The 144,179-nt window shown below is 41.0% G+C and overlaps 1 protein-coding gene across 1 annotated transcript; it reads left to right on the top strand.

The window, feature by feature from the left end:
- Positions 1-55,106: 55,106 nt before the first annotated feature.
- On the top strand, positions 55,107-141,145 carry PRICKLE1 (prickle planar cell polarity protein 1). The gene is made up of 8 exons (XM_089674001.1): positions 55,107-55,263; positions 130,212-130,391; positions 131,400-131,513; positions 134,123-134,260; positions 135,204-135,407; positions 135,862-136,048; positions 136,314-137,177; positions 139,160-141,145. Exons 2-8 carry the CDS (start codon positions 130,266-130,268, stop codon positions 140,020-140,022), a joined length of 2,496 nt encoding a protein of 831 aa, XP_089530127.1. The 5' UTR covers positions 55,107-55,263; positions 130,212-130,265; the 3' UTR covers positions 140,023-141,145.
- Positions 141,146-144,179: the final 3,034 nt, after the last annotated feature.

Here is a 144,179-nt window from a genome sequence, read left to right as displayed (position 1 = left end):
TGTAAAAATGTTTTAGTAAATACATAGAAAATGAAAGACAAAATATTATTTATTATCCGAATAACAAATGCAGGAATATTTTTTTAATTTTTTAATTTGATCTTCTCTGATCCGCCCTTTCTTCTACTGTCTCCAATCCATCTGCTGATAATACAGAGCTCTAGGAGTCACTCTGTACATGCTCAGTTTAGTGTGTATTGCCAGAGAGTTTTTTTTTTATTTGGGAGAGTGCATGTGATCAGTACAGGGCAAATCAGAGGGTCAGGGGTTATGCAGCATCATAGGACAGTAAGAGCAGAATAAAAACTCATCCTACAAGCTTTACCAGTGCTCAGCTGGACACTGATAGAAGTCACCAGACTGCGCTAACTGCTGATGAGAAAAGGTATTTAGCAGTTTATATTACTAAAATAATTGCATTTTCATGTTCTGTGTACTGTGGGAGACCAGATATAGTAGTCTATAGTGGAGACCAGTATAAGCAGGTGCCTTGACTTCTGCCCCAAGTTTCCTGTTTCAGGGATGCTACTTTTACTTGCAGCATCTTATTGAGTCACCATTAGATACAGTGACTCTCTTTCTACATTGTGTGTATCAATAGAAACACAAAGCCCTATAGCCTAGGATGGCAAGGCACTCCTCTGCTCCTACCTCCTCCTTGTCCCTCCCTTCTCCAAACTAACAGACTGACTGGAGAGTTATCTGTCCACTTTCCTGTAAAGACCATCCATACAGTGCACAATAATGAAAAACAGGCAGACGATAGCAAAACACATGCATACGCTGCGGAGTCTGATTATAAAACCTGCACAAACATGGACTCTTCACAGCAATATCTCTGTGACTCAATAGCAATGGAGATTCTAGCTGAGAGTCACTACTTCAGTAAAACTGTTCTGAACAAGGCCACTTAAGATTGTCCTCAGAAATAGCATCCCTACCAGTGAAGTCCAGGGTAGCTTTAGTAATAAAGTGAACAGCTGGAGAGATCCAAGGCCCAGGGACAAAGGGCCACCTCACTAGAACTGGAGTACTTTGGTAGCAATCAGGGAGGAGTTCCCCACAGTTGCTTTGGGAGAATCTGCTTGCTATCATGCACCTGCCTGGCTGCTTGAACACTGGTGCTAACAGTGGAGGTCTTCTCACCTGGCTGAAGATCACTTGCCCAACTACTGTACCTCTGCCTCATCAGGTGTGACCTCTCTGAGCTCCAGAGGGAGGGAAGCAGTGGTCTCCACCTCCATCTGATGATGGTTATCAAATGGGCACTCTACTACAATGGCATGGTATGTTATTTACTATTTTATTTAGGTAAGTACACATCATTTTCCTCAGCTGCAGACATCTTGGTTAGCTAATAAAGTACTTATATGCACTTTATCCCTTTCACTCCCCCAGTTTCAGCATATGAAAAAGTCTGTTACAATAAATCACGTCCACCTTTCACCAAGGCTACCAATAACTCAAGTACTGTGGCACACTTTCTATGGTGCACTTACATAAGACTGCAGGAAACCATCTCCATCATGTAAAGCAGTGTTTATCAACATTTTTTCAGTCAAGGCACCTTTAAAATTATGGACAATCTCAAGGTACCCTTTAACATTCTGCAGAATATCAAGGCACCCCATTCTAAAATGAAAAACATTATTCTAACAGTTTTATATAATGCAGCAACATCCACACGCGTAGGACACCCAATGTTAGAGGTGATTTATTGTTCCAAAGCAAATATTGCTTTGCAAACTGGTACTGACTAGTATTCCAGTGTTTCTCCCTTGGTTTCTCTCCTTCACTCAGCTAATGTGACCCCACTGCTGATGAAGAGAGGGCAAACAAGGATGCTGTGCAGGTGCCCGACGTGCTCCTTATCAACTAATGATGTCATTGGTTGTTAGCAGGGGCATCCCTAGGGTTGGTTTCACCCGATGCAGTAACACTTGGTGACACCCCCTCCAACGTTCCCTGCAAAATGGATCGGAGTCCGATCTATTATCCTCCCCAATCCACAGATCTGATCCATCCTGCGGGGATCTTCGGCATGCAACCTATACAGGGTTAACTGATCTCTCCACGAAAAGGTAAGTTGTAAAGCAAGCCGATGATCCCCGCAGGATGGATCGGATCTGCGGATTGAGCATAATGGATCAGAGTCCGATCCACTATCCTCCCCGATCCACAGATCCGATCCATCCTGCGGGGATCTTTGGCATGCAACCTATACGGGTTAACTGATCTCTCCACGAAAGGTAAGTTGTAATGCAAGCCGAAGATCCCCATAGGATGGATCAGATCTGCGGATTGGGGAGTATAATGGATCGGACTCCGATCCATTATGCTCAATCCGCAGATCCGATCCATCCTGCGGGGATCATCGGCTTGCTTTACAACTTACCTTTTCATCGAGCGGGTCCGGTATCACCCCGTATAGGTTGCATACTGATGATCCCTGCAGGATGGATCGGTTCTGCGGATTGGGGAGCATAATAGATCGGAGTCGGACTCCAATCCATTATGCTCAATCCGCAGATCCGATCCATCCAGCGGGGATTGTCCGCTTGCTTTACAACTCATCGTTTTGTGGAGAGGGTCCGATGTCACCCCGTGCGGGAGGTGTCACCCGGTGCGGCGCGTACCCCCCGCACCTGCCTAGGGACGCCCCTGGTTGTTAGGATGCCTGCAGCTGGCAGGTTGTAAAAGTGTGCAATGAAAACATATGGCTTTGTTTAACTAAAAAGCAGGCTTGATCCACCTGCTGGCTTTTATACATTTTTTGAGCAGTTTTTAAGCATATTGCCAAGGCACCCCTGAAAGAGCCTGAAGGTACCCCAGGGTGCCTGAGCACCCTGGTTTAGAAGGCTGATGTAAAGGACCGGTGGTTGTTTGATTTCCAGGTCAAAATTTTCCAGTTCCCCACCTGAGAACCCCAGGTGTGGATTATCTCTGCACTAAAAAGATATGGAATCAAAGGTTTCCCAACTTTTCTTCATTAGCATGAATCCCTCAAGGTTCTCTCAAGGTTTATATAATACCGTAAATGATCAGCTTAAGCTCTTCAGACAATTTGTAGGCTAATTTAAATGTTGTAAATAACAATTTACTCATAAAGAAGTCAACAGTTTATGCAATATAGTGGAGTTTAGCTGTGTGAAAATATTACCATTTGTGAATTAGACTTCACGCACAGAGGACATCAAGCTAATTATGACAAAAACAAATGAGGGGTGGCTGTTGTTCATAATCCTATTCATATCTGCTAGTGCAAGACAGATATAGAAATTTATGGACATACCTGTGAGATATGCAGTACCCAATAGATACTTATACTAGATGAAAAAATCAGCTTTATGTGATGGTGTAATGTACCATTGGTATGTATGAGAACTGACAGCAGCAAACAGCCATATTTCACCTTGAATTATGAAAACAGAAACAAATATACTCCTTTTGGAATTTAATCTGTCCATTATTATTGATACTGCCAATCCAGTAATAGAACAGACACATTTGTGGGGGCACAAGGATATTGCTTCATGTTAAATTATGATATTCAGTTTGTAAATGATGATAGATTAGGTATTTTCCCCTAAGGTACAACAAAAGGAACGCATATAAATATGTCATGATAACCAAGGGGCTAAATACAAATATTTTCAAATGTTAAGCATCCCTGGGAATGCATTCTTCACAATGTCACTGGCGTATCTCACGTAGGACTGTGAAATCTTCAAGGAATAGGAATATCACAGTATAGGGCAACTGAAGAAAAGGAGATGTGATATGGCTAGTGTTATTGATTTCAAGATCGTATCCTCTTACTGTGATGCTTTACGATACAATAAGTATCATACTCAGAATAGAAAACAGAGACATATAAAATAACATTTCATTAGAAATAAAGGATCGAAAGGATAATAACAATTTCATATCATAAAATAAATGCGATATTTATGGGAAGGGAATTTTGATGAGAATATGATGGTTAGATACAAAAAAAACAACAGGCATGGTTAACCACTTGCCCTCCTAAGGATTTCCCCCCCTTCCCGACCAGGCCATTTTTTGCGCTGTGTTACTTTAACTGAAAATTGCACAGTCATGCAATGCCGCATCCAAATGAAATTTATCTCCTTTTTTTCCCACAAATTGAGCTTTCTTTCTATGGTATTTTATCACCTGTGCGTTTTTTCAATTTTTTTGCGCTATAAAAAAAAGCCCGACAATTTTGAGTATAAAACAATATTTTTGACTTTTTGCTATTAAACATGTCCAGTAAAAAAAATTAAAAATTCAAATTTCATCAAAAATGTAGACCAAAATTTATTCTGCTACATGTCTTTGCTAAACAAAATCCCAATATGTGTAAATTAATTGGTTGATGTGAAAGTTATAGCGTTTACAAATGGCGGTATATATACTGGGTTTTTTATTTCCTCTAGTAATGGCAGAGATCAGTGACTGATAGCGGGACTGCAGGACTGTGTTGGACATTCTGACACTGGGGGGAACTGGCGTGGTGTCACTGATATCCCCAGTGACACCAATACAGTGATCAGTGCTAAAAAAAAAAGCACTGACACTGTACTAATAGCACTGGGCAGGAAGGGGTTAACAAGAGGGGCAATCAAAGGGTTAACTGTGTGCTGGGTGTGTTTTACTATGGGGCGGTGTCTATGTGCTTCACTGTAAGCACACTGCTTTGGATGGCTGTGCTGTGCACAGCCATCCAAAGCAGTGTGCCTGAGCTGATAGGGAGAAGAACTGTTAGTAAACAAAACAGTTCTCCTCTCCACCAGAGATCTTTGGTAATCACCAGGCGCTGGAGAGTAATCACCGGCCAGGACCTGGTGATTGACAGCCGCTACAGCAAATGGCGTGATTTTGAACACCTGTGCCACCCTGTAGCAGTATTTCTGCTATAGGGTGGTCGGGAAGTGGTTAAAACATTTCATACAATTTAGTAAAAAATAATTTTTTTTTACTGTTAGCCTGTGGGGTGGACTAATCCCCCAGTGCCGCTATTGTATAGTGGCTGTTGGGCAACTGTCAAAATACCCATACAGATCCTGCATCTGATTGAATGCAGGCACTGTTTGGCTGAGAACTTTTTGCTTGGCTCCTTCAGTTTTTCAATTGGAGAATGTCGGGTGGGAAAGGGAAGACAGGGCCACCCAATTTGTATGGTCTATCAAGAACCTTCAAAAATTCTCACAGTACAAGTTTTACTATTATGTGTTTGATGGGAGATATTGTTTTAATGTTGATGAAAGATGTTCATTAAAATTTAACCAAAGGCAAAACATTGGGTAGAGTGGAGAAGGTTTATAACACCTGTTAGTTTTGGGTGTTGTCTGTGCCCCTGTTAGGAAGTGTCATCTCCTCTATTTGTCTCATTTGCCATTTTCACAAAAAGTGGAAGTTAAAGAAAATCCCCAAATTTTGGTTGATATCAGAAAGATAACAGAGAAGATATCTTCCAATGAGGACACTGGTTCTGGTGACACATTGGGATTCCCTCACTTTGGAGAGATTTCCTGTCACTTCCTGTTTTAGCCATGGGACAGAAAGTCATTTTTCTCCAATTGGACACAGATGGCAAAAAAACTGGCAAAATAACCCTGCCTTACTCTATTTGGAAAAAAATTTGTCCTTTAGTTACACATTAGCTAAGCTATATCAACTATAATGGTATTTGATCAATTTTATTTAGAGGAGCAACTCTAGCCTCAGAATATATCTGCCCTCGGAGCCCCCGCTCCCCACTATGAGCACAGCTTAGAGACTATATTCACAGCCAAGCAGGGCAGATTTTAATGCACTTTTTTTGAGAATCTTTAAGAGTGTTGCAAGCATATACAATCATTTTCTGTGTGTATTACAAGCATTTTACATGTGCATTCAAGTTTCAGGCATTTTTGTTTTAGCCAATAGAAAGCACTAGGGGGGGAAGAGATTAGTGGCAGAGAGTTGCTGCTGGGAAAGAAAACATGACAAAATGTGCACTAAACACACATGCTGGGTGTTTTGACACATTTTTATTGAAGTCTTTGGGGCCAAAACCTTCACATCTGCCTGAATAGTAGCTCATATACTTTTTTACAGGCAACAAAATGCTCAGATATGAGCAGGGGCCATCAAAAACAATGGAATTTGATTTGAGCTTTTTTTAGCTTTCAGCTTCAAGTGTCAAAATGCTCATGTGTGAATGGGACCTTTTTCCAGCTGTCTTTGACCAGGTCCAGTGTTATCATGTATCTTCTCCTTCCTTTATTTCTTTTGGTGCTGGGAGGATACTAACTGCTGCAGAGAGCGGCACAACATGATGGTTTGACTATGCTCTCTGCAGCATTCTTCCTGTGAGTCCAGAAAAGGGGCAGAGTCTTGACACCCTGAACTCACATGAAGTGGGTTGCAAAGTGCTGCACATTATTCACTCCAGAAGACAAGCATGACTGGATCAGTGACAGAGTGAGTATGTGCGAGACTGCACCAGAAGTCAGGTTAGTAGGTTAGCATAAGAGGAGAGAGAGGTGCGCCAGACTAAGTGTAGTATAAAAACAATTTATTGCACACAATTTTGAGTAACTCACAGGAGGTACGGAGTTTTCAGGCATCAATGTAAGGAAAGGAAGTCATCCGGGCGTAGTACCATAAGCAGGATGAATAGGCTGGATGGGTTCCAGGGACCAAAGCTAACGTGATGGCCAGATCTCCATCACCGATCTCATGGGAGGAGCGGGGAGGGCAGGTGGATATCCAGGGGGCCACAGTGCGTATGAGAGCCGGGTCTCCTGGTAGGTGTTGTGCCTCTCCAGCCAACATGGGCTGTGTCACGTCGGTGGGAACCAGCCTGGAACGCAAAAGATGGCTGCCGGGCAGAAGTGACATCAGGTCGGAACGTGGAGCCGCAGGAAGGGGGATGTGACGCATTTCAAAGCAATGTGCTTCTTCATCAGACCTTTTTTTTCCCTATTTGACTCTTGGGACTATTATATCCATAACCACCTCTCCTGCGCCAATACTCATTTCCTTTAGTAGGCTAGTATAGAAGCTGGAGTTCTTTTTTTTTTTTTTTGCTAAAATTGTTAAATAATTGAAATAACAAGAGTTTGGCTTTAGGTGCATCTGTAACACCCTCCAGGTTAGCTAGATAGGTTTTGTTGTTTTGTTGTGATGAGTCAACCTGGGAGTGAGACAGGAGTTCACCTCAGGACAGGCTGGGTAGTTCCACAGGTCAGGGCTTCTTGAGTCCTCCCACCTTTCCAGAAACCTGAGAACTTTCTGGAACAGAGGAGGAGGAGGGGAGGAAGCCCAGATCTGCATGTTTGAGTGACCTTGGCCAATCCCCTAGCATGAGGCTGGGAATGGTGACCAGGGTAACCCTCAAATATGACAATGCCTGTGGAGACAGGGGAGTCAGGAAGAATGGATTGAGAGAAGGCTGGAGTGTGGAGCCAGGGAGGGGGCTTCAGAGAGGGGAGCCTACCTACAAGCTGGTTGCTGACCAGGAAGATCTCAACTGCCTAAAGGCTCCTAGGGAGGACATCCTGAACAGCAAGGAAGGAGTCAGCCCAGCGAAAAGCCTGAAAGCAGCTACCAACCCACCACACTGACAGGACAGTGCGAGTACACCCCCTGGGCTGGATAAGGGGAGAGGGCGGTCAGGTACAACACCCAACTACTCTTCACCTCGAACTGCTTAAATTCAAGGTCTTGGGACCCCCTTGTTCAGGGATACCCTCAGCACAGTTGGGTGATGAGGAGGATTCATCTGGAATCCCAGAAAGGACAGAGCTTTACTTTTTTTGCCAGTTCACCCTTTGTACATTGTTGCTAAGAGGTTTGTCCTTTAGTTCTACAGTTCCTTGGGCATCCCATATACCCCTAGACCCCATTCAAGTCGTTAACCCCTTAATAAAAACAACTAAAAATCAGCTCAAGGGCTGTTTTACTGACTCTGGAAATACAAGTGTGGACAATGTGCGTTGTCTGGCCGTGCAAAGCTTAGGGGGACCCAAACAAAATCCAACAGCCCTTAAGAGGGTAGAGCTATATATCCTTTTTGTTGTTTTACATGTTTATTTTAGAAATGTGCACAAAACCACTATACAATCCCTCAAAAGCTCAATTTCAGCAAAAGCCTTCTGGGAGACTTTGCTGAGTGACCACTGGGGTTTGTGAAAAAATGTCTTGAAAGACAGACCAATAAACACGGGTTCTTTGATCTTTTAGGCTCCCCTCTTTTTTTTTTATTTAAATATTTATTGAATTTTTCAGATAAACACATTTTACAAAACATACTCTTTAAAACATTAACACATTATCAATACATTTATAAATTCATACTCTTGCATGGAGTATGAAGGCATTGTTAATTCAAGTACTGGAATACATCCCTCTTTAGGGTCACTTTTAGGTAAGGTCAGAAAGAGCAGAAACTGTACCTCTTATTTTTACTGAAGACTTATACCACAACACATTTAATTGCCCAAAATGATGACATAGAAGAGAAAGGCAATAACACTTTATCAACACAATAGTCATTTTTACAGTCTATGTGACCTAGAGCTGCCTGGCATTGAAAGGAACAGCTGAATATAGAACAGCAAGCAAAAAAGAAATACAAATAACAATAGGACTAAATGTAAAATGTGAGAGAAAGAGGAACACATTGAAAAGAGAAAGAAGGTGATTAAGATGAGAAATAGAAGGCACTGCTGCAAAGGAAGTGGAAAAACAGAGGAGGGGAGCACTTCAGAGGGAGAGAAAAAGAATGGGGTAAAGCAAAGCTAGAAGAGAGCTGAGAGCTGCAGAGTGAAATGAGAGGCACACATACTCAAAGAGAAGTAGGAAATAAGTAGAGTGATGTCTGGTAATTTCCAGTACATGGCTCTGTGCTACCATTCTTTTTAAGCTGACAGTAATGTCTTCTACCAGTTAGCAAAAAAATTGTAACACTATGAGTTCAATATGTGTGCTCTTGCTATGCTTTATAAGAAGATTATGTTTGTATTGTGGGGTGGGGAAGAAGGAGACAAATGCACACACTTCTGGTGCCATTTTATCTCTGGAAAAACAATAACAATTGAGCTAAGTTTAAAACCTGTTTGAACACTAAGATCTTCTGACATCTCTAAGCCAGAAGCATCTGAAAGTACCCATAGACGTGAAATGATTGCCGAGAATGTCTAAATTTGCTTAACTTCATAATTATTACAACTCATCTCTAGGTCCACCAGTGGTATGTAACAGAATCTTAAAAAATCTAATTTAAAAAGTCCTACATTTACCTAAAACAAAAAAAAGGGACTTGTGATATTGTGTCTTCCTTTCACTGTAATATTCCTCCTTCAATGCTCCTTCCCCCTCCACCATAATCTTACGGTGTGGCAGGGATTAAAATAACTAAGAGGCTGTGACAGGTACTCATCAAGAGTGCCCGACTATGTTTCATTCATGGAAGCTGTAGTAAGGGCTTCTATGAATGGAGCAGCTGGGCAGAAAGGGGCTGTGCCTTAGTTCTACTTACCCTGGCCACGTCAGAAGATTATGGCTGTAGGGTGGGAGGGGGGTAGGCATTGGAAGGGGAAGATTTAAGGGGCAAGAAGTACACAACAGCAAAAGGAATGCATCTCAATGAGGGTAATTAATGTCCCTTGTGCTGAATTTTAATTTTTTTGTTTTACGGAAACCTAGGCTTTGAACTTTCAATAATTTTTCCTAACAGCACAATGCCTGTGTTTTGCTAAATTGGCCAGAAAATGACTCTATGTGTGCACCTTTGATTCAGAATTCATTTAGTTATTAAGAGCTCAAATTCCCCAATTATGGAGGTTACCTCCATTTCTCAGAGCTAAGCTCAGCCCTTCCGCCACACACTGTTCAATTAAAGCAACTTTTCTAGCCACTCAAGTGCTCTCCATAGATAGTGGGCTGGGCCAGCCAAGTATTGAGCTTAGCTCCAAAATTCCATATGTCAAGCCATTAGTCAAAAAATCAAACCAAGATTGGTGTGGTAGACATATGAAGCTTTTCTGGCAAATAAAGCTAAGTTCCTGAAGCTTGTGATGCCTTCTATTTTGCAGAAATTTACCTTTAAAGGTTTACATTATACCTTCCATTTATCAGCTGAATGTTTGGAAATAGTTAACGGGTATTACTTCCCCATACACCAATAAGGATGCAGTTCCTCTCTCTTTTGTTGTATTGTATGCATTGAGCTTGCATGTGCAAAAATAGTCTCTATAAGTAAATACAGGGAGTTTGCTTGGCTCCCTTTCACTCAGTGTTTAATTGACTAAACAAGGACTGTAGAATAGAGCTATCTCTTATTTCCTTATTTACATATTCAAGTTTATCTGTGCTAAAAAGGTAAAATGATCATGTTATACAAAGAATAAATTAATTTCCTAAAAAGCAATATTTGGTCTTGCCCCAACCATCTCTTAAGCTTGTTGACTGCTCAAGGTTAAAGGAAGTCACAATGGCACACAATAGAATGGCTTAGGCTATGTGAGAGGCTACGCCTAGGACTCAGCCTTTCTTGAAATATGGGGTCTGCATGGTGCAAACATTTTGTTCTAGGTTTGGGTAGACTGGGGAAGAGCTTTCTGTTTGTAACCCAAGAAATGAGGTAAGCAGTTTGGACCTTTACACACAGCAATAACAAATGTCAGAAGTTTTTACTATTTCTCACGCTATTAAATTTATTTATTTTTTTGTGCCTTGGCAGTCAGTGGGGGACATTTCCAGAACAGGAAGACAAACTAAAAATCAGACAGATGGGGCGTGACTTGGCCACAACTGAAGGTGGCCACATGTTAGCAGAGCTTCGGCTCTAACGGGAGATTCCAGCTGCTATCCCATAATACTTTAGCAATAGTTACGGTTGAAAGGTACCTAAACGCTACCAAGACACCCCACTCACAACTTGATCACAAATTTTCCATACAAAATCCCCCGATCCTCAGCAAAGTAGCTCCAGCCTACCTTCAGGCTGGACAGCTGCCTCGGCCCCCCCAGGCCACTCTCCCACGACAGATCACCCAGTAGCAGGTGAACCCTCACTTCTCTCTCTTATGCAACAGATCCCTAAGATGTCAGATCTTCAGGGAATCGCCTCAGACATTAAGTCCACCTTCTCAGCGGCATTGCTGACCTTAATTCTGATCTGCATTTGGTGGCGGCCTGTCTGGAGGTGGTGGAAGATAAGGTCGGGCAACAAGATTCCATCATTACGGATCTGCAGCAGATAACGCCACAACCTGCATTTAATTGATATGCAGAAACATATTGAAGATCTGGACAACAGGGGTCGGCGGAAAAATGTTCGGGTGAGAGGCCTTCTCGAACTGTTGAACATGAACAATTGCCGTGCATCCTGCAGACGCTTTTCAGTGAGCTCCTGAAAAGACCATGGGATACCTTGGTGGAGCTGGAGCAGGTGCATAGAGCACTTAGGCTACATAGGAGAGATACGGATCCATCAAGAGACGTTATCTGTTGTTTCGTAAGCTACCACCTGAAGGAGGAAGTAATGCAAAGGGCTAGAGAGCATGAACTGCTGACTTTTAATGATGCCACCATACAGATTTTCCAAGACCTCTCTGTGATCACCCTGCAAAATCGAAGAGCTCTGCGGCCCTTGCTATGAACCCTGTAGGAACACTGAATCACCTACAAATAGCGATTCCCTTTCAGCTTGTCAGCTAACTGTAGGGGCCGCACCCGTGTACTTCAGATTCCGGAAGAACTGCAGTCCTTCTGTGAGGTGCTTCAAGTTCATTTGGTGGATGTGCCGGAATAGTACCAGGAGTTTCAGCTCTCAGGCACCTGGCAACAGGATGCCCACCACCCCGATGGCACCTGGAGAGCAAGTTTCTCCACTTCGGATAGGGAAAACCCTGACCACCGACTACCATCCAGGGTGGAAGATGGAGGCCCCACAGAACCAATCACCTAATTCCAAAGCTCAACACTCCTAGTCTCCATTTCGGGAAACTGGTCTCACCTCACACTCTGCTGAAGGGGCACCATGTATACAGCCTTGTGACAAACCACCATGGCTGCCTGCTGCATACCCTACACTCTAGATACTGTGGAGTAGCCTTTCCGGGCTCCTTCATCTTCAATTATTAGGAACTGAGCTGGACAGCTGGATACTGACATTTTGTTATTTCCTACGACCTTGCTGCATTCCATGGAGTCCGCAAGTACTTTCCCATTACATAATCTGGACTAGTGCCAGTTAACCTTAATGGCCCTCACGTAGCGAGTGGACTGCACTATTTTACTCTATGTGATAGATACATTATTATTCTGATTGATATTATCTGCTGGGCTTACTACTGAAGAACGATAGTGTGTTGGGATTGATCTCCCCACCCACCTGGGTTATTTAGTTTTGTTTTGTCCCTTGGGGGGCCCCCCGTGGTGGGAACTGCATCAGTGGGGGCCTCGTGATCTCGCTGGGGGGAAATCCCCCTCTGGAGACCCCAAGTGCTGGTATCGCCCTGCGGACCCCCTGCAGGCTTACGGACACAGTTAACGGGGGAGGGTTTCCCATCTTTGGGAGCACCATCCCTGTGGGGACACCTGCACTTGTAGATCTAGGGCGGTGGTGTGACCCTCAGGGACGGTTACCTTTGGAGGCAGCATTGGGGGTGGATGCCGGGATACTCAAATGCCCCATTCATGTTGCTGCTTAACCTTCCAACCTATGTGACCTTTATCCCTCCTCTTACCATTTCCCATATTCCAGGTATTGTTATTGTTGTTGTTGATTTTGATTGCAATTAACATGCTGGTTTTCGCTCTCAGAGTTAGGATTCTAATTGTTGCAGTTTTTCTCTCTCGTTACCCCCACCCATTGGGGACTATTTCCTGACTGACCATACCGTGGTGTTTCTGGTCTAGGTTGACTACCTTTTGCCCAGTTCAGTCATTTGCTTGTTTGTTCCTGCTGTCATCCTTCCAACTAGCGTAGGGAAAAATGTCACTCTTTCTTCCTGTTTTCTATTTTTCTTCTTTCCTCCCTTCCTTCCCCCCTCCCTTCCCTTTTTTTTTTCTTCTTTTCTGGTGGTCGCTGTTGGGTGGGACTGGGAATGCCTGTCCCACAACCCACTTGGACTATTGGACAGCCTGCCCTCTCTTGCCAATCCTCCCTCAAGATTCTCTTTGTCAATGCCAAGGGCCTAATGTCCCTGAGAAGCGGTCTCAGTTCCTCCATGAATTCCACAAGCAGAGAGCCCATATCGTTTTTATACGGGAGACACATTTTAGATCAGATAGTTCATTTAGATCAGATATTCATTTTGTGCTGGTGTATCATACAGCTGCGGGGGAATCTAAGTCCAGGGGGGTATCTATATTACTCGCTATGCATCTCCAGTTCTCACTCCAGGCTCGAAAAGCGGATCCAAATGGGCACTTTATATTTCTTAAAGGCAAAATCGGCCATCGGCCACTAACTCTGGCCAATATTTATTGCCCCAATGAAGGCCAGGTGGACTTCTTTCAGGAATTATGCGTATAGTTGGTGGACTTTGCAGAGGGTCTTCTGGTGGTGGGGGGTAATTTTCATGTGCCTTTCTATCCTTTGTTGGATTCCTCTACTGGCGCCTCATCTCTACCCTTTAAGGCTCTGCGTAACATTAACACTTGCTTCTCAGATATCTCACTTCACGATTCTTGGCGGGTGTGTCTTCTGTGAAAGACTATATATTTTTCTCCCCACCTCACCAAAAATATTTGCATATAGATTACCTCTTTCTATCCCAGGCTGAACTACACTATCTCATGTCCACCACCATTGAACCCATGGTCCTCTCAGACCAGCACCCTATTTCTATGACTTTGACGTTTCTGGAAAGGGAGCTCCTTCCTCCTCAGCGACCCCCTGCGGGTACAAATTCTGCAGGCGAACCTCCAGTCTTTCTTTACTCTCAATGATACGGCAGACACATCCCCATTGACTCAGTCGGAGACACGCAAATGTGTGATCTGGGGAGAGCTTATAGCTATGCAGACAGCCCTAAAAAAAAGAGCACCAGCGTAAGATTCAAGACCTTGTCTCTGAAATACTGAAACTAGAATGAGCACATAAACTCTCCCTAGCACATTCAACATTGTCGCAGTTGACTAGACTCCGACAGAAGCTTAAGGAAGAACTAGGCACACAGAGAAATTACCTTTTGTTGCAGAAACTTCTTTATGAACAGGGCAATAAGAGCGGGTGACTACTAGCCAGGTCTTTGCATGCTAAAAGAGCGACACTCCAGATCCATTCTATTCATGATAAGTCGGGGGCATACTTCACCACGACTCGCAGGCAATCGCTTATCAATTCCAGATGTATTACGAATCTCTGTGCAATCCGCAGACGCCCCATTCTTCTCCTGAAGCTGCGGCTACTAGACATCAACACCTATCCTTTCTGGCTAAACATGGCTCACCGGCCATATTGCCAGAGCAAGCCCAGAGCATGGAGGTTCCTCTCTCCATTGAGGAGCTGGACCTGGCCCTGAAACAAATGAAAGTAGGCAAGAGCCCTGGCCCCGGACAGGCTCTCCGTTCATTATTATAAATGCTTCCACCCGGTTGTGGCACCACGCTTCTTGAAAGCCTTAAAACCATTATAGACTCCCTGCCGCTTCCCCAGCTCTTTTGGAGGCTCATATCACTCTCATCCTGAAAGCTGGCAAAGAGGCCACACAAGTTGAGAACTACAGACCAATCTCATTGATCAATGTAGACATTAAGCTGTACACAAAAATTTTGGCAAATAGGCTTTTACCCTTCATGAAGGGATGGATAGGCTTAGACCAGGTGGGCTTTGTTCCGGGCAAAGAGGCAAGGGACAACACTGTCAAGGCCCTTAATGTCCATCATTGGCTAACAGTTCGAGGGGATTCTTCCTTTCACTGGACGCCAAAAAGGCATTCGATAGGATAGCTTGGGACTATATGGAGCTAACTCTGCACTTCTTGGGTATACACGACCGGTTTTGCTCTAGAGTCATGTTTCTGTACACTTTGCGTCAGGCTAGAGTACTCTCCAATGGTCTCTTATCGGAACCCTTTCAACTACACAATGGCACAAGATGGGGATGTTCACTTTCACCAATCCTCTTTATCCTCACTTTGGAACCAGTCCTTTGGGCTATTAGAGCCGACCCTTTGATAAAGGGGGTCCGGACACTTAGAGGTGAGGTGAAAGTGGCCGCCTTTGCAGATGACATCCTGCTTTTCCTGTCTGAACCCCACTCTACCTTGATTGCACCTCTACAGGAACTGGATCATTTTCTGTCCCTGTCCAATTTATCGATCAGTCATTCCAAATCCCATGCTTTTAATATATCCCTACCAGAAGATGAGGTGTCCTACTGTGTGCATTATTTTCTTTTTACTTGGAAAACGGATATAATAACATACCTGGGAATCCAACTACTTGAGGACTTGCGGGATTTACATATACATAATTTGCAATGCCTCTTGTCTGACATAGTTAGGGACCTCAGCGAATGGGATCTGTCCCTATAGCCTTACTGGTGGCCTTTTTAGCTTCCTTGAAACACGCCATGCTGGAGTTTCTCTGGCATAAGAAATCTTATAGACTTAACTACGCCCTGTTAGCCATGCCTAAACATAGAGGTGGCCTTAAAAAGTATCACTGAGCTTGTAATTTGTCTAGGGTGATCGACTGGTCTGTACATGACTGGGTCAAGGCATGGGTTTCGGTGGAACAACTTTTTTCAAAGACGCCCCTTCATGTCTTACCTTGAACACCCACAGCTCAAGTCCATCCGGAGGTGAAAACCCACCCACTGTTTAGACCCGACCCTTCACATTTTTCATAAGACCTGTAAACTCTGCTCTATTATATAACTTTCTGGACCCCTTACACCTTTGTGGTTCATTCCAGACTTCCCTCGTGGTGCCTCTGAAAATTTTCTCCTGGGTAGTTGGCCCGGGAGAACACTGAGGGCATCTTCACTTTTTTGACAGTGGAAAGTCTAAAGACCACTAGGCCTTCCCTATGCACAACCCTAATAAACCAATGCCCCTCTGGGCCTACTTTCAAGTAAGGTATTTTCTTAATGTGCCTTCAACATGATTCAAATATACCCGTACTAGGATGGCCTTCGAAATTGCCTGCTCTTCAGAGCGACCTCAAGCTCACATGATATCCTCTATCTACTCATCCCTTTTCCCTGACATACCGCCCTCGGGTACTACCGCCCATTCTAAATGAACATCGAATTGGAAATCATCATTGATAAGAAAGATTGGGAGAACATCTGTCTCTATACTCATAAGAGAACCTTGAATGTCAATATCCAGGAAAATGGCTATAAGCTGCAATCTAGATGGTACCGTACCCTAACTGTCCCAGCAGTGACTGGTCAATGCTGGTGGTGTAACTCAGCACCTGGCACACTACTACATAGTTGGTGGCAATGCCCAGCTTTAATGAGATTTTGAATGGAAGTCCAGCGTATTACCACCACTGTGACTGGAACCCTCTTGGAGTATACCCCTGAGGAGTTCTTGTTGCACCACTCTGGATTACCTAAACGATCATACTTCTAGTCCTTAGCGATGTACATGATAAATGCTGCTATATTGTGCATCCCCATCCACTGGCGTGCTGACCATGCCCCCATGATGGTGGAGTGGTTCTGGCATATTAATAAAATCAAAGACATGGATTTCTCGCAGTAGAGGATTACATATTTTTATAAGACATGGTTGTGTTGGCTTCAGTATCAAACTCAAACTGAATATACTAACCTCCTCCATTCTGAAAGGTGAACAAATAGCCTCAATTTACAGTATGTGCAAGTTAGAAGTGCTTTTGGTAGACACGTGGGTGGCAGTGAGAACTCTCTACTCTGTTATATCTGGGGGAGTATTGAGTGGATGTGTCCCCTCTCCCCTCGCAACATCACTCTTATTTTATATGCAACTTTCCGTTTCCTCCTACCCTCTTTCTACCCTTCCTGTGCTTCCCCCTTCTCCATTTCCCTCCTTCTTTATCCCCCGCCCCTTTTCCCTTCTCAACCTCCCCCCCACTTTTTTTTTTCTCTTGCCTTTCTTCTCTCTCTTTCCCCCTTTCCCTTCCTCTTCTCTTTATTTTCTTTTCTTCTTTCTCTTTAATTTCCCACAACCAGGGGAGGACTGACAACTCATGGGGCCCCCGGGCGATAGGGGATCATGGGGCCCCTGTGTCCTTGCCCACACTCAAACTACACCCAAAAAAGCATATGAAAGGTACCAGGGGCATCTCATGGGGCCCCTTACTGACCCCAGGCCCTCGGGCAGTGCCCGAGTTTCTGAATGGTCAGTCTGCCCCTGCCCACAACTCAGCTAGACATCCCTTTTTCTCAATTGACTTGTGGGAATATCCTTTGTTTTTCCCCACTCCTATCTTTTGTTTCTAAATGGACAGGTACATAATTGGTCCTGTACAGTGGTGAAGAAGTCTTGGTCCTCCTTCTGAGACATAACTACTGGCAGAGGCCTTCCACACGCTGTATATGTTATCTTCTGCACACCTAATATAGGGGCCCGTACTCTATTTTGTTGTATTTACATGTTAGATGTTTATATTACAGTGTCATGAGCCTGTGAATTAGAATTGTTCAAGTTCTTCTGCTCTGTAACTCCTTTAAAGGTTTTGCCCTTTTTTGTTCTATAACACTCGTATGTGCCTGGATGTGCCTTTTACAACTTCTCTTGTATCTGTACCATGTCAACTTTGTGTTAATAAAACTCTTTATGGAAAAAAAAAATTAGACAGAGGCTCTAACCCTAAAACCAAATAAAACATTTTGGCTTGAGTCGGGCTTTAATGTATGTGAAGGTGCCAGCATCTCATTTATATAGTTAGTTTTATTAACTTAAACAGATGTTTCATGCTTTGCCAATGACACATTTGCATACATAATATGCATCCTTTTCTAAAGTATGCAGTTTTCAAGCCTAACTTTTGAATTTACCATCAGAAAAACTTAAAAAACAAACTATATTTTGGGATCTGCAAACCTAAAACAGCCTACAAAAAGAACTACTTCTGACACTAAAGTGTATATTTCCAGAAACAGTACAGTCAAGACAAGAGAATGTTGGAGTATATTCACTAACCACAGATCCGCTGAGAGACCCTAATAAAGAATTATTATTCTCTTAACACAAGGCTCTTTAAGTCTGTACAGTAAAGACCGATTATGAAGGATATTTTACAAGAGACACATTAGAGATAAAACAAGAAAAATTACAGACAGTATCACAGGTTCTTGTGACATCCTGTGTCTTGTGGTCCATGATGTGATCAGGATGGTATTTATAGTGTTTTTTATTAGCACAGTGTAGCTCAACAATGTGAAGGCTGAAACAAACTAAATTCAACACTATTGGGGTAAAATATTGTATACATTTTGTTATACTGCTATAAGATTTGTATAAATGATCTATTTTTTAACATCATTTGATAGAATTGTCAAATGTTCTTAAGGGCTTTATGATGAAAACAAAACCAGATAAAACAGTCCCTGCACCAGCAGAGCTTACAATCTAAGGTATCCATAGGAGTCTTATGCAGGCCATAGACGGGTCGTTTATCGGCCGAATTTTCATCCGCATGAAAAATCTGCCAATAATCACGCCGTTAGCGGGGCCAGCCCGTCGGACGTTTTTCGAGGATCTCCTCATTTATTTTTATCGGTCATGCTGGGAAATCTGCAAAAAACTTCAGTTTTTCGCGGACATAGGTGGCAGCATCGGCAACGGGGCCGACCGTTTTTTCGTTTATTGGCTGAAAATTCGGCCAATAAACAGACCGTCTATGGCCTGCCATAGACCCTGCATTCATTTGGTCAATTAACTTTTTTTTTAATTACATAAAGAAACTTAAGAATCAAGATGAAACTTCTATTAGACTCCACCTCCGCAACATTGCCAAAATCCGCACGTTCCTAACCCCAGAAACCACTAAACAGCTCATCCACTCCCTCATCATATCACGACTCGACTACTGCAACTCCCTCCTCACTGGCCTGCCTCGCCGCTGGCTATCCCCGCTTCAGTCGATCCTGAATACGGCTGCCAGACTCATTCACCTTTCCAAACGCTCCGTTTCCGCCACCCCCCTCTGCCAATCCCTCCACTGGCTTCCGATTGCGCAACGGATCAAATTTAAAATCCTAACACTGACGTACAAAGCTGTCCACCATACTGCCCCGAACTACATCACTGACCTAATATCCAAGTACCACCCAGCACGCACACTCCGCTCCTCACAAGACCTCCTTCTCTCTAGCTCCCTGGTCTCCTCCTCCCATGCCCGCCTCCAGGACTTCTCCAGGGTGTCACCCATCCTCTGGAACTCCCTGCCCCAACCCATCAGATTATCACCTACTCTCCTCTCCTTTAGGCGCACCCTGAAAACCCATCTCTTCAGGGAAGCCTACCTCACCCCCTGCGGGTGACCTCCTCCACTCTTCCTACCACTCCATCCCCCACAGCTATCTCCTCCTGTACCACTATCCCATCCCTTCTAGATTGTAAGCTCGAAAGAGCAGGGCCCTCGATCCCCTCATGTTTTGCATTGTATTGGTATTGTTCTGTCACATGTTCTGTCCCCCTTTGTAATGTACAGCGCTGAGTGAACTATTGGCGCTTTATAAATACTGTATAATAATAATAATAATAATATTATGAGGCGACATTTATATAATCTTCTTGCAATTAGAGCCATGGTAAGAATCAGGCCGTGACAATAGGAATACAAAGCAATAGAATTATGCAACCATGCTGGTCACCTTTTTCTAATATACAGTACCTAGTTGGGTACATAGGACCAAATCCTAAACGATCGAGATGAGCAACAACTTAACTTAAAAATGATGTGCATTTTTCTTTATAGTGGTGGAGTAGGCCTTTTAATGGTAACAGGGCCAAAGATATCTATGAGTACAGTACAAGATGGGCATGGATATGAGATGATTGTTGTTTAAGCTATAGCTAAAGAATGTGGACATCTATTATATTTATATATATAAACACCCCATGACCAGAGAAGGACTGGGTACCTTTGATTCACAAAAGTTTATTGAAATTTTCCATATGGTTACAGAAAAACTGCAAACAGAAGTCAGTAATACAGCAAGGTAACACAATTGAGAGAGCAAAAGTGAGGTTTGAATAGGATGTATCAAAGTATGGTAACAAAAGACACCAACTATAGTAAGCTATGTGGATCAGCAAAGAAGCTAATATGCAATTCATTTAAAAAAAAAATCAAAGATGGTATTCTAGTCAAAAGGGAGTTTGCACTTTGCTGGCAACATGGAATGGCTTGCTGAGTAGTAATATAAATAAGAAAAAATGGAGAGGGGGAGTTAACCCACCCCTGAAGAGTGAATAAGGATAAGGAGAGAGACAGATATGGTACATCTCCATGTAAGGGGCTATGAAAAGGGTTAAAGACAGGAAACAAATTTGCCTGGAAAAAAAGAAGTGGGGAAAGTTGGAGGGGGAGGGGCAAGAGAGTAACCTAGTGGTCCAACGAGGGGGCCACAGCTACCACAACCAAAGATAGTTCACAGTGAGTGTAGGGTGCGATCAATATTCATCTGAGCGTTGTAGTCAATCAATGGACTCCAGACCTTGAGGTACTGGGTGTGCTTATACTCCAGGATAGAAGTGAGCTTCTTGTACACCATAGTGCCCATGAGTCTCTGTTTTACTTTACCAATATTAAGAAAAGTTTGTCTCCATTGCGAGAGTTTGCCGGGCAGCCAGGAACACAGGACTGGGTACCTCTGATCTGAGGGGACAACAAACTAACCAGAAAATGTTACATGCAATGTGTGCTATGATATTTTATTGATTGGTAAGCCTGGTGACAGGTGGGTGTTTCTAAAGGACATGTTTTAATGTGGCACACCTTTTCCCATCATCAGCTTCCTCTGTGACCCTCAGCATTCAGTAAAATGGCATCTCAGAGCCACAAAAGAAGTTGGTGTTGCAAGATTTCCCTCAGCCAGACACTACATTACAGGTCCCCATACACTTGTGAGAAGCAAAACATGCTTGGGTGATAGTCAGACGATAGGCATGTCTCTGGTCAGTCAGAACTTCCTTACAATTCCATGCACAATTCATTGCCCTTGAATGTCTATAGCCACTTTTAAACCTTGTAACCTTGTTACCCTAGAAGTTATCTATTTTACCTCATTAAATTATCCTAAATTAATAACAAACATTTGCTTTGTTCATGGTCATGTGTTTTCTTAATCTTTAGTTGACAGTAGATCACCATTTTTATAACAGCTTTGTAAGAACTAAAGTCCTGGGCCAATGCTAAATTTGCAAATTATCAGATTAAATACACAGCACAACTCTGTTAATATTCCCTTGTTGGTTTTAGTAATCTACATTCTTTATCATTGATTTAATTTTGTCAGTCTGGTAGCACAAGAGAAAACTGCAAGTTTCTTCATTAAATAAAGTCTAGCAGACTGATAATTAAATATACCATTTGGTCCTATTTGTTTTAGATAAAAGGAGACTATATACAATAGATTATCTGTTATAGTAAAACCATACATATCATCACAACTTCTTTGTACATCCAGGTGAATTATACCTTATTTTTTTTAGGACAAATTGGGCTTTCATTTGGTGGTAAATGGAAATGGATATCTCTTGATTTTTCTTTTATTATCAAAGGAAAAGTAGCACAAAATAGTAAAAAAAAAAAAAATTACATTTAGCTGTGTATTTCTTGTTACCACCAAAACCTACCACCAAAGAACAACCCAAAATAAATTTTCCAGCTCTTGACGATCACAGCGATACCATATATGTGTATGTTATTTGTTGTTTGTACCCGTAGTACAGCCCAGAAAACACCTGACACTAACTGACACTGATACCAATTTTTTTAAAACATAAATTCTGACTTTTGACCCTGACCTTGACCCAAACAATACCTTGCCACTGAAATAGATCAAACCTTGATCTAGTTATTTTTTCTTTGTTTTTTATTTTTATATGTATTTATCTTTTTTTTTTTTTTTTTTTTAAACAAACTTTTTTTTTCCCTCTATGCCAGGAGTTAGAGAGATACAATGTATCTCTCTCCTCCATTCATAGAGAGAAAAATAAACCCAAGGGGGCCGGGCTGTACAGTGACTGATCACTGTGGTAGCCAATCAGAGGCTATCACAGCAATCATGTGACCTAGGATTCAGGAGTCCCAGGTCCAGATTGTTAGAACGGGACCTGGGGCTCTCAGTGACACCCCGGTCTTTGTGCTGGGAGCGCACTGTGCAGCGCGCTCCCAGCAGAAAGACAGGTACGCAAATATACAGAAAAAAGCCCAGTTCAGTGAGGCCACATATTTGTGTTATGTCGGCACGAAGGGGTAATCTAAGGATAAGGAGTGTGGTGAAAATTTCTTCTATCTTAAACAGAAATCCATTCAAAAATTGTATAGTTAGTAACAGTGTACTGTACATGAGTGCAATACAACATTTTTCAACAGAACAAGGAGAAAACAAATCTCAGTCACCACACAACATAAAAGTGATAGCAGCCTCATGGAGGTAACATTAATGACTAAGCCCCGTGGGTGGGGCAAAACATGTTGTGGCCTGGACTTGTATCGTGTGTGGTGGCTGTTTTTTTCTTTCTCCTTGTTCTGTGAATTACATGGAGTCAGGGCGGACTCTTAGCCTGACCAGCACCCTCAGTGAAATACACTGAATGGGGGACATAGATGCCAGAGCAGAGACCCTAAAGTCAGCTTAGGTTCACAACATTTTCAAGTTCCAAAGTTAGAATTAGGTGCAGTATGCGTTACATTTACATACCTAGTCATGGCCTAATTTGCATTGAAACAGTTACCCAAAGGTCAGGTCCAGTAGATAGTGAATATGGTGTACAAGCAGCTTAAAGGATAATTAAACTCAAGAACAGGCTAAGAACATTTTCAGCAAGTATAGGAAATACTTGTTAAGTCAAGCAGTGTTCTTGTCACTTACTGAAAGACTAACTACAAGTGTTATCTTTCTGCTGTAAACTATGAATCCCCAATGTAATAGAGATGAAAAGACGTGTAATGGATGACAACCATGGCTTCCTCTATAGATTAAAATGGTTGTAAAGCATGAAGATTTTTAACCTTAATGCATGCTATGCATTGAGGTTAAAAAAAACCTGTGTTCTGCTCTCCCACCAGCACCCCCCTATACTTACCTGAGCCCAATCTTGATCCTGTGCACAACAGCACCGGCTCTACCCACTCATTCTCTCCTCATAGCCTCAGAGACAGCAGCAGAAGCCATTTGCTGCCGCTGCTGTCACAGCCAGTGAATAAAGAGCGGGTGGTGAGGCTGGGCCGAGCTGTGCTCTGTGTGTAAAAGGACATAGAAAGTGTGGCTTAGGGGTGAGCCCGCACAAGTGTTCCCATAGCAAACAGCTTACTTTAGGGACACTTTGCAGGGGGGAAGAGCAAAAGGATCAGTGGGGGACCTCAAAAAAAGAAGATTGGGATGGCTCTGTGCAAAACCATTGCACGGAACAGGTATGTTTAACATATTTGTCATATAGATTTTTATTGAAAAGTTTTAAGTAATACAGTGTGTGACTGCAATCAGATGTACAAAAGAAAGTATGACATCAAAGATTTACAAGTCAAGAGCAGTTTTACATTAAGTAGAGAAATCATAGCAAATGACAAAAGTTTAGCATATCAAAGGGCACATTAAGCATGCCATAACAAAGGAACAATGTAGATAAAATGTAAAACGGTGTATGAGATCCTTATATATTGAATTCACTATACAAGAAACAATGAAATGTATAAGTAAGGATCATCCCTGCGTAAGAGCCAAAGTATATTGTAAAAGGAAAGGAAATGGGGGAGGGGGAAGAAAAAAGGAGAGTAGAGAAGCAGAACATGATAGCAGGAGCCCCCCAACCGTAGTCCCATAGTCTCAGCGCTTATAGTGATGTGTAACTGGCCATTGGTATAGAAGGGTGAGCACACTGGATCCACAGGGTCCATATTTTAAGAAATTTCTCATGGGTATCTAGGAGTTTACTGGAAAGCTTCTCATTAGCGAAAAAAAAAAGTCTAAGCAGTGGTGGACTTCTGTAAAGGCTATAAACTGTTGTTTCTAAGCTCTTGCTATTGTTTGTTTTGCCATCAATAGTACAAAGGTGGCCAGTTTGAACTGAGGTTTGATGAGCCCCGGGGAACATATTTTAATTAAAAAAAAAAATTAAAAATGTAGGTTTACGATCACTTTAAGTAGAGGATTCAGTGTAGGCACTGGCCAGGAAGTGTGTTATCTGCAGAATTAGCTGGTGAAAAAGAGAAGAAAAAATGCCTAAAGAAATAAAACTAATGAAATTCGCAGTGCTCAGAAATCTGACAGGCCACTTTTTCAATCCACACGGAATCTGCACTGCCAGTACACTGACCATACTGTATGTGAACAGGCACCATAGGAAGCAATGTTATTTCATATGTCATGCGGATTGGATGCTGTTTTCAACTGAGTTCAGTTCCTCTTTAAAGTATTATAATATCAGCATTAAAGATGAACAAATGTCTGAAAAAATTTGGTCAGTTGTGGCTTAGCAAACTTAGTAAAAATTTGTGTTCCAATGAAATGTGGTATTCTCACTCTGCAAGTACCATTGAAGTTGATATAAATCTGAAACCATGCTCCAAAAAGGTCTGTACTACAGAGCAGCAAAAATGAAAAATTGTGCAGAATAGTTAAAACAGTTCCTGGCAGCACTGTCTGGTGAGATGATGAGGACAACAAAACATTCTACCAGGCATCACTCTGGAGCAGCAACCTCCCCATTATTTCCTGGACACCATCACAGCTACCACCAGAGTCTGGAGAGCTGTCCTTCAAAGAGTCAAGGGAGTTCCCACTGAAATGCTTCTTCAACTATGTTTGAAATTTCACTTGAATCCCAAGCACTTCTTTATGTATCTCCAACTTAGATCAGCACGATCTCGACTTCTACATTCACAGTGTACTACACTTCTGGACTTACTTCATTTCTGCAATCTCCCAAGACCAAATGCGAAAGGCATTATCTACATATACAAGCTCCTCCATACCCCATTTCTTCATGTAAAGAACTTCTCCATGCGACAATGGGACTCTTAAAACCTCTCATTGCATATCTCACTGGAAGACTACACAAAAAATCTTTCACAACTGGTACCTAACCCCAGTGAGACTTGCTCATATATTCCCCACAGATTTCCTGAACTGCTGGAGACAACGAGGCTACTTATATCACATTTGGTGGAGCTGTCCTAAATTGAATGCATTGTGGAATGACATGGGTGCCTTTATTACTTCTGTAACTAACTCTGCCTTCTCTTTCACCCCCCAGATGTTATTGGTTGGCATGGACTCTCATCTCTGGCCCCACAGATGTACACAATCATTACACATATATTCAGAGCAATTCGTCTGGGTATTGCTGGAGAATGAAAGTATCAGGTACCTGGTGATGGAGGCCAATGGAGAGAGGGCTTCCCTTGCGGCTAAGTTCCAGACTCCCCTGAGAGTGGGACAGTGGGAGTCAGGCCCAAAGTGTCACAGGTCGCCTGTAGGAGTGCTTGTTGGTGGTCCACCCAGGAGCACAGCTGATGCACGGAGATGAGGTCTGTAGACAGATGGCGCCTGTGCGAGGTATGCAAGCCCTTCCGGGAATAGAGGATTACTGGATAGCCGGTTCAAGCCAAGGTCAGGTACCAGGTGGGAATCAGAGCAGACGTAGTCAGATGGGATAGCCAAGGTCATACACAGAGGAGTGAGAGAAAGAGTATCCTTTAGCCAAGCTGAGGTCAGATCAGGGGTTATGCAGAATAGACAGGTCCAAGAGCAAGCCGAGTTGGTATCAGGAAGACACAGGTCACAGGAAACAGGAACAAGGTTCTGGGAGCTAGAGATCATCCAGCAACTTTAGGGAGTGAAGAGTCTCCTTATAAAGGCCATTTGGCGCCAAAACTGGGCCTGATGCGTGTATTTCTGCAGCCATGTAGGGTACTGGTGGAAATGCCTGGTCTTCCAGGACTTCTGCCGTGGATAGGACCCTGGCAGAAAGTCTATGTCCCCTCCTACTATACAGGAAATTATTTCCTAGATCCTAGACCCTAGCTGTTCTATCCACTACCTGATATATTTCTCCCTACAGCCAAGACATACCCCTTTGGGAGGCGAAGGAGATGTGAGTACATGCCTAGTTAACCATTGGCATAAGCACAAACAAACCCATTACACCCAACCTATTGCATGTTTTTTCTGCTTAAATATACCAAGACTGCACTCCACATCTATTTCATAGGCTTTGCTATAGCAAACCTCTCATTGTAATACTTCTCAGGACTGTTACTGATATTTTTTTGTATGTTTTGACTATTTTGGCGTAAAATTTTCACTAATTTCTCTCTTCTTACATACACTTTGCATCTTTCTGGACCACTGGTCCATATAATTAATAAAGATTAAGTTTAAAAACATTCTTCCAGGGGTGCAAAGATGGAAGAGTGGCAAATTTCGAAATCTGAAACTACCAAAAATAGCACTGAAATTTGAATTCAAATTTGGCCATCTGCTTCCATGAAATGTAACGTCCTCTGAAAATTGCGATGAACCCCAATCTGCACCTGCAGAATATGATTATGAGGCCAACAGAAAACAAGAATTTATGTCACTAAATTCTCAAACCAGTTATCAAGATTCACATAACAATGCAGAATCCATCAGCTCAGTGTGTGGTTTAACAATACATCTTCATTGTTGGGTTGGATCATTCCTGTAATACTAACAAATGTGAATGGGAAATTGAAAACAATAGAGAATATTATTTAACTGAATGCTGAAATAGAGTTGCTGTTTCACTTTGGCTGCAATAAGCCACTGAAGGTATTCTACATGCTGTGAACAAATGAACTTCTGTTGAGTCTTTGGTCAATGCACAATGTTGTGTCACAGACAGGCGCTGCCTATTACAACAACCACGCTATTAACTCCCTCGGATATTCTGCTTAGGTTGCACAATCCTTGAGATCCCACTGGAATATTCTTTAAATATTTAGCCTCTTCTTTGTCTGACTTTTACTCTTGTTTATTCTCAAGATACCAAGCTTTGTATATTTCCTGGTAATTTACTGTACTAAGTACAGTATGTGGGTGGTAAAATTAGCAAAGTATGGTGTTGCTATTTGATAAAAGAAGGTTATTTATCATATGTTGTTGTTTTTGTTGTTGTTTTCATTTTACAGTATTTTATCACTAAAATGTTTTCTAAAATATATTGCAATAAATTGCCTTTAAAGTGTATGTAAATCCTTACATTTAACTTCTTTTTATATTAACCTTTGGTCTGTTACATGTAACATTTATTTACTTATTTATTTTCAGGTACTTCTATAGCGCCGTCAATTTACGCAGCGCTGTACATATATATATTGTACATTCACATCAGTCCCTAACCCTCAAAGGGTGTACATTCTTAGGTCCCTAACTCAAGTTCATACATACACATACTAGGGCCAATTTAGACATGAGCCAATTTACATACCAGCATGTCTTTGAAGTGTGGAAGGAAACCGGAGTACCCGGAAGAAACCCACTCAGGCACAGGGAGAACATGCAAACTCAAGGCAGGTAGGAACGTGGTTGTGATATGAACCAAGGAGCCTAGTACTGCCAGGTGGAATGCTAACCATTTAGCCACCGTGCTGCCTGTTTAAAATAATTATTTTTATCTGTTCAATAAGACATAATACCTGTTGATCCTGCCAGAAATCTAGTGAGCTGATAACTTCCTGTGCTTTCTGTCTCTGCTAAGTGTTATCAGCTATCATTGTTCCTAGCTATCTTTGTGGATTACAGAACACCCCATATATTCATGTAGCGCTACCCTCTGGAGTGCCACTGAGTTTTTCGGTCCGTCTTAAGCTATGCACAGCTAGGTAACACACATTTTCCACACTTGCATCCAAAGTCAGTAAACAGTCCATGAGCTTAGTTTTTGTTGTTTTATAAGGGGTTAACAACTTGGATGGGGTCTAGGGGTATATGGGATGCCCAATGGAACTGAAACAACTTCTTCGGCACAAAAAGGCAAAAATCCAGCAAAAAAACACAAAAGGCCAAATCCTAGGTTCTTTATTCAATCAGGAGTGGCTCTTCCCTTCTGAAAAATCGACATACAGTTTTTGCAAGGAGCACTTGGTCTCGAACCTCCTCAGACCCCAGATGAAAATCTCTTCATCCACCTGGCTGTCTTGAGAGTATGCCAGGGCAAGGGATTCCGAGATACACAAATAATGTAGTCCCAAGGAATACTAGTTGGTTATTGCACCTGACTCTCCCTTCTTTGGTCCAGGGGGTGTAGAAGTACTCACACTGTACTGTTCCTGTAGCTTTAAAGGTTGAAGCTGCTTTCAGACCCTACGCTGGGCTGGATTTTTTCCCTGCTGACAGGCTGTCTTTGCCTGGTAGACAGTGGGACAGTGGAGGTCCCTCTTTCCAGTTTCCAGCCTGTAGGCGGACTCCCCTCCTCTGGGGACCCCTCCCAAGCTCCACACCAGCAGCACTTCCTCACTCTGTCTTCCACTGAGTACCCTGTTGACCAGGCTCTGTCATATTTAAGGGATGACCTAGCCACCATGCCAGGCCTCCTGCCTGGAGATTGCCAAGATTCCTCTAAGTATGCAGATCAGTCCTTCCTCATCCCCGCTTGTCGAGCAGGGAGAGTTATCAGAGAACTGACTTGCAGAGTCCTCCAGCCTTAACCTGAAGTAATCTTGATGACTCACTCCCAGGCTGACTCATACCCAGGCTTTTAGCAAGCCTCTAACTATGCACAAAACAAAAACCTACCTACACTGGAGGGTGTTACATATTACGGAAATGAGGAAGTTTTCTATAGTTCTAAAAAAACACCTCCTATGCTAGGGTGACAATGATTATCTGTCATAGATACAGTACATTCAGTTAGGGCTGTTCCCCTAGAAAAGAAGTATGTTACAGGCATGAACACAAGGTGAAAATGACAGGGGGGAGGGGGAGCCTGAAAAAGGAAAAGTAATGCAGATATGCAGTCAGTATATCTGGGGACTGATAAACTAGGTTCCTGGTTTAAATACAGACCTCTGGTAGCTGATATTTGCATCTCTATTGACTACATATGTAATTTTAAAAATCAGCCTGTCTGTGAAATAAAATGGTTTCCTGGGAAATAGGGTACCACTTTTCCTTGTTAAAATGCTATGGTATTTTCCCACATACCCATTTTTATAAGAAAAAATAAACAGGAATGCAATACCAACTAACTTTTCAGACATACTTTTATATCCAATCTGTCCACCATTACAAGGTCACCAAAATGTTTCTCCTTAAATTGATAGTAGAAAATTGCTCCTTTATGTTGATTGTCAGTGTAGACAGGGGATCAATCCATGAATGCTCATCTACCCTAGGATTCCATAGAACCCCAGCTGAGAAAGGATGGGGTATAGATTTCCTTGTCTAATGTAATATAGGTGATTTAGAATGTTTCGTTTAACTTAGATTCACATCTTTGCAGTTTACCTATGGCTGCGTTTGCACGGCCACAGCAGCCCATTCATCTATCTCCAAATGGCAGACACTGCCCTGAGCTCGCATCAGACCTGGCTTATAATGACCCTGCACTCCTGTGTACAGGAAATTAAGCTGAAATATCCAATGAGTTTCCATTGCAAATATGGAGTCTGTGACGCACATAGATTTTATAATATTCTCACATCCACAATCTTTAGATAAGCCACAGTGCTCTGAATCCTTTGTAAAGTATTAATTACATTAAAGAATATGCTGAAAAAAATACCATTTACATATAGTAAAAACAAATATAAAAAAAATGTAAAAACTTTTAAACTCTAAAAAATAAAATTGACCCAAAACCATTGCATTTTTCCTTTAACACATTAGCTAATCAATAAGCACATCTATGGTTGTCACATTGCATGCTTTTTATAAGTAATTTTGTTTTGTGCTTGTGATGTATTGTTGAAACCATTGCAGCGTTTAGGTGAAGCTTTTGCTATCTCTGGTTTGTTACCTGGCCAAGGGATTGGGGGGGGGGGGGGTGACCTACACATTTGAGAAGATTTTTGTCCTCCTCACAGGAGGTCTTACCATGGAATGTAAATGACTGAAGAGGCCAATGTAGTGTGATGGGAGGTGAAGCATAAAAAGACATGCTGTGTGTAGACTTTTTGATTCAATCCTGGGGAATACTTAAATGAGGAATATGGTTTGTGATCATCAGCTGAGTGTTTGTGAATAAATATAGGTTTTGGGGCCTGAAGTCTCACTCCTGTTTCATCATCCCTTGACAATAGTATTGGCACATGGGTTCTTTTGCAATTTTTAACAATCCCAGAAATTCCAATAAGTCTCTTGTTTAAATAAGATTTTTCTGCAAGGTTTTCCATCAGCACATTTAAATCTCCTGATACTTTGTTGACCTTATATGCTAACCTGCCATATCCTGCCGTACTTGGACACTACAATGTTATTATGCAGAGACCCTACAAAACTTTTACAGAAATCATCCTACCTATAGACATTTTAAGGGAGTTCTGTCCAGATAGTTTAGTATCGTAATTACTACAATATGAGGCAGCTTACATGTGTTGCTTTTTATTCTGTTTTGCTTTAGAAAAGACATGAATCTATTATGTTTACTCTACAGCAGTCACTGCAGGGGATTTAGAGCAAAAACACAGCCAGGGTTATGTTTTTGAGGAAACCTTAAGCATCCAATTCACTTTAAGTACACAAATGGATGTTTTTAAATGTTGTTTGTCCAGGCTAAACAGCATCATATACAATAGCCATGTACAAAGCATTTATGCTTGTTTATTAAAAGTGACTCTGTAGTCAAATGGATGTGCAAATAAAAGTGTTTCCAAGAAATAAAAAGTAAATACCCACACTGGGTTGGTGCAGCATGGTGCATAGAGGCTTTGAAAGCAGGAAACAATAGTAACAACAGTACAACAGCCAGGTCACCCAACCAGGAACAACAATTGGAGTGGAGAGTCAGTGATGAGTAGACCAGAACTGAAGACAGCGCCTGTCAAGGAAGGCAGGATGGCCAGTCCAAACCAAGGGGAAACACTCTAGATATAAAGAAGCAGGCCCTAAGCTTTCAAGGAAGAGGGTAAACAAGCGCCATCTTGGTGTAGTATTAAAATAACCATTCAATAATCAAAAACAATTGCACTCACAAAGAAAAAATAGGTCAAGGCATATGTATCTATGGGGCTGTCGTCAGTCCCGGATCGCAGGAGATGGAGCTCCCAGGGCTTCTTGGTCGGCGTGGAGCACAGTATGGCGGGCGGAAGTAACATCACAACCGGAACTGAGATGGTGACGTGTTGAAGAGCATGCGCTCCTTCTTAAGGCCTGAAGAAGGAGCGAATGCTCCGCAAAGCATTGCCATCTTTGATCGCCAGTTCTGGTTGTGACGTCACTTCTGCCCGCTGTGCTGCATTCCACACACTGACCAGGAAGCACTGGGAGCCTACAGAACAGCCTGCATACTGGTTCACAGCCTCCATCTCCTGAGGTCAGGGACTGGCACTGATGACAACCCCATAGCTACATATTCCTTGACCTACTTCTTCTTTGTGAGTGCAATTGTTTTTGATTATTAAATGGTTACTTTAATACTACACCTAGATGACGCTTGCTTTCCCTCTTCCTTTATTTATCTACAGAGTTACCTCCTGCTCTCATCACAAGCTGCTTCCTAGTGGACATATTGACTTGATCAGGTCTTTGGACTTCCTCATTTCAGATGCATTCCTTTATCGTTTTTGCCTGGTAGCGCTCAATTTGTTTGTTTCTTATACCTAAGCCCTAAGCTTTCCCTACTCCTATGTTACCTCTCCCTCACGCTAGTGCTGTCCCTGACAGACAAGTATGCTGTCCCTACACTAGTCACTTTGCAAAAGTGAGGCAAAACCCAGGGGCAGGAACTTAAAAAGACTCTGTGTGACCCAAGATGGCCACCAGAGTCACAGGGATCCAGCATAGCCAATCGAAATGCTGCCTAAGGAAAAGAGGGAAGGATAGAGAAACCCAGTTTATCTTTACTTCCTCCTCCAGTTGCATTGTCATTACGGATGAGTGAGACCTGCAGTGCAGAATATAGACTGCATCTGCCTACACCTACCTCTCCTGACACATGCACCAATGAATGCTGTTAAATTGAAAAGAAATACCTGGCTAAAGTTTCTTCAATAACTGAGACTTTTGCTCATTCACTATACCTAGTGGTTCTGCCAAACCCCACATCACTAGTCTGTTCTGTAGGAAAGCATGTTTTGGCAAGAGGAACCTGTGAGTACAACAGGGACCAAGGAGATCAATGATCCAAGAGGTGTCGGTTTCTGATCAAATTTCAACCAAAGATTTTCCTTTAATGAAGTGGGAAAGTCTATACATTCTAAATTTCAGATAACAGTATAATTTGCACGTTAGGTTTGATGACAGAGTTGCTTGAAACCCTGGTAACACCCTTGAGCTCCAGAATTTTTTATCTCCTTTGCCTTATTTTTTTTAACACTTGATCTTTCATTTGATTAGTTTGCTTCATACATATTCTGCTGATTTGCAAATACATATTATCTATGAATACTATAAAAATAGGTTTGAAATCTGCACAAACTCTTTCATCATTGCTGACACAGAACATTATAATATCAGTAAAAATAACCTAAGGCACACATTGTCCTTGTCATTTTGTTTTGTCTGGTGGTTTACACGTATTAAACGCAGCTTTAACATAGATGAATAAGACACCAGCAGCTTTTTACTTAATGTGTTTCTTCACAGGCATTAATTTAGAAACTGTTTATATTCATGTTCTAATATATTTAGTCTGTTTAAAATACTGTTCATTTATTTGTATCCTTGCTTGTGATAATTTGTATTCTTTACAATATTACATGACCAACAGATGTCAAGATATTCTCCATGGTAAATGGGAATCTGTCCGTGGTGGCAGTTGTTGCCAGAATTTCTTGGCCTATAGGTTAGGTGGGTTTTGGAAGTATGGTTTTAAGTATTCATAAGTGAGACAAAACAGCCAATTATTGCAATGGGCATGTTGGCTTTGTAGGTAATAGTATTTAGCATCTCTGGAGAACATTCAAGCAATGGCCCAGAAATGATATGGAAAGCCTGTAAGAGAGGTATCACACAGTCTATTGAGGCTGAATTACATGAGGTGTTTTTTATGACTTCCAGGGCCAACTTGAGTATACAGTACACAACTGACTGTTGGGTTTTAATATGTCCACACAGCCCTATAAATGGACTTTAAACGAGAATGGAGAAACAATGAGGCTTCTTAATCACGTGACCACTGTGATTGGCTCTCATTTCAGTCACATGATCAGGAGCCCACCCTGCTGGCTCCTGATCAGAAGCCATGGCCAAGAGCTGTGAGTAACAGCAGAGTGTGCTGGGAGCATGCAATAAGCGTGCTTTCAGTACACAAGCTCAGTCCTCCACCCTACTGTATATGCATTATGTGGTTGGAAAGAGAATAAAGCAGGGTGACTCCTGCCAGTCTTTATCAGCCTCCAAATGTAACACTCTGCATTAATACTGGTTTCATGATGTTAAGTGAACACAAGATGGCAGTGTTCTGCCGTTCAGCTATGCAGATTCTGTTGAAGAAAAGCTTTGTTGTACTGGTATGCTGGCAGCACGATTTGTGTACACATACAAGGAGAGAGCAGACTACATTTCCCAGAAGAGCTGGCAAAGGGGCAGGAGCATATATATTCACAAGCCCGGTAACTTTAAAGGAAGGAGGTGGATGGTGAGGGACAGAGAACGTTTCTCCCGACTCACTTGGGTAGAGACATCTCAGAGGCTGGAACTGAAGTTAAATTTTGATCCTGCAGGACATGTCGGAGTTGCTTAAAATGATACTGTGTTACAATACTTTTTTGAACCTTGTAGAACATTTACATCTTCTGTCATGTACACCTACTGATATCTTTTTGTTTTGTTAGCTCTCTTTATATTCTGACCTCAATACAACCAGAATACCTGTTCACCCTAAACTGTGTGTGCCTATTTTATGGTTCCAAGCTAGGGGGGTCCTCCTGGTCAAATGTTTATGGTGGAGTCAGCGGGGGTTGAGTTTTCAAAGCAGACTCAGGTCAAACAGGGAACCAAAAAATACTCAGCGGCCCTTAAGGGGTAGCACTACACAAATAAAATGATTTCCACTTTCATGTTAAAAAAATCAGACAGTGCATCCTATCCCTTTTTTTCCCCAAGTATAGAGCTTTCTTTTGGTGGTATTTGTTCATCTGTGCATTTTTTATTTTTTGCACTATAAAAAAAAAAGATGGACAATTTTGAGAAAAAAACTATATTTTTGTCCAGTAAAAAAATGAAAAAAATCAAATTTCTTCATAAATTTAGACCAAAATTTATTCTGCTACATGTCTTTGCTAAAAAAAATCCTAATACGCGTAAATTAAATGGGTTACATGATAGTTATAGCGTTTACAAATAGCAGTATATATACTGGGCTTTACCCTGATGTGTGGCTTAAAGTGGAAGAGTAATAAGAGTATAATATATAATAATCACCATAAAAATACATCATAAAAAACACACAAGTTGTTAGCATCCTACCTGCCTCAAAAAATTTAATTTTCTTCAGACAGTTTTCTTTTAATATCCAGACAGCACAGCCAGGTTGTTACCTCACTTTCTTTACTACAGGTAAATAATTTTGGATAGTTTGCTTGCATACCTCAGTCCTTCTTTCTTCCAATAGTTATGCTGACATCCAGGTTTACAAAATCCATAGTAATTGTGACTGCTATAAATCCTGTTCCTATGTTTCTGAAGAAATATATTACCTGGAATTCATAAAGAAAGTAATAGACAATCTTTAGAAATTTGCCCTGCCTTCACAACAACAAATGTTGGTGCCTGGGACATAAAATGCTATACTTGTCATAAACAGGCACATGAATTTGTTGCACTGAGGCACGGTGGGCCATACTGGACAGGAAGACCTGTGCAAGGAGCAGTCATATTCAATGCCCTGCTCTGGACAGCGGAGTCTCTCTGAATGCCAGTTCAGAGTTGGTCTTAATTACCGCCAGTTTGCTTGTCTGCAAACTTACAGTAATTCTTTTAGAACGTGTCATTGACATAGCAGTACATTCTAAAAGTAATGCTAATAAAGAGCTACCTGAATTTGTCCCATGAGTCAGTAATCTGAACAAAACTGTTGCAATGCTTTCTTGAATTTGGAGCAGTAATTTTTTTATGAAGAATACTGCCATAAAAGCAACACAGCTGTTTTATTGAACCTTCCCCATTGTAGCTTACTTGCTACAATTATATAATAATGAACTTGACAATTCCCTAGTGGTGTCCTTCAATTTGTGCATAACTTAGGCAAGCCAAAGATTAATTAATTTTCTTTCCTTCCATCATGGGTGGAAGGAAAGAAAAATTGCTCAATTCCCCCATCAACACAGTCAGTGTTGATAGAGGAATGCCTACCGTGGACCTTTGTGTTCTGCTGCCAGGGGGCACGGGGATCCTTCCCAGCTGGCAGAACACAATGATTATTGCTAGCAGCTATAGCCACAGGCAGTCGGTTGTACACAAGTCGATTGATGGATCGACTTCGGAACAATCAGCCTGCCCATAGATGGATCAAATTTTGGCTGCTCCATGCTGAACCAGTTGACATTTGATCCATCTATGGCAGGCATTAGAGTCTATTGATATTACTCATCAGCAGTAATTTACCAACATTAGGCCATATACTGTGAACAGATTGTTAGGACTAGTCACCTTTGCTCACTGATAGAAGAAGAGCATCCCTGGGGATAAAAACTGTGACCAAGGTTTTCTTTCTACCTTAGCTTTGCAGACTGCTGATAAATGAGCCCACATATTTTGTCTTTTGGCTCTCCTTCTGACACTTCTTTGACCTTTCCTGTCCATTAGCCTGGTTCAAATTTCAATTTCCCTTATACATGCAAATACTAACGTGCCAATTAACTTCTTCTCCTACTCAGAATATATTGTTGTAACTGGCCACCAACACCAACTGATCAAAGGAAATTGGAAATGTGATTTTCCTTTTCTTTCCTGCCTATATGCTTGTAAAAGTAATTCTGTCTGACAACAGCGTAGAAGTGAAAAATATGCTGTTTCGAAGCTAATGCTCTGCATCAATGATCTCCCAAATCCTAGACCACATTCCTCCAGTTCAGATTAATCAGTGTACTCAGACTGCATGACACAGACCAAACTGTTCTTTTGTATATATAATGCCAGTGAATACATTGTCCTGAGTGATGTCCAAATATGGCTAAAGTGTCCAATTTTCAAAAGGGAAAAAGTCTAAGAAAACATATGCATGAAACTTAAAGGCAAGCAGGAGATGTGAAAATGAAAGACTTCCAAACTTCTGAACATCCAATAACATTCAATAGTTTTGATTTCCCACAATTAAGTAAATAATACAAGCCAAGGAACCCATAGATATAAAACATTTTTATGGCAGTTACCTTAGTGCCAAGTGCCGGAAATTCCCCAACAAGCATCTCTTGGTGTCACTTGTCATTAACTAGAGGCTCAAAGGGTAGAATTGGCATTAACCGTAAGACCTGGAAGTCACTTTAGTAATATGCACCTTTTGTGCAGACTTCATGGGAGGCAGGAGATGTCCAGGCTAGAAAAGCTATGATTACCTATAATGCTTAGGATTTTCAAGATTACAGGACAGAAGATTGGGACTTTCATAAAAATTCATAAGAGACTTCATTAATAGAATGAATTAGGCATAACACTATTACTGACAGCAGCAGTTGGCACTACTCTCTTTTTACCGGCACCAGAAGTAGATAATATACAGTACAACAGATCCTTTCGGGTCCCACATTTCTTGATTTCATTCACCTCAACTGTAGAGTAATAGTCTATGCATGCCCACTGTGTTATGTCTGCATCTGGTTCAGGTGACACTAAAGCAGTTTATAAGCTACAAATAATGATGATAAGTCATAGGTTTTAATTGATAGGTATTTTTAGGAAACTTTGTGTCAAGAAAAATTCGGATGTCCCCATGGGAAATGCACAGATGATTATTTGTTTTCCTTCTTTGTTAGAAAGAACTAAGTACCACGGCTTTTACTGCCCATGCATGCTTTTAAGGTTGGAATATGAATTTCCTAGGAATACCTAAATGGGGCAGCTATGCTCACTGCTGTCAAATGTATCTACTGCTTTGTCATTATTCTTCATATTTTAATTTTCAGATGCTTTTGTATTGATTTCAGAGATGTTCCAGGAGTTCTAATCTTGTTAGCAAATAAACTTTTATCTTTTATGATATTATCAACCTGTACTGTACATGTTTACCTTTCAGTAAGATATATATTAATCACTTTAGCACCACCCCATAGCAGAAATACTACTACAGGGTGGCAGCTGTGCACAAAATCATATATATATATATATATATATATATATATATACAGTTGTGTTCAAAATAATAGCAGTCAGACATCACTAACCTGATCAATCACTGATTTTGGTAGAAATGATATTTCTACATGGCAAATCATTTACTAGTAGGTGTAGTAGAGTAATAGAAATCCAACAGACCCAACAGTCATGACATGCATGCTACTGATTCTGTGTAATTGAATCACTAATTGAAAGGGGCATGTTCAAAATCATAGCAGTGTGGAGTTCTATTAGTGAGGTCATTCATTCTTTGAAAAACAGGTGGCAATTATTGCCCTTATTTAAGGAAGGAAGGCAGCAAATGTTGTACATGCTGGTTACAGTGCATTTCTCTCTGAAATTCTGAGGAAAATGGGTCGTTCCAGACATTGTTCAGAAGAACAGCGTACCTTGATTAAAAAGGTGATTGGAGAGGGGAAAACATAGGGAAAACAAGAAGTGCAGAAAATGATAGGCTGCTCAGCTAAAATGATCCCAAATGCTTTAAAATGGCAACCAAAACCTGAAAGACGTGGAAGAAAGCGAAAAACTACCATTCGAATGGATAGAAGAATAGCCAAAATGGCAAGGACTCAGTCAACAATCAGCTCCAGGAAGATCAAAGGTCTAAAGTTACCTGTGAGTACTGTTACAATTAGAAGACGCCTATGTGAAGCCAAGCTATCTGCAAGAAGCCCCCGCAAAGTCCCACTGTTGAAAAAAAGACGTGCTGAAGAGGTTACAATCTGCTAAAGAGCACATTGACTGGCCTAAAGAGAAATGGTGCAACATTTTGTGGACTGATGAAAGTAAGATTGTTCTTTTTGGGTCTAGTGGCTGGAGACAGTTTGTCAGACGACCCCCAAACACTGAATTCAAGCCACAGTACACTGTGAAGACAGTGAAGCATGGTTGCGCAAGCATCATGATATGGGGATGTTTCTCATACTATGGTGTTGGGCCTATTTATCGCATACCAGGGATCATGGATCAGTTTGAATACATCAGAATACTTGAAGAGGTCATGCTGCCTTATGCTGAAGAGGAAATGCCCTTGAAATGGCTGTTCCAACAAGACAACGACCCCTAACACACCAGTAAACGTGCAACATCTTCGTTCCAGACCAACAAGATTGACGTTATGGAGTGGCCGAATCTCTGATAATGAAAATTTTTAACAAAAAAAAGGAATCATAACGAAATGAAACACACATGTCTGTTGTGAATATGTGCTGAACAGAAACGGTGTAAAACCATATGAATACAAACACTCTACAAGTCCAAAGGAGATTATAATAAATACATAATTAAAGTCCACATGTAAATAAATGAGTCCACACATCCAGTGCTCAGTGTTGCATGCTCTTTCCAAAACAAAAGTATATTAGTGCTTCCAGGCGACCCCCCCAACTCCCTCCCGCACTCACTGGAGAAATCTGACTCCTTGTGCTAACAAGTGAATGTAAACTGCACCTGGTATCCTCAGAGATAGATGATTCTAATGATCCAGTGTCCTCCAGTACTGGTACTCCAACATGCTCATGTATCAACACAGGGATCCATAGTAGGCTGAGAGAAAAAAAAGGAAAGCCTTCCATGGTGAATATTGTTTATTAAGAAAAAAAGGTTAAAACAAATTAACTCACAGTATGTGTAATATGAATCGCATTAAAACCAGGAAGCACCGCATCATTGTGCACTCCAAACAGCTGAAATGACATCACCGGAAGCTCCTCCCAACGCGTTTCATCAACATAAGTGGACATCCTCAGGAGCTCCCGAGTTGGGAACTGATTATATGACCAGAGTGGAGCATCCTGAAAATAGGTAAGTATAGACATCATTCTTCTACAGGCTAGTTAGTATAGGACTTAGAATGAGGTGGGAGCACATATAAGATTAGATTTAGGTTTAGCCCAGACCTCCACTTTAACCACTTGCCCTCCGCCTACTGTTTTTAAACAGCAGGGCGGTGGCACTCCAGGGGCGGGTTGGTGTTCATATTTCTAGTTGTGCACGCTCCCTGGGAGCGCGCAGCACCGTGATCCGGTGCCCGCTGTGTCCTCCGGACACAGTGAAACACCGATCGTCAGTCGGGACCTCTGTACGAGGTCCCGATCATGTGATCACTGATTGGCCAATCAGTGATCACATGCAAAGTAGTAAGCAAGATGTCACTTGTGACATCATTGCTTACTACGTGTGAAATCTGTGAATGATCACAGAGGTCACATGGTACAAGGCTATTCACAACAGCCTTGTACCATGTGACAAGCTCTGACCAATCACAGCTCATACAGTATTTCTCAATGGCTGAAAGAATGCAGACAGAGAGAAAGAGAAATGATTGCTTTTACATCCTATATGGGTGTAAAAGCAATCACTGTAAAAAAAAAAAAAATTAAATCTTCTTCACCCCCCACAAGTAGTACAGTGTCACCATGGTGACACTGTACTGCTAGGGTGACAGTATGTAAAAAAAAAAAAAAAAAAACCATAAATAATAATATAAAAAAAAATAAAAATGTAAAAAAAAAGTTTAAAAATTATAATTTTTGGTTATAAACTAATTTGGCTTATTATTTTTTTTTTACTAAAAAGATAACGGAATACATTTTGGCCAAGATTTATGATGAAATATTATTTATTTGCAAAATTTTATAAGAAAAACATTTTTTTCAAAATTTTTGGACTTTTTCATTTACATAGCAAAAAAAATAAAAATCCAAGCGATGAATAAATACCACCAAAATAAAGCTTTATCTGTCTCAAAAAAATGGTAAAAAATTAATATGGGTACAGTGTTGCATGACCGCACAATTGTCATTCAAAGTGTGATAGCGCTGAAAGCTGAAAATTGCCCTGGACAGGAAGGGGGTAAAAGTGTCCGAACAGGAAGTGGTTAACTTTACATAGCAGAGTAAAACTTCAAGTAGAACTAAGGGAGGGTTATAACCGCTTTCAGTTGTTTTGCCATCTGTGTCACATAGGGGAGATTTGCCTTCACTTCCTGCTTCATAGCAAAAAATCCCTCCAAAGTGAAACATTCCCAGGGTATCACCAGGGTCGACAGAACTAGTGTCCCCATTGGCAGATTCCCCCTCTATTACTGTTCTGGTGTCAACCAAAAATTTGGGATTTTAATTATACTTTCACTTTTGATGATAACAGTAGACAGGAGGAATAGAAAGGATGACTCTCCCTAATGGACAACAACAAAACTGGCAAATGTTCTAATCCTTCTCCCCTCTATCTAAAACAAAAAAGAAATGTAGGTTTTAGTTACTTTTTCAGTTTTGTTGTTATCATAAAAGAGAAAGTAAAAGTGTAAGCAGCAGTTTTTTAAATAATTTTGTTACATATTTTTAAGTTATGCTTTGTGAATGGAAACATATAACAAATATCAAGTAGATGTAATCCCAATTTGGCTGTAAAAGTGGAAATATTCTTAAAAATATAGGAATCTTGGTTCATTTCATGGATAATGCTTTTTAATATGAGAAATCAGCAGCCATAATTGGCCTGAAGATATCATAGCCCTGGGAAAGATGCACCTCAATATCTATGTCTAAGACCAACAAGCTAATTCACTAAAAGCTGCATTGTACAGAACAGTGGACACAAAGGCCTATTTATCAAAATGACTTTGTTTCAGGGTGCCTGTAGGTAATTTTTTATAATGGCAATAACAGTCTTGATGCTTAGGTTCAAAGAAAATCTGTCACTAAGTACCATCCCAATTGCCATTCTTTAACTGTTATACTACACACTCCGGGACAGACTTCATTTTTAGTTAAGCTGAATAGATTCAGTTTTACTACCCTAGAATAATTACAGTGTCAGAGGTAACTTTCATTTGAGCTGCCTCACATAGGTGATTTGCTTTATAACCGATTCCCTTTAATGGCACCGCAATGTAGGCAAAGAAAAATGTCTATAAAAATTAGCTTCAGGATGAGTAGGAGACAACGTCTCTAACATAAAATAGAAGGATGCTATAGTCCAAAGCCAATGTTAAAGTGTTACTAAACCCAGGACCCTGCATTCACTATATCTGGTCTCCCACAGTACACAGAACATGGAAGTGCAACTATTTTAGTAAATATAAACTCCTAAATACCTTTTCTCATCAGCAGTTAGCAGTCTTGTGACTTCTATTAGTATCCAGCAGATTACTGGTTACAGCTTGTAGGAGGAGTTTTCATTTTGCTCTAGGAGGATGCAGAACCCCTGACCTCTGTCTGGGCAGTGCTGATCGGCCCTGTGCTGATCATATGCACTCTCCCAAGAAAAAAAAACCTCTCTAGAAATACACATCAAACTGAGCATGTGCAGAGTGACTCCATGAATCCACACAATATGTCTTATCAGGAGATAAGAGGGGGACACTGGAAAAAGGGGAGGATCAGAGAAGTCTGGATCAAAGAGCGTTTTTACACAATGCAGAGGAATAACCTTCTAGGTTCCACAGTGAATATAACAAGCATGCTTTACTGTACATACAGACTGATTTTATTGTTGTTGGTTTAGTTACACTTTAAGATCCAAGCAAACATAAGCTGAGAAGCAAAAACAATAAGTAATTTATGAAGAACAACACTACACTGCTGAAGATGGGCACTAGTGGATTGGATGTCAACTGAATAGGCTAGAAAATGTTGGACAATTTGCCAATAAAAACTGAGCTCAGCCAGTACTGAACAGCACTCCTGGAATAGATGATCTGCACTGTCCAGCGGTTGGATATGTTGAGTGAAAAGCAACACTGTATCCTGTTAGATTACATTTAGTAGAGTACTTACTCAGTTAAAAACTATCTGAATTTGTATGTATATATTTATTTTGTGGCATTATTGTAATATTTATGTTTCTTTTATTATCTAGGTAATTTAAGGTTAGCATTGTTTTCTTGTGGTAAGATTGTGTGGCTTTAAAAGAGTAGTATTTCTTCCCATAGGTGAAAAAGCAAGCTTTAGAAGAAAGAAAGCCAAAAGTCACATGATATTCATGATCTCAACCGTATCAACTGTGAAAATATCATTATATGAGTATACATACCCTGGGAAAGCTTATAAACATACTGTACATGTACTTTGTACTGTATGTACTGCCAATTGTATGCTGTTCTGGCTGTAGCAAAGGCTGTGACAGAGACATCGGAACAGCCTTTTTCAACCAGGGTGCCCAGAAACCCTGGGCTGCCTTCTGGTATTTTCAGGGGTGCCTTGGCAAAATGCCTAAAAAGTGCCCAAAACTGTGTACAAACCAGCAGGTGCCTTTTAGTTGCACAAAGACACAAGTTTTCATTGTGCACCATTACAACCTTCTAGTTGCCAAAGTTCTAACCACCAATTACATCATTGGTTGATAAGGAAGACATTGAGTGCATACACATCATCCTAGTTAGCCCCTCTCCTTCAGCAATGAGCGAGGGAGAGAAGTGAAACATTGGAATACTGGTCAGTACCAGTGTGCAAGGGTATTTGCTTTGGAAGAATAATTCAACTCTAATGTTAGGTGCCCTACATACTGTATATGGATGTTGCTGTGTTATGTAAACCTATTAGTTTCGTTTTTTCCATTGTAGAATGGGGTGCCTTGAGATTGTGCAACATTTTAAAGGGTGCCTTGATTGAAATAATGGTTGAGAAACACTGCATTAGAATGTAGACTGGTGTGATATCAGGGATAGAATTTACTGTTTTCTGCTCTCAGAAACATGTAGGTGTTATATGAATGCAGGAATAATATAACATGTTTGGTAAATGTTGATCATCACTTCCTAAATTCTACAAATTGTACTGGACATAAGAAGTTCTTTGTACTGCCTAGCATCGGTCATACTTTGCACATTTGTAAAGTATATATATATATATATATATATATATATAACAGATTAGATTCCCACTTTACAATAACATTTTAATATAAATTAAAAAAATCATTCAACTGATGGAATTCCATCCACCATCCAATCTACCTTTTCCCATGCAGTGATATTTAAACTGAATGCTGGGTGGGTTAAAAGTATACTCATACAGTGGGCCCCCCACCCACTCTATTGGATAAATGCTTGTTTTGATCTAGGGATAGAAGAATAAGCAATCTTCTCTGCTCTGTGACATGCTCGATATGTGGGTGGACTCTCAGCATCCTTATGTACAATGCAGGACTGCTGGTCCTGCACTGAACATATTGACATCAGAGAATCTGCAACTGGTCAAGCAACAAAAGAAGATGCTTTGGGTGTCTGGTTGTACAGCGCGAAGGAAGCTAAGCAAGGAATAAGGTATGTAATTATTATTTTCCTTTATCTTATAGACAAAACAAGCATTTAACCCATGCAGTTGGGTGAGGGGGCTATGCATGGGTACATTTTAAAGCAGCTTGGTGATTTAAAGTGATTCTAAAGGCTTATTTTTTATAGAAAAAAATAACAAAAACGTCTATACTTACCTGCTCAGTGCAGTGGCTTTGCACAGAGCAGCCCAGATCCTCCTCTTCACGGGTCCCCCACTGGTGCTCCTGGCCCCTCCCTCCTGTCAGGTTACCCCACAGCAAGCAGCTTGCTATGGAGGCACCTGCTGCTCACTGTGTTCATTCACACACAGAACCGCAGCTTGGCCCCCACCCCCCTCTGTTCTCATTGGCTCACTGGCTGTGATTGACAGCAGTTGGAGCCAATGGCTCCCGCTTCTGTCTCAGCCAATGAGAAGAGGGAGTCCCAGGATAGCCAAGACTCCAGTGCACATCACTGCATCGAGGGGGGGCTTAGGTGAGTATTGGGGGGAGGATTGGGGGGGATGCTGTACACAGAAGGTCATTTACCTTCATGCATAGAAGGTAAAAAACCTTGAGCCTTTAGAAACCCTTTAAGGAAGCTCTATGTACAACCTTCCTTCCCTGCCTTCCCTACAGGCCTTCAGGGAGGAATACACTATGGTTGGAAGAGAAGTGAATGTAAAGTATTACTGAAACGCATCCTCCTGAAATGGTGTAGCACAACCTAGTCATAAATAGGTGGGAACACTTAGCGGGGGGCAGTGATCTGGGATCTGAAATGTTTACCAATAATTTGCAGAGAATGAGCAGAAAATTAATCAACTTTAAAAAAGGCAGCTAAATTCAAAGAGTGAATGCTTTATGGAATATCTAGAAATGGTATTTGTGTCAAAGTCATATCCTCAAAAATGTACCAAGAATTTTGTAACAAGAATTCCTCCTAAAAGACAACACTTCGTGGTATGCAAGGGTGCCCAGGCACTCCTATCATAGCTGTTTCCCTTCAGCATGACATCATCTAAGGCACTGCTTCCTGTGACCGCTAGACTCATGAGATTTGGGGTGAGACCTGGTGATGTCATTACTGTTCAGCTTGCTAGAGACAAATCTGCACTGCCTCTGCTTCATTCCTTCTGTGGATTTGTACTTTGTGAATTTCCCCTGCTGACCCCTTTCACCCATCAGATCACTAGTCATCACAGGGCAGCTGTAACATGAGGAGGCAGATCCTTGCTCTACTATGAAGATTGGCTCCTCCACCCAGAGACAGAACAAATTATGGTAACTCAGTATTGGGGATAAGATCAGTTGCTCGCTTGCATTTTGTAGACATAGTTTCCAGATTTCAAACCTAAATGGTCATTGCTGAAAACTGTTGAGAAATTCTTACACATTCAGCAAAAATAAGGAAATGTGTTTTGTTCAAATAAAAAAAACAACACTAATACCAGTACTGTACACATTTTACCCAATTCTCCATTGTTCTCTAGTGTCTCTGTGTGTCAGTGTAAAGAAAAGGCCATTTTTGGGAAGTACCACATTACACCTCTGATGGAATTTGTGTATGTGTTGCACAAAAAACATATTTACATAGTTAAAACAATCTAGTGTATGGGCAAATGTAGAATTTGAAAAACTGAAAATGTGTGAATGTGCCATTCAGTGGACACTGTCGGGATTGATGAACTACTGCACATACACAGAAGTTACATCATTCTGGTACAGAAAATCAAGATGGCTGAAGATCATGTACCTGGAAGAAGATGGGGCAAAGATGTCGCAGCTGACAAGGAAGCTTGCAGATGTCACATTGCTGGAGGGGCACTAAGAACAGTTTCACTTTAAAGTGTATCATAACATATCAAACCCTTTATTTTTTGTTTTGTTTTTTGGTTTAATAGTTTTGGATACATTGGGGAAAGGAAGGGTTAGGCTGTCTATACACTATAAAATCTTATTGCGCAATCTCCAGATCTGCCAACAACTGTACTAGTACTTCCGCCTGGCAGTACTAGGGTCGTTGGTTTGAATCCCAGCCACGGCACCACCTGCCTGGAGTTTGCATGTTCTCCCTGTGCCTGTGTTATGATCCGCCAGGTGGTGCCTCTGGCAGCCCACTGGACAGACCTACCCAAAGCATGGAATCTAAGTCCCGGTCTGTGCTTTCACCAGGGCCCCTGATGGTGGGGATGGACTTGTAACAGACCAGGGTCAGGTCACGACCTCTAAGCAGGCCTACCAGTGGCAGAGGCGACCTCCGGGGATGTATAGGTATCGGGAGAGCCAGATGTGAGGAGGACGGCGGGACCTAGCAGGATGGGTCACGAGCAGTGGTCCCGTGGGGTAAGCGAGGTACAGAATTGGGAGGCAAAGAGTAGTCAGGTCACACGCAGGGTCAGCAGGATAAGTCAGTCCGCAGATAGGTCAAACAAGCCGAGGATCAGGAGAGGAGAAGGCAGAGTAGTCAGGGCAATCCGAGTCAAATACAGGAGAAGGCAGCGTAGTCAGGACAATCCGGGTCAAAGCACAGGAGAAGGCAGCGTAGTGAGGGTCAATCAGGGTCAAAATGCAGGTACAGGAACTCAGGATCACAGATGGACCTTGCGGCGATTAGTGACAGTGCAGGGCATCTTTAAATATTGCGCCCTGCACTGTCATTGGCCGTCCAGGACGCGCCCCCGGGCTGTCATTGGCCGCCCGAGGCGCGCCCGCGGCTCCTACTGTGCATGCGCGGCGTCCTGTCAGCTGCGGCCTGCCAGGACCTGGTGCTTGTGTCCCGGCGTGAGCCTTCGCCAGTGCGCGTGCACCGGAAGAGGAGCCGCCGCGATCCCTGACAGCCTGCGTAGGTTTCCTCCGGGTACTCCGGTTTCCTCTCAAACTCCAAAGACATGCTGGTAGGTTAATTGGATCCTGTCTAAATTGTCCCTAGTATGCGTATGTATGAATATAAGTTAGGGACTTTAGATTGTACGCCCCTTGAGGGTTAGGGACTGAGGTGAATGTACAATATATATGTAAAGCGCTGCGTAAATTGACAGCGCTATATAAGCACCTGAATAAATAAATAAATAGTACAAAGGCTTGCCTGGTTTGATACTAATTGAATTAATTGTTTAGGTTTGTCCTCCTATTCCATAATTTTGGTAATTTCTAAACAAGATTGTTTAGAGATTGTTATTATTATACAGGATTTATATAGCGCCAACAGTTTGCGCAGGGCTTTACAATATAGAGGAAGATAGTACAGTTACAATAAAATAAAAAAACAAGAGGATTAATAAGAAGTATAGAGATTGTACAATCAAATTGTGTAGTATTGCCAGCTTTGGATTCTTTGTGAGGTTTTTATTGCTGTCTTAAAGGACCAATAGATGCAAGAGTTGACCAAGACTGGAGCTTGCATTTTCATTAATAATTCAAGATTGATGGGACGTCTCACTAAAGTCTCACGCCTGTGTCTCTGGTCATCTGATGTTTTTGACCGAAAGTAACCCATGCCTATGAATTGTTTTCATATATTTCCATTTTGAGTTGCCCAGGTTTGTGATTGCTTTAATTTATTCCTATAGCCAAAGAGGAAATATTATGTATATTTTCCCCAAAAAGATGTCCTGCTGTTTAGGAGCATATGTAAGAAAAAAACAAGGCTTCTTCAACAATACTTTTTTTTTTTCAAAACAGGGCTGGTCTATTAGCTCCTGTTGTTACTCACCAAGGGATTAAGCCTGCCAACATAAATAAACAGGTGTCTGGCTTTCAGTGTACTCAGCTGTAGTCAACCAACATGAACCTCATCTGTAGCTACACCTACAGTAAGGCGACATCACAGTGTATAATACCCAGAGACATAAACTTGAAATCAATGTTCATTTGCTCATCAGCACACACAATTCTAAATGCTAACGCGTGTGACAGATTTAAAGACCAGTGAAATGTGTGCAAACAATCAACAATTTCGCCCTGTACTGTTAGCTGACTTCCTATGTGCAGATGTCTTGCAGGAGTTCACAAAAAAAAGAGGCATTGACAGAAAAGGGTGTATAGTTAGGCTGCAGTCATAGAATTCCTTATGCATTACATTTATAGCAGTCTACAGCAGCAGACATGAGCGATAGAAATTATACCATAATACTGTAAGAAGTATCTATACAATTCAAATAAATCAGTAGTTACAATGAAGAGAATAGTATAGGATATTCACATAAATCTGCAATTTTGTTTACTGATTTTTAAGAGTTCAATGTGTTTGACCTTGTTACTGAATATGAAATGTGTGGATGATATTTAAATGTTATGCCAGTGTAAAAATAATAACATGGAACATACTCTATTTGGCAATTTTTATATTTTGAAAGTAAACATGTTGGTGGAACACTGGACCCACATCAGTGACCTCTACCAAAATGATCTTCATACTTTTATTTGCAAATGGTTGTCCAGTACTCTCCAAGTTACTGTCAGCATTTAAATCCTGATGAAGGGGGAGTTCTGAGCCCATGATATGCATTTGATTTTTATCTTGTCATATACAAATAGGATCTTATGGACTCTAGTGATGCTAGTTTTGTGGCGATCTGATCCAGTGTACCTGGAAATATCTTTCTTTAAGTCCATCTGAACTCTGCCAGGATGTTAGGTGATCTTATCCATTCATGTTGAACTAAAGAGAAGAGAAGCAACAAGGTGGAGCATAGAAGCGATGACATGAAAAGTGAACTTTGCCATATCAACTAAAAATCTCCAAGTAAATATAATTTTGATTTGTTTGTATCGTTTACCACAGTTTGCACATTTTTGTTGCCTACTGAATGGACCCGACAGTATATTAAACTTGACTTGCATTAGCTACTGGAGCTCTTGCTGGACAGTGTGATGGTTGCCAGTAAAGGGAAGGCTGGGGGACTGTAAAAAATCCTAAAGGGCCAGCAAAGGTTATTTTGTGAATAGAACCCTTTCATAAGCTGATGTTGAGAGTTATATTTGATTTTGTCAACAGAGCTGTCTTCAATGGCTCTACAGCCTAATCTCCAAAGGTGAGTACAGAACCACTTGACATCTGACACCATACAAATCAGTTTGAATTAATCTGCCTTGGCACTGGTGCCTGCTGTGATCAAGCTAAGCACATTGATGGCTTCTTGTCTCTTTCCCAGAAAGGTTTCAACTGCCTGCCAAGTGCCATAGCTGAGTAGTCACTCAAAGTAATAATATTAAAATATCTTAACACATTTAAAGGGTTGTCTTTGGTGGTTTAAAGGATAACTGTATTTTCAGAGAAGTAAAGTTATCCTTTTTGCCCAGCCCTTCTAATTTAAAGTTACCCCCACACACACCAGATACAAACTTACCTAAAGCAAACTGCCATAGCCTGCAACAATCTTCAGATCTCTCAGTCAAAATCTTCCATTCCTCTGGTTGCACCTGCAGAGGTGATTGCCCATAGATGCCTATGGATCTGATGTAGGACATGTTCAGGAGATGACCCCACAGAAGTCTAAGGTGAGTATGCATCTGGGGTGGGAGATGGGGCTTAACTATAGGCGAGGGTGGCTAGGCAAATAGGAAAACTGTACTATGATCATGGCTTGGAGGGGGCAAAGTGGAATCTAATTGTTCCCTAGTGGTTGAGAGCAGAGAAAACCTTACTATGTTCTACAGGCAGAAGGTACAGTACAAGTGAGCTGGTTGTTGACAGGATGGGTCAAGACTAAAGGGAGTGATCATGGGCTGGGGATGGAAAGAGGCAAATCAGAACCTGACCATAGACCATGTATATAGAAGGCAGAGAAATTGCTGGACATGGTCAAAAAAGTGTGGGGCTTAATGGGAAGGGGCAGAACTTAGCAAAACATTTATAAAATGTTAGGTACATTTCATGTGTTCCTCTTCACAAACAGTGCATACAGGACTTGTAGTCAAAATACTTTAGAAGGGACATCACTGTGCAGAATAGAGAGCATACAATGCCTGAGAAAATAGAGCACAAGTTCAGGTAGTGTAAAAAACATAAGAGATCGGAGAGTATGCTGCATGGAGCCGCAGTCAGTATTACAGAGAGAGGGTTGTAGTTGGAGAACAGTGTGAACAGCTGCAGAAAAGATCAAGCTGTATTGTGGATGGTGGGGAAGTCATGCAAAAAAAGCAACAGAAACAAGTGTTAGGAGAGCTGCGAAAGAGTGTAGTGTGGACAACAGGGGAAGATCTCAGAAAGTAGCTGAGACATTGAGTGTTGTGTGAGGAGATTCGCAACATGAGGATGAAGAGTGTGTAACATTGTGGACACTGGCAAGGCAACTGTGAATGTAACAGCAATGTGGACAATGGGGAGAGTGCTGCAAAACAGGGCTGTGAAGAGTAGACAGTAGCAAGGCAACTATGAATGTACCAGCGATGTGCAGAATGGGGAGAGAGCTGCAACTTAGGGCTGTAAAGAGCACGGGTAGACTGACAACTCATGGGGCCCCTGGGCAATAAGGGATCATGGGGCCCCTGTGTCTTCACCCACACTCAAACCACACCCAAAAAAGTCTATGAAAGGTACCAGGGGCATCTCATGGGGCCCCCTACTGACCCTGGGCCCTCAGGCAGTGCCTGAGTTCCCAAATTGTCAGTCCGCCCCTGGTAAAGAGTATGTAGCAGAGGAGACTGATAAGGGAATAATGTGTGTGCTTTGGACCTGTCATTGTTGCAGTATTTGAAAATGGTTAGATTGGGAGGGACATATTACTTTCCTTCTGAATTCACTTTTGGCAGCAGAATCTTCCAGCACTGAGAACAGCAATTGCAATGTCTCTTCGTGGCACACAAGTGGCAGGAATGAGGCGCAGATTTTCCATGAGCAGTTGGTTACGGCTAAAGTTGGCCATACACCAGTAGAATGTTGTTTAAAAAACTTTTTTTTGGAACCTTTGTTCAATTTATTTATAGTTAATGGGGTCAAATCGATAGTCGTTTTCTACTGTAATGTCAAGGAAATCAAAGGAGAAGTATGGGAAATTTTTCAAAAAAACAAACATAGTTCTAACTATGAATGTGGTTTTAGTTAGGAAAAATCATACTTTTTGTAATGTGCACGTGGATCTTGAAATTAAACGTAGAATTCAAAACATTGGCCTGGTAATCAAATTAATATTTTCTGGGTTTTTATATGAATTTTGTAAAATCAATAATGGTATGGATGTTGGTTTTTGGCCAGCTTAACAATAAACCTTGCCAAACACATATAGGTTTCTTTCATTTGGCCCAAGGGCACGGATGGACAAATCTCCACTGTCACACCTGCATGCAACCTAAAAAAAAGAAGAGCTATACCATACAGTCATTGTTTGAATGTGTGCATAAAGATGCAAAGAAGCTGCAGAACATCCTCAGTACCGAGATGTAACAAAGTGAACAAAAAAAGGTAAAAGTAAGCATTTCATTTTTAGGAAATGGCAATTCTTTATGATACAAGGAATGCCCACCTACCCCCCCCCCCTTCCCAAAACACACACAAATACACACCATGTATATTTGTTAAAAATCCAGCACCCCACCTTTTTTGCTGTATACAGCAGCGTTGTGGGGTGATCTGTAGCTCTTCTGCTGTACATCAGGTCCTGTGCCATCTTCCTCTCAAATGTCATCAGCAGCTGGCTCCAGGTTCTTGCAGACAGTCCTCTGATAATGTCAAAGTGTTGCAGTGCATCATCAGGTTGACGGCTAGAAGAAGCAGGAAGAGGCAGACAATCCCCGATGGCACATATGCACATTTTCAGTATGGTGCCCAGAAACTCCCTGAGATATGTGATGTGGGTATGCTGTAGGGGTACACCATTCTTGCCTAGGAGAGAAACCCAGAAGTAATGGGCCCTTACAATATAATTTTTTCATTTTTTTTTTGTGCAAGGAGGGGGAAAGGATTAACCGCTTCCCCTTCGCCCTATAGCAGAAGTACTGCTACAGGGCGGCAGGGCTGAGCAAAATAATGTATATACTGTATATCAAGCTCTGTTAAGTATTTGGGGGAGAGCTAGGGGTCGACTGCATTCAGAAGGTTTTTTACGTTAATGCATATGCTTGAACTTCACCCAAAAGGGGAAGTTATGCTTTTCTGCCATCCCCTTCTATGGTTAGCGCTTTTTTGGTTTCTTTCTGAGGAGTTGGTACTTGGTTTAATAGTTACCCGCTCCCTAGACAATCCGAGCGAAGGTTCGCCCTCTTCCTCTCTGCATGCAGCTTTTTGTGACACAGCACCATTGTGAATGGATCATTCACAAAGTGTGGATGTTGCACCGCGTCACAACCAGCTTCCCACACTAGAGATGCCGGCGTCGGGGACCCGAAGACTAATGAAGAACTGGCCCGGATGAGGACGGCGCTGGATCCCTGGACAGGAAAGTGACATTTCATTAAAAGTCAGCAGCTACTGTATTTTAAGGCAAAAAAAGTCTGCCTTTAGAACCACGCTGAATTCCAGGAAACGTGAAAATACTTTCTCATAGTGGGGCTGCGCTGTTTACGTCTAGGGGGCATGGAAAAGTAGATTTACTTACCAGATCCATCTCTCCCGTGACACTAGACTGCCCCTGCAGTGGCTTCTCCTCTATGCTCCAGTAGTCCAAAGTCCTGATGTCATCAAGAGATATGCAGGGTCTACAGCCTAGCATTGGACATGAGGATACTGAGGGACAATGCTTAGGTGGAGCATGGGGGAGCGCTGTCTGCCAGAGGAGCAGAGGATCTGGTAAGTGACATGCTTTTATTCTCCCCTAGATATAACTGAGCAGTTAACCCTGGAAACAGGCCCAGATCTAGGGAGGTGCTGGGGTGGGCTATGCCCCCAGATTTTAGTTGTGCCCCCCCTCAGGTCTCTAGGAATGCAACCACTTATCCATGAGACACTCTGATGGGCACAACTGATGTAATGGGAACTCTGATGGGGACAGTTTATGTATAGGAGCCTTTTGATGGGGACATTGATTTAAGGGGGACAGTTGCTGTAAGGGGGCACGCTTATGGGGACAGTTGATGTAAGGGGGCACTCTGATGGGGACAATTGATGCAAAGGGGCACTCTGATGGGGACAATTGATGTAAGGGGGACACTTTGATGGGGACAATTGATGCAAGGGGGCACTCTGATGGGGACAGTTGATGTAAGGGGGCATGCTGATGGGGACAGTTGATGTAAGGGGGCACTCTGATGCGGAGACAATTAATGTAAAGAGGCACGCTGATGAGAACATTTGCTGTAAGCGGGCATGCTGATGGGGACAGTTGATGTAAGGGGGCACTCTGATGGGGACAGTTGATGTAAGGGGGCATGCTGATAGGGACAGTTGATTTAAGGGGGCACTGTGATGGAGACAGTTGATGCAAGGGGACAATCTGATGGGGACAATTGATGTAAGGGGGACACTTCGATGGGGACAATTGATGCAAGGGGGCATTCTGATGGAAACAGATGATGTAAGGGTGCACGCTGATGGGGACAGTTGATGTAAGGGGGCACTCTGATGAGGACAGTTGATGTTAGGGGGCACCCTGATGGGGACAGGTGATGAAGGGGGCACTCTGATGGAGACAGTTCATGTTCATGTAAGGGTGCACGCTGACGGGGACAGTTGCTGCAAGGGGGCACTCTGATGGGGACAGTTGATGTAAGGGTGCACACTCATGGGGACAGTTGCTGTAAGGGGACATTCTGATGGGGACAGTTGATGTAAGGGGCACACTGTAGGGGACAATTGATGTAAGGGGGCACGTTGATGGGGACAGTTGCTGTAAGAGGGCATGCTGATGGGGACAGTTGCTGTAAGGGGCACGCTGATGGGGACAGTTGATGTAAAGGGGAACGCTGATGGGGACAGTTGATGCAAGGGGGCACTCTGATGGGGACAGTTGATGCAAGGGGGCACTCTGATGGGGACAGTTGATGTAAAGGGGAACACTGATGGGGACAGTTAATGCAAGGGGGCACTCTGATGGGCCAGTTGATGTAAGGGGGCATGCTGATGGGAACAGTTGATTCAAGGGGGCATTCTAATGGAGACAATTGATGCAAGGGGGCATTCTGATGGGGACAGTTGATGTAAAGGGGCACGCTGATGGGGACAGTTGATGTAAGGGGGCACGCTAATGGAGAAAGTTGATGTAAGGGGGCATTCTGATGGAGACAGTTGATGGAAGGGGGCACACTGATGGAGACAGTTGATGTAAGGGGGCATGCTGATGGGGACATTTGATTTAAGTGAGCATTCTGATGGAGACAGTTGATGTAAGGGGGCACGATGATGGGGACAGTTGATGTAAGGGGGCATTCTGATGGGGAGAACTGATGCAAAGCGGACTATGATGTTGACAAATGATGTAAGGGGGCTCTGATGGGGACATTTGATATGAGGCACTCTGAAGTAGACAGCTGATGTAAGGAGGTACTCTGATGAGGACCCTGGAGTAGGGGGGATCTGATAGGGACACTTGATATATGGAGGTACAGGTTCTGTTTAATCATCCTAATAGATACAAGTGTTCCTTGTTCACTCCTGCAACACCTCTGCACCATCTTTCAGACATTGTTTCCAGGTTGTGACTCTTGGTATAAAAATGAACAAGAATACCCTTTCTCTGAATCTCTTTCACACTGTTGACATTATGACCCCTGACATTTTATACTACACCCCCCGATCAGATATGCTAAATCCGACCCTGCCTGGAAAAGCAGCCCTACTGCAAGGGAGAATTTTCATTTTTCCCAGAGTTGGGCTTTAAAGCCAAAGTTTAATCTGCTTACATGTTGCCCTCCCTGGTTTCTGCTCACACCCCTCTTCAACATGCTAATCATTTTTATTTTCTATAGATAACATTTCCCATCAATGGCCTCTTATGACATTTTATGACTTTGTTCCCTGCCAAGGTAATGAGAATTCCTTCAGCCTCCAAGGGGGGGAATTCCGTCGTGGAACAATATACAGAGAGCAGCAATTAAGATCTTGTGTCTTGCACCAGTGAACTCTAAGAAATGTAGATTCCATTGGTCGTGTAAGGTGACTACATGATGACAGGAGTCTGGAGTCAGGCGCTGCGACAACCCTATTGTGTGAATCAACAACCCCCTGCAGGGGATTCATAACTGCAGGGGAAGAAGCTGTGCTGATAGCAGCTCGGACACTGATTGGAGGACTGCTCCGCGCCGCAACCAATGAGCGGGGAGGAAAGCTCATGTCACGTTAGCAGTGTGGAAGGCTCGCTGAGTGGCGGAGTTTAGTAGTAGAGCGGACTCACCTAGAGGCGGCACGAAGCTCCTTCCACACACATGAACTACAGGCTGAGGAACTGCTGGAGCCTGACACCCTCCATGTGACCTGTACTGGGGATACTCGGCGTGCTGCGGTAAGTTGCCCCATTCCTGAGGTGTGCGTGTTCTTATATACTGCCTTCTAATACAACTTGTGAAAGAGGAGCTCTCTGCAGCTCAAATGCTGAGGAATGCCGGGCTCACCGTCTCCTATATAGCCCCATGTCGGGCTCGCCGTCTCCTATATAGCCCCATGTCGGGCTCCCCGTCCCTTACACACCCCTATTTCGGGTTCCCCGTCCCGTACACACCCCTATTGCGGGTTCCCCGTCCTCTATACACCCCCATTATCAGTCCATGTCTCTCACACAGCAGAGTCGGGTCACCAGTTGCTGCGTTAAGCCTTCATTCCGACCAGTCCCGCTAGGCATTGCTCTTCAGCGCTTCCTAACGGCAGGAGAAGGAACAGCAGCGCCTGCAGGCTGGACGGGGCAGCTGAAGTGTCCTGTCACTGATGTCCCTGGAAGAGACAGACACAGCAACAATGGCCTCATTAGCAGCCCTTCACATCGCACTGAGCGCTTTATGAGCATCCATGCAGAAACCACTAACTGCTCCCCTGAGTGTGTCAGCCTCATCTGGCTCCCAGCAGTGTTATCCATAGTGTTGCTGATCCTGTTCTGTGCTTGTTCTGTCACATCCTCCAACATCTCAGGTACAAGGGCAGCACATGGGTGATGATCCTGCCATTGTTCAGTCTATTCTAGGTGAAGACACTCAGAACAAGGCTTACAGATGTCATCATCCTGTGTATTGGAGATGTCAGAGCGAAGGAGCTGGAAATCCTCAACAAACTGTCTTCCCTGGGGGCATAGAAAGGAGATTTAAATGCCTTTTGGAAGACTAGTAAGTCATTGAAGGCTGCTTCACCTCCTCCTCTATATGCCTGTATGGGAAAAAAAAAGGGCAGAGGCAGCAGAAGTGTGCTTAAACTGCAGACAGCTTAGGAAAACAAAGCTAATCTTTGTGTCAGTGTGGCAGAGTGTTGTGATTTCTATAGGGGCAGCCAGAGGGTTCCAGTCCTCCTTGGATCAACAGGGATCACAGCTGAAGGTTGAAGGAGATCAGAGAGGAGTCCAGGCTTTGTGTCTGTCTATGTGTGTACAGGATAACTTGCTCAACATTGCTTTGTTTCACAATGAAGTTATGCCAGGCTCCAGCAATTAAAGATAAGGATCTGCGCTTTAATCATACTTAAGTCCAGGCATGGTACTGCTGGGTGAATGGATTACCCGTTAAAGGAGATAATGCATTTTAATTCCTGTATGGATTCTCTCTTAGTTAGAGTTGTAGCGGCATGATTGATTATAAACTAGGGATGTTGGGAGGGGGGTAGTCAAGGGTTGGCTAAAACATTCCGTCAGTTTGGGTTGCTTCCCGTTGCACTGAAAACTTTTATTGTGAAATGTTTTTCTTTTAGCTGAAGGAGTTTATGTAGCAGAGACCTTTCCAATAGACCCTGCCTGCAGTTAGTTTTATACACTTTTGAGCTGTGCTTGCAGATAGGAGGGTGAACTTTTAGGCTCCATGTGCACTGTCTTAAAAGAAATGCTGATGCATTTTGCTCGTTGAAGCTACTAATGTTATCCTATGTGTACATACACATTAAGTTGTCTGGAGGTGCTTTTTAAGCTTGGCATGTAGAGGCAGAAGAAAAAAACATTTTGTTTTGAATTTTTGAGAGCTGTTTTTCTGGCAGAAAAAAGATACGAAACACTGTTAAACGTTTCTAAACGCCAGTACAAAAAACGCTCAAAATTCTTTTCTTTTGTGCCAAGAGCACTGGCAGTTTTTTTTTGTTTTTTTTTTTTTTTTTTTTTTTAAAGCCAGTGTGCATGGAGCCCTAAAGCAAATTGAGTTTAGTTTGTTTTACCACTTCTATTACAACATATACCTGTAATAAAAGGTGGCCTCTTTTTCAGTTAGCAAATTGTGGTAATCCATGGCAACACAAGCTTAATTTTTTCCGCTTCAGGCTTCGTACAGAAGTTCTGTATCTGATGAGTACAGGGGTGCTTGACATAATTTAGGGGCCCATCCCAGTAAATATTTCAGAGTAGAAAGCCATAACACCCTCAAACATTTTACAAATGTCAGCTGTATATATATATATCTATTAGATTGTAAGCTTCAAGGAGCAGGGCCCTCCTAAACCAACTGTCCACCTGTGAGCCAATACAGTGAATTCTCTGTAAACACAACCCAAAAATATTCAATAAACATATATTAAATCAAAAAAAAAAGGGCCCTCCTAACCCTCTTGTATTGAACTGTATTGTCTCCCGTTATATTGTAAAGCGCTGAGCAAACTGTTGGTGCTATATAACAATATACAGTGGGGTTGATTTACTACAACTGGTACACTAAGAATCTGATGCAGCTGTGCATGGTAGCCAATCCGCTTCTAAATTCAGCTTGTTCAGTTAGGTTTTGACAATAAAACCTGGAAGCTGATTGGTTACTATGCACCAGATTTTGCACACTTCAGTTTTAGTAAATCTCCCCCATTATGTCCAGTCCAAGTGAAAAGGATAACCTATAGTGCAGACATTGCAAACCAAGATGGTAAAGCGATGGTCAAAAGTCTGGTAGACAAGCAAGCTCCAAAAAATGATCTTTCAGTGTATAGAACACTCCTTCCTCAATCAAGCAAGATCTGTGCTACCCCCCTGTGCATGCAGCACTTACATTAATGTCCCTTAGCCAATTGGCAGCCATCTTATTATTTTGGCTGTTCTAAGCCCAGGTTCACACTGGATCCAACTTTGAAATCGTGCAACTTCACTTGAAGTCATGCAGTATCAAAGTTGGATGTCAGTGCGACTTCATGCACAGATGTCAATTATTATACAGGATTTATATAGCGCCAACAGTGTGCTCAGCGCGTTACAATATAACGGGAGACAATACAGCAACAATACAGTTCAATACAAGAGGGTTAGGAGGGCCCTGCTCCTTGGAAATGCAAGTCGCACCAGAAATTGTAGTGCAGGAGCAGGAACTACTTTTCAAATCAGTGCGACTCCGACAAATCGCATGACAAGTCGCATCGGTGTGAACCAGGGCTAAATGAATGAAAGATGCGGTTTGACTGCATAGGTTTCTGTCTGATACTTTCAGCTTGTTGTTTTGGTTCTGTCGGTGTTCAACTGTAATTGTTTTGCAATATGTACTTTGGGTTACTATTTTTTGTTTTGCATTTTTATTTTTAAACACATGAGTGTATAGTTTTAGAGTGCATATGTTGCATAGAACCCTTCCATCTGTCTTTTTAGCAGCCCAGGATTACGAGGGTGTGAGTTTCAGAGTGTTTGCCCAAATGAGACTCCAGATGTGGGAATTCAGCTGTTCCCTGTCACTTTGGTGACAACTGATCTTTTTCCAATAAACTTTGCTTTCACCATTTTGCTCAACTAGGTGTCAATGTTCCTGCTCTTTGCTTCAGTAAAAAAAAAATATATACTAGGCCACTGGGAGATGTCTGCTGTTTGCCTATCTTTATCTCCTAAAATCAGACACTTCTATTTTATATAGCTAGTTGTAGACCATGGGAAGTAAGTCATGTGCTCTTTAGTCACCTCCTTGGAATTCTAGGTCTTATGGTCACAGGCATTTGTCAGTCTTAGTCTAGCTGCTGCCTTTATTAACATAGTGCTGGAAGAATGAGGCAGTATTTGAAGAATCCTCTTTATTAAGCAATATTTACTCTCACTGGAGGTATTAAACAGTAACCATTTATCATTTTGTCAAGTTAGGTTCAGTTTAGTCTGACTTCAATGTGGTCTCAGTTTATGGTGACTGTCTTTGCCCTTGGACAGAGATCTATCATTGTACCTCTGCTGGAGGTCTAAAGGAGGGAAAAAAGGGCTGTGGGTGATGCTACAAGTATTTCTTTAATGCAGTCTGACTGAGGGGAAGCTTTAGTTGGGACTCCTTAATAGGTTTTAGAGTAGAAGAAAGAGTTTAAATCTGAAACAGATTTCACCATAAGCACAAATTCTATAAAACATGGTTTACTTGTAGCATGACAGAATGTTTAGAATAGAATGTCTTTTGTGGAAAGTGTTTTGATTATGTGACACGGCCTTTTTATAACTGTTCCTTTTTCTCTCTTTGGCAAATAGTGTCTCATCCACACTAGCAGTGCTATCAACATTTTTTCTGTCTATGGTTTCTAGTGTCTGTTACTGTGGCTAAGGCAAGTGGTGATTAGGAGACGCTGTTCAGAAAAGCAATTAATATACCTCCAGTGACCGATTCAATCAGTTCTGCCACAGAAAGCCAAGACAAGTAAAACAGTTTATCATGTTTTATAATCAGATGTGTAGGAAGCTGCTGTTTGTCTGGATTATAATAGGAATTGGAATGAGTTAAGCTCTGAGCATTTGCAGAAATGTGCTCTACACTCAAAGAAAAAAAAAACTTTGTATGGTTAATGGTTCAGCTATTAAGATTAGAGGCAGATGTGTGTCTTTAAAAAAAAAAAAAAAAAAGCAACAAGGGAGTCTGTTCTTGACAATATCCCATAGGGAACAGGGGCACAGAGGTAAACCTTCATTAGTCTGTGACTCTTTAGGCCCACGTTACTAGCAAAGGTAATTATTTATGCCAAGCCTAGCAGCAGCTGAGCCAGACTTTTCTCCTTAATGATATTTTCCTTTATTAGTTACAGAAAGCTGTTCTTTACAATGACACATTCATACACTAAAATAACTTGTTAGTTTAAAAAAAAAAAAGGGAATGCACTGAAGCAACCAATCATATTTTGGGTTTTCATTGGTAAAACTGCTCAAGAGTAGGAATGACCAAGCTTTTTGGAATGCACTCTACAAAATTCTTAAAAAAAAAATAAAATTAAAAAGGCTTTCCTATGAACCACACCAGCCTGGTACACTAGACATGCAGGATTATTTTCCAGTTGCAAGAGTACTACACAAGACTTCCCTTTTAAAACCCCCAGGTAAAACTGTCAAGAGTCTCCTCCAAACACCTCCAGATAGGAGAGGATTCATGTTCAAATGTAACATGTCTATTGTGATCTCGTATAGCTGCAACCATTGCTTGTTCAACTAATGGTGAAAAAAAAGCCTGTTGTAAAATTATTTTAAGGAATATTTCACCAGCAATTTAACAAATTAATTGGTTAAAGATAAATTCAGTGGTTCCTTTTAGGGTCGGTTCACACTATAGAAACGCAGTCCAGATGCATTCCGGATGCATTTTTGCATGCACATTTTTGATGCACTTTTATGCATTTAAGTTCACTTTTTTCTTCAATTTAAATAGGGACATGTGCATTTTTACTGTGTTCCGTTTTTTTATGTGTTTTACCACGTTCCAGTACAGTTCTGTGCAGAAAAAATGCAAAATGTTCTACTTTTTTTTTTGCAGCTGGAATGCACTGGAACTACAAGCACTGATGTGAACTATGACATCCATATAACCTACTTTCTGTGCATTATGAGAGGTTACTTTATTCTCTCTGGGACTTTATATAGCATTTCTCTGTAATAACTGGAATGCAGAATTCTGGAAGATTCCCACCCTATCCCAGACTTGTGCAATGGCCTGCTCAAACCCAACAGAATTATTTTTTCATCTCTACTTCTCAGTTGACTTGCTTTTGCATGAGAGTTTGTCAGAGCTACAGCTTAAAATTGTAGAAATATGTCTAGAAGAAGGCAAACCACTAATAAACATCAGTCTTTTGACATAATATGAAATGTAAGGCCACAATTCCTAATTTGTAGAAATCAGAAAACCTGATGTGGAACTTGGTAGGACAACACGGTGAGGCTTTATTCAACATGGGGCTTAAAGCGGAACTTCACCTACAAAGTGCTGCTTTTCCTCCCATGAGCAAGATGGCACTAGGTACCTGAAGACTGGCAAAGAATCAGCCTGGGTCTTGACATTGCTGGATTCCTGGAACTGTCTCTTTCCTTACTGTAAATCAGTAGCTACAGTATTTGTAGCTGCTGGCTTCATTTTATTTTTTTTTAATACAAAAGACTGTAGCTTCTCTTTAGGGTTTAAATTGCTTTCCCTCGAAGCCATTGCTGACCTCCCACTGAAAGTGCTAGTTGCTTGCCTATCATGTTGAACCTAGGCTTTCAATAGATTCTGAGCCTATTATTATAGCAAGGGAAGTCAGATCTTCTTGTCTGAATACTTATTCCAGGTTGGCAACTTGGAATGTTAAAGCTATTGGACCATCATTGCTACCAAGCAACTAGAGTTTTCAGAAGATCAGCTATGACCACAGCATCTGATTTTGTCACATACTGTAAGTGTTTCAACAAAGCGCATACTTGTAAAGAATATTCTGAATATATAACTGGTTAGTTCACCTTTTTACCAGAAAGCTGCCTATGCAGATAAGGGGCATCTGTAGATGAACACAGACTGGGCAGCTCTGACCAAAGTTGAATAATGCCCTTGTTATAGTTGTAGGCCATTTACAGACCTCATGAAGCCTGGCTGGAAAACTCCTAGGACAGTGCTAAGATGCCTAGTTGTTACTGTTCACCTTTACCATCACAGGCGTGAGCTCTCAAACACTGAGCCCAGCAGGGGAGAGAAGGTGCATGTGAGGATGGGGGGGGGGTTCACTCAGAGAAACCAACCGCTCGTGTGATGCTGGTGAACAGTGACAGCTAGCCATCTCTGGGCAAGATCCTGGTTTTCCAGTCAGGGCTCATGAGATATGTAAATGGCCTACAACTATAGCAAGGGCATTGATCAGCTTTGGTCAAAGCTGCACAGCTTGTTTTTATTTGTTTTAGTAAGGGTGGTCTACCTTTTTTTTTTTTTTTTTTTTTTTTTTTTTTTTTTTCCTTGCTTTTTAAGGCATGGCAAAGACCTTTTGGCACATCTTACACATACGTGTGTAGACGTACTTGGTGGCAGGGGAAAGGAGGGACAGAGAAAAAATATATGGGGAAAAAAGATCTCTTTAGCTCTCTTGGTCATTTGTCGTCGAAGTGAATTTCTCTTGGCCTTGCATCTGTTCGATACCATGTTACAACATTTTGATTGTAGATAATGGGCTTGTGTATTTGTGTCTTGGGACTCTTTCACAATTACATATCCATGAATGCTCCCTCATTCACATGGGCCTCATCACCTATCAGTACACCCATGCAAAGGACCTTTTTTGCTTGCACAGGCAAAGATGGCCCTTCACATAGTTGTATGGATAGGTAGTCTGTGTGAATGAGGCCTTATAATGGATGCATGTTTATGTGTGTTTATGTTTCAATATATTTTACAGATTTTCCATGGAGCAGATGTTTTAAAACTGCACAAAACCTTGTGATGACCGTATAAATACACAAATACTGCATGCCCTTTTTTTTTTTGCCAGAGTGTAAATTGCCCATTTTGACCTGCAGGGCATAGATGTGAACTAGCCACATATGAATGATTGGAATTTAATTGAAATGCATTTTTCAAGAATAAAATACTTGTAAATGGGCCTCATAATTTCCAATAACTTTGTTTTATACAATATTCTTTCTCTCTCCTATCTCCTTGTTTGGGTGGTATTGGCTGCCCGCTGAAGGTCATTGTGCAAATACCTTTATCAGTGCTGAAACAGTGGCATACACAACTGCATCTGCTGACTGAAGCACAGGCATGGTCTAGATGTTTAAAGGTAGATTCATCTGGAATTGGGTAAATAACAATAACAAAAGTGAGACTTGGCTTTCAGGAGAATTTTAGGAGTTAAGCTAGGCATAGACAGCTCAACATTCAAGCTATGGGTGGCCCTGCAGGCATTACCTGACTTGACAGAGTTAATTTAAAAGTCAAGAGAGTAGAGTTATTGCCCATAGATTGACTTCATCCTATCATATGCACACTCTGTTTGGCAATGGGGCTGTGTTCAGGCAGTGAAGATGTTTAGTGGGGCTGAGAAGTGCAATAAAGCTGTGTATGGTCAGCCCAATGCTGTGAGGAAAGGGTGCCAAAAATCTATGGTGGATTGGATCATTATACAGGTGCTGTGGATGTGGATGTTTTTATTGGCTTTGTTTATGATGGAGAAGGAAGAGTTCTTCAGGCCGATATCTCATCAAGAAGGATAGATTAGGAGATATCGACCAGTGCTTTTGAACTACATCCTCAAATTCATTGTGAATAAGATTTGCCTAATGTAAAATAATCTAACGGCAAAACTTGCATCTGTCCCCATTGGGGTAGATTTTCTCTTATTCTTAGTCCTTGTGACTGCTGTTACTGAAGCTGCAATTGAGAGAAAAGCCAAAATCATAAGTTGTTACAGAACCAGTTTTGTATAGAGGAAATCTTCCAACATAGACTTTTGTTTTCTTGGCAATTGTTGAAAAGGGAATTCTCAAATTTGAGAGTTTTTCTCTCACTTCCTGTTGTGATTATGGGACAGGAAGTGAAGGCCAGTCTCCTCAATAAAACATATCCTGATTAAAAAAACAAAACAGCCAGGGGTTTTAATCCTTTCCTCCACCATCCTACATGGAGTTGCACCTACCTGCAGTCACTGCTCGACAAAGAATTTTAAGCTCAAAGTATATTTACCCGGGGGTAAATTTATTTCCCTTATAAATCTGTACAGAATATCTTCCTGTAAACATGCACTATTTTGTAATCAACTATACTTTGTTATGAAAAAGACAGACTCCTGATTTAATCATTCCTGTCTTTTTTTCTCCTTGGGGGACTGCACTATGCTCTGGAATTAAAAATGCACTCTGATCAGATTCTGCATATCTGTCCTGTCTCCTCTTTGAGTGGCAGTGGCAGATCTTCGAAGTGGTTCACAGAACCCAGTGCTCTTATAATCCTGTATCTGCCATTGCTTGTATACCTATAGGCACACATAGTTTAAACACAGCCATGGTAAAACTACCAAAAGGCTGTAAACCTTTGTTGACTGTGTAACTGTACCAAATTTAAAAAAGCCCCTTTCAAATAGTACTTTTTGTATCTGTCAAATTTATTGATTACATTCTAGATCCGCTTTCCTCATCCTTTTTACCCCAGCAGAGCTCTTGAAAAAATGTTAAGATCTCAGGGAATCCTAGCTAAAGATATCTAGAACTACAGCTTACAATACATTTTTGTGATGTAAGAATCATTAATCTTTGAATAAAAGAATGTGACACACAATTGGAAGAATATTAAGAAAAATAATGCATATGATTGTGTGGTGTCCCCTAATATTAGTGGTTCGTGTAAACGTGATCTTATCTATTGGTAGTCGGGAAAATTTCCCTCTCTCTTTGGTGGTTAGTGTAGGTGGGAGATCAATTCACCTCTGCTTGCGGAACCCCTAGAAGCCTCTGGAGGAATCCTAGGGCTCCATTGATCTTGAGGCCACTTTAGACCTTTATCCTAATTTACACTCAGCCAAACTTTTTTCTGTTTTTGTATATGGCAGGAAGCAGAGAGGATCCTTCTTCCCGTTCTCCTGGAGTTGAAACAGGAAATAAGAGGAAATTCTACCAAAATGAGGGGAATTTCCATGTTTGATGGTTGTCATCGAAACATTTGTCCCCATTGTATTAGGCCTAACCTCTTCCTCTAGTGACAACTTTCAAATTTAATGATTTGGACAAAAACAGTATTAAATCTCAGCAGGAACACAGCAATACAAAAAAAGGAAATGTTTTCCCTTTACATACACTTTAACAGTTTCGATCATCAGAAAGGAGAACTCTAGCCAAGCAATATTCGGTGGGAGGGACTGAGGCAACCAAAATGCATAAATATTTATCTTCTGTTTGTCACACTCTGAGGACGTCTGCCGACAGGCACATTCAGTGTGTGTGATAAGGATGCCCAGTACATTGTGACTGGTACATGCTATGAGCACATACAGTGTAGCCTGGAGAGTAGTAGTGTTTACTCCTACAGAAATCTGAAAATGGCTTTGAATTCCTGGTGAGATCAGATTTAGTTGGAAGGGTTAAATTCTGATTGTTTGTTGATCTCTAAAACTGGCCATACACTTAGGTTATTTTTTTTTTGTTCTGCCTGCATGGAGGACAAATCTTCACTGTGCCTATTGTATTCTGTCTGGGCAAACATTTTCCATCTGGTTCCTTCACTTTTCCAAAGTATGTGAGGCAGGAATGGGCCCAATATTACATAGCAAAATGGCCAAAATGTGCATAGTTTATGACCAGCTTTAAGATTATGCATGCTGAAAGGAGATCTATAGTGCTTCAAAGAGATGTTTATGGCCATGTGATGGTGATTGGCTTAATGTAATTATCTATGTTTAAGAAGGCCATAGATACCAGAGAGTGATCAGACATGCAGGGTGATCCAACCACCCTCAGGCATATGTTTTGGCCAGCTCATCCCTTACCATGAATGGTTGCCTTATTATTTGTCTAGATGTTTTTCCTCTGAGATACTGCCAGGGTTGTCTGTGGGAAGCGAATAGACATTAGACTGTCACCTTAGACCATCACTAATGTCTTTAGAAACATTTACCAGTCATAAAAATGAATTCGGCACATACCCTTTGGTATTCTCATTTTCCCCGACAAACATTTATGTCAGCAGGGATTAGGACTACACTACGTCACTGTATTGCCTATAGTAAAGTCTCTCCAAATCTGTATGTGCACAACAAAATCAACGCAAAGTACGTACTCTGTAGAAGTTAGAATAGTACTTTGAAATGTTGTCTTACTGCAAGAAAGACACTTCATAAAGCAACTAGTATATATTTCATCTTTTGCAGCCACATTGAGACAACTGCTTTATATTTGTTACATTTTGCTTTCACATAGCATAACAAAAATAAGTTTAAAAGTTGCTGTTAAGCTTTTTCAGCTAGTAACAATAAAGTTAAAAAGGTAATCTACCTCTCCTCTTCTGTATAATGTAAGGAGGGTGCTATGGAGTAATGTTTATCATAATAAACCCAGTCTATACTGTGCTGGTAGATATCAATTGTAAACTAGACATTCAGGGCTGTCTGGCGTAACAAAGGATTAAAGTGTTACTAAACCCAGGACCCTGCATTCACTATATTTATCTGGTCTCACAGACCGTAGACAGAACATGGAAATGCAAGTATTTTGGTAAATATAAACTGCTAAATACCTTTTTTCATCAGCAGTTAGAACAGTCTATCAGTGTCCAGCAGAGCACTGGTTAAAGCTTGTAGGCGTTTTCATTCTGCTCTAGGAGGATGCAGAACCCCTGACCTCTGTCTGGACAGCACCCTATGCTGATCACATGAACTTTCCCAAGAAAACAAAACTTCTCTAGCAATACACACCAAACTGAGAGTGTGCAGAGTGACTGCAAACGATATGTCTCATCAGGAGATAAAGAGGGGGACACTGAAAGAAGGGGAATATCAGAGAAGTCAGGATCAAACATCCTTTTTACACAATGCAGAGGATTAACCCCTTAGGTTCCACAGTGTGTTTATCAAGCGTGCTTTACTACATATACAGACTGATTTTACTGTTGTGGGTTTAGTAACACTTTAAGATCTCAAGACTTGGGTGATGCATTGTATGTCAATGCACCTTATCTAATTTTGTCCACAGTTTGACACTTTGTAGAATATCTTGCAGTCCTGTGTATAAACCCTACAGAGTAGCAACCAAAAAGGAATTACATTTTTGAGTGTACTGTGTGAATGGGAAGACATTAAACATATAGTGGTGCTTTCTCAAATTTGACTGCAATAGTGAAAATAGTCTAAAGCAGGCCATAGATGTGGGGACAATCGGACGTTTTTTGTTAAAGTCATAAATCGGTCGTTCAGACGGCCGACGTTGCCACTAATTAAAAAAAAAAGTAGGCAGGTTTTAGTCCCGTCTACGGCCGTCAATTAATATAATAGCGGCGTCCCTGCATAGAGACCCGCTATTATATTTGACAGAAGAAATAGATTATGCAGAAGAAGGAGAAACATTGTATCTCTTTGTACTTGAAGAGAAACATCTGTATCCGACATGCATACAAATAGATACAATGTTGCAACTTTTTTTCTTCACCGTATTGTTCTGCAAAATCTATTTCATCTTCTCCTCTTTTCTTCTATTCTTCTTCTTTATATTCTATTTCTTCTTCTCCTGCAAAATCTATTTCTTCTTTTTCTTCATAGTCAATTTATTGTCAAATCGGCCAGAAGAACGGCCGATTTGACCATAAATTACTGTGAAAATCGGCCGATCTAACAAATCGTCCCAGGATTTTCCAGCTTGGACGATTTTCAAAATCTCTTAAAATTAAGAAAAACTGCCAACATTTTTCCCCACTAACAGTACGAATATCGGCCGATTTTTCGGCCGATAATTCGGCAAGAAAATCAGAGATCTATGGTCACCTTTAGATGAGCTTGTGTATGTTATACTAGAGAGGGCTTCAAACTAGGTTTAATCTGCTTATCTGCTTTTTTTTATAGAGCAACAGATTAAATCATTCAATGAAAATGTTTGCCCTTTAACTAGTATAGTAGTACTTCAGGGATATTTTTACAATCAAGTAGGCCTTGTTTACAAAGATGCTCATAGGGTGCATCACACAGATGCTAAAACATGTTAAAGTGTTACTAAACCCAGGATTCACTATATCTGGTCTCCCACAGTGCACACAACATGGAAACACAATTATTTTAGCAAATATAAACTGCTAAGTACCTTTTTCTCATCAGCAGTATATAGCAGTCTTGGTACTTCTGCCAGTGTCTGGCCAAGCACTGGTTACAGCTTGTACGAGTTTTCATTCTGCTCTGACTGTCCTATGAAGCTGGCATAACCCCTGACCCTCTGGATAGTTCTGATTGGCCCTGTGCTGATCACATGCACCCCCCCCCCCACCTTTTTAACAATACACACTAAACTGAAAATGAGCAGATGGATTGGGGAGAGTAGAAGGGGAGGATCAGAGAAGACCGGATCAAACAGCCTTTTTACACAATGCAGATGATTAACCCCTTAGGTTCCACAGTGAGTATAACAAGCATGCTTTAGTGCATATACTTTACTGATTTTACTGATGCGGGTTTAGTAACATTTTAAGTACTCCCCAGCCATTGGTTGATTGAGCCCCAGTTCATGAGACTTTTTTTAAGCCTGTAATCTTATGCGTGGCTGGGTGGTACATCGTATGGTATGAACGATTAGGGCAGTATGTGCACAGGGATGAGCGCCTGGAGCGCAAGAAACCTGGGTTCCAGGCATTTGACCCTAAACATTGGTACCACTCAGGGCTCTGTCCAAACTTTCAGCCTCTCTGAGTTTACAGGGTTCCGGCCGTAGGGCTGGATGGTGTACCTATACCTTCTGCCCTCACCTAAATGTTGGAGTCTCTTGCACTGTGGCTACATACGTCTGTGCATGGGGCCTACAGGGTGTATGAACACATCTATGTTTATAGGTGATCATATGGGTCAAATCACTGCATCCACCATTCAGGCTGCACTATTCATTCACTTAAGTGAATTAACCCTTTGCCTTTCCTACCAAGAGAGAAATAGGACCTTGGGACAAAACACAGGCACCTTAAGGCCCATACACACAATAATAAAATTGTACAAAAATGTCCGTACAAGGAACGATCAATTGATTATCTCATTGTTAGTATAGTGCTTTCGACAGTTGATTCTGACTGTCCGGATGACAAAAACCAAGGGTAGAAGCTGGAAACCTTTTTATCATACATGAACACCGCATCCAATTTTCATTCAATGTGTACAGTAGTCGTATGGAAATAATTGAACAGAAAAAACGCACATGGTCAGAAGCAAAAAAACAAGCCCATACTGCCTTTTCTACTAATCTAGTCTGTAGTTACATTGGCCTTTGTCAGTCGAGAGTTTTCATACAAGTTAATACCATTTGCCGGTCACATCATGGTGTACACCTTTGTGGAAAACTGGATGATCATCTGATTTTCTCAGTGTGTACTAGGCATTAGCATAGGATTAGAGTAGTTTACTATCCTTTGCACTAGGATCTGTAGCTCCATTAGAATGACAAACTTGTTCACAAATCATTTTTGTCCCAAGTTTTGTTAAAGTTTAAAATAAACGGTGGTGATTTGTAATTATTGCTGAATAATTACACAGCCTTCTGTTCTTTAAAGGCACATGGAGTCAAGTACTTGATGTTTGCCATGCTTTAATCATGAAAGTCAGTTCCTTTGTGATTATAAACCCTGATGTGTCTATTGCATAATTAATGCTTGTATATACCCTGTGTAAAACACTGTTTTGGCTTGGGTTGTTTCAATGTAATATTTGATTAAAACAGATGGTTGGCTTGTTATAGTACATTCATGTTGTTACCTGTAGTAAACAGGATCTGTATTACTGCCCCCAAGGTACACTATTCAGCATTCTAGAGAGTGCCATATAAACTACACTAAAAGGAGTACATTTCATCCAGTTGGGATGAATTCACTTGGTTTTATGACTTCATATTATACAGACAGTCATGTCCCAGTGAGGAGCTAAATATGTTTAAGCAGTGCCTTTCATAGTATAGATGTATAGTATATTGGGGTGGACACTAGAATTCTAGAAAACTTTAGTATCCTTTAATACAAATTACATTTAATACAGGCATAATCTGTCCGGCTCCCCTATTTTATTTACAGTTCTTGAACATTTTAGTATTCTGCAGCACTAGAAGTCGTCCTGCACACTGGATGTTTTTACAGCTGCTGTTTTTGGTTTTTGATGTTTTTTTCTACAGCCAGTAAACCCCCCAGCATGTTATCCTATGTGTCCATGCACACACAGACTTTAATTGACGTTTTTTGGCTGAAATAAAAACCCAGGACAACTGGGTTTCTAGAGGAGTTTTTTAGCTGTAAAAATGCTCTAACGCTGTAAATTGCCACAAACCGGTGTTTTTGAACTTTTTTTGACCCAAAAAATATATTTCTTCGATTAAAAAAAAGCTAAAAAACGCAGGAAAATGCAGCTAAAAGCTAAAGCAAAAAATCTGAAAAACACATTTTTAACGTGACTTTACAAAGCTAACATTACCAGCGTTATCAAAACGTCCAATGTGCATGAGGACTAATAAGTTACTGTGCGTCTTAGCTCTAGAGTAAGGAAAATAAAAACCTCACCAACAGTATATTGGTTGAACAGCGTATTGCAATGCAGTCTTTCAGAGCCCAACCAAAGGAAATGTAAAAACCTTCCCTTACAGTGGGGCAGCCCCCATGCTTCAGTGGTTAAATGGTCATATAGGGAAGGGAAAAGCAGTTTTACCTGCCTGATCCTCAGCTCCTCAGCAGATGGTGCATCCCTGCGCTTCAGTGGTGAACTCTTCTTCTGTGTCCTAATGTCCAGTGCAGGACTATGGACCCTGCATCGGCCTTGATTATACTAGGGGCATCTGACAGCTAGGGTGTAGAAGAAGAGACTGGTCTTGTAGCACTGAGAAGCATTTGGCAGTGGATGATAAGGTAAGCAAGAGTATATTGCCCTGCCCCCAAGATGTAAACTAGCATTAACTCTTGCATTTCAGGGGAAGCATCACTGCAAAGGTGGATTTTTACTTGCATGAGGTTCAGCTTTAACAAAGATGCACCATTACTCCTAGAAGGAGAAGTTTACTTAAAGTAGAACGGTTTCCCCCCAAATTTAAAAGAAAAATATGTTGCAGCAATTTCTCCAGGGCCAGGTTCACTTCTTTCTGTTTTCATACATTTTAACTATGTTTTTGATGCGCATTCTGCAGATGGTGGTAGTGATTACAGGAAATATCCACTCAGTTTATGACAGGAACAGGTATATTTTTGAGGATGTGTGAAATACCCTGTCAGGTGTTAGTTGCTGTGGTCCCACTGGGGGGATTCACTCCCTTGATTTGTCCTGGTGACCTTTTTTCACTGGGAAAAAAAATGGAGAGGGAATTTTTCCAAGGGGGACACTGTTCTGTGAAAACCTGTTAAAGTGTTACTAAACCCACAACAGTAAAATCAGTCTGTATATGCAGTAAAGCATGCTTGTTATACTCACTGTGGAACCTAAGGGGTTAATCCTCTGCATTGTGTAAAATTACTATTTGATCCTGACTTCTGACTCTCCCCTTCTTCTAGTGCCCCCTCTTATCTCCTGGTAAGACATATCATGTGGAGACACTCTGCACATGCTCAGTTTGGTGTGTATTGCTAGGGAGGTGTGGTGTGTTTGTTTTCTTTCTTGGAGAGTGCATGTTACCAGCACATTGGCCAATCACCACTGTCCAGACAGAGGGCAGGGGTTCTACATCATTCTACAGCAGAAATAAAACAAGCTTTAACCAGTGCTCTGCTGAACACTGATATGTCACAAGACTGCTCTAACTGCTGATGGGAAAAAATATTTAGCAGTTTATATTTACTAAAATAATTGCATTTCCATGTAATGTGTACTGTGGGAGACCAGATATAGTGAATGCAGAGTCCTGGGTTTAGTAACACTTTAAGAGCGCTTTTTGCCTCACTTCCTTTTGAGTCCCTGGGATAGGAAGTGAAGGTTAATCTTCCAGTGAAAGACAAACAGCCAAAAAAGCCTGATGGGAATTTTAAAGATACTCTGGCAAATACTAACAAGTGAAAAGCTTTTAGGTATAGTTTTTAAAGAAGTGTGGACTTGGGGAGGGGGTTGCTGCACACTGATGCTCTACAGGTGTCTCATGTTGGCTCTAAGACCAAGAACTGAGTGATCACATGACTGCTGATAATGAGATCTCTGCTCTCAGAGCTGGGATGGATGGGGGCAGAAGCAACAGGCTTTGGCACTCAGACACACACCGAGAGCCGGAGCCAGATGTCAATCACGCACCTGGGTAGATCCTGACTCTGTAGTCCAGATCCTTCCAAAGCCTGGACTGGCTCTGTGATGTCAGCTGACAGCTGATTCTGGGTCACTCTTATGACCCAGAGGAGAAATATGGCCAATTACGCTATGGCCATTCTTCTCTTAAAGAAGAACTCTGGGATAGGGAAAAAGTCACCCATTAGCACACACACCCCCCTACACAAAAGACTAAAGGGTTGCTAAAAGTTTGAAAATTCTTACTATTTAGGAGAAAAATTGAATTTGCATGATGAGATTTCTGCAATTAAAAAGAGAACAGCATCTGTTCTGCCTGGGAGGTGTAACAGCAGGGATTACATCATATCCTCTCCACTCTCTGCAGTAAAAGGAAACTACAGTTCCCATCATCTGCAGGGAATTGTGAATGTGGGCGGGTACGCTAGGCCTGTACATGCTGAATGTGTCTGAGAGTCTTGGTCCACCTATCACTGCAAGCGGGGCTGAATTAGATCACTGCTTCCTGGAGAAAGTGCTAGTGAAGGGATGTGCGAAGACCAGTGGCTGGGGGAATGGGAAACCAAAGAGAATTAACGGTTTGATTTAAAAATGAATAGGTATTTCAGAGCAACTATTGAGTGAACCAGAAGATGGATGACATATTCAGTGAAGGTAGGAAATTGGCAACAAGGACACGTAAAGAAGTTTTTGCCCAGAGTTCTGCTTTAAGTTGCATTAATACAGTAAAGTCAATTGTACACTTCATTGTGTGCAGCAAACTTGCCTATCTGTATCTACTTATTACTCAAATGGTAATGGAGAAGTAATGGTGCTTTAAAACACATTTCCGTTTCTGAAAAAGCCTCTCAATATGAGCTTTCCAGTATACTTAAATGATTGTCTTTTTGAAACTGTGCCTTCTCGCCAATAATGTTGACCCGTCTCCCAGGAATGACAGTCACTTTCAACAGATTTCAGATCAAAAACAAGGATTGTTATTTCAGTTGTTTTGGTTTTAAAGTGTTGCCCTTTCCAAAATCTTGCCTGACTTCCCTCACTTAAACAAAGTTTCTTTATTCCAGGATCTGCACTTCTGTTGCACATATTATTGACTGTTGATGTTTAAACGAGCCTGAAAGCTGGGAAGTTAATTAGGACAGTGGTTGAAATCGGCAACATGTTTTGCAGGAGCCAGACATTTTTTCCTTCACTAAGAACTAAGTACATTTGATTCTCTAGTAAATGTGCAAACCTTTACATTCAGCTTGTTTGCTATTCTATGCCACTTTGAGGGGCCCAGCCATTATATCGCCACTTTTTTAAAATAAATCTTGAAAGGTTCTTCTTAGTCCATTAGATTGAGACAAAACTACCCATAGGCGCCAGTTTTTAATACTTTGTATTTCAATGTTTTTTATTAACTTTTGAAACGTTTTAACAAAGGACTTTAGCAAGAGGCATGCCCATGCAGAGGCTATCAGTGGCACAAAACAAAAACAATGCTATAACACCAACAGTGCAGAAGGCACGCCCACGCTGGGGCTATCAATGGCACATAAAATACAAAAACAGTAATATAACACCGATAGAAACTCAAGCCAAAGGCAAACATCTACCACTTCACAAAAATCAAGCAAAAATAAAAAGGAAAAAAGAGTAAAGAAAGAAGTAAAGACCAGAAGCAGGGGTCCGGGAACACCAATACAGAATAGCATCATAAATTCAGACTAGCCGGGGGGAGCATGGGAAAAGCATATGTCAACCACGGCTCCCATATTTTCGAACATTTTCTGTTGCAAGTCATTGCAGATACTTGACATCTGTTCATTGAGCATCAGAATGGTCATAAGGTTCTGCACCCCCTGAAGAGGGACAGATGTACTTTTCCAGGCCTGAGCAATTGTTCTAGTTGCCGATGAGAACAAATAGGAAGCCAACTTTTGCTGATGAGCCAACAGGCCCAGTATGAGACAATAAAGCAAAGCATACAGAGCTTCCTGGCATATGGAGAGATGGAACAAGTTGTAAAGAAGGCCAAATACACGAGACCAAAAAATGCACCACCATATATGCAAACGACCGCCATATATGCAACCCATCTCCACAATGGCCACAACACCAGAAGCAGCAGTCACTATAGGCAGAGTTCGCCAGGGCTATACGAGCCAGGACCCAATACCAACAAAACAGTACTTTGTATGCTGCTTCCAGCGTGGTTGTATTAAATGAACATTTAACTATAAACGACCAGTCCTTATTTCAGTCCTCCAGATCCACGACCGCCCCAAAGTCACTCTCCCAATAAGTGACATATGATAGAGGAGTATGCGTTGAGCGCCTATTCAAAGACGCATAAAGTAGGGAAACCAGACACGAGGTGCCTGGACGCTGTTGGCAAAGATGTTCAAAAGCAGATTTCTGATATGGAAAGGCGAAAGTGCCACGTGGTGAGGTCAGCCTGTGCCGCAATTGAAGATAACAAAAACATTCTGAGCGACATCCCATGATACTGAGCGACATCCCATGATTCCCAAAGAGTTCCAGGTGGGGGAAGGACTGAAGTCAAAAAGTGTCACATCTGCAAATAACCATTGGCCACCCACCATGAGAACGCCCCTGGTTGATCTAAACCGGGTGGGAAAAGAGGATTATTAATAATTGGGAGCAAAGGTAGAAAGGGTGACAATAAGCCACTGGAGTAGCGTACCAAATCCCACACTTGTAGGCCATGGAGCAGAATTGGACTCAATGTCGTTGGGCGTAGGGCGGGGGGGGGAGCCATAAAAGTGTCGATGTCGAAATGGGGCCACAGGTAGTTCCAAAAGGACCCAGAGAGGAACATCAGAGGAAGTGTGCAACATAGATAGTGGGGCAATCTGGCTTGCCTAGCAATATTTAGCTATATTAAGCACCCCAAGACCTCCCTGCAGTCTATGGACAAAAAGCGTATTTCTGGAGCATCTGTCAGCCCAGATAAAACGCATAATCCTCACCTGAATCAGCCAGAAGAAATGAGGAGGAACCTGCATTGGGAGGGTGCGAAAATACAACAATTTAGGCAGGATAATCATTTTCACTGAGTTAACCCATCCTATCTAGGACAGGTACAGGAATTGCCAAGAGTGCACAAGTTGGGGAAACAGAGTAAAGCAAGGGATAATAATTTGCAGCGAGCAAAGAGCCATAGGTGGGGGTCAGGCGGTTGCCCAAATATTCAACAGAAGAAGCCCTTTTGTAAGGGAAGAGGGACTGTAGGTGTGAAACCAAATCTGAGGCCAAAGTAATATTAAGAGCGACATTCTTATCCAAATTAATATGGAGACCCAAAATCAAGGAGAAACACGCAAGAACATGGTGCAAGTTTGGACGTGTTGTCAATGGATTAGTGTCGTTAATGGAGTCAGGATGGCATCATCCGCAAAGAAGTTCAACTTAAATTCCTGTCCCGTGTAAGAGACACCCAATACATTACAATCAGCCCGGAGCGCCAAAGCCAGCGGCTGAAGCGCCAGGACAAAGCGTGTCGGGTGCAGGGGGCATCCCTATCTCATCCCTCGCCAAATGGGAAAGGGATCTGAGAAATACCCTGCATACTTAACCGAAGCCAAAGGAGAAGAATACAAGGCCTGAATCCAAGAAAGGATAGAATTCCCAAAGCCCCAGTGGGACAGCACGAACCTCAGATATTCCCAGGATAGGGAATCAAAAGCTTTGTATATATCTAAAGACCGTAAGAATAACGGAATTTTCCGCTGTTGCAGAAGGTGTATAAGGTGGACTACTTTTACCAACATTGTCACCTGCTTGCCTCCCAGGGACGAAACCTACTTGGTCCCTGTGCACCAGACTGTGCAAGTATTTATTGATACGAAGACTGAGAATCTTGCCCAATATCTTCAAATCATCATTAAGAAGAGAAATGGGCCGAGAGGCTTGCAGTTCCTGCATGTCTTCCATTGTCTTAGGAATCATTGAGGTACGAGCTCTAAGCGCGTCCAGAGAGGGCAGAGAACCTTGTCACAATTCATTGAAGTAACCAGCCAAGAAGGGCACAAACAGGGCTGCAAATTTCTTGTAATTGAGACCTGAAAAGCTGCCAGGACCCGGGGGCCGCGGTGGACCGTAAAGATTTGATAGCTTGAAGTACTTCCGATGCGGTTACACCTTCATTAAGGGCTACCCTCGCCACTTCAGACAATCCAGGGAGTTGTAGATCTTGAGTACTTCCACCTGAGCTACAGGAAAGGGGTCTGGTTTGGCATACAGGTGTGAAAGTAAGTCCGCAAAACGATCTGCTGAGGATTGGAAGTGCAGCCCATCGCAGAGAGCCGAAACTGGACCGGTTTGTGGGGTTTCCCCACAGAATTGAGTTTCCTGGCCAGCATCAGACCTGGTTTATTAGCATAGGTATTCATTTTGTTTGGTTCAGCGCAAGGCCCGTTCAGCCTCCAAAGATGCATGTAAGTTCAATTCTGCAGCCAGGGCTTCTTGCTTTCGTTTATGGGTCGCTGATTGGTGCGACTTCCAACGAATGTCTGCAGAGAGTGAAGGTCCAAAAGACAATGCTCCCCGCACCAGAGCCAGCTTTATAATGTGGCTCCCTACCGTAGCTTTATGCGCCTCCCATAGGGGCACTGCCGAAGAAACAGATCCCGAGTTCTCCGGAAAATACATTTGTATGAAAGATGCAATTTGCTGGCAGGTAACCTGAGTAGTCCATAAAGACTCGTTAATGCGCCAGTGAAAAGGGCACCATGCCAACTCCGAAAGTGCAAGAAGTAGACCAGGGGATTGTGGTATGACCAGGGCGAGGAAGGGATAGATATCCTTCTGACTAAAGGAAGCTGATGGACAAGCATAAATACGTGGTCGATTCTGCAGAAACTGTTTTGAGGATTTGAATAGGTTGTGAAGTCGTGGTCAGTTGGGTGAAATTCCCTCCAAAAGTCTGTCAGCCCCGCAGACTGCAGGAGTGAGCGCATTCATCCTCCTACACAAAGTCATGAGAAGGGGCTGCCCCCCCCGGGCATAGTGCCTATCTAGAGCGGAATGCAAGGTAACATTTGAATCCCCGAAAAGGAGGCCCTTGGAGTGTTGGGCAATTATGGTACAAAGATGGGAGAAACATTTATGCTGTAAGTGATTGGGGGTGTAATAAGAGACAAAAGTGACGACCTGATCCCAGAGGGTGCTCTGCAGGAGCAAGTACCTGCCCGTGGGGTCCGCTATATTCCGAGCACAGGTGAAAGGGAGATTGCGTTTGAAGGCTATCAGAACAACCCGTCGTTTCTCAGTAGCCGAGGCCAGGTAAAAAGTGGGATAATGAGGTGAAAGACACCGTGGGGCAGAGGACTGGGAAAACCTGGTTTCCTGCAAGCATACCACATCAATTTGTTGTGATTGTGAAGTGATGAAAAACTTTAGACCACTTCTGAGGTGAACTAAAGCCTTATATATTTTGTGAATGTAGTTTCAAAAGGGGCAAAGCCATGGCGGGACCAGCGTAATCCGCTCAGCAGAAAAGGCATAAGTCGGCCAACAACTTCCACTCCCAAGGACAGCTGGTCCATGGCATCCCAGAACCCCGCATAAAATGAAAACAGAAAAACCAGAAAAGAAGAAAAGAGACAGTATGTACAATGGCATAGCCGTATCGCACCTATGGTGAAATGCATCCTACACTCAGAGGATACCAGTTAGGGGTGGCTCTACCACCGAACACATGGCTGTGAATGGATACATCAAAAACATAGGCCACCAGGGGGGCAAAAAGGCAACAGAGATAACATAAGTGGGTCTCAGGAAGTGGGTCACACCAGTGGAAATACTCTCATAGGAAACCCAGCTAAGCTTAAGGAGCCCAACCCCCTCCGGGGGGATGACTACAGGCTGCAATGGAACCCAAACAACACAGCCCAGATGGTCCCCTACCCCAGCGCCCTGATAAGGCTGCCATCATAGCACTGAATAAGGGCCCACTCAAGCCACCTCCCTCCCTAGAGCCCAAGAGAACTATCGGCCCATTCCACCAACCTGAAATTAACCAATGTTGCTGTGACCCGTTGTATTTTTTAGTGGCAAAAAGTCAGACTGGGGAAGAGCAAGTTGGACTTGGTCATAGAGGGGTCCAAGGGAGGGCCCTCTTCCAGTTGGATGCCCTCTCCCATAGGCGACCCAGAGGAAGTGACCCCGCCAGGGATCCAGATGAATGTGCTGGACTCTGCACAGCGCCTCCCGGTGGGATAAGGTGCAATGATTCCAGGAGAGAGTGGGCCTCCTACCGCGTGGCCACAGAGTGGCTATGGTCCTGGTAGTCGAAGGTGAGGCGGAACGGAAAGCCCCATGCGATTAACCAAGACCGAAGTAAAAGGCTTCAACTGGCAGCGCTTCTGAAGAGTGATCTGGGAGAGGTCTGAGAAGAACTGGTAATAATGCCCATGGAAACTGAGGTCCAGGTTGTTCCTGGCTACCAAGAGAATGGTAAATTTGATAATGTTTCTTGGGGGGCCCCTCCAGCCGTCTGGGACCCAATGCACAGTGTATGAGGTCAAATTCGAATCAGTCAATGGGAATGGCGGGAGCTAGATCCTGAAACAGGGCAGTAGCGGTTGAGGTGAGATCCGTAACGGTTTCTAGATTGCCCCATAAGCGTAAGTTACCGTGGCGAGAACGGTTCTCAAAATCTTCAAGCCGGGGCAGCGTGTCCACCAATTCTTTCTTAAGGCCGCACAGATCCTGCTCATAGCTTTCAATGACCATGACTGCAGCATCCTTTTTATCCTCAAGATTGTTCGTCCGACTGCCCAGCTCCCTGTTTTCTCTGGAGAGGCGTTCTGCTAGCCTGGAAGTAGCGGAGGACAATTATGTCTGCAGCATGGACTTGAAATGACCCAGGAGCTCAGCATCCTGCAGAGCTGGTGTGGGGGACTGCAGGGGTGCCTCTGAAGCAGTGTCCATCTCATCGGCAGGATCCGGGTCACCGCCGGGGCTTCAGATGCGGCTTCCGGCGGGTAAGCCGTAAGTCCACATGGTCTGACGAGCGCTGGAGGCGTGGGGTGCCCCTGTGTTTTTGCCCCCCCAATCAGAGCGGTGGATGGCAGCAATCCGTGGGTGTGGGGGCTGGAGGGGTCAGTTTTTAATACTTTGGAGTGAAGTGAGAAGTCAGAGTCCTACTCTGCATAGTTTTTCCAAGTTTGTGATTTAGAAAGCTGTGAAGCTGTTGGATCAGATTGTCAGCTAGATACTTTCAGAAGAAGGTCTCAGTAACCCTTGGTTCACATATCTGTAGCCTTGCGGGCCGTGTTTTGCACAGGCACGAGAGCCCATTCATTTGAATGGACTCCTGTGCCCCGGAACACACAGGGAAGAAGTCCCTGCACTTCTTTGGAAAACACAGCCCGCACGGGAACCGAGGTTCCCAGTACGGTTGCAATTTCCAGTGCAGGTGGCGTGCCATTTAAATTAATGGCACCTGCACAGATGTGAACCTAGTCTTATTGCAGACTCTTACTTTAGTTTAAAAGAAATCTGTAGTGACGAACACTGAAACCTTTAGCGCTGACTTAACTTGAAACCACAGAGTCTGCATTGCATTTCCATTGGGTTGTCTCAAACAGCTGTGTCTGAAGGAGACTTGACACTGAGCTCAGCTAGAATACCAACCATTCAGTGTCTGCTGCCCCTCTCTGAAAATTCCTCCACTGGCTTCCGCTCACTTCAACAAACACAATTCAGAATAATGTCTTACTACACTGCCCTGAGGTTAATCACCCATGCTGACCTCTCTGCTCCTCCCAAGACTTCCTGCTCTCTAACTTCTCATTCCCTCCCCTCCAGCACTTCTCCAGAGCCTCACCCATCCTCTGGAACTTTTTACCCCAATCTATCTGGCTATCTCCCGACATTGTCTTCTCTTGGGCAATCACTGAAAACTTGTCTGTTCAGGGAATCCTACCTTGCCTTTACTGAACTTTTACTTTCCCCTTACCATTGTTACATTTTGTATCACTTCCCCCTCCTCGTTAGACTGTAAGCTCTCACAGCGACTTCCTAATCCCCTCTTCTTGACTTGTATTGTAACTGCATCATCCCCCCCTTTTATTTTATAAAGTGATGCGCAAGCTGGTTGGTGCTATATTAATATTTTATTAGAATAATAAAAATAATATAACTTGGGTAGCAAGAAACACATCTCATTTTCCCCAGATGATTAGCATCTAAATTACAAGTATTTTTTGTTATTAATGTTGAGGAAAATGTGATATTGTGATATTGTAACTGGGTGTGATATAAATCTCCTAGATTGTAAACTCGAAAGAGCAGGGCCCTTGAATCCCTCGTGTTCTGTTTTGTTACTGTATTGTCTCATGTACTGTCCCCCACGATAATGTACAGCGCTGAGCAAACCTTTTAGCGCTATATAAATACTGTATAATAATAAATCAGAACTTTTTATATTCAAGAATACCAAAAGGCAAAACTTTTTTTTTTGTTTTGTTTTTTAGGTTTGGATAGTGTAGAGGGGTTAGAACCCCTGTAAGTTTATTTTTATTATTTTTTTTTTATTTTTTTTTTATTGCGGTCTGTGTCCCCGTTAATGCCCTTTCTATTTGTTCTGTTTACCATTAACGTTTTAAAGTGAAAGTAAAGAAAATACCAAATTTTGGGTTTAAGAGATTCCCTTAATTTTCTGAGGTTTCCTCTGTTTGGCTATGAGACCGGAAGTGAAGGGAAATCTCTGAAATGGGACACAGATGGGGAAAAAAAAAATCTGATGGGTTATATCCCTCCATTACTCTGTCCAAAATGTAAAAAAAGTTTTGCCTTTAAGGAGTAATGCTGCCATTGGTAGCTTCAGCAGGTCATGCATCGCTCTGAATTTTGTGTAGTGGGGTTTATACCAGTTCTAGGATGGACAAAGGAGGTAGAAGCATCTTTGTATCCTGGCCTCCAGATGTGTGTGTGTGGTGGTTTTTTTTTTTTTTTTGTTTTTTTTTTGTTTTTTTTTTTTAGAACACCAGGAGAGGATATCAGAGGTTCCAAACTCATGAAAAACAAGTTTTGGCTGGAGTTCTAATTTGATGGATTGGAATTGTTCTGTATGACTCTTATTATGATGAACTTGTCAGTTTAAAGGTACTTTTGGACACCGATGTCATTCATCTGGAATACTTCAGATTTCAGGGGTTTTAAAGGATTAAGTGTTGTATGGAGGAAAGAACTCCATTGGCTGAATGCAAACATTTTCAGTTAATATCCTGGCAATGTAAGGATTGGCAGCATGAAGAGAGATGGCAAACACCGTGCTCCAGAGTGTTCTGATGTATTAAAGGGTTTCTGTATATGATTTGATGGATAACAGAAGGTAAATTAAAAATAAGACGCTACAAGAAATAAGTACCTACAAGTAATGTGGGCCTTCAAAAGGAAAACTCCTTGTGAATCTGTATGCAGTCATGAAAAAATACTGTTATGTGGTTTTTTGTTTTGTTTTTTTTATTACTCCTTTTGACCAAACTCCGAACTGCTTAATTTATGTATTCTGAATGGCTAGCTCTGTCATATGTGGACTCCTAGGCCTACATTCCCACCTATATGCTTGTGGTACTGCACATTGAAAGCTGCATTGTACGCTAACACACACACAACACATGTATATGTGCAGTGCCATTCATTTGGAATGGTCCTTCAGGGCACATACACCATGATAACAAACACACCTGTCCTTCAGCACACTTCAACACCCAGATGTGAATGTTCTGTACCATTGCCTTAGCCAAAAATAGGGCAGGTATGTTTTTCATGCATTGGCCTTATTAAAAGTTTAATAGATTACGTAATCCCATCATGCATCAATGTACAAAATACTAGCATTGACACATGCATAAGTGTGAAAGCGCCATAAATTTTGGTCACGTTGGAGGGTCTTTTTTTTTTTTTTTTTTTTTTCCAAGCTGTGGTGTTGGCCACAGAGTACTTATTGTTGACACTTATCCAATTCAGTTCATTTTTTTTTTCTTTATATTAAGGCCTCATACACACATTTTTCTGCTGGTAAAAACACCTATAAATGCAGTACTGCGTTTAGTACTAAGATATTTATTCATTTCATTGGCTAGAGTACTTGCCATTTAAATGAATAAATGCCCAAGCACTAAACTCAGTTAGCACTTGGGTGCGTTTACACTGGTTTTTGCAGCGTTTAGCGTTTGGCCATAACATCCCTCTCCTGAACACGATTCTTCTGTGTTTGGGAGAGGGTTGTTTCACCGGCCCTAAAAGCTGCTGCTGTTAAACTAAAAATCTGTGTGCATGGACATTTTAGGCTTTTATTGAGTTGAGTTCAGGGGCTTTGGCAAAAAAACACCAAAAGCTCTTGAACTCGCGTTCATGAGCAGCAGTGTGCATAAGAGCTTAAAGATTTCTTTCATGCGGCATTTAAAAATGTGACTCATAAATGCTTCTTGTCATTTAACTTTGTTAAATTATGTAATTTGGCAAGAGATGGACAAAGGCAAACATTTGATAGAAATGCCTTTCTGTGCCCATATCTACAATGCATCTTTCATAACAAAGCATACTTTTAAGGAAGCATAAAAGGTGCATATGTTATTGTATACATACAATATATATATTTTGCAGATGTCTCACTTCAGCTGTATCTTATCTGACACTCAGATCTCATAAATCTCAATTATACTCATCTGACTTGAACAACAATTCTGTTTGAAATGTTTCCAGTTAGAAAAATTATTGGCAGCACAAGAGAGCTGTGAGCCAAGACCATTTTCAGTGTTTTATGTTAGACTGATTGCATTTTAGGTTGATGAAGTCTGTCCTACAGCTCCCTCAGTACTCCTGCATTGCTGCACTTCTTTGGGTACACTGCCAAATTTCTGAAGATTTGTGAGCATGGCCCATATGCTCATGAGGACAGCCAATGTTTTTCATGCATGAAAAAATATGGAAGTCGGGGAAAAAAGTGCGTTAAGGAAGCGTTGTAATACCGCAAACTATCGTTACTTAAAATGTGGTGCTTAAAACAACTGCTCCCATTTAGCAATAAGGAGAGCTTACATAACTTCTTGGAAAGAGTGGCTTTTGGGATTTAACCAGCTCGAAGTATTGAGTGTATTTGTAGCAGATGATTCTAAACAAATCATGCTGAACAATCTGTTAATTAAAAGAAAAAGTTTACAAACCCTTTAAACCTGAGGTAATTAATGTGTATGTATGTGTTAACCAATTTGCTGAAATTTTTCTTTTACTGCCTAGGAAAAATAGATCTGCCTTGTCTGAAAATTGAAAGGGGGTTCACAGGTTATAGTGTCGGCGCAGTACTTCTGCTGCGTCACCTCATGATAAAAGTCAAATGTTGGGTTCCTGCATGATCTAAAAGCTTTGAAATATATGTGTGTAGTAAAATACCACCTGTGGTATCTATAGAAAGGGTAAAACCCTGTAGCTGTGAAAATGTTCGCAATCTTAGAACACTACCTTTTCCATATTATTTTGTACATAAGCTATAGCAGAAGGACTTTGTGTACTCTCCCATGGTGAAAATAATGACCCTATCCGTTACGAATTTGGCATTTAATGTATTGTAGTGTTGGGTGTGATTGTTTCCTTCACCAAGGACATTATCTGCATGGAATTTGTTTGGAAAAAAGTATCTGGCACTATGAATCAATATGATCACTTTTGATTTTCATATATATTAAACACTCTCTTAACTTGCTTTTCTGGAACATTAAAATATATATACTTAACAAAATGTAGCCTTAACATTGCTTAGACTTGTATTGCAGAATTCAGAAAGAACGATGGCAATCTATGACTGCAGAGTATCTTTATCATATGTTCAAATCTTGACCTAACCAGTAGAGGTGAAGTGTTAGTCTAGGAGTATGCAAGGATTTATTTGAAACTAGAGGCTAATGGTAGTTATGTTCTTAGAAGAGAACGGCAAGAATAACACTCTCTCTAGTACAAATATCAGCAAATGGTGTGGGAAACATTAAAGCCCACTCCTCATGTCTCGCCCAGGGAGAGAGCAAATGGACACTAGCAGGCTTTATTTACTCTAAATTTTAATGCCGGATTAGAGAGCAGTACAGACCTCATGTTCACAGCACTACCGCCCACAGTGTTTTCACTGACTGCTTGAATTAAACCGATTAGAAAATGTGTGTTCTGCATTTATATATCCATTGCATAAATCTATAGAAAAACATAACGATGATAACAGATATTAAAATTAATACATTCAAAACCATTTTTAAATTGACCTTGGGTAATGTTCAATGATGTTTGTCCAGTAATACATAACAGCAATGGCACCTTGGTAGACACTAAAATATCAGAAACTTGGCCATCATACTTTCATAGACAAAATATATGTTCTTTATTAAAAAACCATAATCATTGCTTGAAAAAAGGTTATGGTCCATCTTCTTCAAGACCAAACACGTGTGTAGGCCATAAGCCAGTTAGTTTGATATGTGGTGGGAAGCCAACACAACAATAGGAAGATCACCCTTCTGCAAACCCAGGAGCAGCAAGGACCATTAACCAGGTAGTTGACAGAGTTTGAAAATAAGCTGCTTTAAGTCCATTCAGGCCATTGCTCACTTCTCATTCTGCAAATGCCGTTTGCCTGGTTGATATGCTGACCCTCTGCATTCAAGAAAATTACTTTGGTCACTGACCATCTGCAAGTATGAAAATTACTTCTGCCTTTTTTTTTTTTCTTCCCTGCATCTTCATACTTGCTCCAGGTTTGTCACTTAACGTTTTGAAGTCAATGGGTCTGGATAATAGCCAGGCAACTAGCTGGAAGGATGTAAGAAATGACAGCCTGCTAATAAACGGCAATGTTTGAGAAGTAAATGCAAGTTGACTTTGTTGCCTACACATTGATATCTCAAACACTTTGACAGTGATGCCAAGTCCTAGAGTACTGACAGATGCCTGGGTGATCAACTTTGCATGGATGCCTATTTATTTATACAATTTGTGGTTACCTATTGAATTGACATCTATTGAAGGCCTGGTGAAGAGAATTTATAATACTGCAAACAGAGCTATATTTAGCTGTAATAAATGCAGTTCTCATTAATGCTGTCCTGGAACACATCAATGGTACTTTTTTTTTTTTTTTTCTTTTTTTCCAAACACTGTCACCATAAAGGTTAACTAATATGAAAACTAGACTAGAATGTGCTTTTTGAGACACCATGCTGTTATATTGAGCCACTAAATTCCACAATTCACTACAAAATGGTGGCTACATGTTAATTGATAATACAGAGAGACTTTTGACTTCTCTCAGTAGCCCCTTTATACCCTCCCCCTGACTTTACCCAAATAAGTGCAGATGTAGTTGGAAAAGAAAAATATCTAGAAAAGCTCAATTCGTAAATTGGTTTTCTTGCCCTGCAGTTATTCTATTGGACATTTCAGCATTTCTAGCAAACAAAAATGCTAAGGATGTTGCAACATCCTGTATCTTACTTTTCTCGTTGTGTGGGTTGCAGTAGGAAAAAAAAGACTTCCAGTTAAAATACACTAGCTAAAGAACACTTCCTTAAAGTGATGTATGGAGTTCACAGCTGTGATATTCTAATATTCCAAAATAAAAATTCCTAGGAGGGGAGTGACTTTTCTTTAATTTTGTTGAACAGAATTGGATACAATTCTTGCCAAATATAATAGCCAAAAAACCCCCCAAAAAACAAACATAGACCTTCCTTCGATGGTGTGTGTGTTTGGAAGTTGTACTGCAGCTATAGCATGGGCATTCTCTGTGCCATTTATGCTCTTTATTCATTAGCTGGCCAGACATGCAGGTATTTTGGTTACACTGATTAGGATTTTGAGATTCACTGTAACAGCTGCACTGCCTTCAGCCATTCTTTAATGGCCTAAAATTACCATCCCTGCACAGGAATGTAGAGGCTTCATAATTCCAATAATGTAAAGAAAGTCTCCGAAAAGAAGGGAATATTCAGAAACCCTAAACAACTGTTTACCCTGTGTTTTTTATTTCATTTTAGATCTCCAGATATTAGATCAGTCTTTAACTATATGCAGCTTTGCAGAACCGGATTAAGACAAAACTCTCATTTGGCCTTTTAAACTACTTCTAGAATATCCTTGGCAAGCTCTGCTTTGCAATCTATAATATAAATAGCATACAGTGATGGCTACCTGAACTCATGCCAGGCTATACATATTTACATCAGATTTCAAAGTCGCTATTACTGTGAAAGGTAGCCTTGTTAAATTATATTTGCCTAAAGAAATATACTTGATTACATTTGATCTTTGATTGGGGGCAGGGAGGACATTTTCCACCACCCGACACACCATGTTTTCTAGAGTTTATTTGTAGATACTTTGGATGCTCATGTATATTATTACATAGGGCAAGCCTTGACTCAAAATAAATATCTTTGCCAAATGACATACAGAAAAAGCAGATGTCTGCAGTTTTCGAGTTGGCTTGTTAAATGATTTGTTTAAATAAAATAAATAAATAAAAATGTTGTTGACTCTGCAGATAGTCTTCACCTTTTTAATATATTAAAAAAAGGAAAAAAAACACCCTTTTTATTTTTTCCCCTATTTGATCTACTAAGGAATGATTCAATGTTGCTATATCAAACTACACATTGCTAGCAGCTTTTTTTTTTTTTTTTTTTCCACCTATATCCTGCCTGTTAACGGCTTCTGCTAGTTGTTGTCGCCAGATCAAAGCATTCATAGAGCAGCCAGCCCTGCCCTTGAAATGACTAACTGCTGCAGAATGAATTTTAAAGTGCAACAGCTGACTGTGGTGTGTATGTCACATAATGTATCTTTGCAGGTATACTAGGGAAACAATTGTTCACTTTCTGGTTTGCGCTGTTTTCGTACCTTTTGATGCTAAGATATTCAAATGTTTTTGACACTTATAGTAATATCTAAATTGAATCCGAGAGAGAAATGATATAGGCTTATTTAATTCATGGTGTACAAATCCGCTTTTATGAATATTAAGTATCAGGTTGTCAAAATGGATTCATGGCAAGGTTAGAGTGTGTGTTCACCTCCTAAGCCTAGGTTCACACCTAGGCGTTTTCCACAGAGCTTTGCAGAAACACACAACAGCCCATTTAGCATGATTTCCTATGGGACACGTTCACATCTTCCACCTGGTGCAATTTTTGGAAAGGGTCAGATACTTTTAAGTCTAAAATGTTGCATTTTTGGTTCTATAGACTTCAATAGAGACAATGCAGAAAAGCATGTAGTGCATTTTTCTGCATTTTGCGTTTTAATCTGCCTAGCAACAAGAAGAAAAAAAGGCAAACGCATGTGCGAAAACACAACGCACTGCAAAAAAGCACTTCAGAAATGGATCAAACGCAAACTTCACAGGTGTGAATCTAGCCTAAAGGAGCTACTGTGGTCTCTTTCACACATATATAAGCTTGTATAAGAGTGGTGTGAACAGCAAGCTTTTATATCATTTTGAGCAAGCTTTTGGCAAGCAGCTTTTTCTAAGCATTTAAAGCACCCTTTAGCTCATATTTAGAAATGTTATGCACAAGTTTTAATGGGAAATTTGTCTGACCTTTTAAACAAGCTGATAGCAGATGACCACAAGTTCATATATAGAAATCAGTTGTTTAAGGGAGGGTTAGCTATAACTGCCACTGACCATCAATGCCAGCAGAAATTGGGTAGTAATGCCAGTAACACCAATGCTGAGGGTTTTTATAACTGCTGTTGACACCAATGCTGGGAAGGTTTTATTACTGCTATTGACAACATTGCGTGATTTACTATTACTCCCACTGATACAAATGCTGTGGTTAATTACAGTGCCTTGAAAAAGTATTCATACCCCTTGAATATTACCATATTTTGTCATGGTACAACCAAAAACATAAATGTTTTATTGGGATTTTATGTGATAGACCAACACAAAGTGACACATAATTATGAAGTGGAAGGAAAATGATAAATGGTTTTCAAATGTTTTTACAAATGTATATCTGAAAAGTGTGGCGTGCATTTGTATTCAGCCCCCTTGTCAATACTTTGTAGAGCCACCTTTCACTGAAATTAAAGCTGCAAGTCTTTTTGGGTATGTCTCTACCAGCCTTGCACATCTAGAGTTAAAATTTTGCCCATTCTTCTTTGCAAAACAGAGCTCAAGATCTGTCAGACTGGATGGAGAGCATCTGTGAACAACAAATCAAGTCTTGCCACAAATTCTCAGTTGGATTTAGGTCTGGACTTTGACTGGGCCATTCTAACACATGAATATGCTTTGATCTAAACCATTCCATTGTAGCTCTGGCTGGATGTTTAGGGTCATTGTCCTGCTGGAAGGTGAACCTCCGCCCCAGTCTCAAGTCTTTGCAGACTCAAACATGTTTTCTTCTAAGATTGCCCTATATTTTGCTCCAACCTTCTTCCCATCGATTCTGACCAGATTTCCTGTCCCTGCTGAAGAAAAGCATCCCAACAACATGCTACTGCCGCCACCATGTTTCACAGTGAGGATGGTGTGTTCAGGGTGATGTGCAGTGTTAGTTTTCCGCCACACATAGCATTTTACTTTTAGGCCAAAAAGTAAAATTTTGGTTTCATCTGGCCAGAGCACCTTCTTTCACATGTTTGCTGTGTCCCCCACACGGCTTCTCACAAACCGCTTTCTTTCAACAATGGCTTCTTGCCACTCTTCCATAAAGGCCAGGTTGTGAAGTGCTCATCTAATAGTTGTCCTGTGGGCAGATTCTCCCACCTGAGCTGTGAATCTCTGCAGCTCTTCAAGAGTTACCTTGGGCCTCTTGACTGTTTCTCTGACTTTTTGCCTGGACTGTCTGTTTAGGTGGATCGCCAGGTCTTGGTAGGTTTGCAGTGGCGCCATACTCTTTCCATTTTTGGATGATAAGTTGAACAGTGTTCCATGAGATGTTCGAAGCTTGGGATATTTTTTATAACTTAACCCTGCTTTAAATTTCTCCACAACTTTATCCCTGACTTGTCTGATGTGTTCCTTGGCCTTCGTGATGCTATTTGTTCACTAATGTTCTCTAACAAACCTCTGAGGGCTTCACAGAACAGCTGTATTTTATACTGAAAATAAATTACAGGTGGACTCTATTTACTAATTAGGTGACTTCTGAAGGCAATTGGTTCTACTAGATTTTAGTTAGGGGTGTCAGAGTAAAGGGGGTTGAATACAAATGCATGCTACAATTTCAGATTATTTGTAAAAAAAATTGAAAACCATTTATCATTTTTCTTCCACTTTTTTGTTTTGGTCTATCACATAAAATCCCAATAAAATACATTTACGTTTTTGGTTGTAACATGACATAATGTGGAAAATTTCAATATGTATGAATACTTTTTCAAGGCACTGTATAGCTCCCATTGACCCAAACAATAGGGGTTTATTTAACACTCACTTTAACTCCCAGGCCAAATTTTGTCTAAAACATACGAAAGGGTGGGAGGTGCAACAGTACAATCCATTCACCATGCAGTGACACCTACTTGATTGACCCACTTTCGACCGCACTGACGAGTACAGGGAGGGGTGAGCACCTGCACTTAATATCAGTCAAAGCCATCTATATCCTTCTGAAACCATCTCTACACAGTCTAGATAGGTTGGGATGGTTGTTTCTGGAGCTCTGAACCATAATCGGACATGGTTAAAGCCATACCGCACAGATTGAAAGACTTGATTGGTGCTAAATCAGTTGTGATGTTTTCTGGTATTTTGGGGGTTAGAGCAGAAAATGAGGGGTAATAATACACTGTTATGAACTGACAGAAAATGAGCCCTTGTCTTTGCATTGGAACTGTGTTGTGCATTGGTGAGAATGGGCCTTTAGGGAGTAAAGGTAATGCAGGAAAATAATGATCCAGGTCGTCAGCAGAATGGTTAGGAAACAAATATAAAATTACCTTGTCAAGTGCTGGCCTGTATACAATTGAGATGCTGGGAAAGGACCTAGAAAGAACTGTCTGGGTTTGAAACCCAGTAAATTTTCTGAAGCTTAAAGCCCAAACCTTTTTGGATACATTAAAACCTACTTTCAATTTACTGTTATATATATATAATATATATTTTTTTTTTTGGTCCCATTTGTTAATTATCTTCACTTCCTGTCCCATAGACACAACAGGAAGTAACCACTTCTCTCCAAAATAAGGAAAATATCCTCTTAGACTGTTGTAATTGGTACAAGTCTCCTTTTGGAATACTTGCCCTCCTTTTTCCTTTTTAGCAGTGAGTCCAATAGAGGATGATTTTCCCCAGCAGGGACAAATGGCACAATAAAAACCTAATCGATCATTTCCTCCTTTATTCAAAACTGGAAAGATTTGGGCTTTATATACACTTTGAGGAATGGGCTGAAATATCTGCATTGTGATGAGGCCTAGGTCAACCTATATTATATTCAAAATTCTGGTCAAGTTTATTTTGAGTCCAACTATTATCATTTTATCAGCTCTTTTAACTGTACATTGCTGAACTATTGACTTCAAATTTAAAGCAATTAATCTGAGCTGAAATTTTAAGAAGAAAATTTTAAGCAAATGTGTACTTCCTTTCTGTTTTATCTATCCATCTAAAGTCTAGTGAGGTCACAGCTAAGTAGTCAGCAAGAGGTAGCCTTTGGGGACCACGTTTAACGACATAGTTCAACAGAGGATAATAAATTACAGCTTTCTGCATTAATGACTTGAAGCATATTGCTGGCTTTCTCCTGGTGACTCCCCCACATTACAATCCGTTTCTCTTAACTGTTATAGCTGATGGCTCAAAAATGATGCATGTTCAAAAAGGGTCAGTAATTCTTAAAAATTTTCAGTGCCTGTGTTGTTTTTGTACAGGGGTGGGGGTCCTTGGCTGGGATGGAAGTAAATCAAACCGTATTCCCTTGTCACTAGGTGGCGTATCTGCACTAAGGATAATTAGTAAATGACTTTGTATAAAGGAGGCAAGGAAGGCTTTGTAAAATTAAAGCAAACCTGTTGGAAGAGAAACAGATACTGACATTACCTGGCTGTCATGGGGAGTCTTTCTTCAGTGCTTGGGGAGTCAATCCAAAAAAAAAGTCTGAAGATTGGGACTTTTTGCCTCTTCTGCTCTGTTCTTGGTTAGTGACTCAAAAAAAGAACTTGTCAGTTAGGCAGCTTGCTTTTGCTGACCTTTTTCTGCAATTGCTGTTTCTGACAAGTTTATTGTAATGTCACAAAGCGTGTGGTTCGTCTTTCAATCACATGTTATGTACCTGGAGGTGTCCTTAGACATTAGACTGCCAAGATTTGTTACTGGTATAGTCAATTTATAGTTTAAGGCATATGCAGTTACAACAGTTTTTGTAAGCCTTTATCCTAGGATATAGGCTTTCAAAATGGATAGGAATTTTGCAGACAATTAGCTCAGGTCTCATGTAAGATAGGAGTGTATATGTGTATGTATGGAGCAATGAAAAAAAAAAAAAAAATTCCCCTTGTGTTTATCAAAATAGACACTTACCCCCTCAAGCTGAGATGCCAGCACTGGCCATAAATATAAAATATTATAGAATAAAATCCAAATGCTGAGAACTGGAAAGTAATACTTGTAGCATAAAACCAAAATGTAATTTTTGTAGGCTAATTTGATACTATTGCTTTTTCCCAAAAATGGAATTACAATAGCGTCCTTAATAATACACCACTTTCAAGGCTGAGACAAATGCATCATGGAAATTCTTAACATTAATTTTTATTTATTTATTTATTTTTTTTTGTGTCCCAGTTTTGTAGAAGTACATTATGATACTTTCAAAACCATCTATTTTGAAGATACCTTGTACCCAACACACTCATGCTGTGTAGTGGAGTCTGTTTTCATGGTGTCCTGTTTTCAAACATCACAGATCAGCACGTTAGAATGTCTATTTGCATACCAGTCTTCTGTTACTGATAGGTATTCAGAGCATGTTGTTTTGATAATGTGTAACACTTAACTCACTTCCCTTACATAATCTTCTCAGTGCCTTGAAATGTTGTCTGCTTATCTCATTCTTAACGTGTCTGGCACTATGACTTTGTATCAGGGGGTACCTATTGGCATTGTATTAGAAGCCATAGCCTCCTTCTGCTGAGCATTTTGTACTGCTGTCTGCCATATTTTACTTGATAAAGAAGTGGGAGCCATGATTTTACATTACCTTAGGCTCACCTGAAAAGGTACACTACACCAGGGGCGGACTGACCATTTGGAAACTCGGGCACTGCCCGAGGGCCCGGGGTCAGTAGGGGGCCCCATGAGATGCCCCTGGTACCTTTTTCATAGGCTTTTTTTTAGTTTGGGCAAGGACACGGGCCCCATGATCCCTTATTGCCCGAGGGCCCCATGAGTTGTCAGTCTGCCCCTGCACTACACTAAAGGGTTCTACTACATTAAGACACTATCACTGTTTAATGTATGTAAAACTATTGTTTTTTGGTTTTAGTATAGATTTTTTTTTTTTTTAAGTACAGAATAGCTTTAATATAAAAATTAAAATGCCAGTAGCAGTATCCCTGCTGGGAATATTCACCATTTTATATGTCCTGGTGACCATTATTTCCAGCACGGAAAGCAATAGGAAATCCAAAGTTTTTGAGTTGGCACAATAGTAGAAGATGAAGAGAAATCCTACAATAAAGTGTTCTGAGAACAAATGTTTCGGAAGAGCACACAGGAAGTAAAGGGAAATCTCCCTGATGGAGCAAGGACAGAAAAGAAAGTGACAGTTGTCTTAACCGTCTCCTTTCCTATCCAAAAAACTAAAAAAAAAATGTTTCTTTACATAAAATTTAAATAGTTATAAAATTCGAGTTTCAAACCTATGGTTCTCATAGATGAAGCGGATAGAATCCTGGCATCAGAAGAAACCTATAAATGCAGAGTCGGGAGGTGAATATTCAGCAAAAAAGGGCTTGGGTTAGTGTTAGGCTTGTTTTTAGGATATTGTTGAGTCTTTGAACGTGTGCCAATGTATATTGGATTTGCTTGGGACAGTCGGATAATGACTTTCTATAGAAATTTGTGGTCCTGGTGTGGGAGGCTCACCTGAGAGAATTGTAAAGAAGCTGTGGCAAGCAGGTTACATAGTGAAGATCTTGCCCAAACAAGGACAAGTAAATATAGCCTCTGAATGGGTGCTGGTGGAGACGTAATGACTACCTGTCATTTTAAAATTAAATCTTTCGTGACAGAAATGCAGTCTTTTAGTGTCTCCTTCTGAAAACGGTAGGTGTCTGGCTGTTGACAACTGTCTTGAAGTGAGCGCATGAGGACAGCCAGGTAGCTAGTATTTTCAGAAGGTAAAATCAGCAGTGGCAGCCTCCATATTTCTCTAATCACAAGTTTCAAATGTCAAATACAACAATACCATCAGACATGTCTATAGAAGACGTTGCATGTAAAATACTTCCTTAATGGCTTCTTTTCTTTGAAGCTAGTAATAAAAGCCTCAGTTACATGAATGTTACTAAATATTACAAAGTGTGTCCCTGAACATTTCCTTTCAAGGCAGAGCTAGTACCACACATGGGAAATACTTTTACCAAGGGAGCCAAGCATCTGTCATGCAGCTTTTCTTTTGCCCTGCAGCTGTAGATGATCTGTAACTGGGCACCTTTTTCCTGTTAAATCCTGATACCATTATCCTTTTAATCTACCTCCCCGTGAGAGGATCCAGACTTCTGGGAGAGATGGAAACAGGCAGCCTTCCAGAAAGAAGACTTGGCAGACAGAGCAGAGACTTGCTTGACAAGGGGGTTACATATACATAATGAGACTCTTGCCATGTGACCTCACAGCCGTGTACATTTTTTGTCTGGTCAAAAGCAAATTGTTCTGCTGTGATATCATAGCTTGTTCTGTGCACCACATAGCACACTTTCTGTACAAAACATTTAACTGGTTTTTGTTGAAAGGATAGGGGTTTGCTGATAATCAGTCTTGTTAAGGAATCCTTCTCCCTGACCAAAGATCTGTTGCAAAATGTATTGATGCTGTTCCACAAGCACATAGGAAATCCAACTTTTTGTAGACGATCAGATGAGGATCTTTTTTTAAAGTGATTGTAAATGCTTGCTGTGTTTTTTGTTTTTTTTGTTTTTTTGTTTTGTTTTTTTCCACTTGGTAATCTACTTGTACAAATAGTTTATGAAGAAGAATCTGCTAGGTGTATGGCTGTGAATTTGAAGGCATTTGTGAAATGTTGTAAAGGAAAAAGCAATCTTAGTGGCACGTACAAATGTTAATTCACTTGGGGTAAAAAAGAAAGCTTGACAAGCAATACTTCACATTGCTGGCAATTAGAACATTGACAAAATGCCTGCTGCCGAAGTGCTAAATGGCCTACAGATTAGGCAATAATCATAATCACCTGGAACATACTAATAGTTAAAAGAAGATTGGTGCTATAAAAGCATGCAACCAAAACAGGTCACTATTTTACGATTAAGGCAGAAGAGAGTGGTTCATGCATTTCCTCACAAAAAGCTAACAAAATACCCAAAAATAAACAAAAGATGTCCATTTATCTGTGACCCCTGACATCTGCTAACAGCCCTGATTGTTGCTATCACTGAAAGTTTGCTGATATGGTCAGTTCAAAGTGAGACACTTATTCACTATACTTCTAAGCTTTTCTCATGGAGGATGGGGAGTTGTGTGAGCTTAAATGTCACGTTAAAAGTGTGCATGTCATGCTGGCCTTGTTTAAAGTCTTTTATATACTTTATGCTTTGATGATAGACTATAAAATCCAGTATTCAAAAGGAGTGCAAAATCGGGGGTTCTGAGATGGAGTATTGACACATGCATTCCATAATGGAAGTACTGAATACTTTTGTAAACTTTTTTTTGTCTAACATATTTCCTTCCTGTGTCTTTTATGCTGACTGTATCACATTTTCCCTACAAATAATTACAGTGTGGCTTTATCATTAAGCAGATGTTTTCTATTATCAATGAAAGCAAATGATTGCAATTAACCAGATGCTGAACTATTGGCTAGGGCTAGGCCATTCTTCCTCTACGTAGCAGGAGCATGTGTGTATGTGACTGAATGATATGGAGAAAAAGTCTAAAAAAAAGTATATGTTCTATCTGGAGAGGTTTGAAACCAAATCATTTTAGGTTTCATGTGTATTCCTCTTTCTCAATTAAAGGAAAATGTAAAGTGTGAAAAAAAAAAAAGTAAATCGGTAAATATGAGATGCTATAGATCTTTTATCTTTACCTTCTTTGCAAACATATTTTTCTTGTCTGTGTACATAGAGGGGATGTGACTTTCCAAAACACTCCAGTTTTGGTTCTTTTGCCCAAAGGACATTTACTCAGCATTGTGGCTTGCCAATATGCATTTTAACAAATGCCAGTATGGTTTTGTTTTTCTTTAAACCGTGGATTCCTCCTGGGCCGTCTTCCTTTTTGGCCCACTGTCACTCAAACGATTTGATGGTGTGATCGGACGCTGGGGTTCTTTTACCTCATTGTTTAGCTTGTATCTTATTGGAAGTTGTTTTTTTTTTTTTTTTTTTTTTTTTAATTATTGGCTCTTTTGCTGCCATTTGCAATATCATTCTGTTCAATCTGGGGTCAATTTTCCTCTTGCAGCCATGTGCAGGAAGGTTGGCTACACTCCCATGGACTTTAAACTTTTTAAGATTTGCAACTTTAGTCACATGAATGTCAAGCTGCTTGGAGATGGTCTTATCGCCTTTACTTTGACATGCTGGTGTAAAGCTTGGCCATACACTTTAAATTTTATCCTGTTACTAAGGAAGCAAGCAAAAATTCACTTAGTGGGTGGCCCTGCAGTCTTGTCTCTGTTCAACAAAAGTCGATCCTTTGACTTTTGCTGAAGGATCCTGCTGGAAAATTCAGAAGCAGTCCGATCTAGCAGTAGAAGTATTTTGACAGCTAGCAGGGTCAGCTGTCCAAATACAATGGCCGCAGTGGTAAAAGCGTATACAGCATGAGTGAAGGAAATGGTTATTTTCTTTCCCCTTCAACTTAAAATTTTCTTTCTGATCTCCTCAGACGACTTTGTGCTTTTGGTTTCTCTGGTCCATGTCTAGTGTTGTACATACAGTGATTCCAACTAGCAGAAGAGTGAATACTTTTATCCCTATAAAAACAGTTACTGATTACAGAATTGCAGGTGGTATGATACTATAGCTGACCATACACTTGTAGAATTTTGTACAGCAGAGACGCCACGCTGGGTTATGTGCTGTGTGACCACAAGCCATGTGTTGCAAGCTCCCTGACTTGTGAAATTACTAACCTCATGACCCAAAAACTTAAGGTGCAGATCCACTATCTTACTGCTATGCTCTTGGTTAGGAATTGGAATCCATCTCTCGCCCAGCAGCAGCACCACCACCACCATATGCATTTAACACTTACTAGGGCCTATTCATAGGACATAGGTCCCATGCCTAAGCCCTAGTGAGGGTGGCTTGTGTTTATGAGGTGGTACTAGGCAAATCTTGTTTCCCAATAAACAGTATAACATTACAAATCACATGTATGATTTAATTCTTGCTATTGACAATTGTGCACATTATAAACCTGTTACAGCCCTGGGCAATTCAAAATAGGCCACACTTAGTGGTATTAAACCCAAAATCAAAAATGTAAAATATTCAAACTTAGGAATCATTCATTAGATGTGGTGGCTGCATTCGTTTTTTCTTTTTTTCTCCCTGTGGTTTCCCCTGGTGATCTGGCCAGTAATACACAACTCCAGATAAATTAGCACGGGGGGGGGCAAATGTGGACAGTGTCATTGTCAGTCTGGGGAGAGGGGAGTGTTAGATGTTCTAGCAGATTTAAATACAGTAACAAATTGGAGCTGAACTCCAGCTTATACTTTATGATTAGTTACAGCAAACATTTTTTTTTTTTTTTTGGATATAAAGTTTTTATATAAATTATAAATTAAACTGATCATTGTAAGCACCCCTGCTTAAATAGTTTCTCATCCGTGTAACTGCAAGAGTGCATTTCTGGCGAAAAACAGACTTTCTGGCTGGATCACCAGATGAAACGAAGAGAGCCTAAAGGAATGAATTGAGCCATCACCTCTAATAATTGGTGAGCTGCAATATAAGTGTTTGCTTTGGGTTTAATACTGCTTTAAACGTTATCAGCAGATTTAGAGCTCTAGACAGATGAAATATGCAAATCCCACTTTTCCCTAAAAAGCCATGTGTGACCTTGTCTCACCCTTTTTGGTCATTGAGGCCACCCATAACATTAAAGTGTTACTAAACCCAGGACCCTGCATTCACTATATCTGGTCTCCCACAGTACACAGAACATGGAAGTGCAATTATTTTAATAAATATAAACTGCTAAATACCTTTTTTTCTCATCAGCAGTGATGGCAGTCTTGTGACTTCTTTTAGTGTCCAGCTAAGCACTGGTTAAAGCTTGGAGGAGGCATTTTCATTCTCCCCCATGAGGCTACAGGACCCCTAACCTCTGTCTGGACAGTGGTGATTGGTCCTGTGCTGATCACATGCACGCACCCAAGAAGAAAAAAAAACTTTCTAGCAATACACACCAAACTGAGCATGTACAGGTTCCCTCAAGGCTCTATTCTATCAGAAGATGGATTAGGGATTGTAGAAGAGGATCAGAGACCGGATCAAATAGCCTTTTTCCACAATGCAGAGGAGTAACCCCTTAGGTTCCACAGTGAGTATAACAAGCATGCTGTACTGCATACACACACTGAGAAACACTTTAATGAGCCAATAAGATTAAGAGGGAATGAGCAGGACCAAGCTTGACTTGACACAGAAAGCAGACTTTTCCGTATCATTTGAACAGCCTTGCCCAAGTGATACACCTGTGAGTTACTAGTAAATATGGGCTACATGACTGGAATCAAAGAAATACCAAACCTTCTACTGAATTGTATTTCTGTAACAACTGCATTAGTGTGTTTGTGTCGTGTTACCATAGAATAGCTGGCATAGGCTGCATGAAGGTTTCTTTGGTTTGTCTATGTGAAGCATGCTGTTTTGTCAGTTAAAAATCACCCCCTTTCCTAAATCCCCACAATGGCTGAATTGCATTGCTGTGGGATAGAGAAGCACACTAGAGTATTAACTTGGGGAAAAAAGACTGCTTGCACGGCATGTGCGTTTACTGCCAAGGTGAATTGGAGTTTTCATGTGCTGACTTGTATAGTGTCCACTGGTCAATATTTGTTGACACCAAAAACTGGAGTGGGAGGGTTAGTTGTTCCAAGCCCAGCCACAGCAGTAAGGTACTTGTGGCGGGTCTCAATATATTTTCAATTTAATTAGTGTTTTCGTTTCACATCCCTCCTACTAAAATAAATGTAATATACCAAACGATGTGGGGAAGTCAGATGTTACTTTTTGTGTTTTTGAGTGTTTGAGATTTAATGGTTGACGCTTCTTGGTCTATAATTCTATATAGGCAGTTCCCGGTTATGAACCAGATTTGTTCTTAAGTTGAATTTGTATGAAAGTTGGAACAGGTTCATTTTTTTTTATTTTTTTTTTTAAGTGCAAGTCCAGGCAAAAAATTGTTTTTGTTTTTTTGGATAGCATAGGGAAGGGTTAACTAGCCATGCAGTGATGTGGGATTGGTGACCGGTCCGCTGGATAGTAGGTGGCAGCATGCATTGAGCAGCAAGATGACTGCCCGACTGTTTCCCAGACAAGCGTGATGTTATGCTGACTCCATTCTAAAGTACCAGTCAGATGTTTGTAACTGGAGGGGGACTGCCTGTAGTTCATTCACAAAAGATCAAAAATGTATATATCCTTTCCATTTAAGTTTACATGCAGTTATCAACAATACTGTCTACTGAAACAGAATTTTGACACAACCAGGGGTAGACTGACAACTCATGGGGCCCCTGTGTCCTTGCCCAAACTCAAAAAAGCCTATGAAAAAGGTACCAAGGGCATCTCACGGGGCCCCCTACTGACCCCGGGCCCTCGGGCAGTGCTCGAGTTTCCAAATGGTCAGTCCGCCCCTGGACACAACTATACAATTTAATGTACTAGGCATTCAGTGATATTAAGCCTTCATTTTTGTTTTTGTTTGTTTTTTAATAAAATAATTTAAGTTATACTCCCCTACTACAATGGATTTGCACAGAGCTGTCCTGGTCCTCTTCTGGGGTCCCCCGTTGGTGCTCCTGGTGGCTCCTTTTCTGTGAGTGCCTTCGTAGAAAAATGCTTCCCATGGAGACACTTATGCAGGCTCGCTCCTGAGCCACCCTGCCTGTGTCTATTGATGTAGCCCTGCCCCGTCCCCATCCCCCTCCCATCCCTTGTCACAGATTTTGATTGATATCAATCTGCCCTATGAAGAGGGACAGAGCTGGGAGAGCCACTGCTGGATTGAGATTAGGTTCTTGAAGTTTAAGGTGGGGGGGGGGGGGTTGTGTCACAGGGTTTGGGGTTTTTTTTTTATAAGGGGAAGGGGGATTATTTTTTTTTTTTTTTACCTTTTTTAATACATATGATCCGTTTAAGGTAAAAAAAAACCTTTAGGCTTTAGAACCACTTTGAGGCCTCATATACTGGTTCTGTTTTAGATTTGCCAGCTATGCCATATACATTTTTAGTAATCCGTGTATGTAAATGTTGCCAATATGTATAATTTGTCTTTGGGTCATGCAAAATCAGCAGGCAATGATGCTGGTTGTCAAGGAATAAAATGTACAAATACAGCTTGGTTTGTTGTGAAATAATGAGGCTGATTATATTTGGGAGACTTTTATTTGTGGCTAGCAGACATAAGGGACTCTCAAACCCCCTAACAAACGCCTTATTGATTTTGGTCATGCTGGTGTGATATTACACAGTAAACCACCTTTCAGTGGAGGGCTGAACAACAATAGCTCTATAGACTCTGAGCAAACCAGAGCCAGCCTCTCATTTAATAAAAAGATTAATAGGTCTGTTTCCATCTCTCGAAGTTCCACCTTTGGCCTTTACCATAATCTTAACATTTATAAATGTTGGTATTTTGATTTATGGATTTCACTATGCAACGTGTGCATTTCATGACCTAATATTTGTTTAATCAACTGTAACAAGTTATGTACTGAGCTCACCATGTATTATATCGGTTTCATCAAGTGGTGTATGCCTTTTATAACATGATGTATGTGTTTCCATTTTGCCTAAATGTGTATTCACAGCTTGGATGAATTATGTAAACAGTCTTCCCTACCTCAAAGCCTTTTTTTTTTTTTTTTTTTTTTCCCTTTTTTAAGCCTGCAGTGTTCCAGACAAGACAGTAGAGGGCACTGCGTCACAATATCATTTGCTAGCTGTAGTTGGTATATATGGCTTGAAACCTAGGAATTTCACTTATGAAAATACATAGAAAATTACTGGACAAAACCCTAGTGGACACTGAGAAAAAGGGGACATGTTTTAACCAGAGTATGTGTACTAATCATTCATGTCAGCTTTTGGACATTGAGTACAATGATTAGTTGGCAAAAAAACTTGTGCATGGATATTTTAGGAAAAAGCTGTCAATATATGATATATTAATACTGAAATTCTCAGCGAAACAGGAAAGGGTTTTAAGAACCTGTTTTTACCAGTAATATTTAAACTTTACTAACATTTGAAAAATATACCATTAGTATGTGTAAATCTATAAGCCAGGGTGAAATCCTACAACAATTTATATAGGTAGAGTAGATTAACCACTTGCACTCCTGAGGATTTACCCCCCCTTAATGACCAGGCCTCTTTTTGCTACTCGGCGCTGCACTAATTCAACTGATAATTGCGCGGTCATGCAATGCTGCACCCAAACAAAATTTATGTCCTTTTTTTCACACAAATAGAGCTTTCTTTTGGTGGTATTTGATCACCTGTGCGCTTTTTATTTTTCACGCTATAAACAGAAAAAGACCAAAAATTTTGAAGAAAAATGATATTTTTTACTTTCAGCTATAAAAAATATATAGTAAACTCAAAGTTGGTTATAAATTTAGGCCAAAATGCTACATGTTTTTGGTAAAAAAAATCCCAATAAGTGTATATTGATTGCTTTGTGCGAAAGTTATAGCGTCTACAAACTATGGTTTACAATTTACGCCATTTTTTTTTTTTTTTTTGCTATACGCGCTGCGCTAGTTTAACGGACAATTGCGTGGTCATGCAATATGGTACATAAATGAAATTTATGTCCTTTTTTTTCCACACAAATAGCTTTCTTTCGGTGGTATTTGATCGCCTGTGCATTTTTTTTTTTTTTTTTTTTTTTTTGCGCTATAAAAAAAAAAGCTGACACTTTTGAGAAAAAAAAACAATATTTTGGACTTTTTGCTATAAAAACATGTCCAGTAAAAATCAAATTTCGGCATAAATTTTGGACAAAATGCATTCTGCGACATGTCTTTGCTAAAAAAACCCAATACGTGCAAATTAATTGGTTTACGTGAAAGTTATAGCGTTTACAAATGGCGGGAAACTCGGATTTTTAATTTTTTTTTTTTAATACTAATAATGGCGGCGATCAGTGACTTATGGCGGCAATCAGCGACTTATGGTGGGACTGCAACGGACATTCTGACACTGGGGGGGTACTGACTTGGGGTCACTGACATCCCCAGTGACACCAATACAGTGATCAGTGCAAAAAAAAAAAAACACTGACACTGTACTAATGGCACTGGGGAGGAAGGGGTTAACTTTTTTATTCACTGAAAGGGTTAACTGTGAGGGGAGTGTTTTACTAGGGGGAGGGGGTGTGTACTGCACGGGACACTCTTCTCTCTGGATCAGCATGTCAGGAACTGTCAGGGAACTGACAGAAAGCAGAGCTACTGCAGCCCTGCTCTCTGTCAGTGATTGCTGCTAATCAGCGGGACACAGTAATGACTGGCTGTGACCCGGTGACTGACACCCGTGGCCGGGATCGGCGGTGCAGGTAGGGCGGCGGCGTGCCTCGAGCGTGCCCCCTACCTGTTTTGCGAAAGCAGGTTTTAAAACGTACTTTTGCCCAGCTGTGCCGCCCTGCCGCTGTATTTCTACAGTGGCTGTGCGGCAAGTTGTTAAAGATGAATTTCAAGGAAAAACAAAACATCCTCCCCCACAGTGGGGCTAGGGTACCAGAAAAAATGTTTTTGTTTTTTCCGTTTTTCTCTTCAGTTGTCCCTTTTCAATACCCATCCTGTGATCCTGCAAGCTCCATCTATGCTGTTAGACTGGTGCCCACAGCTGTCCAGTGGTCGCAGGTCTTGTTGGTAGTACAAATGCAGGCCTCCAAGCCCAACATTGAACATATGGATGCAGAATGAACGTTCACCACTAAAGTGCATCGACGGGAGTGCGGAATCAGTAAAGTAAACTGCTTTTTCAGGTACCCTAGACCTAAACAAGCATTTGACCATTGCATTGTGGTGGCAGAAATGTGCTTTAACTACAAATTAACTCCATATATAAACAAAAGGGGAAATATAAAACTTTTCCATAAAGTTTGGAGGGACTTTGTCACCAGACCATTCAGTTCAACTAAAAAGTTTCAAAGAATATGTGCATTTAATGTATTTTATGCATGTTATTTATATGTAAAAGCCTTAATTGTGTTAACATCCAAAGGCCCCGAAACTGTTGCAGGGTGCGCCTTCTTTTATGTGATATGAGCAGCCCTAGCAGACTTACATTGGTTACTCTCATGACAATATAGTATTCTCATTCTATTCTCCCCTGGTAGCTACATAAAAGATGTGGAGAGGGAGGGGCAGAGGAGCTGGGTCAGCACAGAGTGTAATTTAAACACAGAAAAAGAGAGGGATATGATGTGCATAGAGGGAAGGGGCTGTACTAGGGAACTGACTCTTCTAGAGAAGTCAAATATTTGAGAAGGTCAGAGGCAAATTGCAAGTTGTGACAGGGCAACAAAAAGCTGGCAAAGTAAGTGGTTCTAACAAAGATTAGCTGAAATAATATTTTGCGACTAGGTTAATTGGCAACATGCCAATACCTTGATTAGGTATAAAAAGAACATTTTGGAGAGTCTGAGTGTCTCAGAAGCAAAGATGGGCAGAGGTTCACCAATCTGTGAAAAGCTGCAATTAAAAATTGTCCAATTTCAGAAAATGGTCCAATATAAAATTGCAAAGACTTTCAATATATACTGTATTATCTACACTACAGTACATAGATTTCTCCAGATTCTCAGAATCTTTTGACATTATGTGGAACAAGGGACAAGGCTGAATGGATGCCTATGATCTTTGGGCCCTGAGACAGAGCTGCATTAAAACTGGAATGGTTTTGTGATGGCTATGACTGCATGGGTTCAGGAACACTTCCAAAAATCAGTCGGTAAACACAGTTTGTCGTGCCACCTCAAAATGAAAGTTAAAGTTCTATCATGCAAAGAAGCTTTATGTGAACATGTTCCAGAAACCCCACCATTTTTTCTGGGCCAAAGCTCATTTTTGGAGCACATTAGCGCCATGTCCTCTAAAGAGGAGAGAGACCTTCCAGGTTGTTATCAGCACACAGTTCAAAAGCCTGCATCTCTGATGGTATGGAGGTGCATCAGTATATGGACAGCTTGCACATCTGGAAAGGCACCATCAATGCTGAAAGATATATCCAGGTTTTAGAGCAGCATGCGCTCCCTTCCAGACATCTTTTAGAGAAGGCCTTGCATACTTCAGCAGGACAATGCTAAACCGCATACTGCACCTGTGATAACAGCATGGCTTTGTAGTAGAAGAGTCCAGGAGCTGAACTGGTCTGCCTGCAGTCACAATTGAAAATATTTGGTTCATCATGAAACCATAAATATGACAGATGACCCAACACTGTGTTGAGCATTCAGAATCCTATATTAGGCAAGAAAGGGACAACATTCCTCTCCCAAAACTCCAGCAACTGGTCTCCTCCGTTCCCAGCCGTGGTTACGCTGAGGTAAACCTGGCCCTGGCCCAGCTTTTTGAGATGTGTTGCTGCAATCAATTTCAAAATTACCCTATTGTTTTTCTTAAAATGGTACATTTTCTTAGTTTAACCACTTGCAGATCACCCGCAGCCAGGTGTCTCGTACAGGAACTGCCCCATACTTGTACGCCTGCACCTTCAGGGACCCTTTATTGTGTTTTTCTTCTCATCTGTTCTCCCTATACCTGCTTAACACTCCACACACGCTCACACTCTTCTCTCTCCTTGCCCCTTGCTTTATACTCTGGTAACCTCCCTTCTCTTTTTTTTTTTTTTTTTTTTTTTTTTTTTGTATAGGACAGGGGTATGCAACCTTGGCACTCCAACTGTGGTGAAGTTACAAGTCCCATGACACATTGCCTCAGTGAGCCATGGACATCACTGTCAGAGACTTGCAAAGGCACCATTAGATTTGTAGTTTCACCAGAGCTGGAGTTGCCTAGCTTTTAGGGGTTAAAAGGTGCTGTGCTCCGCTGCAGATATTTTTAACCAAACACTCCAAGCTGGTTGCTGGCTTTCCAGTGGTTTGTACTCTACCTCAGGGTGCATGCAGTACTAGTAAAAAGAAGACCGCCACACTTCAAATTGAAATGGTTGAAGATTTGATAAATGCTCTGGTGCAAGACAGAATATCTGTAGTTCACCCTCTGATGTGCTCCACTTGTTTTGGGCTTATTTGTAGATAATCTACAAATGAACTCATTACAAGTAAAATGCCAAAATCTATTACATCTGCCAGGAAAGAGGAAGAGGTGAGACTTCTCTGACCAGTTCTTCTGTGTTTGGTATAATTGACCTCCTATCATTTATTCAGGTTTTCACAGTATAGACTATTCAAAGCAATATTTGCTATGCTGCAGATAGGCTAAAGAGCTGCAGAGTAGCTTTGAGCACCACACTCTGGCTGCAATTGGAAATGTAGAATGCTCATAAGCAACATTTCATATTTACCAAATACATTTTTTAAAATTAGACTTTAGTCTTGTTCATAAACCGTACATGCAAATCTAGTTAAAACACATTTTTTTTTTTTTTTTTTTTTTTTTTTGAAGCTGGCTCTATACTGGATGGATAGATAGATGGATGGATAGACTGGATAAACTTTTATTGCAAGTCTTTTCTCGATTACCATTAAGTCTGTGGAAGACATTTTAAGTAAGGCATCTAACATATGTTTTGCAGTCTAGCGTATTCGTATTCCAAGTCTGTAATCCTGGATGGAGCAACATTAGTTCTATGTTAGTTGCAGGGTTGAAGTGCAACATGGCCACAGCTCAGATTATGATTGACTTTGCTAATTCCTGATGATCACAAAGATTTCCTGGATACTATACTTGCATTCCCCAGTTCATCAACTACTTATGCAGGTTGCAGGTCGATAATTTATTCCTATGGATATAGTATGTAAAAGATCAAAATTATTAGCAACCCCGTTCATAGATCATTGATCTTTATTTTAGGCTCTTAACTGTAATTCATTGGTTTTACTTCCTCCTATGCTGGTATCCTTCTGCAGAGGTGGAATTTCAGTAAATTGGTTTAATCTGTTTTCACCTGAAGGACTAACTGAGCAGCCGAACCACCAGGACACAACTAAATGATAAGTAATGGTTAACATACAAGGAGAGATATTTGTAGTTGATCACTAAACTAGACTTGTTATGGTTACTGCTAGCTATATCATGACTAGTAAAATAAGAACATTCAGACAAAACAAGTACAGAATATCTGGCTGGTTGCCACTAGGATTTTCTTAAAACCTGAGAATAAATTAACATGAAACTTAGTATGTAGTGCCTGCTTTACAAAAAAATGTTTTCAGCTGCAAATAAACATTTTAGTCCAATCACGTTCATTCTCCAATGACAACTTTGCTGACAACGTCACATACAGTGCTCAGCCCCGGTGAGTGCACTGCTTTTTGAAAAGTAAGATTTTAATCAATATCTCAATAATATTCTCAAGAATACGAAAACAATTTCCAAAACTGAGTTTTATAGAACATTTTGTTTAGCTAATTACATGAAAGTAAGGTGTGTTATATCTATCTATATATCTCTTTAGATTACAAAATCTTTGGTTTTACTCAAATTAGTTGATGCAAAAATGAGCGCAACAAAAACTGCCCCATCTAGTATTGTGTATGACCTCCATGATTTGCAAGGACAGCACCAAGTTGTTTAGGCATGGAATGAACAAGTTGGCAACATATTGCGATATCTATCTTGTTCCATTCTTCAAGTGTGACCTCTTTTAGAGTCTAGCTGGAGAGTGATTCTCAACTAGTCTCTTCAGAATTCCCCATATGTTTCAATTGGATGCAGATCAGGAGACATACTTGGCCACTGAATCCCTTTCACCTATTCTTCAGAAATGCAACAGTGGCCTTGGATGTATGTTTTGGATCATTGTCATGTTGCGAAAAGTGCACGATGACCAAGGGTACAGAGTGATAGTAGCATCTTCTCTTTCAATATAAAGCAGAACATCTGTGAATTCATGATACAATCATTGAAATGCAGGTCCCTGACACCAGCAGCACTCATGCAGCCCCACAGAAGGACACTGCCACCACCATGTTTCACTGTAGGCACCATGCATTTTTCTTTGTACTCCTCACCTTTGCAACACCATATAGTTTTGAAGCAATTAGTTCCAAAAACATTTATCTTGGTCTCATCATTCCATAGTACAGAGTCTGAGTAGTCTTCTTCTTTTTCAGCATGGGCCCTTGCAAATTCTAGGTGGCTTTTTCCTGCATGGGCTTTAGGAGAGGCTTCCTTCGTGGATGACACCTATGCATGCCATTCCTCTGCAGTGTATGCCGTATTGTGTCACCGGAAACATTCACCCCAATTTGGCTTTCTAATTCTTTAGCTAACTGCAGTGAACTTGCACGGTGATTTTCTTCAACCCTTCTCATCAGAAGACTCTCCTGTTGAGGTGTTAACATCCGTGGATGGCTTGGATGTCTTTGTGATATGGTTGCAGTTTTATATTTGTTAAATGTTTGTATCACTTTTGCTGTAGTATTCTGACTGATAAGTAAAGCTTTGCTATTATTAAATTTATTGGGAAAAATACTTTGTGTGCAAATTAACAAACCTTGTTGGCAAATAATGGAAAGTAAAGGTTTTCTTACAAATCTCTTGGTGTACTCATTTATGCTTAGCACTGTATATGATTTTAAAGTGATTATAAAGGCTGAAGAATTTTCTTTTTAACCTTAATGCATTCCCTGCATTAAAGGTAAAAACCTGTGCTCAGGTCCCTTCAGCACCCCTTAAACTTACTTGATCCCAATCTTGATCCAGCGCTGTGCCCGAGAGCAGCAGCACTCTCTCCACTCTCTATCCTCCCTGGAAATGGAGGCATCAACAGGAGCCAATCACAGCCTGTGTGGAGGGAGGAAGGCTGAGATGTGGTCTGTCAATGGACACACAAAGCGTGGATTTGAAGCGAGCCTGCACAAGTGCCCCCATAGTGGCTTGTTATGGGGGCACTTGGGGGAGGGGACACCAGGAGTGTTGGCGGGGGACCCGAGAACAGGAGTATAGGGGATGCTCTATGCAAAACCATTTCACAGACCAGGTAAGTATAACATTGTTGTGTTACAAAAATGGGTTTACAATCACTTTAATTACAATGTGGTGAAAAACAATTCCTGCTTGATTGCATTTTGGTGTGGTTACCACTAAAGGACATCTTCTGTAGGGATAAATGGCAATGCATATAAACATATCAAAAATGCATCTTTAAAGAAGTACAGCCAAAAGCTTTTTTGACCATTTCTGTGGAGCACAGGAGTGCAATTTGTTCTGCACTCCTGTGACCTGTTTTCAGCAGATAGTGGGCTGAAGTTGGCTGATGTCATACAGCTGGTCCAGGCTGGGGAAAGATCCCAACTTTAAAGATGGGATCCACCCTAGAGTTTGGAGCGGCACCTGGCTTAGCCTATCAGTGAGCCACTGAGAGCCTGAGCCAGCTGTTCCCTCCCCCTCCACAGCCCAGCGCTCTATCGAGCACTGGGGGGACAGAGCAGACAGTGGTGAGTGACAGTCAAAGCTCTCTGCTCAGAGTGGCTGTGAACTTGGAGCGATGCTGCATCCACCTAGGTAAGTATAGCTGGGAAAAAAAATGAACCCCTACTTCTTTTAATGCACCAGACTGTAGGTGCACATGAGCTTTAGACCACACTAGAGGGTGATATGTGGCTGCTATCTCGGAAAACTGCAAATTTCTAAAAGTTTTATGTGTTGGGCAATGAAATGAGGGCCAACAGATCAGCCCCAAAATGCAGAACAGCATACATCCAAAGTGCATAAGCCATTAATCAGTGAGGCTGGATTATCAGCACATTTGAAAAGATGTAATATTAAAAACCTCTTTATTATAATAATAATTTGTACATTGTCAAAATGTGATGAACTTGTTTGAGCAATGAATTCGCACAAACAGCCTGCCTTGTTCACGGCAGATTAAGGTCTTATGCACAGAGGGCATTTGCTCAGCTCTCCTAAACCCCTTTCCTCCTGGCAGCTGAATTTTGGCAGAAAAAATGCTTGACGCATGTAAACGTGTCTAGATGCATTTACGTGAATCAAACTCCTGGGCATTAATTTCATTGGCAAAAATAATAGTTGTGGCCATTGAAATGAATGCTAAACGCGCCTAGCATTAGTGCATGTTTAGACACGTTTACATGCGTCAGGCGTTTTTTCTGCCAAAACATTGCTGCTCCTGGACACACTGGCAATTGGGGGGGGGGGGGGGGGGGGGGGTTGTTCCTGTCTCTAAACACCTATGTGTGCATGGACACACAGGCTAACGTGGAGGGGCATTTAAAGGTAGAAAAAAGTGAAACCAATAGAAGCAGGATTTTTAATGCTCATTGTGCATGAGGCTTAAACTGTAACCACTCCAAACTGTTTGTCACCTGTTTTTAGAACAGGGGTGCACCCTTCACTACTGGCAGTGATATACAGACGACTGGATGAGTGTTGCTTTTCAGCGGTGAATGATAAAAAAACGATCTTTTCTGTGTCCTCTAGACCCAAATGAGCAAATAGCTCTTACAGTGCAGATAATGTTAACGTTTCAGGAGTTCAGCTCTAAGTTTTTGCCACTCAGCATTGGTATCTTTTGGTATAGAGCTGTAATCAGGACTATGATGATTCAGTGCAGTGGCTCCTAGTCAATGAGATTGAGATTAGTTTTTGTAAGGGTCCAGCTATTTGGGAGATTTACTTGTTATTGCTTTTGAATTAGTGTGTTGAGACACCACTTTAGAGCTTAGAAGTGTTAAGGTAAAGTGTAAGGGTGTGTTTTAAGTGTTAAAGCAAAGTTAGGGGGATGTTGAGATTGAATGTATTGTTTCAGTGGTTAGGTTTAATGTTAAGGATCAGCTGGGGGAGGGTTTAATGTAGATGAAAGCTTGGGACTTGTTTAAAAGGCACTTGTCAGATATTTGGGTAAAATTATAAGGAAGAGGCAAACCATATATTTTCACTATGTTCTACTACTTCTGTAGACTCATTATGATATATTCCAATGCCACACAATCACCAGTAAAACAAAAACCGATATTGCTATTTCAGGCTTTAAAATGGACACATAAAATGTTTTCCGGATTGAAGGTGTTGCTGGACTTTGAATCATGTCTTCATCTTATTTTTGATATGAACACACAACAGCCACTGTTCAGAGGACTTGTTGAGACATGACTTGAGTGGAAGGGAAGTTAAGGAACCTGCAATGTCTGCATGTAAAGTGTCTGATAGCTGGGCTATTGTTATGCTATGTGAAGGTGACACATTCCTTACAAATGTAAAGATCAGCAAAGTGAGCTGATAAACACAGGCACACATCCACCTGTTTTAATCTAAATCACCTTCTCTGCAAACAGGAGAGAAATTCCAGAGAAGACCATGTCATTTTATGTACAAACTTCACAACTCTCTGTGGAGTCCATACAATGCATTGGACCTTTTGTATAAAGGTGAGACTTCCAAGGGGAGGAAGGAAACCTACTAACTGGCAGTATATTTTTCCTTGTAATTATCCAGAATTGGATTTTATTATTCAGTAGTAACACTTTTGAAGATTAAGGGATCTGAGTGCTGTTACTGGCTACTGTTCTACAATCAAGTGTTTAAAATGTACAAGAAACTTTTAATTGTTCTGTAGGTAGTGGTCAATCATTTATTACCCTCAGTTTTAAATAACAAAGGCTTAGTAGGTTACAGGAGTTATCTTACATTTCATTGTACAGAAAAACAATGTTTTGCTCTAGCTGTACAGAAAAATGTTAATGTTTTGTTCTAGCTGATAGATATTTTTTTACTCTTTCCACTCAGACTGTAATTTATGTGTGCACTGTTCAAAATAAAGTTGATGAATACACAAGAATCCTTTTTACCTTTTATAAACGAAATGATATATAGTCAAGCTACACAGTTGTAAAACAATGTTGAAAAGTGCGATAATATGGGCAGCACAGTGGCCTAAATGGTTAGCGCTTCCGCATGACAGTAATAGGGTCATTGGTTCGAATCCCAACCACGACATCACCTGCCTGGAGTTTGCATGCTCTCCCTGTGCCTGTGTGGGTTTCCTCCCACATTCCAAAGACATGCCGGTAGGTTAATAGTTTCTTTTCTAAATTGGCCCTAGTATGTGTATTTATGAATGTGTGTTGGGGACCTTAGATTGTACACTTCTTGAGGGTTAGGGACTGATGTGAATGTAATGTAATATAATTTATGCAGCGCTATATATAAGTACCTGTAATAAATTGAAAAAATAAAATAAAAATAATAGTAATAAAGTACAAGAGGCAATGATCTCAAAACAAAACTAAATCAAACATCACTGATCACTACAGGACTCAGGACAGTTAGAGTTTGTTTGCATTTGCAGTTTGAGGGGTGGTAAAACCCCATAGTTGAGAAGTATTTATACCACAGCAACCCAACCACTGATTAATTCTCATGCATCACAATGGTGACCCCACCCCATACTCCATGTGGCCTCCCCTTCACATTCTGTTTTACACTTGGACAGGAAGAGTGACATATACAGGAATCGATCCTCTCCATTTTCCCTGCAACAGCTGAAAGCTGGCTTTAACTCCTCTCCCTCCCACCAACATTCAGTGGCTGCAGGAGGAAAATGTTCATTATTTTGCATGTCCAGATAGGGGGGCGTGCATGCCCCCCTACCCGTGCCGCTATTCGCAGCCTCGGCTGTCAGCCACCAGGTCCCGGCTGGTGATTGCTCGCCGGCACCTGTTGATCGAGCAGGATTACCAACGGAGGGAGAGAACTGTAAGTAAGCAAAACAACTCTCTCCCCTGTCAGCTCCTGCAGACTGCTATGCATGGTTTTACATAGCAGAGCCATGCATAGCAGTGTGCTTACAGTGAAGCGCACATTGTAAAACATCACAGTTAACCCTCTGGTTGCCCCACGTTAACCCCTTCCTTCCCAGTGCCGTTAGTAGTGTCTGTGCTTTTTTATTAGCACTGATCACTGTATTGGTGTCACTGGGGATGTCAGTGACACCAAGTCTGTGTTCCCCACCCCCCGTGAGAATGTTCACTGCAGTCCCGCTATAAGTCGCTGATCACCGTCATTGCTAGTAAAATTAAATAAAAATAAAAATCCCAGTATATATACCGCCATTTATAACTAATCACGTTAACCAGTTAATTTACACGTATTGGGATTATTTTTTTTAGCAAATACATGTAGCAGAATACATTTTGGCCTAAATTTGATGGAATTTTATATTTTTTTACAGGACATGTTTAATAGCAAAAAGTCAAAAATTTGATCAAATACCACCAAAAGAAAGCTCTATTCGTAGGAAAAGAACATAAAATTAATTTGGGTGCAGCATTGCTTGACTGCGCAATTGTCAGTTAAAGTAACGCAATGCTGTAATGCAAAAAATGGTCTGGTCAGGAAGGGGGGTAAATCCTGTGGTGGGCAAGTGGTTAGGTTGAGCACCCCTGCCATATATGAAGTATTTAAGATGTTTGACTTAAATTTATAATTTTTTATTAACATCTCAGTGTTGCAATATAAGTTTGTGCCCTTAAATAGGCAGCTCATCTTAAAAGAAAAGTTGATTGAGGGGTTATGGTTGATGTAGGTAATTAAGTGTGGCATTCCTGTAGTGCCAAAGCATTATAATGATATATCAGTATTTGTGAAGGGCAGGGGAGTGGTACAAGAGTGTCTGCAGGCAACAGTGAAACATGGTGAAGGCTCCATGCAAGTATGGTGCTGCACTTCTGCAAATGGAGTTGGAGATTCAGTGCTGTCCTCAATGCTGAGAAATGCAGGCAGATACTTATCCATCATGCCATACCACCATGGAGCTGTGTGATTGACCCCACATTTATTCTGCAGCAGAACAACAACCACAAACACAGCCAATGTCATAAAGAACTATCTTCCACATAAAGGACAAGGAGTCCTGGAAGTGATGGTTTGACCCCCACAGAGCCCTGATCTCCACATTGAATTTGTCTGGGATTACATGAAGAAACAAGTATTTGATGCCACAAAAGATATGTGGTTAGTCTTACAATGTTTGGAACAACCTACCTGCTGAGGTCCTTTAAACTGTGAAAGTGTACCTCTAAGAATTGGTGATGTCTTGAAGGCAAAAGGTGGTCACACCAAAGATTGATTTGATTAAGATTTGTCTTCTGTTCATTTACTTTTCATTTTCTTAATTGATAAAAATAAACTAACACTTCTATTCTTAAAGCAGATCTACCCCACCCCCCCCCCCCCCCGTAATCTGTACATTTCAGGTACCCATCAAGGTAAAATAAAATAAAAAAACCGCATGGAGCGTATAGGGGATGGAAGGGGGAGTGATGAAAAGGGGTGAAGGTCCCCTTTATGCACAGGGGTGTGTGTGGTTTGAGAAGGAGGAAACGTATGAAGGTAATGCACAGGCTGCCATTATTGGTTGCCTCCTGAAAATGCTTGCTTTCTGGCTGTCAACAGCTTGAGTCACTGCAAGCAGCCAGTGATGTGAATTTTCTTTTCTGTTATGGATAGAGTAACACATCATGACAGACGTGCAGGAGAGGTCAGCGCTTGTAGATTTTTTTTTTTCTGCATACATTTTAGAGAACACTGTAGACTACTGGAGGCTGAAAAGGGAAGAGATTAAGGTTTTATCCAAATCTGCATACTTAACACAGAGTTCAAAAGCCTTCCCCAGCCTTCTGTGCTAAATATTGTGTTCTTTAGGCCTCCTGCTGTTAAAGCATACTGCAGTTGTATTAAACCATTCTCTTTACATCTCAGTACATGTGTATTTACTGGTCATATAAATACATACCCTGAAGTGCTGTATGTTGTCTTTACGTTTACATCTGAAGTGGAGAACTGTAGTTCAGCAACTCCATCTGTTCACTTGTACCCCCATCTGAGCATTTATTTCTGATGTATAAAGATTTAATTTTGTGTATATTGTATTCCCTGTTTCTACCCATCCATTAGTCACCTCTTAAAAGGTCTTTATTTTGTGTTGGTAGCTTATTCTGTGGCCTGTTTGTGGGAGTCGTAGGCAGTGTTTTTCACAATGACTCGGTCAGTGTCTGGCTTGTGGTTAAGCCTTGTCTGTCCACATCAAGAACCGCCATCGTTTACAGCAGAGTTTAATACCGGCACCAGGTAAATGAAAGGAGGGAGAAGTGAACTCTATTTCCATGTACAACCTATCCAATTCTGTAGAGCCTTTGTAGTGTCACTGTGGAGACATGTTTTATGTTCCCCGCAAACCCATGAGACCTGTTTGATGTGTGATCACATCAAGAATACTTGAACACACTCTGAAATTTAATAATACATAAGTTACCTGAATACTTGAGAAACCAGAGTATCAAAATATCAGGCAAGGTGTTTATGCTTCACTTTGTTTTTTGTGACCTTAAGGGAACCTGTTGACATAGCTTGGTTTTTATGAGTGAATTGTAGGATGACAAGATACAGAACCTCATTTATATAAACAGGTCATTTTCATTGTTGTGCAAGGTCACTGTGCTAAAACCACTGAGGAGCTTTTTGAATGATGTACATGTGTAATGTGAATGGCATCCCTTGTAAGCCCAGTTTGGAGAATCACTCACTATTGTAGATAAGAGCCAGGTGTGAAAAAGCATTTACATAACCTTTTTTTACTTGTTTGAACAGAAGGTCTTCTGTATATTTACAACACCAACTATAAATAATAGCACAAACAAAATAAAAACTCCTCTGTTTGCATTCTTTCCCCTGTAACATTTAACCATTTCTGCTCCTAAGGTAACTCAGAGCATTTTTTTTTTTTTTTGCCCCATGGCAGACATTGTGTGGCTGTTACCTCCATCTTTTACTAATCTTCATTTGTTTCTTTAGTAAAGGGCATGAAATAGGTGAACCAGAAAGTAGTTGGATGGTAGGCGGCAATAAACGCCAAAACAAAAAAATGTGTATATTGCAACTTAACTGTCCTCTGTTCCGATCAGCAGGGGATCTGCTCACAGATTGCTTGCTGATCAGAGCAGAGCGGGTTTGGATGACAGGTCTGTCCCTGCTCAGTTTTTGCAGAGCAGATAGCAGACCCTGCTCTGCTCTATAGACAGCTGGGAATAAACAGATTCAGCTGTCCATGTACACCCAGCTGCCTCCGATCTGGTCCGCCCAAACAGAAAAGCTGCTTTTGTGGGGGTTTTTTTGCTTTTTCTGTTTTTGTTTTTTTTTTTTTTTCTTTCCTGATCAGACCTGGAAGTAGGTGGGTGTAAGAAAAAAAAAAAAAAAAAAAACATGATAGGTGTGATAGGACCCTAAATGTGGTGACTGTATCTGTTTCCTTTTTTAGGTTTTCTTTTATTTTGACCTGGTTATTAAGTCAATAACACACCTCCTGGTTAGTGCCTCCACTAAGAAAAAATGAGGGGGGGTTGTATCAGCGCAAACACTGCAGGAAGTCCTGGGTAATCTTAGTATGGGGTGATGGTGGTGGTTATGGCTGTTATATGAAGTGCATGGGAATCCGTGTGGCACTGAGGGCAAGGCTTCCAAATAAGCTGTAGTAGACTCTGTAGGTGAGAGAAGGAGAGAATCGCCTCTAAGTGCAATATGCCTCTTTATTTAAGTATATATGTAGGAACACTCACATAGGTAAGGTAAAAGTAAGCATAAAAACTGTGGTTAACAGTAGCATGGAGCATGCGCTGGCCGTGGAAGGTGGAAGTGCGCTCCTTTTTCAAGCAGGAAAAAGGAGCGCACTTCCACGGCCAGCGCATGCTCCGAAACGCGTCGCATACACCTTGGGTATCTGACATCATCACGGCCACGCCGTAGCTGCACTCCGGCGTGCGTTCCACCTGGCTCTGTGGGAGGACGTGCAGGCCGGCCAGCCTCACCGCTGTTCCCCTCCAGCCACCACGCTGCTCCAGCCGGAAGCTGACCTCTCCATACCAGAGAGATGACGGCTCTTCACCCTGGATACCTCCCTAATGTTAACTACTGCTAACCATTTAGTTTTTATGCTTACTGTTATTTTACCTATGTGAGTGTTCCTACATACAGTGGGGATCAAAAGTTTGGGCACCCCAGCTAAAAATTTTTTATTAATGTACATAAAGAAGCCAAGGAAAGATGGAAAAATCTCCAAAAGGCATCAAATTACAGATTAGACACTCTTATAATATGTCAACAAACGTTAGATTTTATTTCCATCATTTACACTTTCAAAATAACAGAAAACAAAAAAATGGCGTCTGCAAAAGTTTGGGCACCCTGCAGAATTTATAGCATGCACTGCCCCCTTTGCAAAGCTGAGATCTGCCAGTGTCATGGATTGTTCTCAATCATCGTCTAGGAAGACCAGGTGATGTCAATCTCAAAGGTTTTAAATGCCCAGACTCATCTGACCTTGCCCCAACAATCAGCACCATGGGTTCTTCTAAGCAGTTGTCTAGAAAACTGAAACTGAAAATAGCTGACGCTCACAAAGCTGGAGAAGGCTATAAGAAGATAGCAAAGCGTTTTCAGATGTCAATATCCTCTGTTCGGAATGTAATTAGGAAATGGCAGTCATCAGGAACAGTGGAAGTTAAAGCAAGATCTGGAAGACCAAGAAAAATATCAGACAGAACAGGTCGCAGGATTGTGAGAAAAACAATTCAAAACCCACGTTTGACTGCACGATCCCTCCAGAAAGATCTGGCAGACACTGGAGTTGTGGTACACTATTCTACTATAAAGAGATACTTGTACAAATATGGTCTTCATGGAAGAGTCATCAGAAGAAAACCTCTTCTACGTCCTCACCACAAAAATCATCGTTTGAACTTTGCAAATGAACATATAGACAAGCCTGATGCATTTTGGAAACAAGTTCTGTGGACCGATGAGGTTAAAATTGAACTTTTTGGCCGGAATGAGCAAAGGTACGTTTGGAGAAGAAGGGGCACAGAATTTAATGAAAATAACCTCTGTCCAACTGTTAAGCATGGGGTTGGATCAATCATGCTTTGGAGTTGTGTTGCAGCCAGTGGCACAGGAAACATCTCACGAGTAGAAGGAAAAATGGAATCAATAAAATTTCAGCAAATTTTGGATGGTAACTTGATGCCATCTGTGAAAAAGCTGAAGTTAAAGAGAGGATGGCTTCTACAAATGGATAATGATCCTAAACACACCTCGAAATCCACGGGGGATTACATCTAGAGGTGTAAACTGAAGGTTTTGCCATGGCCTTCACAATCTCCTGACCTCAACATAATTGAAAATCTATGGATAGACCTTAAAAGAGCAGTGCGTGACAGACAGCCCAGAAATCTCAAAGAACTGGAAGACTTTTGTAAGTAAGAATGGGCAAAGATACCTCAAACAAGAATTGAAAGACTCTTGGCTGGCTACAAAAAGCGTTTACAAGCTGTGATACTTGCCAAAGGGGGCAGTACAAGATATTAACTCTGCAGGGTGTCCAAACTTTTGAAGACGCCATTTTTTTGTTTTCTGTTATTTTGAAAGTGTAAATGATGGAAATAAAATCTAACTTTTGTTGACATATTATAAGAATGTCTAATCTGTAATTTGATGCCTTTTGGAGATTTTTCCATCTTTCCTTGGCTTCTTTATGTACATTAATACAAATTTTTAGCTGGGGTGCCCAAACTTTCGATCCCCGCTGTATATACTTAAATAAAGAGGCATATTGCACTTAGAGGCGCTTCTCTCCTTCTCTCACCTACTTAGTGCCTCCACTACACAGGAGGTGCAGCATTAAAATTTGGGCAGCAACATTGTCAGTTTGGGGAAAGAGGGTAGTGTAAGGCAGGCCTGTGATTTTTCTTTCCTGCAATTGCGGGAAAGAAAATTGCTCGATTTCCCCCATCAGCACAGTCAGTATTGATGGGAGAATCTCTCCTGCAGAGGCATTGTGTTTTCCCCCTGCCGGGAGAACACAGTGATTGTTGCTAGTGACTATAATGGCTGCTTGCAATAATCGCATCAAAAATCCGACAGGCTGGTTGTTTGTAAGTAATATAATAATTGACTTGGGTACAATCATCCTGCTTATAGATGGTTCGAATCCTGGATGGTTCCTGCTGAACTGGACAGAATTCAAACCATCTATGGCTGGCTTTAGATGCACTGACAGATTTTTATGGACTTGGAGGTTGAGAGAACTCGTTCTGCACAATGACATTTAATTCTATAAAAGCTTTTCTTCTGTATTTATGGGAGTGATCTTCTCCCCCCCTGTAAACTGTCTCTGTGGGTCACTGATGTCATCACTCATATTTGCTACCTTGGGGTGAGTCCTGTGCAACAAAAAGTTTGTGTGTGCTTAACCATGAAATTTGTAAAACTAATAGAATATCATACAATGTAAATAACTGCCTTTGTTTTAAATTGGCGTGTGTATTGTGGAAAACCATGTACCATTTAACTGTCCAACTATTATAGGTTATGTTTTGAATTCAGTGGGCTGTACAAATGCACTCTTGCCTACTTTCCCCCCATGTTACCCCCCATGTCATCTGTAATATCTGCCTATTTACATCTTCATCTGGAGACTTCGTATTTTCATTTTATATACTATGGTATATATTTTATTAGCAGTTTCAGAAATCATCTGGCCATTGGTAAACAGGGAAACTTGTAATTTTAGAACAGATTAGTATTCTAGTAGGTGTATAAGATTTCCGGTATAGGATACATAGACTTCCTTGAATAAAGTTATTATAGGAAATGCCTGAATAATCCTTGTTCCTATAAAACTCTCCATACATATGCATGTCGCACTCTGGTAACCGCTTCAGTGGTGCTAAGTGTTTTGTGATGTGTTTTTTGCCTGGATTATTCAAGCCGCATTTGATTTGAAAAAGTCGAGCATTGTAAATTATTGGATGTTAGAAACCACCAGCAGAGTCCTTCTGCGTTGTTGACTTATGTCCAGAGCAGGCATTGCGGGAAGTCTGCAGAAGAAATGGCACTCAATCATTCCCCTTCATGGCTGGCCAGGAAAGTAAACATTAACTATATCACTAATCATAGACGCTTCTGGACATAATGCATCCATTCATTGCAAATGAGCAAAATCTTATCATAATTGCAGGTGTTAAACACTTACATTATGCATATCACTATCATTACAAATGGCTGCACAATATTATAAAGTTCACATAATGCATATGCTGTTCAGAAATAATTTTGGTTTTAGAGGTGTGTTTTCTGTGCTCCATTATGTTGCCAACAAAGGAAGAAATGTTTAAATTTAAGCTGCCGATAGGCTTTCCACACTGTATGACAGAAGATAAAGACATATCCATTATCACTGGTTTCAAAACAGAGAGAGCATGTCACTTTTGCATGCTGCCATTTCCTATCACCCATACATGAGCAATGTGCATTTGTAATGTAAATAATGGAGATAATGTCCCATTGTTTTGTGGCCTGTTCTAAGCTTAGCCACCTTGGCACCTTAGCCTGCTTCAGTTGCAGGAATAGAAGAGCCCTGTTTGATGTATATTGTGTGTATGTATGTATGTGTATATATATGTATATCAACAACTGCCTTTGTTTTTTTTAATTGCCCTAAGCATAACACCTTACTTTTTAGTTCAGAGCTTTGTTTTGTTTTTTTCCAGGTTAAAATGCTGCCTAATGTTCCTAAAGCTGTTTTGTACTTTGTTCAGTCCCTTACTGAATACTATTTGCACTAATGGAGTGAACACAGCCCATACCCTTTTTCTTTTTACACCAGTAGGGAACCAGCCATTTCAGATTTCATTTAAAAGCCAACCTATTTTTTTTATTTGGAAACTATGGAGGCCAAAACTGGCCTGCTTCCACCTCTGATACGACACTCGGGCCAAATTCGAATCAATTAGGGCTATCGTGCTGATAACAAGCATTTCTCTCCACTGGAAGAATTTTTCATTTACAGTGGTTCTATGGGAGGGGAAGGTGGTTAATAACTGCTAATGTGCACTTCAGTCTATCAGTAAAAGAAACACAGGTCTATGTTTCTTAACACCTCTTTCTCGAGACATCTGCCATTAATGGCCAACCTCAGATGGTTGAACATTGTAAACAGCTTGTTAATGTTCTGAAAACATTTTTCGGCATATGTTTGTAAATATATTGTATTGAAGATGAGGCAGCCATGGGTGGATATGCTTCCTACTTCATAGGACTGCATTGTAACATATGCTTCACTGAGCATCTCTATCATTAAGCAGTTGTCCTCATCTGTAGGTACCTTGTTGGTCAGGTTTGGACAAACATTAAGGTTATGTTAATGGAGCTCAGCAGCGGTCTCTAGGAGCTGCGGTTGCTGATTTGCCTATAAAGTTGCAGGCTCTGGGATGTTCCCTTTTCTGGCTTAAAGTGGTTGTAAAGGCTCAAGGTTTTTTACCTTTATGCATTGTATGCATGAAGGTAATAAAACTACCTGTGTGTAGCAGCTTCCCCTAACACCTCACCCCGATCCAGCAATATCCACGGGATCCTCTGTTCTCTAGGAACTCTCACTCTTGATTGGCTGAGGCAGCAGTGGGAGCCACTGTCAATAACAGCCAGTGAGCCAATCAGGAGGGGGTGTGTCTGTGTGTGAATGGACATGCAGAGCTGTGGCTTGGGAGCACGTCTGCTTCGGTGCCCCCACAGTAAGCGGTTTGCTATGGGGGCACCTGACAGGAGGGAGGGGCCAGGAGCGTCGGCGGGGGACTGGAGCAGAGGAGGATCCAGCCTGCTCTGTACAAAACCATTGCACAGAGCAAGTAAGTATGATATGTTGTTTAAAAACAAAACAAAAAAAAACAAGACTTTAATGTCACTTTAAGTAGCCAAAGTGTATGCATCTGGTAATGTCTAAAAGTGGTATTAAACCCAAAACCAAAAATGTAATCTACTGCAGCATACAAGTTATTAGATGTGGTGGCTCTATTAGTTTTTTTTTTTTTTTTTGTTTTTTTTTTAGCTTTTTCCCTCTGTTTTCACCTGGTGATCTGACCAGTAACACGCCTCCTGTATTAGAGTGCCTCCACTCTGGATGAAGGAGTACAGGGGGCACCTTTTTGTATAGCAACATTGTTAATCTGGGGGGAGGGGGTTGTTAGATGTAGCCAAACTCCAGCTTACACTGCAACTACAGCAATAGTTTTTTTTTTTCTTAATTTGGGATAAAGGTTTTACATAAATAAAAACTGATCATTGTAAGCACCCCCTGTCAGCACTTTTTTAAAGCAACACTAAACCGGTTTAAAAAAAAAATTAAAGTATGTACTGTTTACTCAAAAAAAGTACCTTCTATCACTCTCTGCCGTCTCCATTGTTTTATTCAGCACCTCTGTAGCAATATTTTTATATTGTTATATATTTTATGTCTTTATTTTTAACAGCGTAACAGTACAACTACTAAGGTTGTGGATAGCAGAACAAAAAAGCAGTCCTTGGTACCTCCTCACCGCAACCTTAATGGTTCTGCATTTAAAATTAGTTTGCCTGGACCTGCCATGAATTTTCTAATTTATGAATGTGGCAGACATGCTGTGACAACTTCTGTTTGCTGTGTAGAAAAGGAAATTACGGCTAAACCATTACATTGATCCCCTAGCATGTTGTAAAGTTTGCAAGTGCTTGCTGTCACTTGAGTGAACCTATGCTTTGCCCATACAGAACAAACCGACTTCAATCCTGATCTCTACATCATCTTATAGGTGCTATCCAATTGAACAGCCTGGACAGATATATTTCCCCTGCCGGGTTTGTATTCAGAGAGCCTCAAAACCCATGTCTGTCACAATTCTTGAACATTAACTGCATCTGGCTGTATTCCTTGTTCACCTGAGAATTTTCTGCTCAGCTTCTTCGATTTTCATATCAGTTTGTCCAGCCAGGTGGTACAGAAAGGGTCACCCATGCCTCAAATGTTTCCTGCTTTCAGTGGGAATTGGCCAAAATTTGAGCTGTGTATGTAAATCTGAAGTGTGTTCATCTTACATCTGTTTAGTATGTGTAAAATAAAACTTGTTGATCCTCCAGGAAATCTAGTGAGCTGAGAAGTTCTGTGCCTTTACTTCCTCTTTTTAAATACAGTAATCCAGCTCTTTCTGTGGACTACACAACACACATTCCTTATTTTACTGGGAAGAGAAGAAAGGGGTGTATTCTGCAGTCCTAACAAATCCTGACTGAGGGTGACAACACAGTTACTCTGTAGAATACAGTACACTCTGTAGAGTACAGTGATGTGTTGTCATCCTAGAACAGGAAGTATGTTACTGGCAGTGCCATCAGGTGAAAATAGATGAAAGAATCCTGAAAAAACGAATGAAACCACCACATAAACCCCCCCCCCCCGCATAAAGAGCCTGACATTGAACAAGAACACCCCTGCCCTCCACCCGAGCCTTCCACTACCACTGCCCCCCATATACCAGCCACCATCCCCCATGGCAAAAGACAGAAAGACACTCAACTTTACAGCTCCGGACAGCCCCAGGAACGAGAGTCGGGCTGTCCATACACCATCATGAAACCCAAAACATCTCTCAGAACATACCAGGTCCCCATGCCGTGTGTGTCCCTTCTTCCAAGGGGCAGTGCTGCCCCCCCTGAAAAATGCCGCCCTAGGCAAATGCCTTATTTGCCTTGTGGTAAATACACCCCTAACCACATCTAAAGACTGGTAAGCTGCAGTATATTACATTTTCCCCCCTTGGGTTTACATATTTGTTTTGGCTGCACAATGTAGCACACCAGTGATCAGAATAGGTGCAAAGTGTTTGAGAGAAAATAATTTTTTTTATTGTAAGTATAACCAAAGGACATTTTTTTTTATTTTGGAAAGGATGAAGTGGGGTTAGAACACATTTTTTTAGCATTCTGTGTACCTGTTGAGATTCATCATCTCTATTTTTGCCTATATTCCTGTTTTTACTATTATCACCAAAAGTTAAAAAATATCCTTCTTCATTTTGGGTTGTCACCAGAACAGGAAGAGGAGGGAAATCGGAGCACTAGTTTGTGGTGACCCTGGTTAAAACCAGGGATTCCTTCACTTTGGAAGTATTGCCTCTCCCTTCCGATTTTGGCTATGAGATGGGAATTGACTAAGAAATGTCCACAATAAGATACAGATTATAAAAAAAACTGACGGGTTATAGCCTTCCTTTTACTCTATCCAAAGTAGCAAAATAGTTTTGCCATTAGTTCTAGATTAAAGTGACACTTTCCAATATCCTCGTTCTCCAAAAATCGTCCATACACATCAATTACTTAATGGTCCTGTAACCTATTTTTCATGCTTTCTTTCTGTGTTTTTCTGCTTTGTAACATCCTCCATAGCTCCTTTTTTCCTCTCACCTAATGTTTGTTTGAAACAAGCAGTTCACGTTATTTGAGGTCATGTTGTGGTGTTCTGTGCATGCCACAAATCCCATAGTCTATAGTTCATCTCAGGAGCGATCAAGAGGGTGGCTACATTTCTGCATACAGCGGGGCCATAGAAAGTGAACATCACCAACCACTAACAGGAAGTCAGCAGCTGATTGGCGCTGATCTCTGAATCCAGCGGACTCCTCTGCTCTCAGAATACAGTGAATCAGTTGGAAGGTGGATGGGGGAATCGGTTCAATCGTTTTTTGCTCAGCCCACTGGCTGAGCTAATAAAGTTGAGCCTTGTATAGCCAGATGTAGCTAACACTCACACCAGCGATTAAGGCCGGTCCAATTTGTAGCAGCAGAAATCTTCTGATTCTTGCTGCTGCTCTGAGTGGCTAGGTGTGGATGCCAACTCCATGACAGGTTGCCAGCGGCTGCAGCTATTTACTGCTATCTGCACAGCCAGCGATTTACCTGTAGTGATTGCTGGTGGTTGCACTTTGTGTGCCTCTAGCAGTGATCACCGCAGGTAATCGTAGGCTGTAGAGAGCTGTGAATAGCTACAGCTGCTGACAACCTGTCATTATAGTGAATGGGGACGATGGCCGCACCTAAGAGCAGTAACAGAAAACGCTGATTCCTGCCGCTACACTTCACACTACCCCGAATCATTGGTTTGAATGTAGCCTAAAGCAGGTCATAGATTATGCAATTTTCTTTCCTTCCACTGCGGGTGGAAGAATCAATTGCTCGATTCCTCCTTCAACACAGTCAATGTTGATGGGGGAATCCCTCTCTCTGAGCTATTGCTTTCTGCTGGCAGGGAGTCTTCCTGGCCAGCAGAATACAGCGATTACTGCTAGTGGCTGTAGCCACAGACTGTAATTGCGTAAATAAAATCTGTCAGGCTGGCAGCCAGCAACTATACCTGCTAGCATTAATCATTGCTGAACTCGTCAAGATTTGATCTATGGCTGGCTTCAGGGTTTTTTACTTGGGCGTTGAGTGTGTGTACTTTTTAGGCTGCATACAATCAATATTGATTGGCTCTACTGATACACAATATTTCCGTACATTTCACTATCCAGACTATAGTAAGACATGATAGTGATAACGGTTTGGAAGAATTCAGTAAGACAATCTCTAGCCTGGGGTTCAGACACACAAATGACAGTTACTGTAGAACAAAGAGAATTAAGTGATTAGATTTCATTTCACTGAACAGATTAAGTGATTTTTGTTTTTGTAAGTCAGGGATTTCCATTGTTTTTTTGGCATTGTCTTTACAGATGGTGTTCTGGTCAAAAATGAAAACTTGTGGTAGAGCTTTAATCCCAAGTCTCTAATTAGCTGGGCATACTGTGCAGGGTCGGGTCTGTTTCCACACTGTGCAGCAGGAATGTTTTGCACACATGCATTGCTGTTTATGTAGAGAGCCTCCTGGTGTGTTTGAAGAGCTCTCAATGGCCAGTTTTCCTTTTTCTGCTTTTGATGCACAGGGGAGTGGGCAAAGTTCACATGGATGAACTTTAGGTAGAGGAAGTCGGGAATGCTGGTGGTCATCTGACCTAACTGCTGGAATTCTGTGTAACCAAAGGGATGAATGGGGGGCTGGGCCAATGACAGTGTGAATAAGTAGGGGGCTGGCTCTTGTAAGTACAGGTAGGATATGGTCTGCTGTACTCACTCAGAGGATGGAAACCAGCTAAGGAGACCCACACAGCTAGGGATGTCTGTAGCTGCTCTCTGATTCTTTATCACAGGAATTGGTTGTTTGAACTACTGAAATATATCTTCTAAAAGAAGGTGAGAAATTCCTTTATCTACTAATAGACTTTCAAGATTGAATATGTAACACTTTTAATTCTTTGTTTACATGGCAATGTGTTTAGAGTGTTAAAATCTGCAGTTTGTACAGAAATTGTCAGCAGTCCATTATTGGTGTTAGAAGTCCAAACTTGTGAGGTGTAATTAAACGTGCTGCTTGAATCTGGTTAGAGCTATCATTCACATTACCTGCAGCTTAATGTAGAAGCTTAATCCCTGGGCTTTCTTTAAGTGAGGTTAATTGGATGTTGATGCCTGAGTTATGGACCTGTAAGCTAAGAGGGGTCAGCTCTGCCTCTGAGCTGCTCAGTGTGCTTCTGTTCCTGCTGACATACAAGTTGGCCCCAAATTTGATCCCTTTTATGGAACAGACATTGCATTTGTGCCCTGCATGTGGACGTTTGTTGTCAGCTGGCCTGTCTGATCTGCAGGTGGTCTGAGTGCGCTTTAAATTTCATCTTTGAATGGCTGTGATTTTCTGTCTCAGGAAAATTCTTTCTTACATGGCTTTTGCCATTGCCGCAGACTATCTTTGTTGCAGCAAAGATGTTCCTTTTGATCCTAAATCTCCTACAGAGATATTCTGTCCCTACATGATTAGCCTAGGGAGTATGTGTAGAATCTGTGTCTGTGTCACACAAGGCAAACTGGATGCGTAACTGAAAACCTGTACAAAGACGAGAGGCATCCCTTTCCAAACTATCATGATTGTCCTTTTTCCTCTCCTTTTCCTGGAAAGTTGTTTCAATGGCTCTGCTAATATAAAAGACAAAAGAGTGTTGTTCAGTCCAGCAGGTGACAGTGTGAGATGTAAATATCTGTGTACATTGGAATAGCCTGTCTACTGTTTCCAAGAGGTCAGAGCAGGACAAATCCCAGAAACTGGGTAATTATGGCTACTAAAACTTTATTGTTGTGAACTAATCTTGCTGCTTGTGCTGGTTTCGAATCAATCTCTAGAGCTCCACCTCTTCTCTACTGTCAATACTTGTATAACCCTTGCCAGCCTTTTCAAGTGAAAATGGGAAGAAATTACTCCTACATGATGTCATTTTCTGATAAATACTGCCAAATATCTGATTAAACTTGCCAGATGCACTTTCGCAGCCTGAAGCATCCTAACTTGATGGCATGTCTTGTCATATTTTGTTACTTTTGTTTTATCCTTTATTTTTAAAACCTTGAGTTGCATTCAGGTAGGTTCCTCCCAAGCATTTGATACATGCATCTTCTAAGAGCTTTACAAGGTAACAGGGTTAATTTTACTATAACTGGAGAGTGCAAAATCTGGTGCAGCCCTGCATAGAAATCAATAAGCTTCAAGTTTTTTTTTTTTTTTCTTTTTAATGTCAAAGCTTGATTGAACAAGATGAAGTTAGAAGCTGACTGGCTTCCATGCACAGCTGCACCAGATTTTGCACTCTGCAGTTTTAGTAAATCAACCCGAATGTGTTAGAACAGAGACAACTTGGAAGCTCTGCACTATAGGCCTAAATGGTGGTGACCTGTATTTTTATTCTGACCTGTGCTTTGTTACCCGCTCCATAATAGATGTATGGGGCATATGTAAAACGCCAATGGCAAGACCTGTCAAGCTTTTCAACCAAATGGATATCACATTTTTCTGCTGTCACTGCAGGCGGATTTCTGTATTACTGAATATGGTTTGTTTTGTTACTGCACACCATTGCACATAGGATAATTCCACCATGTTTTGCTCCTGTCATGACCAAGACTTGTAATGTACAGTCTATATTCTGAAATATCTTATCCTTGAATAACTGGCATTAACTGCTGGCTTCTGAAAACACCTCCTTTACGTGACACATTTATGTGGCTTAGACTTTTTTGAGACTGGTTATCCTGAGAAGAACTATATTTAGTAGGTTTTTTTTTTTCCCCAAACATCCTATGTCACCCGTTTGTAACGGTTTGCAGAGACCTTTTTCATTTATTTACTTTTCAAATAGAAATCTGTTAAGGTGTACGCTTTTTATGGGCTTTATCCATGTTTTGAGCAAAATCTTTCTACTCAATTTGACCACATTGTTCACCAGGCTTTCCCAAATCAAACCAAAGCAAGCTGAATATCCGCTTTTTCCAGCAGAGGTGTCATCTGTATATCTGTTTAAGTGTTCTTGTAGCTGGGACCACTCATTTATTGAGAATAAATATTATTATTTATTATTATACAGAATTTATATGGCACCAACAGTTTGTGCAGCGCTTTACAATATAAAGGGAGCCAATACAGCAATAATACAACTCAATACAAAGATGTACAATAAGGGAATTGTACATACTGCCCAGCCAATGTGCAGAGCACCAAATTAAGTCAACTGTTTTTCTCATTTTAAGTTTTAATATTCACGTATTCTGAATGCTAGAGCAGGCATTCAGGAAATGTAAGCACACATTTGACAAAGCTGCACCTTATTCATACATGGCAGTCCCTGCTATTTTTGCCTTAAAATAGACTAGACTTGTTATCAGGATTAGTTTTTACAGCTGCTGAGCTGGTTTATACATGCTGGCTGCCACTGACAGGGACAGCACATTACTACTTCCTTTTGAAGAACACGTACAACTGTAAAAGCATTTACTTGTGTGATTGCTTCCGCACTCACAATCTTTCTGGACAGATTGGTTGAGTTTTTTTTTCTTTTTTATATTTTCCTTTCAGATTGGCTGAGTCCTTTTTTTTATATTTTCCTTTCAGATTGGCTGAGTCTTTTTTTTCTTTTTTATATATTTTCCTTTTCAAATTAGAGGCCATGATAATTTTGTTTTAGATAGGTGTGGGGAGGCGAGATGGAGCCAGATCATGAGATGCTGCTATTTATCATTCCCAACTGTCTTAAGAGCTTTTGAAGTCCAGGGGACCTACACCAATCTTGACAGGTGCGAGCAACCTGGAGAAATCAGGGCACAGGATTTTAAATGGCCGTTAGCTTGTCGCCATTGCCCTGCACTCATAGTTACATATTTCTCAATGGGAGCCATTTTTAAGAAACTTTTACATGGTCTATCCTCACATTTTTAAAGGAAGGAAGTTGATAGTGCTGTAGAATAGTTGGTTTTCCCACTTATCAAATTTGTATCCATCCAAGCAGGTTATGACCATTTTTTATTTTTTTTTCTGTGAATTATAAAATCGTTTCTTGGCCATTCTAAAATGTAAATGGAAGAAAATGTTCTATATTTATCAAATGGCAGAGTTTCTAGCATCATTTAATGGGAAAAAGTAACAATTTGAATATAAACAACTTCCAACATAAATCCTAGCAGTAGGATTTGTCTAGTATTAGTGTTGATAATTGCCAGCAGTGACTGAATAGGCTTCTTCAGTTATTAAAAAGTAGGGTTGGTTTAGTCTCAAAATAACCATAAGCACATTTGGACTGCTTTCTAGGTGCTCATCGCTGGCTCATTTAATAAAATCCTTTTGACTGCTGGCTTTCATTGCCTTAAGATTTTGACATTAATTTTATATGGCCCTAAATACATATGGCACATTTGAGAAGTGTTTTATTCCATCCGCCTCTTTGTAGCACTTCTTCCCTTTAAAGTATAACAGAATTAGCTTCTTTTGCAGTGTGTTAACAACGTATGCATTAAATTCAATTAGCTTGGCTTGTATATTTTACATACCATAGCTGAAATCATAACATTCAATCAAAAATATGCAGTTGAGCTACCAAAGTAGCAAATGTTTTTCCAAAGCACTGCTTTCCACTCATGTGGATATGAATTTGAATACGTTTATTGCATCATGAATGTGTGGTGTAGTCTTTAAAATGTCTGTTCAAAACCTTAAGCCTTGACCTGCAAGTGAGCAGCTGTGAAGACAACTTGGCCATTATACATGTATCACAGTGTCTGTACTGTATGCAGATGCTAATATTTCAGTCTGGTTAAACCATCATGTTTCACGTGGATAAGACCCTCTTTGTAACTACTTCGAAGTCAAATAACGTTTCACAGTTGAGCTTTACTGCTTTTGCCAGGGTGATGTCTCCAATGTATGATCCCCCAGCAATTTAGAAATTAAAAAAAGTAATATTTTCAGGTATGAATTTTAAGTTCTTGAAATGTACTGGCCTGTTCAGTACAAAGATGTAATGTAAAATCCTAGAACTGTTTTGGTTGAAAAAGATCTCTTTGTGAGTTGTGAAACATTTTTAATTAGTGTATTCATGTTCAAGTACTTATTTGGTGTTTTGTATACGTGTTTATTGACAGTTCATGTCTATGACACACTTTATACACCAATTTGCTCTGGTAGTGGTGCTGATTGATCCAAAAATGTGTTTGCATCATTACATTGCACTAATGTTGGTTTCCTGCCATCTAGTGTCATGTGATGGGTGTGGCTGTCGAAGTAGTGTCAACCACCTGGCAAAAGTGACAGTCTCTTGCTAGGTGCACATGCATGTGTGTTTTTGTGAATTATAAATGGCATGGTGCTTCCCTTTTGCTCATGGCACATTTCCCTTCTGTCATAGGACAGGCTGTGGATGAGGGTCTTGACTTTTGACTTTTACAGTGGGGCCATCTAAAGGTTCCTCTTTCACCCAACATCTGCTGTTTATTACAAACTGTATTAGGGTGGGTGGGTTTTTACCTCGAATTGTGTGTGTGCGACCCAAAATTGTCAGAATATTATATATGAAATCTAGTGACAGCTCAGAACCTCTTTTGTAGAGGCTTTTTTTTTCCAATGCATGTATTTTCAGACAAGTAAAGGCCTCCAAACCAGTTATGAGGGAATCCTTGTGAACAGTTGGTTGGTGTGAATGGCTGATCTGCACCTGTTGAATAGAAGTTTGCTTAACTGTTAGTACGTGAAGGGGCAGAACAGTATTCCAGTATTGCCCAGGGTCAAAAGGTCGCACCCCCTATAGGATGAAACTGTAGCTTCCTTTGTTGGTGTTCTGGCTCTAGCCCCCATTATCACCATTTTGTGGTATGCCAAACATTTCTTTCCAGGTTTTGTAGAGATTACCTGTCAATTCACTTGCTTCTCCTTTTGTAGTACTATATTATAAACTATACATTTATAATATTACCAATGTTTCAAATAATATTAGTTCAGTAAATTGGTTATATTTTTGTCCTGCCTGTACCAAGGCTGATTTTTTTTTTTCCTTTTATTACTTGCCAACTGACCTTTTTTCTTTTGATCTGTTAAATTTCTCACATGAAGCTATGTGAAAATTGTTTATTGATGTTTTAAATGAACTTTCTAAACCACAAAGGGTTTTTTTCCCTTGAGGTGACATCTAAGAAACAGGCCTTTGCCTCATACAATAGCAACCATTCATTTTAACGCTGGTAGCTATGTGATTGCATGGGCACAAAGATTTGTTTTCTGTTATAGTTCCATCTTTCACTGTAGTATATTTACATGTGTGGGGTTTTTTTTTTTTTTTGTTTTTAGGATAATTGAATGTGCTGGAACAACCAGAAGTAGAATATTGGCAAGTGTTTGCCCATGGCAATGGAGCAGAAAGTCTGTAAACTAACTTATGGGTGCCAGCGAAGTTCCACATCAGATGACGACTCTGGATGTGCTATGGAGGAGTACACTTGGGTTCCACCAGGACTGCGTCCTGAACAGGTAAGAGAATATTGGCTGTTAATATGAATGGACTTGATGCATATTTCTTTTATCTTGTATTCGTATAGCACCCACACTGCACTGTCATCTATATTGTTGAGCTACAAAACTAGTTATTATTTGATAGTAGTGATAAATGCTTAGATAATTTCTGTACCTGGAATAAACCATTCCAGATCACAAGTAATGAAAAATAGGCATTTTTCTTTTTTTATTACTTATTTTAGTGTATAAATGCTGCTTGGGATTACACACAACCTAAGAATGCTGTTCACTGCTAGCAGTGCTGACAAAGGAAGATCAGCTTGTAAAATGAGAGGCCATCTACGACTACATAATTTGTTTAAAGGTATATCACATATCTGGGATTTAGCTATAGTGTGGCATTTAGATAGTGATTGGTTAAACAGTTGAAACAGCATCTGGCTGAAACATGTTCAGATGTGACCCCTCCCATGGAGTTGACTTCAGGTTCTCTGGAAAGAGCTCAGATGGAAGCAATGAAACTGTGGCTTGGGATGAACCTACCAGCAGGAGCCAACAAAGCAGCTTTTGTCTCACCAATGTGTAAAATGCAAGAGGCAAATTAAATCTGTTTATAGGGGTTGTTTTCTAGAAGACTTCTCGCACTTTGCAGAGTAATTGTAGATAAAAAAAAACGTTGAAGTTTCCATAGAGTTGTTGACTACTGTTGGAGGAGCTGGGCATAATTGCCACATTAAATGTGCACAGTTTATGATACCCCCTAATAGTCTCTACTAGTTGCATTCCAGAAGAGCAATTCAGCAGCTGGGTGCAAAGTGACCATCTCTATTTGTGCTGAGCCAGCTCATCTGGTGCTCATTATCAGATAAGTCTGAAGTTGCCCAAGACGTGGTGTTACATTGTTTTCTTCTCTTGGCCATTTCACCTTTATTTAACTCTCTTTCCTTATGCTAGCGGTACAAGCGGCCCATTGTTTGAAGGAAAAAAACAACAAAATATATAATGTTGATTGTTCTCATGCAGGTTCAGTTATATTTTGCCTGTCTGCCTGAAGAAAAAGTCCCTTATGTCAACAGCGTGGGTGAAAAGTATCGAATCAAACAGCTTCTGTACCAGCTTCCTCCACATGACAATGAGGTAAGACTGCAAGCATGGTTAAATGAAAACCCTGTATATACTGAACAATGTAGATGGGCATCAGGGTTTGTTTTGTTTCCTTTAAGCAAGAAAAAGCACATTTGTAGAACACATCCTATGTGGAGTGAACCTTTCCAAACCTATGCACAATAACATGGTTTTGGACATGGTGAGAAGAAGGTTAGAATCTCTGTCCAGTGTGGTGTCTGTGTCTCCATTAGGGGTTATATTCCTCCTTTTTCAGTACCAGAGATCTAATGGGAAGTGAAAGGAATTTTTCCCCAAAACACCATCTGTTGACAGTGGTCATCCTATCAGAATTTGTCTTGGGTTCCATTTTACCATCTATTCCATGGTGTTATACACCATCAATCTGCCCAGTGCCTACACATCACTTCATTAAAGTGTTACTAAACCCACAACAGTAAAATCCATCTGTATATGCAGTAAAGCATGCTTGTTATACTCACTGTGGAACCCAAGGGATTAATCCTATATATTGTGTAAAAACGCTGTTTTGATCCTGACTTCTCTGATCCTTCCCTTCTTACAGTGCCACCCTCTTATCTCCTGATAAGACCTATTGTGTGGAATCACTCTGCACATGCTCAGTTTGGTGTGTATTGCTAGAGAGGTTTTTTGTTTTCTTGAGAGAGTGCATGTGATCAGCACAGGGCCAATCAGCACTGTCCAGGCAGAGGGTCAGGGTTCCTGTATTCTAGAGCAGAATGAAAACTCCTTCTGCAACTTTTACATGTGCTCTGCTGGACACTGATAAGTCACAAGACTTCTATATCCTTCTGGTATTTATTAGTTTATATTTAGTAAAATAATTGCACTTCCATGTTCTGTGTACTGTGGGAGACCAGATATAGTGAATGCAGGGTCCTGGGTTTAGTAACCCTTTAAACTATTGAGAGTAATATCCATGTATTTCCTATCAAAATAAGTCAGCCATGAGGGTTTACATGCAAAAATCATTCCTTTTATTAAAGGCTTACTATGTAATTCACTGTTGAAGTCCAAGTTTGTCTCCAAATACAGTGCCGTTTGAGTCATACAAGCCTTTTGCAAGCCAGGAGTTCCCATATGATCTGTAACCTCTCAAAAATAAGCAAAAAATAATTTCTCACCACTGTTCATTCTTTGTGCCTTTCAGAAAAGTATCTTGAACAGCTATTGGAGTACAACTGGCTCTGCCCATTGTTCGGGTCAATAGTTTGAAAGAGTTGAGCCTTTTCCTGATAGGTCTTAAAAATGATACTTGTCCAGCAGCTGTTTTAGGACTTTCTGCATTTGAAGTGTTTGCCTCTTTCCTTCACGTTTACAAGGCTGTTTAAATTCCAGTGTTTATAGTTTTGTTCTACTGTTTCTTTTTGTCTCGTTGCAAACAGTAAATATATTTACTCAGTTACTTTATAATTGTGCCATTTTATAGCCACATGACCTTTTCTTTATAACTTGCGATTATGCTTACACTTAAAGCTGAGGTTATGCCGTTTAAAAAAAAAAAAAAAAAAAAAAAAAAAATTCTCTAGTTTTAGCGAGCTCACCTACCTGTAATGAAAGATGTCCTACATTGTGCAGGCAGCTGGTTCCTGTAGAAACTTTCACCTCTTTCTGTCTCTGACATTCTGCCACTGTGAGGGCTAATACTTTTTGGGTCCACTGTCAAGGTGCAGTGTTAAAGCTCCAGACAAGGACCCGTCGTCCTTCTCCTCCTTGTTAGAAATACTCTTTCATTTCTTTCACTGTGTGTAGCACAGTCTTTGAGTGGTGGAGAGCCTGAGTCACAGGATTCTCTCCCTCCATTCACAGTACCTGTTGGAGGCAGTGATGGTAATGAAAGAACGTCAAATTGAGGAGGGGGCAGATCTTTGTCAGGAGCTTTGGGTCTGGAAAAAGGTCCAAACACCTCGGCATCAGAAATTGAGCGACTGGAAAAGGACAGACATCCCTGCAATGAAGATTTATAAAGGATTCAGTTGCTTGCAGGGCACGTGGGACACCCTTCATTAAAGGTAAGTTAGCTCATTATAGCAGTAGTAAAGTGTGCCCTGCAGGGTAATGTCATAATGTGCTAGTATGCACTGCATACTAGCACATTATGAGAGACTTTCCTTAAAACAAAGCCCTCCAGTGGCAAGCGGTCACTGTTGACAGGTCTTCCTTCCGGGTTCGTGGACTCTGGCTGATTGAATGGTTGAGCTGTGATGACGTCACTCCTGCGCATGCGCACAGGAGCCATGGCCTTGGCACAGAACTTTAAAGGGATGGTATACTCAGTATGCTGTCCCTTTGGAGTACACTGCAGTGATGTCAATGGCTGCAAAAATAGTGGATATCTTCTAAATGGTGCACGTTTAGGAGATTTTCCTTGTACCTACAGGTAAGCTTTATTATAAGTCCGCAAGTGATGTTTACTACTATGTTAAAACTATAGAGAAGGTTTGGTTTTTTTCTCTGTTGTGTGTTTTTTATTTTTTTTTTTCTTTATTTTAGGACTAAACCTTAACCTAGTAGTAGTAGTTCAGAGTGCTTGCACCTCTGTAAGAATGTGGCAGTTAGGTGTCTGCTAATGCTAAGACTTAAATCTTTTGTTTCCATAGGTGAGGTACTGCCAGGCATTAAGTGAAGAGGAGAAGAAAGAATTAATAATGTTTAGTACACAACGCAAAAAAGAGGCTCTTGGGAGAGGCAATATTAAACTGCTATCAAGGGCTGCGATGCATGCGGTCTGTGAGCAGGTATGTGCCATGCTTTGAGCGTTATGTCAAGTCTGTGTAAATGATTATAGAGAACAAAATATGAGTCACTGCTTAGTCACAGAAGATAAATCTAGCTGCTAACATTTTATATTGGGGATCATACCTGCTCATTCTTTTACCAATCTGCTATGAAAAAGGAGCTCTAATGCCAATGTTATGAATAGAAAAGAACCTGTGACGGTATGGGAAGGCTGTCATTGTTCTGGAAAAGTCGTTGTTCAACTTTATTAGACTGTTGCAAAGGTATTTTCCTTGTGCCCACAGATGCCTAGTAGGGTACTCTGAAGCTTCAACTTCAGAGTCTTTCAAAGAGGATTTGAGGAAATTCCAGTTAAAGATGAATTGTCTCTTGTGTTTTAGTAATAAAATGCAGGGACTATTGATTTTAACTTTTGATCTAGGATCACTCCCGATTAAAGTGACACTGCTTATTTATGCCATATATTGCAGTTGTCCTGTGATTGATTTCTTTCTTAAATATATCCTGTAGAAAGCCCCTGAGCTGGTCTGTGTGTACATTCACATGTCTCATGTATGTGCGGGCTTTGGATAATAGTGTATTTTCTCTATGGGAGAAGTGTCAAATTGTAGCCAGATGGCTAAGTTTATTAAAACCACATTCAAATAATGAAAACCAGCTTAAGTGGTTCTCTAAATATCTACTTAACATACATCAGCAATATTTTTCTTGGTTTAGAATCCGTTTATGGTCTGGGATTATTAGACTTTTCTCCCTTTGGATTTTAAATGGGTGTTTAAATTCCTTTGCTAGTTGTATGTCAGAAGTAGTATTTTTCCTTTTAATGTGAACTTTAACAAACGTGCCAACATTCAATCAACATGGTATAGACTAAATGTGTTTAAATACAGTTTATATTGTAATTTTTCCTTTCTTTTTTCTTTTCTTTTTTCCCCTCTTTAGTGCCGTGAAAAGATTAATGGTGGTGAAATAGGAATTTTTGTTTCAAGAGCCGGTCCTGGGGTATGCTGGCACCCAGCATGTTTTGTTTGCTCCACGTGTAATGAGCTGCTTGTTGATCTCATATACTTTTACCAGGATGGAAAAGTACATTGTGGCAGGCATCATGCTGAACTGCTCAAACCAAGATGCTCTGCCTGTGATGAGGTATATAAAATTACTTATTTCGGCAATTGCCTATTACCTTTTCATTTTGCAGTTATCTTTTATTGCAAGCTTTCGGCACTGTTTGAATACAATGTAGAAGTTGAGCCCATGTTAAACACTGATTCTGAGTATATTAAAAAATGTATACAGCTGGCAGCTTGGTTTTACATTTCACTGGAATATATATGGTACTCAATCCCTTTACTTAGTCTTGAGTGCTAGTAATACCTTAGGACTAATATATGGTACTAATAATGGTTTGGAACCAATTACTTAAAATCAATTGTACAGCTGTATTAGAATTAATAACCTGGAAACACATTTTTCAGTGTATAGTTTGGTTGTTTTTTTGTTTTTTGTTTTTTTTTGTTTTTTTTGTGGCTGCCTGTGGTTTGATGTTACAGCATTTGCAATTCTGCTTCTATATGCCCTATGAGTTCTTTTCTTCTTTCAGATTATATTTGCTGATGAATGCACAGAGGCTGAGGGGCGTCACTGGCACATGAAGCATTTTTGTTGCTACGAGTGTGAAACTGTGCTCGGTGGACAGAGATATATAATGAAGGATGGTCGCCCCTTCTGTTGTAGTTGCTTTGAATCTCATTATGCAGAGTACTGTGAATCCTGTGGAGAACATATAGGTAAGTTGGGCCAGTTTTCTGTACACTGAAATTTTGGTACATTCTGTAACAGTTAAAGAAAGCAACAATGGTCTTCTAATTAATTTATTAGTTTATTACGTTTTTTTATTTCTTTTTTTTGTAACTGTATGCATTCCAAATAAGTAATGCAAATGATGTACAAGAGCACTTAATCTTTTGCACTGCCATAGTTAAGTTATGGGCTGTAAAGTAGTCATGTCTTGTATAGCATTCTTTGATTAAGTTGAGTTTATGTTTCTTTTAGGTGTGGATCATGCTCAGATGACCTATGATGGCCAACACTGGCATGCTACAGAAAGCTGCTTTTGTTGTGCTCAGTGCAAAGTTTCACTTCTGGGTTGTCCCTTTCTGCCAAAAAAAGGCCGCATTTATTGTTCGAAAACTTGCAGTTTGGGAGAGGATATGCACGCATCAGATTCTTCTGACTCTGCCTTCCAGTCTGCTAGATCCAGGGAATCAAGGAGAAGTGTTCGAATGGGAAAGAGCAGCAGGTCAGCAGATCAATGTAGACAATCTCTCTTGCTGTCTCCAGCACTGAATTACAAGTTTCCTGGCCTTTCTGGAAATGCCGATGATACTCTGTCTCGGAAGATGGATGACCTTGGCTTATCAAGGCATGGGGCCAGTTTTGATAATGACTTTTGGAAAGGAAGGGATGAGCAGGATACTCCAGAAGACCATGAAGAATGGGCTGAGCATGATGACTACATGACTCAGTTACTTTTAAAGTTTGGTGAGAAAGGACTCTTTCAGCAGCCTGCTGAAGGTAATGGATCTAGTGACCCTTGGATGTCTGAAAATGTCAAAATGAATAGTGACCTAAAAAGAAGCAAGCATAATCAGAGTTTGGCAAGTAAAAAATATCAAACTGATATGTACTGGGCACAGTCACAGGATGGACTTGGTGATTCGGCATATGGAAGTCATCCAGGCCCTGCCAGCAGCAGGAAAATACAAGAGCTGGATTTAGAGCATGGTGCATCTGGTTACAAACATGACAAGATACCTTGGTACAAGAGTTCTCTGGAATGTTTGTCTGATGATATGAAGCCACAAATTGAAAACATACGTGATTCAATGGATTCATTGGCATTGTCCAATATAACAGGTACTAACTTTTGTTTTCCTTGGCCTTATTCTAATATTTCTAATAATTTAATCTACCAACAAAGTTTGCATAGCAGTACTTAACCACTTCCCGACCGGCCGTTGTATATAAACGGCCGGACGGTGGCACTGCAGGGTCGGGTGGCCGTCTATAAACGGCCTCCCCGCACCCTGCTTGTGCGCGCTCCGGACACAGTGAAACACCGATCGTCGGACGGGACCTCTGTACGAGGTCCCGATCATGTGATCACTGATTGGCCAATCAGTGATCACATGCAAAGTAGTAAGCAAGATGTCACTTCTGGCATCATTGCTTACTATGTGTGAAATCTGTGAATGATCACAGAGGTCACATGGTACAAGGCTATTCACAAAAGCCTTGTACCATGTGACAAGCTGTGACCAATCACAGCTCACTCAGTTCTTCTCAATGAGTGCAAGAATGCACACAGAGAGAAAGAGAAATGATTGCTTTTACATCCTATATGGGTGTAAAAGCAATCAGTGTAAAAAAAAAAAAAAAATCTTCATCACCCCTCACAAGTAGTACAGTGTCACCATGGTGACACTGTACTGCTAGGGTGACAGTATGTAAAAAAAAAAAAAAAAATAAAAAATAATATAAAAAAATAAAATAAAAATGTAAAAAAAAATGTTTAAAAATTATAATTTTTGCTTATAAACTAATTTGGATTTTTTTTTTTTACTAAAAAGATAACGGAATAAATTTTGGCTAAGATTTATGATGAAATATTATTTATTTGCAAAATTTTATTAAAAAAACACTTTTTTTCAAAATTTTTGGACATTTCATTTACATAGCAAAAAAAATACAAATCCCAGTGGTAAATAAATACCACCAAAATAAAGCTTTATCTATCTCAAAAAAATGGTAAAAAATTCATTTGGGTACAGTGTTGCATGACCGCGCAATTGTCATTCAAAGTGTGATAGCGCTAAAAGCTGAAAATTGCCCTGGTCAGGAAGGGGGTAAAAGTGTCCGGTCTGGAAGTGGTTAATACAATGGAAATCGTTTGCTTACAGAATTTAAAACCTGTCACATGACTGACATCCTTGGCAATCAGGGTAATATATACTAATGTTAAAATTGATTTGATTTAGATTTTTATTGCCCTTTTGATACCAATGGCTTCTTGTTTAAGCCTCAGGCACACTGCAGCTTTAAAACCTGTTTTTCACAGATTTTATCTTTCTTTGTTCTGTCTCCAAATGCCCTTCTATGTTGGCCTATGTGTCCATGCACCTATAGGCATTTAGAGGCAGAAAAAAAAAAATGATTGCGTTTTTTGAAGAGGAGCGTTTGGGCTGAAAAAGTTGCATAAATGCTGCTTTTCTCTTGTAAGCAGAAAGACTTCTAAAATAATACACGTGCACGAGCCTTTAAGGATACACTGAGCCATTAACATCGGTGTCCTATTTAAGTGTCTTACATCTAATGTCACCACCACAGTTACACATAAGCAAAAATTAAATTGCCAGGCAGCAAAACTTGCCTTGTTAATAGTATGATTACCAGAAAATTTTTGTTATATAATTAAATCATTTTGCACCCTTTTAGTTTTAATATTTTTTTTCTCCTGTTTTATATTCAAAGGTCTTCAGTCTTCTGTAGCAACCATGTATGTCCCTCCCCTGATGGACACAAGCAAAACCTAATCCGATTATAAATTGCTAGTTTTCTTTAATCTTTGTCCATTTTAGTTTACCAACTAATTTGAATCCATGGGAAGCCCCTTAAAGCCAGTCATAGATGAAGCAACACATGTAAAAATTGACTTGGGTACAGTCAGCCTTGCCCATACATGGTTTGAATCTCTTCTGGTCCCTGCTGAGCTCTGAGATTCTTACGATCTGTGGCCAGCTTTAGTCAGTTTAAGTCCCATTTTACCTATATTTGATGAACTTTTTGCTCTGTGTTTGTTTCAAATTTCTACAAATAATTTTTGTTTCTCTTCTTTCCAGGAGCATCTGTTGATGGGGAAAGTAAAACGCGACCTTCACACTTTTCTTATCCAAGCTTCCAAGACTTGGACTCAAGGGACTGTGAGAAAATGAGCAACATGGGCACTCTCAACTCTTCCATGCTGAACAGGAGTTCTGAATCTTTGAAAAGCCTAAGTTCAGAACTGTGCCAGGAAAAGCCGCTTCCAGAAGAAAAGCCAGTTCATATGTCGGCACTGAGAAGGTCTAAGTCACAGACCAGACCACAAGTCAAATTTTCTGATGATGTCATTGACAACGGCGACTATGGCAGCATTGAAATCAGACAGCCCCCAATGAGTGAGAGGAGTAGGAGAAGGGTTTACAATTTTGAAGAAAGTAGCCAAAGGCCACACCAACACCACCGGCGCAGGAAAAATAGGAAGTCTCGCTCTGAAAATGCACTTCATCTTGCAGCAGACCACAAACCTCCAGGACGCGAAAAACAAAGATGTTACACTTCTGAGGATTACGACAGACTCTTTCAGAACAGATCTCCTCAAGAGGTCCAAGCGTATATGCAAAATAGTGAACTGTTTGGACAGTATACAAATGCTGCTTCAGATTATGGACTGCAAAGCCAGTTGATGGATAAATTTTTTGGGTTGTATGGCGATGATGAGGACTCTTGGTGTTCAACCTGTTCCTCATCTTCTTCTGACTCAGAAGAGGAAGGATATTTTCTTGGACAGCCTATTCCTCAGCCACGACCACAAAGATGCCAATATTTTACAGATGGTCTTCCTAGTCCCACAGCTGCACTATCTAGTAGTCATTTTGGCCAAAGGACCACTAAATCCAAAAAGAAGAAGGGACACAAAGGCAAAAACTGTATCATTTCCTAAAATCCCTAGGTGTGTTCTTAGTTGAATTCCTGTGAAAACATTCTCAGTCCGGAGAGACGGTTTTATTTTATAGTTCTGCTATTTGCAAAATACCTTTTTTAATGCTATGTCAAGTGTACCAAAACTGACCGGCTGGTGTTTACATTGTGTAATGACTATGGAAATGTTTGTTTAGCAGATTATTTACTTAGACGATCACAGGTTTACAGTACAGGTTTACTTTCTTTATCGCTTTACACACAATACTTAAGTTAGAAATTAGAATGTGCACCATATGCTTACCTCACACACATGTCCAAGACTCCTAAAGTATGGAACTTGCTCCGTAAGGGAGAGAATGTGTGTGGGCCAAACCCATGTTTGCCAATTCCAGCAATCATTTACTCATGAATATGGTATATTTTCATGCAAACGAGATGTTTACTCCTAATAGTTTGTATCTTCCAGGCCATAGGTTACGCTTTGTGTATTTAGATACAGTCCTTTTGTTAGAGATGGTCAATGGCAATTCAACCTAGCCAGATTCCGAGCCCTTTTTTTTTTTTTTTTCTTCTTACTTTTTCATATAGCGGGTATTTATGCCTGCAAACCTTTAAATCCAAGCTAAGTGTAGAGTATTTAGCTGCAAGTTATTTATGTTCAGACAAATTTAGCCCTAATTTAACTGTGCAAATAATAAATGTATATATTGTATATGTTAAATGCAGAACATGTTATTTTTTTATGTCTTCTCTGCAAGGTATAGGGGCACACCAAAAGAGATGATTTATTGCTTCTGTTTGCTTTCTCTTTAGTTGCCATTTACAAGCAGTCCAGAAAGCAATACCCAGTTGCCATTTACAAGCAGTCCAGAAAGCAATACCCAGCAGTATTCAGCAACCGTGTCTTTGAATATGTCCTCTCCTAAGTTCTTTGGTCCTGTATTTGGCACTGCAGTGGTGTAAGTTCTTATACACCTGTGTAACCTGTAGGTTTTATTTATAAGCCAGAGACTAGTAGAAGACCATTCTCTTCATTCTGCAACAACAGACTGTCTTAACATGTTTTTAGATACCATAGGTCACTTGTTTGATAATTCTAAAATATTGACACTTTTGTGAATAAAAATATAGATAAAGTCCCATTTTGTTTAATAAGCATTCCATCATTCCTTCCTTTTGGTTTTGTCTTGTAACTCAATAGGGACATTTTCAGTTCTTATTCAGGTCCCACTAAGTGTGCAGGCCTGTGAAATGGCAAACTGCAAAATGAAGACAAGCACTGCAGGTAATGTCGAGAACAGATGTTTAACCTCTTCACACCAGCCGCACACAAATGTGCGGCCTCCCGGCGTCTGGGCCTAGACGCCTAGCGGCCGCACATTTACGTTCTGTTAAAAAGAAAACGTGCTGAGAGAGCGCACCCTGCGCGCTCCCAGCAGACATGTCTGGTACTCACGGAAAGGTTCCGGTGTCCCCTTTCGATCGGGACCTTTCCCGATCATGTGATCGCCGTAAAGACGCATCTCGGCAGTCTCATGATCCCTAAACCCCGCTCGTTCCGCCCCCCAGCTTCTGAAACTCTTAGGGCCAGGAGGCGGCAGAGTGAAGGGGTTAAGATTTTTTTCTTGTCAAATGAGAACACGGTACTTCAGAAACAGTTGGGTATAATATCTCCTACAAGAGGTTGGGACAGACCCCCTTGTAATCCCCACCCCAACTACCCTTCCTCAGTTTTTGACTAGTGTCCTAAAAGGTTGGACACTTTTTTCTTCAGGTCCGCTGTATCTATTATTTGCAAGCCCTCTTTGCGTCATAGGATTTTTTATCTGCAACACAGAGAACAGTCCTGCTGCCATGCATGACATCAGCACATGATCCATTAGTGGTTCTGGGGGTGTTTACCCAGTGTCCCCTGAAGGAACCAGCACTTGTAATCTGGGACCCCTATTGTTAGAGGCATCATATTTATGGTCTTCCTCAGCTTTGTTGGGCGAGGCTGAGGCCTCCCCCATGTCCACAGGGACCTGTATGTCCTTTCCAGACTTCTTGGCTGTTTGAGCTCAGCTACTGGGGAATTCTACCCACAGAAGCTCTAAGCTCCTGGTACACCAGAGTCATCCCCTGTAGAGTCTGTGACCCTGCTGAGCTCTTAAATCAAACAAGGCCTGTTGCCACATTACCATTTTTTTACCTAGATTCAGAGTCCAAACAGTCTGTTTTTTGAGGCATTGCAGTTTCCTGCTGTTGATCTGCAGGGAATTGTCTCAAACCTTGTTGCTGAGGTGCATATTAATCTGCATCTGGAGGGTTAGCCTGCTTATCTAAGCCTTGTTTTTGTAAAGCTCCTACAGCTGAAAAGATCTTTCCACTACACCTTTTCGAGTCCTTCCTATATGCAGACTGGAAACATCCTACTGAGTGTTGCAACTTTTCCTTTTTGATTGTGAATTCATAAATAGGTGGTCTGTTCCTACTGTGGGTACACCAGTGGCCCATCTTAGGAGAAATACCACTAAGCTGGATAGGATTGTGATCATCTTTTGGAATTTCAGGAACTCACAGACAGTCTCTTTAAATCCCAGTTTGAATTTACTTGTCTGGCCCTCTGTCCTGTGTTGGCAGTGTTTTTAAAATCTGCTGAACTGTGTCAGAATGAGTAGATTATCTCAAAAAAGGAACCTTTTCCTACTGGGGTCAGCCTCTGTTTTATAGAGTGACTGGAACAAATGCCTGGAGTTTTTTGCTTTAGTTGCAATGGTTTGTTACAAACATCTAAGCTTATGTCTGGGCTGATGTCCTTACAGATGCACAGAGCACTTTGGGTGCATAGCTGGGATGCTGATCCTGTGCCCAAGCAGAATCTGACCCATTAAGCCTTTGAGGGACGTCTCTTTGGCCCTTCTCTTGACTTTGTAATTAGTAATACCACAGATGGCCAGATTGTGCTCTTGCATCAATGTAGGAGATGTTTGGAGGAGTCATAGGAATTTCAGCCTCCTTTATTTTGGTAGCCGGTACCTCCTGCATCAGAAGGCCATGGTAGGACCTGATCACCTAGAGAGAGGTCCTCTGTAGCTGATCCTCAGCCTCCTGATCCCTTTCTCACATCTATCCATAATTAGGTAAATGTTAGTAGCAGTGTAGTTAAGGTTCTTGTCCCTTGCCCCATGACTGTGGATGCTTTGCTGTACCAGGAGCTGGTCAGAAGATTCTTAAAACCATGTTCTGTGCTAAAGGTAGGGCAGGATCTGCAGATTTCCTCTGTCAGGCCCCAGAGACACCGTGGGTGCTAAGTGCATAATTTTCCCTCACATCTTGTTCTTGAGTTTATTTGCAACTGCCTGCGGTTGATAGCCCTATGTCATCACAAAATAATTACATACAGTGTGCACCAAAACCACATTAAGCTACCACCCACAATCACTGCACCCCCCCATACGCATAGTAAAATAAGTTAGGCATAGACTTGACAAAAACAAAATGGTATGCTTAAAGGCAGTTGTAGCAGTGCTGAGCATGGAGTGAATAAGGGGAAATTGACTTTACAAGCAGGTCCTGCATGACAAAATGGTGGTGTAGTCAAATAGAGCAGAGACATGACCCTTAATTCTGCATTTCCATAGGCAGAGTGGCAAGCCAGTCTAGTCAAGACATTTAGAGGAGGTAGTTGAGTGGATTACTCCCAAGCACAGAGCAATCACAAACAAAGGATTATAGCTGTGTGTGAATCTTCCTTCCTTCTCTGGGGAGACGAAGTGGCCATGCTATGCTGCGGGCAGCGCAAAGCTGGTGCAAAACAGTCTGTCACTGGTCATCTTGAAGCTCTAATTTTTTATAAAACAAAAAATGCATGTCTTGTCTCTGCATAAAGATGGTCACTGCTGTCAAATTGTCCTGCTGCTGGACAAATTCTACAAAACCATATTTGAGGGCTGTAGTGCTACTATATGTATGTTTTGTGTGATTGGACACTGGCAATCTTTTGAAGACATGCCCCTTTTTGGGTGCCGCACCCATATCTCTGCTCTTCTCCTTGAATCTTTCTTTTTGAGCCATTTTCTGAAGGTGATAGACCTCTTATGCACAGAGAAATCAGCTTCACTAGTTAATTATTTTTCTATTTTTTTTTTTTCAAATTTTTCAGTAAACCCTCACTGTTTAATGCCTACACAGAAG

This window comes from Staurois parvus, unplaced genomic scaffold (assembly GCF_062004578.1).
Source record: "Staurois parvus isolate SC_StPar_1 unplaced genomic scaffold, SC_StPar_1.0 ptg000147l, whole genome shotgun sequence".
In the NCBI taxonomy this organism is placed as follows: domain Eukaryota; kingdom Metazoa; phylum Chordata; class Amphibia; order Anura; family Ranidae; genus Staurois; species Staurois parvus.
The sequence above is the reverse complement of the archived record's forward strand: the minus strand, read 5'-3'. Positions and strand labels throughout refer to the sequence as shown.

Coding starts and splice junctions, on each gene's coding strand:
- PRICKLE1 (XM_089674001.1), top strand. CDS start 130,266: ATGGCAATGGAGCAGAAAGTCTGTAAACTAACTTATGGGTGCCAGCGA. Junction 130,392..131,399: donor CAGGACTGCGTCCTGAACAG/GTAAGAGAATAT, acceptor GTTCTCATGCAG/GTTCAGTTATATTTTGCCTG. Junction 134,261..135,203: donor TGCATGCGGTCTGTGAGCAG/GTATGTGCCATG, acceptor TCCCCTCTTTAG/TGCCGTGAAAAGATTAATGG.